At 44.0% G+C, this 144179-nt stretch overlaps 1 protein-coding gene across 4 annotated transcripts; it reads left to right on the top strand.

The window, feature by feature from the left end:
* The first annotated feature begins 25913 nt into the window (after positions 1 to 25913).
* On the top strand, positions 25914 to 128491 carry NCOA5 (nuclear receptor coactivator 5). Of its 4 annotated transcripts, XM_033915114.1 has the most exons (10): positions 25914 to 26162; positions 43720 to 43902; positions 45956 to 46063; positions 48306 to 48372; positions 88329 to 88871; positions 109506 to 109612; positions 109969 to 110095; positions 110260 to 110459; positions 122276 to 122596; positions 126468 to 128491. In XM_033915114.1, exons 2-10 carry the CDS (start codon positions 43743 to 43745, stop codon positions 127142 to 127144), a joined length of 2310 nt encoding a protein of 769 aa, XP_033771005.1. In that variant the 5' UTR covers positions 25914 to 26162; positions 43720 to 43742; the 3' UTR covers positions 127145 to 128491. The 4 variants fall into 4 exon arrangements, with proteins under 4 accessions (XP_033771005.1, XP_033771006.1, XP_033771007.1 ...); XM_033915115.1 differs by lacking the exon at positions 45956 to 46063 and having other exon boundaries at positions 126468 to 127144; XM_033915116.1 differs by lacking the exons at positions 43720 to 43902; positions 45956 to 46063 and having other exon boundaries at positions 25916 to 26162; positions 126468 to 127144.
* Positions 128492 to 144179: the final 15688 nt, after the last annotated feature.

Here is a 144179-nt window from a genome sequence, read left to right as displayed (position 1 = left end):
GTGCAACATGCAGAAAGTGAAAAACTATCAAAGTATCAACTGCAAGAGACAAGATTTTGGACCAACTATTTTGAGGCCCTTGGTACTATAAAGAATGATTCTTTATGGAAAACTTGTGCCTTAAGTGTCCGGCGGTCGCGTCCGCAACCGCCTTCAGCTCTCACCTCCTCCAGCACTGGACACACGCACAAGCTGCACTGCCTCCAAGGGTTACCTTACGTTCTGGAATGTTGCCCGCCTCACTGCTGGAACCTCACGCAAGCGCTTTCCTGCATCTGCACGCAATTGGACTCCACCTCACAATCTCGTACGGACGCAGGCAAGCGCTTGCGTGAGGTTACAGCGACCGCCCGACACTTAGGCACAAATTTTCCATAAAGAATCATTCTTTATAACACCGAGGGCCTCAAAATAGTACCTGGTGGGCTGCGAATTTGAGTCCACTGTGCTAGAGTATGGGAGGAGGAGCAGGGAGTCTATTTTCCGAAAGACAGTGTTTTGTCATTCACATTTTTGCGGTTTGAGAACATTTTCAGGAACCATACTACTGTGAATATTATTATATTTATTAGTTTTTCAAACTTAATTACCAAGCATAACTTGTACAGAAAACAAATATTAGACATATCCATATTCCATATTAAGTAATATTAACAATAAAGAATTATTTTGGGCTAATTATGTTCAAGTCCTCAAATAGGATCCAAGATTAACGTTAAAGTCCAGCGAGAACAAAGGAAATTCACTTAGAGATTAAGCTGCGTTAGTGTTTTTAGCGCACACCGCATTTTAGCACGTTAATCCCGCGCTACGCAGCTAGAACTAACGCCAGCTCAATGCTGGCGTCTAGCACATGCGGCAATTTAGCGCACGCTATTCCGCACGTTAATGCCCTAACGCGGCCTAGTAAAAGGAGCCCTAAGGCTGGCTATAGCGTTGAGTGAAGGTGTATATACTCCATTTAAATGGGGCTCAAGTTTTTTCCTTTTCCAAGCGAGACAGCAACAGAAAGGTTGTCAACTGGCATGGCTCAAAAAAGACATATTTAACAGCACAATAAGAAACAATACATAAGAACATGAGAATTGCCATCTCCGGATCAGACCCTGGGTCCATCAAGTCCGGCGATCCGCACACGCGGAGGCCCCGCCGGGTGTGCCCTGGCCTAGTTTTAGTCCCCATATCACTGTATGCTTCTCAAGGGAGATGTGCATCTAATTTACCCTTACCCGTATCACTCTATGCCACTCTTAAGGAGATGTGCATCTAGTTTACCCTTAAATCCTAGAACGGTGGATTCTGCAATAACCTCCTCTGGGAGAGCATTCCAGGTGTCCACCACTCGCTGCGTGAAACAGAACTTCCTGATATTCGTCCTGGACCTGTCCCCCCTCAGCTTCAGTCTATGTCCTCTTGTCTGTGTCACACCGGACATTGTAAATAACTGCTTTCCCTGCTCCATGTTGTCGAATCCTTTCAGTATTTTGAAAGTCTCGATCAGATCCCCTCGCAGTCTCCTCTTCTCAAGGGAGAACAACCCCAGTCTCCTAAGTCGTTCCTCGTACTCCAGGTTCTCCATACCTTTCACTAGCTTCGTTGCTCGTCTCTGCACCCTCTCTAGCAGTTTTATATCATTCTTTAGGTATGGAGACCAATGCTGGACGCAGTATTCCAGGTGCGGTCTGACCATGGCTCTGTAGAGCGGTATTATAACTTTCTCTGATCTACTCGTAATTCCCTTCTTTATCATGCCTAGCATTCTATTTGCTTTCTTCGCCGCCGCCGCGTAAATAAAGTCATTCATGTACTGCAATTTATTAACTATATCATGCTACCATCTGATGAAAAAGTACTTTAAACACACGTGGGGAATCTCGATTTGCATCGTGTGTTTAAAGTACTTTTTCATCAGAGGTAGCATGATATAGTTAATAAATTACAGTACGTGAATGATTTTTATAAAGCTTTGAGTGCCTTAGTTGGGTAAATAAAAAGTAGCACCCAAAGATGGTTTCATCAGCAAACATTCATGGTGACGCTTCTGCGTTTCTCGTGCTAAATCAGGAAACATTTGTATTTTAACGCCTATAAATTATTTTTGCCTATTTTTGAAGAAAAGTTTTAACAACCGTGTTTTATCAATTGAAAGAGCTACTGATATAATCAAAGTAGATGGCACTGCTGCCTCTTTATCAGATATCTCCAACATTTCAGATACATACTACTGTGAATAATGAGAACGGATTGTATGTTTTTGTACTCCATTTAGAAAAGTGGACTACAGCAGATAAATATTTAAATAAATACAGTGGTACCTCGGTTTACGAGTGTTTTGCAAGACGAGCAAAACACTCAGCAAACTTTTGTCTCGTAAACCGAGCACTGCCCTGATAAACGAGCACTCAGCAATGGTGGCCCAGGGGTGAGTACCTGCCTGCGGGTGCTGCACAGTGATTCGAAAGAGGTGCCTTCCTTGCCTCGGGGTCTCCATGCGGCTGCCCTCCTGCTTCGGCGATGCCTCTGCCGTCCGTCAGCGCTCTCCCGGCTCCCATCTATGGGGAACTTTGCTTTGCAAAACGAGCATTTTGGATTACGAGCATGATCCCGGAACGGATTGTGCTCGTAAACCAAGGTACCACTGTACCTAAATACATGAATAAAATATATATATACTGTACAGGGTGGGCCAAAAGTAGACATACAGCATTTATTCATTATTTCTTTTTATTTTACAGGTATTGAATAGGTATAACACAATAATCAAATAAAAGCAAAACGATGTAACTGATACAAAAATAAACAGGAATAATAGAAAAAGAAATAATGAATAAATACTAAATTCCTACTTTTGGCCCCCCCTGTATATCAGTGGTCTCAAACTCGCGGCCCACCAGGTACTATTTTGAGGCCCTCGGTATGTTTATCATAATCACAAAAGTAAAATAAAATAGTTTCTTGATCATCTGTCTCTTTAGCTATAAATTACAATATTATTATTAAGGCTTAGCTAAAAGGAAAGATTTATAAACTATAAAGAGTTTTACCTCATGCAAAATTGTCATTTCATTAATAAGACATGAACTATTTTTTCTGCAGCCCTCCAAGTACCTACAAATCCAAAATGTGGCCCTGCAAAGGATTTGAGTTTGAGACCACTGCTGTATATGTACTGGTCATCAATTCTTCAGTTTCTAATAGATTAACTTAAAATCACTTTAAGAGCAAAGTACGTAAGTTACATACAAGTCTGAATCTTATCATAGCTGTACCATATCCTGGAGTGTCTCCACCACACTGCTGTCCGTAAAGCAGACCGAGTACGTGCCCAGTATTCTGCTAACAGGAAGCCACATGAAGGGGGATTTCCAGACCCTGTACATAGTGCTATAGCAGGTCTCACTGCCAAGGGCAGTCCGGATAACCGGCATTCCACTATACTTAGTTTTTTCCCCGCAAGTTTTTCTTTTTGGTTAGGTTCATGTACCTTCAGTGTTTATCCCATGCCTTTGTGAATCATGCCATTGTTTTTGTCCCAATTGCCTCCACTGAGAGCGTGTTCAAGCCCCCACCATCCGTTTCTGTGAAAACATATTTAAGCCTACTGAATAAACATACTGTAGAGCTTTTGATGCAGAATCCCTCCATTTTACTTGGATTTCCTATTAAAGCGGAACTGAGCTCTACTGCCGAAAGCAGAAGTGCAACGTTTCAATGTCATACTTGACTCCTTTCTGACATAAAGCTTGTACTAAGAACGTAACATTAGAGAAAAGGAATAGGAGAAGTGATACATGAGTCTGGGAAGCAAGAACAAATGTGGGTGGGAGAGTTTGATGTCAATTCAATCAACCAGTTTCAATAAAATTGGCAGAGCAAAACACTAATGTCTGTTTTGATCCTAGGGCAACCTTGTTTGTAAGGTGTGCTGCCATTTATTAGATCCGAAAGTGAATTATTTTCTGAAACGCTTAGGGCCTGATTCTGTAAATGACGTCTAACTTGGTGCCAAACAAAACGGCATCTACCGCTAGGGTTACCAGATTTTCCGGAACTAAAATCTGGATGCATTTGTTCCATTGAAATGAAAAATGTCAAGAAAAGTATGGAATAACTTGTACGTTTCATGGATCCACATCCTATTTATTTATTTAATTTTCTCTACTATTCTCCGAGGGGAATTCAGGATGGTTTACATGAATTTATTCAGGTACTCAAGCAATTCCCCCTGTCTGTCCCTGCAGGCTCACAATCTACCTAATGTACCTGGGACAATGGAGGGTCACAAGGAGCAATGTGGATTTGAACCCACAACCTCAGGGTGCTGAGGCTGGAGCTTTAACCACTGCACCACTCTAGAAATCAAAATGTAGTAAAAGTGAGCCAAGTATAGGACAGTGAAGCCATTGTGACATCACTGATGAGGTTGGCTCTTAGGCATTGGTGGAAAGAGGCATTATGACATCACAATACCAGCTCTGCTTATCAGAGGCTGAAACTTTTCACACTATTTATTTATTCAGTTTTCTATACCATTCTCTCAGGGGTGCTCAGAATGGTTTTACATGAATTTATTCAGGTACTCAAGCATTTTCCCGTCTGTCCCAGCAGGCTCACAATCTATCTAATGTACCTGGGGCAATGGGGGGATTAGGTGACTTGCCCAATGTCACAAGGAGCAGTGTGGATTTGAACCCACAACCTCAGGGTGCTGAGGCTGCAGCTTTAGTCACTGCACCACACTCTCCCCTTCTTTTACTATCTGACAACATGGCAAGGCAAAATCCTCTTTTATCCATGTGGAGGCAATATTTAGGTTGCTTCCCCTGGGAGACTAAACACTGGGGGTCTTTTTACTAAGGTGCACTAATGGATTTAGCACTCACTAATGAATAATGAGCACTAAATGCCATGCAGCCCATTATATTCCTAAGGCTTCATGGCATTTAGAATTCACTAATTGTAGAAGAGATCAAACTAGCTATATCTCTCGAAGCCCAAACGATGAAGTTACAACTGTCTTATTTTGGCCACACCATCAGAAGAGAGAGATCACTGGAGAAAGACATCATGTTTGGGAAGATCGAAGGAACCAGGCGACCTGCAATCTGAAGGCTGGACACGTTGAAAACAACCATGGGGATGACACTGGAGGACCTTTCTGGACTAGCGGCTAAACCGATTTCTTTTTAGATCCGCAATTCATCAAGTTGACGGCACCTAACAACAACAATCATAGTGCACTTTAGTTAAAGACCCCTAGGAAATTATCCCCCTCCCTTTTAAAAAAACGTAGTATGCTTTTTAGCACCGGCCATGGTGGTAACAGCTCCGACGCTCACAGAATTCCTATGAGCATCGGAGCTGTTACCGCCGTGGCTGGCACTAAAAACCACACTATAGTTTTGTAAAAGGGAGGGGGGGGGTTATATAAAGCCATCTCATAAACTGAGTATTTTGGAAGGCATGATGAGGTTGGGGGGAGGGTACGCATGTATGTTACATGTTCAAATATATACCCATATTTTCTAGTGCTTTAGAACTAATCCCCTCTTTTATGAAGCCATAGAAACATAGAAGATGACGGCAGAAAAGGGCTACAGCCCATCAAGTCTGCCCACTCTGCTTACCCACCCCCTGTCTATGCCCTAATGACCCAATTTCCTTATCTTGACCCTCGTAGGGATCCCACATGGGTATCCCATTTATTCTTAAAGTCTGGCACGCTGTCTGCCTCGATCACCTGCACTGGAAGCTTGTTCCAATGATCAACCACTCTCTCTGTGAAGAAATACTTTCTGGTGTCGCCATGAAATTTTCCGCCCCTGAGTTTGAGCGGGTGCCCTCTTGTGGCCGAGGGTCCCTTGAGAAAGAAAATATCATCTTCCACTTCGACACGTCCCGTGAGGTACTTAAATGTTTTGATCATGTCTCCCCTCTCCCTACGTTCCTCGAGAATTTAGAGCTGCAATTTGTTCAGTCTCTCTTCGTACGAGAGACCCTTGAGCCCCGAGATCATCCTGGTGGCCGTCCGCTGAACCGATTCAATTCTGCGCACATCTTTACTGTAATGTGGCCTCCAGAATTGCACACAGTACTCCAGATGAGGTCTCACCATGGCCCTGTACAACGGCATTATGACTTCAGGCTTTCGGCTGACGAAACTTCTATTGATACAACCCAATATCTGCCTTGCCTTAGATGAAGCCTTCTCCACTTGATTGGCAGTTTTCATGTCTGCACTGATGATTACGCCTAAATCTCGTTCTGCTGAAGTCCTAGTTAAAGTTTCTCCGTTCAAGAAGTACGTCCTGCATGGATTTCCGCTTCCAAGGTGCATGACCTTACATTTCTTAGCATTGAAGCCTAGCTGCCAGGTTGAGGACCAACTTTCCAATGTAAGGGATTTTTTTATCACAAGCCACGGCAGTAAACGCTCCGACACTCATGGGAATTCTATGAGCGTCAGATGTTTACCACCACAGCCAGTGATAAAAGGGGGTGGAGGAGATAAAAGAGGTAAGATATATAGCGCCCTGGCCTGCAAACCGGGCAACAATCACCCCTGCAGGCTCTTGCCTTAAGTATGGTCATCCTAGAGCTACCCGGTCCCATGTTTTGGCCTTGTCCTTTGGTGCGAAAGTTTTGGTCTGCTGTTTTTTCTAGGGTCAGTGGAATGTGGCACAATATATGGCATTGCAATAGTTTTAGCCTGTTTTGCCTCTTTGACCTCCACCATCCTATGCCCCAAGGTCTTAAGGGCTTTCTTAGACGAGTGATTTTGGTAGGTCTGAACATTATCCTTTCCCTTTGGATAGGATCTCTGGGCCCAACCTATGGCCACTGGCACTCGCGTATGTTCTATCTTTTGACTCTGGAGAGTATGTGCTTGTCTAACTGGGACACCAAATGCGGACGAGTGCTGCTTTCTATTTGGCAACCCTTTTTGAACACTTTGTGAGTTCCTGTGGTCTCACGAGACTACAACAGGAACTCCCTATTGTAATCTCGTGAGATCACAGGAACTCACAGCATGGCTCTGCACAGGGCAGTAGTGTAGGAAGCTCTGTGTCACCACTAGACCACCAGGTAAGATCCATGTTCCTGGGGTAGCTGCTCGCCTCCAATCGCCCCCCTCCACCTCCTCCGATCCTCCTCACCCCGATCCAAGTCCCGGGGCCGTTTTTTTTAATGCGGGCTGCCAACGAGCGATTCTCGGGGGTCTGGGGAAACCCCCCGCGAATAATCGAAACCACAAACATTGAAACCGCGAATAGGGAGGGGGAAGTGTACTCTCTTCTGGATTATTTGCAATTGATGTCTAAACTGACAGCATTGAGACATAACATGCTTGATTCTTATTCAAAAATTTGTGAACCCTATGTACAATGGAGACAACACTCTATTTAATCTGGGAGGGGGGTTATGATTTTTGTTCTTCTGGTGGGGGAAGAGTTGGGACTTTTGGCTTTGATGATTTTGTATTTTATTGCTTTTTGGGGGGGTATAGGATGCTGCCTACCTGTTTACTGGCGTGTGTGTTTTCAGCTGTATTTTCATGGGTTCTTTTATTTATGAAAATTTAATAAAGAAAGTTTTTTTTATAAAAAGAAGAAAAACTGGCTCCTGTGTCCACAACCACATACTGGATGTAGCCAAGGACTTTGCACCAATGTGAGCAAGTGAAAATTAGACCCATGCTGCACTCATGTTTGTTAATGTTCCCTTTAATAATTGGGGGGGGGGGGGGGGGGAAATCTGGACAGAAATGTTTACAGTGCTTCTGCAAAACTGCAGCAATGTGTCTGTTGCCTTTTAATGCTTAGAGTCTGATTTACAGAAAATGGAAAGTGAAACGGCAGACTGAAAAATACTCCAGAAATACAGGAGGAAAATCCCTATGGGAAATTTGGGGCTTTCTCTTGTCACCGAGATCATTCAGTTTTGCTTTTAGGACTTCTCTCATCTTCACATGGAAGTTGATGTCTTTTTTTTTTTTCTGTTTCTCATCCTTCTTCCTTTTGTTTCATCACTCCATTTGTATACATCTCCTTACCAGTCCCTTCCATTTGCTCTATTTTCCCCCTTTTCTTTCTCATTCTGTGCTATTTTGTCTTCCTTACTCTCCCTTTTCAGTGTTTCACAATGAGAGCACCTATTGCTGAGGCTCTGTCTGTCTGTCTGTCTCTGTGTTTGTGCATACACAGAAAGAGCAGGAACCTCAGAGGTGATGGGGGGGGCACCAAATTTGGCAACAGCCACTTTGCTGGGTTCAAGCTACATTCTACAATACCTGGATACTTCCTAAGTTTCTAGATGAAGCCTCCCCCATTAATACAGTGGAGTGGATGAGTAGCCTGAGAACCTGGGAACTGGCTTTGATTCCCAATTTCCCACTGCAAATCTTCATGACACTGGACAAGTTACTTACCCCTCCATTGCCCCAGGTAAAAAATAAGTACCTGCATATAATATGTAAACCACAGAAAGGTGGTACAGTGTTCCGCTGTGAATTTGCGGTTTGCAGTTTCAATCATTCGTGGTATTCTCAGACCGCCTCTTCCTGTACTAAAGTCAAGCTATACCAATCAGGAGCTAAATGTCAAAGCTGCATGTCAAAGCAGCTCCTGATTGGTGTAGCCCGACTTTAATACAGGAAGAGGCGGTCGGAGCAAACTGCGAGTGATTTCCTTCACTCGTAGGTGCTTTAGCTGCCCTCTCCTGCCTCCCCAAGCAAAAAACTGTATTCACGGTTTTTCGATATTCGTGGGGGTTCTTGGAACAGAACCCCTGTGAATATCGGGGGAGTACTGTATAGCAAATCCCATCCCCTTTCCTTTACAATTTTTTATTTTTTTTTATTTTATTTATAACATTTTACAATATTACCAAGCATATACATCTTGTACAGAAAAGTGAGATCAAACTACATATTAAACTTAAATTCCAAACATAATATTGCTACAAGGAAATATCAAATTAGCTGTTCTCGCACTAGTCCTCAATATTATTGAATCCATTATTAAGAGCAGAACTTATATACTTCAAATTAATTAAATAAGAAAAATCCTTGTCTAACTGAAGTGCAGGAAACTAATTTCACTTAGGCGTTTATTACGTTGTTATTCGTACAATTTTTATTACCCTACCAAGACTCACTTCACTACAAATCAATTGGCTGGCTTAATCATTAGACAAGACTCCGTGGTTGCCTGGGCAACTGGGCCAACCGGAGAGGCCTAAGGCAACTGGGCCAATTCCGGTTGGCCCAGGCACCTTAGGCCCCGCCTGTGAGTGGGGCCTTAGGCACCTGGCCCAATTAGGCCCCAAGGCCCGCCATTTGGAGGATTGTGGGCCTGCCGGGTGGACGGGAATGGGACTCGTCCACCTGGCCAACCATAAGTGGAGGAGGGTATCAGGGGTGAGAGGGGTGAGAGGGGGGTCATGGGGAGGTGCGATCGGGGTTTGGGGGGCCAATCAGTGGTTTGGGGGGTGTTTGTGGGGGGGGTGCGTCTTGGGCAGGAGGGCCTGGGATCCCTCCTGCCTGTATTTTGGGGGAGTGGGGGGGTCACACCTCAGCAGGAGGGGTTGAACTTCCTCCTGCCGGTATTGGTTCAGGGGTGGGGAGGGGTCAAATCTCAGCAGGAGAGGTTGGGCTCCCTCCTACCGGTATTGGTTCGGGGGTCACGATCGCGGCAGGAGAGATTGGGCATCTCTCCTGCTGCGATTGTGATCAATCCTCCCCCAGAACTGCCACGAACCGCTGCAGGAGAGATTGGGCATCAGTTCTGGGGTAGGAGCGATCACCATTGCGGCAGGGGAGATGATCCATCTCTCCAGCCGCAATTGTTGCGGGGGGGAGGGGGGTGGAATCTATAACCGGTGTTGTTTTTGACAGACGCCGGTTACAGATTCCAGCTTTTAGGCGAAGGACTGTCATTTGAGACTTAGGCTATTTTTGGGTTGATAATGTGTTGTAAGTTTATACATAGTGGTGATCTGGGCATTTAAACTTGGATTTTCAACCCTGACAGAAATTAAATTGTAAAAAAGAGAATGACTATAGATGGTGGATGAAGAAATGCATGTTTGCTTGTTGACTATCAAGCCGTATTTTGAGTTAATTTGCACTCAAAAGCAAGCTCTTTCATCCACTGCTCTTCAACATCTTTATAAATGATCTGGACATTGGTACGACGAGTGAGGTGATTAAATTTGCGGACGATAAAAAGTTATTCAGAGTAGTGAAGACACAGGGGGATTGCGAAGATCTGCAACATGACATAATCAAGCTCGAGAAATGGGCATCGACATGGCAAATGAGGTTCAACGTGGATAAGTGCAAAGTGATGGATGTCGGGAACAAAAATCTCATACACGAATACAGGATGTCCAGGGCGGTACTTGGAGAGACCTCCCAGGAAAGAGACTTGGAAGTTCTGATCGACAAGTCAATGAAGCCGTTCGCGCAATGTACGCCGGCGGCAAAAAGGGCGAACACAATGCTAGGAATGATTAAGAAGGGGATCACGAACAGATCGGAGAAGGTTATCATGCCGCTGTACCGGGCCATGGTGCGCCCTCACCTGGAGTACTGCATCTAGCACTGGTAGCCATACATCCAGGACACGATACTACTTGAAAGGGTCCAGAGAAGAGTGACTAAAATGGTTAAGGGGCTGGAGGAGTTGCCATACCAAGAGATTAGAGAAACTGAGCCTCTTCTCCCTTGAAAAGAGGAGACATGATCGAAACATTCAAGATACTGAAGGGGACAGACTTAGTAGATAAGGACAAGTTCACCCTCTCCAAGGTAGGGAGAACGAGAGGGCACTCTTTAAAGTTGAAAGGGGATAGATTCCGTACAAACGTAAGGAAGTTCTTCTTCACCCAGAGAATGGTGGAAAACTGGAATGCTCTCCCGGAGGCTATCATAGGGGAAAACACCCTCCAGGGATTCAAGACAAAGTTAGACAAGTTCCTACTGAACAAGGACGTACACTGGTAAGGCTAGTCTCAGTTAGGGCACTGGTCTTTAACCAAAAGGGCCGCCACGTGAGCGGATTGCTGGGCGCGATGGACCACTGGTCTGACCCAGCAGTGGCTTCTCTTATGTTATGTTCTTAATGTGCCACAAGAAACAGTGTGCCATAGAGGAGAAGTAAATGCTTATTCACCTTTTGAAAATGCTTAGCATAATGATATGCACTAGACTAGAGCTTGGGAAACATGTGCACCTATGTATCAGAGATCCTATGTGGCACCTGCTAAGTCGATATTTAGAATTTAACTGGCCATGGGTTGCCGCATAAATGTTGCACATTTTTGCACTATATGGTGGGTGTATGAGGAGATTCACATTTCCTGCACAGCTAAGTCCTTGTGAAGTTACCTTGTTCTTTTTGTATTTGACATCTAGCAAGGTCTCTGTTTGGAAGGAAAGAACTAAGCTTAAAAATGAAGTGGCCAGAAGTTATGGTAAAAGCAGATAGCATTGCTGATTTTAAGAAAGGTTTGGACAAATTCCTGGAGGAAAAATCCATAGTCTGTTATTAAGACATGGGGGAAGTGTCTGCTTGCCCTGGATCGGTGGCATGGAATGTTGCTACTCTTTGGGTTTTGACCAGGTACTAATGACCTGGATTGGGTACCATGAGAATGGGCTACTGGGCATGATGGACCATTGGTCTGACCCAGTTAGGTTATTCTTATGTTATGTTCTCATCTGTAGGGGCCTTTGTTTTCACTTCTTATTTTAATGTTTTTTTTTCTGGGAACTTATCAGTGTTTTTTAGAATGGGAACAAAAATGGAAGAGAATTAATGTGTGTGGAATGGGGGGGGGGTTACTAATTTCTTCAGCTAAATAATTAAATCCACTTCAACCAGACAAAAGAGAACTCACGCACCATTCACACACCCTCCAACCAAAATCGTTAAAAGAAAAAAAACTGTTCGACAACCTCCTAACACTCGACCCCCAACTTGACAACCTATTGACCTCGACCACAGACTACAAAACCTTTAAAAAAGAAATAAAAACCCTTCTATTCAAAAACACATAAAACCGAACTAACACAATCAGAACTGTCCCAAGCATCACCTGCAACTACTCCATATGTACTTCTGATGTCATGACAATTCAGACATAATTTATGTTATGTTTGGATTAATGGTTACATATATGAGGTTCAATAAAAGAAAATTTTCAGTGCCTGTTTCTATTATGACCATTTATTTTTCATGGTTATTACAAAAAATATTTTTTTACATGGGGGGGTGTCAAAAAATGAAGGGCCCCGGGTGCCACATACCCTAGGTACGCCACTGACTGGACATTCACCAACTGGTGATGTCATGAAGAAGGGAACAAAGCCAAGCTTTGTGAGTTCATGCTTTTAGGAAACTGGGGACTTCATTCTAATGTTTTTGCAGGAATTGTATGAGCACAGATCATTCCGAAAGGCCTTCTGCTTCTCATATAGTGGGAAATTCACTATTTTTTTGTTGCAGTTTATCGAGCAGTTATTTATTTATTTAACCTTTTTCTGTTTTACATATACGTATTTCCAATTCCATTGTCCTGATTGCTCTGTGGTGGTTAAGGAATAAGTGAGAGCACATTACAGAAATGGATTTTCCCCAGCTTATGTATCAGGATGTTAGGGGCTGAGAACTTTTACAGGGTGTCATGCCAAGATTTTTTTGAATGAGTCCAACTACACCCCATTAAACATTGCTTCAATTTTTAATCTTTTAAACTGGACATTATGAAACTAAATGTTATGCAAAATGTTCTCTCTGATCAACACACCTCGTATTTGTAATGGGAGACTAGGGAGTAAGGTGTTTGATCTACTCTGAAGCGTTACTGTTTAATGTCATCTACAAATTTACCCCCCCCCCTTTACAAAACTGCAAAAGTATTTTTTCAGCACCAGCTGGCACACTGAATACTGTATGCTGCTCTGATACTCCCTGCAACTCTATGAGCTTCAGAGTAGCGCACAGCATTCAGCATACTGTCCGGCGTTAATAAAACGCTTTTGTGATTTTGTAAAAGGTGGGGGGACGGGGGTTAATCATCTTATTCGTCATTCCAGTTTCCAGATCATTTGTAAATAAGTTAAATAGCATCAGTCCCAGTACAGATCCCTGTGGCACTCTACTATTTACCCTCCTCTATTGAGAAAAAAGGACATAAGCACAAAATCAAAGTCACTACTGGTACCACTTGTTCATGAAGAACCTTTAAAAAAGAGATTATCAAAAGGTAGCCTCAGTCTCATTCAAGGCAGGATTAACCAATAGGCCAAGTAGGCACGTGCCTAGGGCCCGAAATGGTCAGGGAGGCCCGATGAAGAAGGGCATCAACATTGTTTTTTCCAAACGGCGACGGGCCCCTCCAGCATCGATCGCCAACGCGGGCCCCCCCTCCACCAATCGACGGAAAGTAAAACAAGCAAGCAAAGTGGGTAAGAAAAGCAATCGGAACTGTAATTGTGCAAGCGGTGCTGCTTGCCCAAAGCTTCCCTCTGACGCAGCTTCTTGTTTCCGCCTGGGCAAATGGTGGGTTGGGGCGGGGCAGGGGGCCCAGTGTACTTGTATACCTAGGGGCCCTCGACGAATTAATCCTGCCCTGGTCTCATTTCCACCCAAACAGAAAAAGAACTATTGAACAATCAAAGCAGCCAACATAAATATTATAAGATAAAAGAAAGTCCACAGGATGATCCAATCATATGGAAGGGTAGCCCTGTAATCAAGTTTCAAGTTTAATAAAATTTTTGATTAATCGCTTAATCATATTTCTAAGCGATGAACATTTTAAAATTACAATATTTGGGGAACAATACAATACTTAGTAATATATTACGTCCAAGCGGACTAATAGACAAACTTAACAAACCATAAACAAAAGGATAAAGGAGAATGAAATACAAAATCATTAAAGGAAAGTAAGACAATCAGGGAAAAAACAAAAGGCAGGGAAAACAAAAAACCTTAATATTGTACAGTGGAATTAAAAATGTAACCAGCGAACTAGTTAGCTAATTATCAAAAGTATCTTTAAAAAGAAAAGTTTTTAAATTATTCTTAAATTTCTCCAGATTGCGCTCTTCCCTTAAATAAATAGGGAGGGAATTCCAAATTTGAGGTGCAGTAACAGAAAAAATAAATTGCCGTCTTGTATTAATAACCCTAAGAGAAGGGATCATCAATAGATTTTGTTCATTGGATCTCAATGGTCTATTTGGAGTATAAGGGATTAATAATTATTACCAAATGTCATTGTAATTCACATTCACAGCTATTTGACATTGATGTTTTGGCACCATCTAGTGCCTGCTACAGGGGGATCTTATAGCTATAAAGCACTATAACATATATTCAAAAACATTCCTTCCCAATAACTGGAGGAATATTCTAACTTTAACTAGACTGCAGTCTCAGTAAATTGAATTGGAATGTCCCATGACATGCCCTTAGTTCATTTCAGGGAGTACTTCTGTGTGTGCCTATAGTGCAAGAGGTTAGATTGGCTTGGGTTTGTGCCAAGACTTTTTCAACTGCAACCCCTATTTTGTGGAACAGCCCTTCTGCTCCTTAGGCTTTTTTATTGCTGGCTGTGGTGGTAAGAGCTACGACGCTCAAAGACTTCCTTGATTGGAGATTAAATGCTTTATAAACAACGGTTAAGAAATAGTATTGTATGTTGTACCCAAAACTTTGTAGGGAAGGAATAGAAAAATATTTATGCAATATATGTTGTTTTGATTTTATATTATGTACGTTTGCTTTGGAAAACACTTAGAATTAAGCAGTATACAAATTTTTTAAATAAAAAAATAAAATAAAAGGGGGCCTTAATGTATTATTGACAGACTTTCAAGAGTTATCCCATCTTCCTCAGGTTAATAAAGAAAAATGCATTCACCCTGGATTTAAATACTGCAAAATGATCTAGACTGCGAAAGGGGGTAAGAGATAGACAGAGGTGATGGGGTGATGTCTCCATTGAATCTTTTTGTGTCAGTTTCAAAGCATGTGATCATTCTAATTTCAAGTACTTTCCATTCCTGTGTGCTCCTAAAATATCCTATAGGCACCTTTATGATAAGGTTGTTACAGGAGTGATCTTCCTTTGAGAAATGTTCATCTATTGAGATAGTAATTAATCGAAAACCCTTATAAATGTAAGAAGGGATCCCAAAACTAAATACAAACTCTTAGAGGGCCTACTTTCAAGTTTTTTAAGGATTTGAACACAACACTTAAAAGTAAATTGTTTTAAATCAATAAATGATTAGTTTCTGGGGAATCACCTGTAAATCAAAGGCTTTCACCTGGGTATATCCCACAGACAACATGCATCACGAAGCGCACTGTGGGTCCTACCCAAAAACATCATTTAAATCACCATAAATTTTAATACCCAAGTGTAGTGTGCAATAAAACTTTCAAAACATTTAATATCAGTGTCACGGTGATTTAAAAAAAAATATAAATCAAAATTGCAACGCCAATCAAAAATGTTGCTTTAACTTATCTTGGAGAAGATAGCAGCCGTTCAGTCCATTTAGGGTGCCTTAGCTAAATGCCCTACAGAGACCCCCTATTTCATGTCCTTCCTCAGGGGCAAGCTCAGAAGTTCAACCCGCTGCCATCAAAGAACCGCTATCTCCAGATTTTTGTATATTTTGTTAACCGTTTCATTGTAAACGGTATAGAAATTTTTAAAATAAATAAATAAAATAATTCTGGTTTTTTTTTTTAATGTTATGTCTCCAAAGATGGGTACCAAGAATGCTGACGCCTTGTCAGAAGGCCATGAGGCTCCAGTGTTGTCAGAACTTGGAGATGCTCTGTGAGGATCAAGTGATTGGAGATGAGACTTGGGTCTATCACCGAGATCTTGAGTCCAAAATAGAGTCAATGCAGTGGAAGCACAAGTCATCCCCCACCCCAAAAAAGTTCAAGACAGAAAAATCTGCAGGCAAGGTCATGGCAACTGTCTTCTGGGATGATGAAGGACTTTTGCTTCTGGAGCTCATGCCACTAGGCTGCTCCTCCACTCTGCTCCTAAACTGGTTGATTATAATTTTATAGGATGTATAAGATTTTATTAGAGACCATTTTAGGTGCTCCTCTTTTGGACCATGAATTGATTTATACATTTTTAATATAAACAAATTAACATTACTGACTTTGCTACACAGTTTCAGTGTACTAGTTCAAGTTTTAAGCTTAATGAAACAAAATCCATCCAAGTGGGGTACAAACATAAAATCAATAGAGCAGACAAGAATGCCATACTGTAAACAAAGAAAATATATTGTTTGCCAAATATGTAGCCCTCCACCTCAGGCTCAAAGGATCACTGACAGATCTGAAAAATCATGCTGATGGGACTGCAACCCCCCAAAAAAAAACAAAAAACAAAAAAGGTGTGTTTTTAGCACCTGTTTAAAAGTGAGTAGAGGATATAGCACGCGGTGCCTCCAGCAACAGATTCCAGAGGTCAAGTAGCATTTTTAGCAATCTACATTCCCTCTGCTCAATCCAACAAGGCTGCCCACCCATTGATTGCCAAGTACCTTGACTAAACAAGCCTGCATGGATTCCCAACCTTTTCCCCCAACAAAATACAAGGCTGCCTATTCCTGCCAAAAGCCTATATAATAATCCCTGACACCCAGATCTTTTTTTCTTGGCGGCACTAACCTCCAAGGTAGACCCTAGTATTCGGTAACTATGATTTGGATTATTTTTCCTAATATGCATCACTTTGCATTTGTCCACATTAAATTTCATCTGTCATTTGGACGCCCAGTATTCTAATTTCCTAAGGTCTTCTTGCAGTCCGCATGCGTTTTAACAACTTTGAACAGTTCAGTGACATCTGCAGATTTAATCACCTCACTCATAGTTCCAATTTCCAGATCATTTATAAATAAGTTAAATAGCACTGGTCCCAGTACAGATCCCTGTGGCGCACCACTATTTACCCTCCTCCATTGAGAAAAATGGCTACTTAACACCACCCTTTGTTTTCTGTCCGATAACCAATTCTTAATCCACAATTGAATTCTGTGTAAAAACATAGTTCCCCTTTTATCAAGCTGCGTTAGGGTTTTTTAAATTAACACCAGCCATAAGTGTCGGAGCTTTTACCGCAGTGACCAGCAATAAAAAACCCTAACGCAGCTTGATAAAAGGGGGCCACAGTTTGTAACAGCCTCCTAAATTCTAAATTCCCATACCCAATTCTTCCTCGCCATGACCCTTCCACCTCGCCCCCTAATTCCAAGGCCCGAAACTAATTATACTTTCCACCTTGAATCTCATGTACTGACATAATGTATCTTTATTATAAACCGCTTCGAACTTCACGGTATAGCAGTATATAAGAAATAAATTATTATTATTATTTATTATTAAATAGCAGAAAGCAAGTAAATTGGCAGCTAATATTAACTGGCTGCCATATCTCTGGCTGAGGGAAATTCCAAGGTAGACATTTATAAGAACAGGATAAACTCATTCTTCTTCCAAGATCAATTAATGTGGCCTCTCCAAAGAATCCAAGAAACCAGACACCACCCTGCCTAACAGATATGAAATGTAATAATGTCTGAAGTTCATAAAACTCCATCATCTGCTTCTAAGAACATAAGAACATAAGAATTGCTGCTGCTGGGTCAGACCAGTGGTCCATCGCGCCCAGCAACTTCAACTTCTTTATAATAATGCTTGGAGTTTTATTTTCCATACAAAATGAGAGAGGCACTTATTTAGCTCCAAATATATAAGAACCTAGAAAGGATGGGGTTTATTTATTTATTTATTTATTATTTATTTTTTTAAATCAAATCTTCCCTACCAGGATAAATACATGAGAGACAATTTTTCAGTTAAGACCTTAACTACGTCTTGGGTGAATTCTCTTTTTAAAGGCAGTTAATAAATCTCAATAAATAAATAAGCAACAATATCAACCTATAAGCCAGCACAAAATCAATTTTAAACAATTACAATTCTCTCAAAACATAAAGGTTTGTAATCCATTTGCAAATCTTAATAAAAATTATCACACACACAAAAAAAGACCAGGCTTTCATTACCTTACAGATTTTGACTGTTGACTATAGGGTTTTAGATACTATAATGACAAAATGAGAAGGTGAAAACATTGGAGGCACTTGTGTATTTGTTAAGCCTCAATAGTGTCATTTTGGAACAATTCATTCAGCAGCCAGAAATAGCAGAAAATTGTTCAATCCTTTGCAACATTTGAGGGGCAGAACTGATTTGGAGAAACATTGCATTATCTACACAGACAGATAGCTTACATTCATGCCCTTATACCCTCTACTAAAATCTGGTATCTGTTTTAGTTGTTAAGAGTGAAAAGCTCTGCCTAATCATGCCTTTCAAAGGGCCAATAAAGGAGAAAACCTATCATTAACCCATTAAGAAATACGCAGTATATAAATTTTTAAATAAATAAATACAGGTCTACTGGCAAACGTAAAGATATTACCCCACCCCAAATCTATAAATGGAGCCTAAAGTTAGGTGTGCAATTTCGCATCCAGTTATAGAATAGAATCAGTTATGAGTATAACTAGTGAATCAATGCTAAATGGGCACAACTGAAGATAAAAATATCAATAATTACAATACAATACCATATTGTTTCATATATGATGCAAATGTCAACTGGGAATCATTGCAGCTTACAAAAGATTAATAAAGTTAGCAACATAGACATCATAAATCATAGCAAGACTATAATGAAATCAGATGCATTTTAGAACCTTCGTAAATTGAAGATAGGAGGAGGTCTGACGTAAGCAGGTCAGGAAGCAGTTCCAAATTCTGGAACCTTGAATTTCGAAGGTGGATTCAAAGAATGATTTATTCCGAACTTGACGTGGAGAGGGAAGAGGTAATTTATAGCATTGAGTCATTCTTTAGTTATAAAAGTAATATGAAATTTGGATGGCTGATGTTAGCATTAACAAGCACTAATTGACACTACTTAGTAGTTGCTTGTGTAACTAATTTATGCACCATTCTGTAAGCTGAGCATCTAACTTCTCTCATGCGCAACTGCAAAGGAGCATTAACATGGGAGGGGAATGCATGTGTCAGGGGTGACCCAACTAATCTTGCATGCACTTTATGGAATAGTTGCATTTATGCACCAACATTTACACCAGCCATAGAAAGTACATAAACAGTGATGTTTTGGACCCAGTTTTTTGGGGGCCTAACTTGTCTATGAATTTACCCTTATAAGTCTACAGGAAGAAAATAAGCAGCAAAATAAACTCAACCTCTATCAGGAATGTTTCAGAGTATATAGCAGAACTTTATCATATTAAAAGTGACAATTTCTTTAGATAGTCGTCCATTGTCTCAGGTACTAACTTAGGGCCTCATTAATGTGCATTAATACAACTTACATGCTTAAAGTCCCATTGCACATAGAATGTATAGATTGGGACATGAGTGACCTAGAGTCAAAGAGAAATACACACATAAAAAATATATTAAGCACTAATAAAGGCTGGACCGATGAAGATTACAAGCAATCGGCTGTTGGTCTGATTGCTTTCTGAAGGTCCATACAAATATCTGTAATGAGAATCTATAATGTATTGAAAGACTGATACCAACAGTGAATATGAGTTAAGTTGGACTTTTAGCCGTGGTTATGATAGTATAATAATGTAGACAACAGATTATATGACTACCTTGGTAAGGACAGATGAGATGAATTGTTCTGTCTCTTGGGTCAATGAGGTTATGGGAATAATAATTGCTATATCATCCGCGTATATGTACAATTTCAGTTTTAAATTGGATAACATATTTCTCAGTGATGCCATATAGATATTTAAAATTGAGGGGGAGAGTGGGGAGTCCTGTGGCACTCCACAGGGATTGGACCAAGCTTGAGAGTAGGTTCGTTCCCTGTAGACCTGGTAAGTATGATTTTTTTAGGAAACCCGTGAACCAATTTAGTACCTGTCCGGAAATGCCAATGGAATCAAGGCACCTAAGTAGGAGGTCATGATCAACAAGGTCGAAGACACTGCTCAAGTTGAACTGCAGTACCAGTGCGTTTTTTCCATGGGAAAACAAATGGGAAAGATGGTCAGTCATAGAGGCCAAAACTGTTTCAGTGTTGTAATTTGTTGAGCCTGCTGGCAGTGACAAATGAGTGGGGTCCATAGAAAAAGCTTTCCAGAGAAACCAAATAAATTCTGGTGAAACATCAAACCCCGCATCCATGGCAGGGAACTGTTGACACACATGGGCTCCACCACATGAGTCCCTAGACTCGGAACGCAGGTGTTTTGCGCCAGAAGCCACTAGAACCACTGGACAATATTGTTTTCCGAAGTCACCTAGAATAAAAATAAGAAATAGAAGCAGAGCTACTGCAAAAGACTTCTGCACGGACTGCTTGCAGTATTGTAACTGGATATTTTACTAACTCTCAGGCTAAGTGGGTGGAGCATGTGCTCAGAAAAGTTATGGATTTCTGCATCTCCCGGACTGAGGGTTCGGATTGAACGTGCCACACACATGGAATCCGGAAGGGAAGTAACAGAATAGGCCTTTTTGGCATCAAGTATGGCTTTTCTCGCATTTAGTTACACATTTTTTCTTAAAAAGATTTTATATATTTTTGTTTTACACTTTTATTATTATCTTTTGTAGATGGTTTTGACCCTGAGGCAGGTGTGATTTCTGCTGAAACACAGTGTCAGGTTGCTCACATGTGTTTCTTGAGATAACTGAATGGATCTCTCATCATTTGAAAACCTGAGTCTTTTACACAAGCTTCTTGAGATAACTGTTTGGACTTCTCATTGGTTTGAAGATTTATGAAATAAACAGTTTTTGGTTACATCCTGAGTCTTCTCTTTTCTTACTGGAAGTCCATTGTTCACCCCTATTTGTTTTTCCTTAGATTTTTGTTGTGGGGTCCCTTTTTGTTTTTCTTTTCAGAAAAGGGAAGTCTTGCCTCCTAATTTGCTTCATTTTTTTGAAGGTGTTAATAAACATGTGGATAAAGATAAGCCAAGAGATGTGTAGTGTATCCAGATTTTCAGAAAGCTATTTGACAAAGTTCCTCATGAGAGACACCTGAGAAAATGAAAATGTCATGGGACAGGAGGCAATATTCAGTTGAGGATTAGGAATTAGTTATCAGACAGAAAACAGAGGGTAGGGTTCAATTTCCAAATTTCTCAGTGGAGGAGGGTGAATAATGGAGTTCCACAGGGATCAGTCTTGGGACTAGTAATATTTAACATATCTATCTGGAAATTGGAATAGTGAGGTGATTAAATATGCAGATGACAAAACTATTCAAAGCTATTAAAACATGTGCGAACTGTGAAAAATTGTAGATCTTAAGAAAACTGGAAGACTGGGCATCCAAATGGCAGATGAAATTTAATGTGGACAAATTCAAAGTGATGTATAGTTACCTTATGCTAGGATCCACCTTAGGAGTCAGCACCCAAGAAGAAGATCTAGGTATTATTGTAGACAGTATGCTGAAACCTTCTGCCCAGTGAGCTGCGGTAGCCAAAAAAGCAAACAGGATGCAAGGAATTATTAGGAAAGGGATGGTAAATAATAATAATAATAATAATTTTATTTTTATATACCGCCAAAGCCATACTAGTTCGAGGCGGTTTACAACAAGAGCTGGACAGTCAGCGAAGGAAAATAACAATGGAGATTTTGGATACAGCGAAGAAGAAAAAATAACAGTGAGGATTTTGGTTACATAAAGTTACAATGTGGGGAAACAAGAAGATGTGAAAAGGAGTGCAGTAGAGGGTTTAAGGGTTCTTGGTTACAAAACGGTTGAACAGGTTTGTTTTAATTAGTTTTCTGAAGTTAAGGTAGGATGAGGAGAGTTTGATGAAGTTGACTAGCCAGTTGTTTTGTTGACTTGCTTGGAAGGCTAGCGTTCTGTTTAGGAATCTTTTGTATTGGCAGGTTTTTATTGAAGGGTGGCTGAACAAACATATTCTACATGTGGGTGTGGTGGAGCAATCGAATTTAAAGTGGGAGACCAGGTATAGCGGGGCCATGCCAAGGTCAGATTTGAAACAAAGGCAGGCAAATTTGAATAGCACTCTTGCTTCTAGTGGTAGCCAGTGGAGTTTTTGGTAGTAGGGGGTTATGTGGTCCCATTTTTTTATACCGAAGATCAGTTGCACTGCAGAATTTTGTATGATTCAGAGTCTATGCAAGGTTTTCTTGAGGGACCCCAGATAGATGATATTACAATAGTCGAGTAGGCTCAAGATGGAGGATTGTACCAGTAGGCGAAAGGATGCTGCATCAAAATACTTTCTGATGGTTCTGAGTTTCCATAGTGTCGAGAATCCTTTTTTGATCAGTGAATCTGTGTGAATATCTAGAGTGAGGTAGCGGTCTAGCGTCACACCCAGGATTTTTATGGAATCGACAATGGGGAAGGTTTGTCCGTTCAGGGAAATTGAAGTGTCTTTAATTTTGTCATTTGGGCTCGCTAGGAAGATTTTGGTTTTTTCAGAGTTGAGTTTCAGTCTGAACACAGTCATCCATGATTCAATATGATCCAATGTTGATGATAGTTGGTTCTTCAATTCTGGAGTCAGGTTTGTTAGAGGATGGATTATGGTGATGTCATCCGCATAGATGTAAAATTTGATATTTAATTTTTGTAGTAGGTCCGCCAATGAGGCAAGGTAAATGTTGAAAAGGGTGGGGGATAGGGGGGGGGGCCCTGAGGGACTCCGCATGGGTTTGCCCAGCAGGGGGATAGATTGTTATCGATATGGACTTGGAAACCTTGGAACCATTTCAGTACATTGCCAGAGAGTCCAATTGATTTTAAGCAGTTAGTTAGGATGGCATGATCGACTAAGTCGAAGGCACTACTCAAGTCTAGCTGAAGGATCAGTGCACTGGAGCCTTGGCTGAATAGGTTCAAGAGGGAGTCCAGCAGTGAAGCAATAACTGTTTCCGTGCTGAACCCGGAACGAAAACCAGATTGGTTGTCATGAAGTATGCTGAATTTATCGAGGTACGATACTAAATCCTGGTTTACCAGGCCTTCCATCAGCTTTACAAAAAGGGGGATGTTAGCAATGGGCCTGTAGTTAGAGGTTGACTTAATGGGTTGCTTGGGATTTTTTATAATCGGTGATTAGTATCTTACCTAACTCCTTGGGGAATGTGCCAGACAGCAGAAGGGAGGAGAGCCAATCGTGTAGTTTGGCTTTGAAGGCGACTGGAGCGGCTTTCATGACGTTAGGTGGGCAGTTGTCTAATCTGCAGTACGAATCGGCATATTTCAAGTAGAGTTTGCAGAATTGGTTCCAGGTGGGGATAGAGAAGTCGCTCCAGATCATGTCTACCCTGGGTTCGTCGGTGTGTTGGGCGACAGGGTAGTTCAAGTGGTTGGTTGAGGAGGTTGGTAGGTTGTTGATTTTGTAGTTGAAGAATTCAGCCAAAGCATTGGCTGAAGGCGGGGAGTCTGTCATGATGCGGGAAAAGGCCTGAATATCATAAAGGTTGTTAACTAGATTAAATAGAGACTTGGTGTTGGTGTTGGGAAAGTTTATTTTTTGTGCGTAAAAATTTGTGCGTTTTGTAGTTATAAGTTTTTTGTATTCTTTTAATTTTAGTCTCCAAATTGTTCTTCTTTTGTTGTCTCCTGACCAAGACCAAGAATATTATAATGTCTCAGTATAGCTCCAGGATGCAACCTCACTTTGAGTACTGTGCTCAGTTCCAGTTGCCATATCTCAAAAAAAGATGTAGCAGAATTAGAAAAGGCTCAAAGAAGAGTGATCAAAATAATAAAGGGGATGGAAGTCCACTCATATGAGGAAAGGTTACCCTTCTGCCTTGCTGCACCGTATGCCTGGAACAACTTGCCTGACTCGGTACAATGGACTCCATCTCAGTCAGTATTCAGGTCCAGGCTGAAGGCTCACTTTTCTGAAAATGCATTTGTTTTAACCCTACCAATTTGTAAAGCACCACATCTGTTTGTCATTCCCTCTATAGCCCCCTACCCTCTGTACCTCTCCTCCATTTGTATTTCCCTACAAAAGAAGCATATATTGATTTGCCATTTTTGTCCAGTATGTCTTTCATTATTAGATTGTAAGCTTTTTTGAGTTTTTTTGGGTTTCTGTCAGGAACTTGTTAATTGGATTAGAAGAAAGATACTGGGCTAGATGGACCATTGGTCTGACTCAGTATGGCTATTCTGAATCGAACTACCTCACGTTCCAAAAGAAACTAAAGACTTATCTCTTCAACACCATACCAACTAGAACCTCCCAACAGTCATCAGATCTGAACCGAACTACTTCATGTTCTGAAAGAAAACAAATATTTCTCTTTGACACCATACCCACCATAGAAAACTAACCGAGCCTACAAAACACCTTACAACCTCTATTACACTATGCATGCACACCGTCATCCACCTGTCTTTGGACTATAAATTATCTCTACCTTCTATGTCATAGAACCACTCCTTAAACACTACTACTTTATCCTTTTTTATTGTACCTTCCCTCAAACCATTTTCATAATGTGTCTCCTGAAGCTGCCTTTGTACCATTCTAAATGGTAACTTAAAATTGTACTGTAAGTCACCTTGAACCTATTTAGGCATAGAGTGACTCATAAATCCCAGATAATATTAGATTATTCTTATAATGGCATGCTTCATCTGTGGCAACACAAGAAAGCAGTACTGGTGCCAATGTCAGTTCTCTGTGTTGCCATGAATGGTGAAAGGAGCACAAGCAGGAGGATACTGTATCTGTGGTGGAAGCTAGAAAGGACCAAGCCTGATCAGACATGGTATCAACAGAACCCAACCCTAACTTCTGATACTGGCAGGCAGCAAGGCCTGGCAGCAGCAAATGCATGGGATCCAATTTAGCTAACAACAGAGCAGGATGGAACACCAAAGTCTGATGGCATGAGAGTACGGGTGCAAGAACATGATTTGCCTCCTCCCATTAAAGCAAAAAAGGAACAGAAGGGCAGGAGAAAGTAGAGAAGTCTAGCATTGGGATGAGCAGCAGGACAACAGCAATGTTGACCACCAAAACATCAAGAAATCGTTGAGGGTAAAGGAACCAAACAGGGGCCATGAGTGAGTATTTGAAATGTGTGAGGGGAGGGGGATTGATTCATCATGGAGCTCCTTTTACAAAGCCGCGGTAGTGGCTTCAGCGCATGTGACTTTTCATCACGTGCTAACCCCAGCGCTAGCCAAAAATCTACCGCCTGCTCAAGAGGAGGCGGTAGCAGCTAGCGTGGCCGGCGGTTTAGCGCACGTTAAACCGCTACCACGCCTTCGTAAAAGGAGCCCATGGTGGAAGCAATCAGTGGATGTGGGAAAGAGTGATGAAATAGGGCAGGATACTTTGGAAATGAAAGATGAGACTGAATGAAAAACTACTGATGGAGCCAAGAATGCCGTGGAGAAAGGGCTTTTGGTTATTATGCCCCCGATATTTTATGGTAACAATATTTAATAATGTACATATTTTGAGAGCATATCACTGTAACTATTAAAAAATAACTATTCCCTTGCAGAAAGATTCTTACTACCCCCATTAAAAATGTAAAAGTTGCTAATAAAATTACAGGCCCTATGAAAAAAAAAACCCCACAATAATATAAAAATGTTACGATACGGATGTGCACGTTCTCAATTGTGAAATCTTAAGCTTTCAAGTTATTTCAGTAGGCACCAGGAAATTACGACCCCCACCATTTTATGTAAGGAAAGAAAATGGCGGCCGACCACGAGGTTCCACGTTTACGACTTTAGAGTAGTACTGTAATTCGATAACGGTTTCATCTCTATGGTTACCGCTATTTCTCGCAGCGCCAACTGCAAAGGAGCAGCCGGAAAGCGAGGACCCAGGCGCGCGCGCGCGTCGTAGTGTCGTGAACGACAAGCCTGGTTGGGCGCCTTTGTCCTCCTCGTTCAGGTGGCGTCTGTCGCTGAAGCGCGTTTGAGCCTGTCAGGAGTCGGTCGAAGGCTTGGAACCGCATCGGGACCGGGTTCCCCAGGGGTTATTTTACCAGAGCTTTGGTTTGTAGCGGGTAAGCAGAACGTCTACAAATGTTTGTTGTCGTCGTATGAGATTTGTTAAATGGTTTTTGGTTGGTTTTTTTTTTTTTTTTTTTCCTCGACGGCCGGCAACGGTGGCCCGGCCTAGCTGCTTCTTGCGTAGTTTCAAGGTAAAAGTAGGTCAGCGGCTCGCGCCTGAGCGAGGCGGCTGCAGTTGAAATCCGGACCCACGGGCGGCTCTGCTCACCCTGGATTTCCTTCTTACGAAAGCTTTGGCCGTGGTAGATTTGTGGCGTTTCCCCAACTTGCCGCCCGCCCTTGCGGCCTAGGTTGGGCGGCCAGAAAGCGCGCGCGCTCCTCGCCCTACTTCAGCGCGGGCTCCGGGGGTGGAGCGCGCTGTTCGCAAAGCTTTGTGTCTGAGCGATCTACCCTTCCTCCCCCACAGCGAGGGGCTTTTCTAGGTAACCACGCACTGTAAAGTAAGTATTATTGAGGGGGGGGGGGGAATGCACGAGAAACTTGTGCAATTATGCCTTTATGAATGTTGTTCGATTCATGGATCCAATTTTAATATTTTCACCGGAAATGTTTGCCCTACTGTTCCGTCTCCTCGTAGGGTAATAGAATAAAGCACTGATCCGAGCTATATAACGCGTGTTTCGGGATGTATCGCTCTTGCCAAGCTTCCGGTTCGCCTGGGGGATCGGGATCAAAATTTTTCGTCTTAAGTGCTGTGGAAAAAAAAAAAAAAACCCTGCTATTGTATGGATCCAGCGCTTGAAGAAAGGCTGCACCCGATGCTTGCATTTTCTAGGTTTATCGGTTCTGTAGATTATAATTCTGTCTTATTTTTCTTCCCCGCCTCCTAACCCCCCCCCCCCAAAAAAAAAAAAAAAAAAAAAAACAACCCCAAAACGCGGCAGAGAATGCCCTTGCTCTGTGCCATGAAATGTCTTGAAAAATGGGACTGGGTATTATTGGCGGTTTGTTTATAGTGCCTGATGTGCTCCACCACCTTCTTCACATCACAGGCACAAAAAAATAGAGGAATCGAGGGTGTCTTATGTTGCACCGCATGGCGCCTATATTCCCGCGGTGGCGGCGGAAGTTTTTCTGCACCAAAAAGACCGTGAAGCGTGTTTGTTCCAGCTCCCACCGTGCCCAAAGCAAGCACAGCTCACCACTTTGCTAGGAGGGTTGAAATAGGGGAGGGGGGAGCACCATTACCACCAAAGGGATCATGGAGTGAGGAGGTAGGAAAGGCCGGTAGAACAAAACGCATTTTTGTACTGTATTGTGGGCTGGTCTGGGAAACCCCATGAGAAGAAACTGGTTGTGATGAAAAGGAGAAACAAAAATCGATTGGGAATTGTATACCACCTTTTTGTGGTTACGCTTTCAGTTTACATATATACATATTATAGAGGAGAGAACTGGATGAGGAAATGAGGCCAATATAGGAATGAGGGAAAGTACCAGGTCCACTACTAATGGATTATACAGTACTGTATTTATGTATTACATTGATTTGTTTAATACATTTTTAGTTGTTTATGAATACCTGAATTTTTGGGGGGGATATTTCAGAATAGTATCTAGTATGTTAATTGGACATATAGCAATACTTAATTTAAATCTTGTAAAAAGCATTTGTTCAATTTTGGTCTTCATATAGATTTTTTTTTTTTTTTTAAACTGACTTTTCATGAGGAGATTTACCCAAAACAGTTTATAATACATTGAATAGTAATCGGCTACTCTTAAGTATTTTCTTTGTCCTGGCAGGTTCGCAATCTTAACTGTGGTAACTGAGGCAATGGAGAATTAAGTGACTTGCCCAGAGTCCAAGGAGCAGGCTGGGATCAGATTCACAACCTCAGGGTACTGAGGCAGCAGCTTTAACCACTAGGCCACATCTCCCTCTTCTTCAGAATAATTTTTCCCCTGTTGCCAGTATTTCTCTCTCTTGATTAAAAGAAGAGTACACTTCTCCCTCCGAATCTGTGGTTTCAGTTTCCACGGATTCGGTTATTCACAATTTTATTTATTTATATTTTTTTTTTTTGGGGGGGGGGGGAAGAAACGCTGCATCCCGGATTTCCCTGGACCTTACCTGGTGGTCTAGCGGGCTTTCGGGGCAGGGGCTATCTTCCTACACTCCTACCCCGTGCAGATCACTCATACAAAATGGCTGCAGGGAGTTCCCATCGTAGCCTCCAGAGACTATAGGAACTCACAGCAGCTATTTTGTATAAATGATCTGCATGGGGCAGGAGCATAGGAAGATCGCTCCTGTCCCGAAAGCCTGCTAGACCACCAGGTAAAGTCCTGGATGCTGGGGGGAAGGCAGGGGTGGGTCAGAGCTGGCCCAAATTTTATTTACGAATTTTCAATATTCACGGGCTGGCTCTGCCCCTAACCCCTGCGAATATTGAGGGAGAAGTGTAGGTGGTAATTTTATTTTTAAAAGTGAAGTACTAAACACGGCAGCATTTTTTTCTGTTAGATTTTTTTTTTTTTAAGTCTCAGGGTCTGAACATACTTGAATCTATCTTGACTTCTTCCCGCTGGTACTTAAATGTATTCCAAGATGCAACTTTCTTTGACATTGTGTTTTCTCTGCAGCATTCATCAGAAACCATTGCCTGTGCTAGCAATTGTGTACAAACGTTTCTGTTTCTGATCTGAGCATTTCACAGTGAGTTTGGTAAAAGTGATCATTCTAATGACACTTTGCTTGTCCTTAGTGATAATTTACATGTCCAAATGTCAGCATCTGTAGACAATACAAGAAACACAGTAGAGATTCATTGCTATTTAAAACTCAGTGAATGGAAACAAAAAAAAAGACAGTTCACAAGGAAAATAATATTAAAAAAAGGAATCCTCCCCCAGTAGCTGCTGCTGTACTACAGATATTAAGAAAGCAGAAATACAAAAATATTGAAGAGCCAATACTGTAACAATTTCAAAAATTATCCTAGGACAAGGAGGCAGCATATTCTCAACATATGGGTGACATCATCCACGGAGCCCCGATGCGGACAGCTTCATAAGCAGACTTGCTTGAAGAACTTTTAGAAAGTTTGCAACTTCCACACCGCGCATGCGAGAGTGCATTCCCGCCCGAAGTAGGGCACGCGTTTCCTCAGTTCTAAGTTTTCCACAGAGCTGAGAAGCTCTTGTTTCAAGGCTCTGCGTGAGAGTTAGTTTCTCTCACTATGTATTTTCTTTTTCTTTACAGGGTCGCTGTGTTACGCGTGTAAAAAAGAAAGTATTTGTTAAATTTTTCAGTCATGCCACGGCAGGGCCTGGTCTACGGCCTCAGCTTGAGGGCTTCGATTTAGCTGCGGCCGTTTCATTCCATATCTCGGCCGGTCACAGGATTTAAGAAGTGTAGCCGGTGTAAACGCGCAATCTCCATCACTGACCCACATAAGTGGTGTGTGCAGTGTTTAGGACCTGATCATTGTCCGGACTCGTGTATTCACTGTGCTACACTTTGAAATCGAGCTCTTAAAAGTCGTCACGTTCAGATTGAAAAAATCTTCAGGGGAATGGATCTTTCTTCAACTAAAGCCTCGACCCTGATTGTGACCTCGACTCCGTTAAAGTCCTGTGACTCCTGAGGGGTTGGCTTGAGTAGCTTGCCTGATGGAGACACTGAGGATAACGGCCCCTCCGGAAAAGATTTAGCTGGCTTCCCCATCGAGGAAGGTTTTAGTGAGGTTGAAGCTTTGGGCCCCACGCCCAAAGCTTCAACCTCACTAAAACCTTCCTCGATGGGGAAGCCAGCTAAATCTTTTCCGGAGGGGCCGTTATCCTCAGTGTCTCCATAAACCAAGCCAACCCCTCAGGAGTCACAGGACATTTCAACAGCGACCTTGGTGGACCCAGTTGCTTCGAGACTTCCCAGGAAACGTGTCTCAAAGTAGAGACAACACTCTTCCTCAAGGTCATCATCGTCTTCGGAGTCCAAAGCCACACCAAATGTACCAGTTCCAGTGGCCTTGGTGCCGGCTTTGCAGAATATGTTGGAAAATATTCTGCATCAGTTGTTTGGTAATATGCTTGCCAAATTGACTCCTGTCTCGATCCTGCTTCCTGCAGTTCAGCCTAAACACGCAGCAGTATTACAAGGAGTCGAGTCCTTGAGAGTGCCTCAAGATAAATCTGTACACTCTGGGCAAGGAGTTGAGTCCTTGAGAGTGCCTCGAGATCAATCTATACAAGGAGCTGAGTCCTTATCAGTGTTTCGACTTTGATGTCCAACACCTAGTCCTACCTCTACACATAAGGCATTGCTTTCTTCGAGGCACAGAGTGAGGACTCATCGACATTCTTCATCGAAGCTGGATTCAACTCGATCATGGGCCTGTGATTTGAGACATAGTTCCTCTTCACATCATTTGTCAATGCATTCTTCGAGGCCCAGGTCGTCTTCTCGTTTTATTGAGACTCTTTGAGACCTCCAACTCCTTTATCCAGGAAACCTATTGTGGAGCCTCAGCATTCTCTCCAGTCGAGTTCTTCTCCTGCGACGTTTCTTCACCAGCTGTGTCTCCTACTTGTTCTGGAAGTGGATTTTCATCTTCATCTCTGCCTAAGGATTCAGATCTGCGGTATCAATACTCCAGAGAGGCTTCACCTTTCTCTGCTGTCAAAGATAACTCGAGATGTTTTCGTTCACCTTCGCCTCAACAAGATCACTCCTCTTCTGATCCAGTGTCCTTTACTAAATTCTTATGTTAAAATGAGTAAAGATCTCCACATTGCTTTGGAGTCTGATTTAAAATACTCCTGAGTATTTAGAAGAGCTGGGTATACCTAATCCTCCTAAGGATTCTCTCAAATTATCCATGAATAGCATTCTTTCTCAAACTTTTAGAAAGAACCAATCCTGCCAAAGTTATGCCACCGTCCCTCCTGGCTAAGAGGGCAGGACCATTGACAAGTTGGGCTGTTGGCTGTTTCAAAATTCCATGATGACAAATAGGATGTAAAGGAAAAATTGTAGTTTAAAATCCCATCTGAAGCATTGAGTCAATGCTATGCCTCCTTTCTTCAAATATCTTTCAGAACATTGCCTACCAGAGTTCCAGCATATGCATTCAACTCTAGCTCAACTTCGTATGCATATGGTTCAGGCTGCATATGATGCTTTTGAGATGTCTTCCAGGGTCACTGCGTTCTCAGTGAAGATGCGCCGTCTAGCTTGGCTCCGCATCGTAGATATGGATCCAAATCTGCAGGATTGACTGGCCAACATTCCATATCAAGGGAATGAGCTGTTTGATGACTTGATTGAGACGGCTACAAAACACTTGTCTGAACATGAGAAATCATTTGCCTCTATAGTTCGGCCAAAGCCGAAACCTTACACTGCTAAGAGTTAAGAACATAAGTTGCCCCCGCTGAGTCAGACCAGAGGTCCATCTTGCTCAGCGGTCCACTCCCGCGGCGGCCCATCAGGCCTAATGCCTGAACAGTGGTCCCTGATTAATTTTGTAACTTACCTCTAATCCCACCCCTATAATCTACCTTTACTCTTATCTGTATCCCTCAATCCCTTTGTCTTCCAAGTACCTATCCAAAGCTTCTTTGAACCCCTGTAGCGTGCTCCTGTTGCAGAATCTTATCAGAGGCGTTATCCTCAGAAGGCAGCACCTTATTCAAGATCACCTCCTAAGAAACAGCAGCAAAAACAAAGGCAGCGTAAGCCTCAGATTCCTGCTGCGCCCAAGTCTACTCGGCCTTTTTGACCATCTAACACAGAGCATACCTTCAATCGTCTTGCTTCTGTCCTCTCTTCCCATAGGAGGTTGTCTCCATCATTTTTATCATCGATGGGAACTAATTACATCCAGCCTCTGGGTCCTCACAATAATCAGGGCTATTCTCTTCACTTCCTTCACTAAGAAGATGGGGGATGTGCAACCTATTTTGGATCTCAAGAGCCCTCAACAAATTTCTTGTCAGAAAAAAATTTTGAATGCTGTGTCTAGCATCCTTGTATCCCCTTCTGGATCACGACGATTGGTTATATTCTCTGGATCTCAAAGGGGCTTCCACTCATATTCCCATTCATCCAGCCTTCCGCAAGTTCCTCAGATTTCGGGTGGGAAATCATTTTCAGTACAGAGTGCTGCCTTTCGGCATGACATCTCCCAGAGTTTTCACCAAGTGCCTAGTAGTGGTGGCGGCAGTTCTGCGCAGCCATGGTCTCCAGGTTTTTCCCATCCTTGGACGACTGGCTCATCAAGTATTCAACATCTCAGGGGGTTATTGTAGTGACCCAATGGACTATTTGGTTCCTCCAACATTTGGGATTCGAAATAAATTTTTCAAAATCCCATCTACAATCCTCTCAAACTCTACAGTTGGAGCTGTACTGGACACGGTGCAACTTAGAGCATTCCTTCCTCAACAGCGTCAGGATACTATCAAGCTTTGTTTCAAGGTGTTGTCCCTCACTTCACTTTCAGCAAGACTCATGATGGATCTTCTAGGTCACATGGCCTCTACAGTTCACGTGACTTCTTTTGCCAGACTTCACCTCAGAATCCCTCAGTGGGCGCAGGCTTTCAGCCCACTCTCAGCACATTACAGTGACTCCTTCGTTGAGATAGTCTCTCGATTGGTGGATGCTCTCTTTCAATCTCTCCAGAGATTTGCTGTTTCAAACGCCCCCCCCCCCCCCTCATCAGAAGGTCCTCACGACGATTGGACGAGTTCCTGAAGGGTAAGGGAATCCAGGGGTACAATTAGAGGGTTACTATACAAGACAAAATGCTCTTGAGTAATAGATCATTACAGGTCATTGACCTGGGGGGCTGCTGCGGGAGCGGACTGCTGGTAATGATGGACCTATGGTCTGACTCGGCAGAGGCAATGCTTATGTGCTTACGACAGCTTCCTTGGGGGGGCTCATCTCAACAGTCTCCGTACTCAAGGACATTGGTCCAGCACAAATCGTTGGTGTCGCATAAATCTGTTGGAACTCAAGAGCGATATTCAATGCTCTCAGCTTTTCAGCATCTTCTTCATGATCAAGTCCTCGTTCGTACAGACAATCAAGTCGCCATGTACTATGTCAAAAAGCAGGGAGGAACAGGATCTCTTCCCCTTTGCCAGGAGGCTCAGAAGGTTTGGAATTGGGCAATTCTTCACGATATCTTTCTGAAAGCCATCTACATTCAAGGAGAGAAAAACTATTTAGCGGACAAATTGAGTCGTCTTATACAGCCTCACGAATGGACACTCAATTTGTCGCCTCTCCATCACATTTTTTCTCAGTGGGGAACTCCTCAAATAGATCTCTTTGCATCTCCCCACAACAAGATGCCTCAGTTTTGCTCCAGGATATATACTCTTCTTATCGCCTTGAGACAGATGCTTTTCTTCTTTAATGGACAAACTAGTTTCTGTATGTATTCCTCCATTTCCTCTCATTCTCAAGACACTCGTCAAAACATGATCATCCCACCATGATTCTCATAGCTCCTCGGTGGCCCAGACAATCTTGGTTCTCCCTTCTGCTTCAATTCAGCACCAGGGAGCCACTACTTATGCCAGTTTTTCCATCTCTGCTTACACAGAGTCAGGGGTCTACTTCATCGCAACCTGCAGTCTCAGCATCTGACAGCTTGGTATCTTTCAATTAACTGCCAATTTCCAGTTCTCTCAATCTGTCAAGGACATTTTAGAGGCTTCCAGGAAGCCTACCACTAGGCAATGTTACAACCAGAAATGGACTAGGTTTTCTGCTTGGTGCACCCTTCATCACAAGGAGCCTAAATCTACCTTCTTGTCTTCAGTTCTGGATTACCTGTTATATTTATCTCAATTAGGTCTCAAATCAACATCCATTAGAGTCCATCTCAGTGCAATTGCTGCTTTCCATCAGCCCTTGGAGGGGAAACCTTTATCTGCTCATTCTATGGTTTCCAGATTTATGAAAGGACTTCTCAGTGTCAAACCATCTCTCAAACCACCTCCCGTGGTTTGGGATCTCAATGTTGTTCTTGTTCAATTGATGAAGCCTCCATTTGAACTTAAGTCTACGGCTCATCTGAAATATCTCACTTGGAAAGTAGTCTTCCATATTGCTCTCATGTCTGCTTGCAGTGAGCTACAAGCTTTAGTGGTGGATCCACTTTTCACAGTATTCCATCACAACAAGGTGGTACTCCGTACTCATCCTAAATTCTTACCAAAAGTAGTTTCAGAATTTCATCTCAATCGACCCCTTGTACTTCCAGTGTTTTTTCCAAAGCCTCATTCCCATCCTGTAGAAACAGCTCTTCATACTCTGGACCGCACGCGTTCTTTGGCCTTTTCTTACAAAGGACTAAGCCTCAAAGATCTTCTCCTCAACTTTTTGACTCCTTTGATCCAAATAAATTGGGACATCCAGTTTCCAAGCGCACCATCTCCAACTGGTTGGCTGCTTGCATCTATTTCTGCTGTGATCCGGCTGGACTGCATCTACAGGGTCAAATCACAGCCCATAATGTTAGAGCCATGGCGGCATCTGTAGTTTTCTGTACATCTACTCCTATTGATGAAATCTGCAAAGCTGCAATTTGGTCCTTGGTTCATACTTTCACCTCTCATTATTGTGTAGATTCTTTTTCTAAACGGGATGGCCACTTTGGCCAGGCAGTATTACAAAATTTATTCTCCTGAATTGCTAACACTCCCACCATCCCATTCTGGTTAACTTGGAGGTCACTCATATGTTGAATATGTGCCTGCTTGTCCTGGGATAAAGCACAGTTATGTACCGTAACAGATGTTATCCAGGGACAGCAGGCAGATATTCTCACAACCCACCCACCTCCCATGGTTGGCTTAGCTAGCTATGTGAACTGAGAAGACGCTAAGGAGATGCGCGCCGTATGTCTGGCGGGAAGGCACTAAAAGTTCTTCAAGCAAGTATGCTTGTGAAGCTGTCTGCATCGTGGCTTTGTGGATGACGTCACCCATATGTTGAGAACATCTGCCTTCTGTCCCTGGATAACATCTGTTACGGTAAGTAACTGTGCTTTATAGTAATCCTCGATGAATCATGTGAAGATGTTTAAAATGGTTATTGCAGGTCTAAATTCTGTGTGCAACGTTCAATATGTTAATAGAAATTAGAAGTTTTATGGCTTCTTGGGTCATTCCATGTCAAGTGGACCAGGAGCCCACGCTCGACCCCCTTGAAATCCAACCAAATTTTACAGGGGTGTTGTCTAGGGTCTCAAATTAAACTGCAAAATTTTGATCAGGAGCTAGGGGTGGTTGAACAAAAGCAATAGATCCATTCCCATGCCTCATGTAACCTAAAACGCCAACTTTGCTTAAGCACTGCAGCAGAAGGAAACTACCTAGGAGTCTGAAATTTTGCAGTTTGGTACAGTACCTTGGGGCAAGCTTCTGTGCCAAGTTTGACAGCTTTTGCAAACGTGCTTCCATTTCTACAGGTCAGCAAAGTAGGCAAAATTCACGAACGAAAATTTTGGGCAAAGTTTGACTCCATACTGCTGCTGGTAGGTAAGTCAGCTGAGGATACAACTTTACCAGCAGACATGTACCATGAGGTACTTCCAAGATTTGCAATATGAGCTTTTACAGTCAAGTGAAGCTGAAGATATGACCATCCCAAAAATATGGCTTTATGCATTTATGCAAATTTTCACTTTTTCTGATTCAAATATCTCTAATGTGTAGTTGTTTGTTTTAAATATCATTTGAAAGAGCATGTTTTTAGCTACAGAAGCTAAGACCAGCACCTTAATTGAGACTAGCCCTACCAGCGCATGTTCTTGTTCAGCAGAAACTTGTCTAACTTTGTCTTGAATCCTTGGAGGGTGTTTTCCCCTATAACAGCCTCTGGAAGAGCGTTCCAGCTTTCTACCACTCTCTGGGTGAAGAAGAACTTCCTTACGTTTGTACGGAATCTACCCCCTTTCAACTTTAGAGAGTGCCCTCTCGTTCTCCCTACCTTGGAGAGGGTGAACAACCTGTCCTTATCTACTAAGTATCACCTTCAGTACCTTGAATGTTTCGATCATGTCCCCTCTCAATCTCCTCTGTTCGAGGGAGAAGAGGCCCAGTTTCTCTAATCTTTCGCAGGTATATCGGTGATAGAAGAAAAAACTCAGGCGGGATTGTACGTCTTAGGAAACCAGACGGAGACTATGTGGAAAAGGATTCGGAAAAAGCCCAACTATTAAATGAATACTTCTGCTCAGTCTTCACCCGAGAAGCGCCAGGGCTCGGCCCTCAGCTACAGACAAGGGTTGGCTCAGTTGACCCGTTTAGTAACTTTGAGTTTACGCCCAGCAGTGTCTACGGTGAGCTGTCAAGGCTCAAGGTTAACAAAGCAATGGGGCCGGACAACTTGCACCCCAGGGTGCTTAGGGAGCTGAGTGATGTCTTGGCGGAGCCACTGTCCGCGCTCTTCAACCTCTCCCTTAGTACAGGCAGCGTCCCGTTGGACTGGAGGACGGCTAACGTCATTCCACTCCACAAGAAAGGCTCCAAGATGGAGACAGCAAACTACAGACCAGTGAGTCTAACATCGATAGTGAGCAAACTAATGGAAACTCTAATCAAACACCAATTAGATAAGATCCTGGATGAGGAGAATCTAAGGGATCCCCGACAACATGGATTTACTAAGGGGAGATCCTGCCAATCCAACCTGATCAGCTTCTTTGACTGGGTGACGGGGAAGCTGGATATTGGGGAGTCCCTGGACATCGTGTACCTGGACTTTAGCAAAGCATTCGATAGCGTACCGCACCGCAGGTTACTGAGCAAGATAAGTTCTATAGGATTAGGTAACACATTGACGAAATGGGTTGGGAGCTGGCTTGGAGGTAGGCTCCAAAGGGTGGTGGTGAATGGCACCCCCTCCGAAATGACGGAGGTGATTAGTGGAGTACCACAGGGCTCAGTCTTGGGCCCAATCCTATTCAACATCTTTATAAGAGACTTGGCAGAAGGGCTACGAGGTAAAATAACATTATTCGCCGATGACGCCAAACTGAGTAATGTAGTGGGCAAATGCACAACAGACGAAGATTCAGTGCCCGACAACATGATGCACGACCTACTCCTACTGGAGCGATGGTCTAGGACATGGCAACTCAACTTCAATGCCAAAAAATGCAAAGTTATGCACCTGGGCAGCCAGAATCCATGCAAGTCTTATACCCTTAATGGCGAGATCCTAGCAAAAACGGTAGCAGAACGAGACTTGGGGGTAATCGTCAGTGAGGACATGAAGTCTGCCAATCAAGTGGAGCAGGCTTCGTCCAAGGCAAGACAAATCATGGGCTGCATACGAAGGGGTTTCGTCAGTCGTAAGGCGGACGTCATTATGCCATTGTATAGATCCATGGTGAGGCCCCACCTGGAATACTGTGTGCAATTCTGGAGGCCGCATTATCGCAAAGATGTGCTGAGACTGGAGTCGGTGCAAAGAATGGCCACCCGGATGGTCTCGGGACTCAAGGATCTACCATACGAAAAACGGCTTGACAAATTACAGCTATACTCGCTCGAGGAGCGCAGAGAGAGGGGGGACATGATCGAGACGTTCAAGTATCTTACGGGCCGCATCGAGGCGGAGGAAGATATCTTCTTTTTCAAGGGTCCCACGACAACAAGAGGGCATCCGTTGAAAATCAGGGGCGGGAAACTACGAGGTGATACCAGGAAATTCTTTTTCACTGAAAGAGTGGTTGATCGCTGGAATAGTCTGCCACTACAGGTGATTGAGGCCAGCAGCGTGCCTGATTTTAAGGCAAAATGGGATCGGCACATGGGATCTATTCACAGGGCAAAGGTAGGGGAGGGACATTAAGGTGGGCAGACTGGATGGGCCGTGGGCCCTTATCTGCCGTCTATTTCTATGTTCTATGTTTCTACTTGGAAATAAAATGGTGGCTGGTCAAATTAGAAATTTTTCCAATTCGGAAGTGAAGTCCTCTATGGATAACTGTCGAGTTTCCAGTGTATCCCGATAAGTATGAATCCACTGCTTAAATTCATTGATATCATCTGGATCATGTTCACCAAAGAACTTAGTAAAATATTCCTCCAGAGGGATCTGCCCAGGATATATTTCACATCGCTGCAACATATCACAGACAAGTTTTATTTATTTTTATTTTTTTATTTTATTTTATTTCTTATATACCAGAAGCACCTTGTAGTCATCTGGAACTGCAATTGCTGAAAGCATGTTTCACATTCTGGTGGATTGTGCAGACAGACTGAATGAGTCTCTAATGAACTGACTGTGACACACCACTTAGGCCGAAGCTCACAGAACCCAATTTCAGGACCAATGCTGACTGCGATAGGTGGTGTACAGTTCCTTCAGACTGCATAACAGCAATCTTTTCTGCTTTTGCACTTTTTTACCACTGATCCGACATAATCTTTTTTTGCCTGGGCATATTCTAGAGATTTCATCATCTTCATAAAAATCCAGAACTTTCTGGGTAATCTGCTGAGCAAGCACTTTTCCTCTCTTTGTTGTTGGAACAGCAAGAATGCCACCCTGCTATTTCAGTCCTGGCGTTTTTAACCATTCTTGTAGAAACCCCAAATTCCAAAGCAGTTTTCTCAATAGTCCAGCTGTGTGGAGCAAGAGTGAGAAATTGTATTTTCTCCCTATTACTAGATAGTTCCAACTTCTGCTTCAGTTCAGTTAATAGAAGGTCATAGTCAGAACACCTTTTACATTGGCCACTTTCTGGTTCTGCTTTGATATCAGCTGTAGTTAAGTCACCAATAACTGCAATTTGGTCTGCAGTTGCATTATGGGCTTCAGAGAGTTTGCGTTTAGCATAACTTAAGGAATTTTGCTTGCTAATCCGTTGAATCTTTGGAGGACAGATTCCTAGTGGTGAAAAGCTGGCACTGTGGTTTTCATATGCATTGGTAGGGTCGTCACTGTCAGAATCAGACTTAGGGCTACTTAGATCTTGCAGTTTGACATGCAAGTCTTGTCTGCGTCTTGGGCAAAAGCTTTTGCCCTGGTTTAAACTTGTGCTTTGTGATAGCTTTTAAATGATTAGTTGCAGCAAGATCAATTGGGTATAGACCTTTGATTTTGCTTTGATTCTGTTTTCTGAATGGATTACAGCAATTTTTCTGTAGAAATTCAAACTTCGTCAGAATCAAGGCTTCATGATGAGTACAGATATTAGATTCCACGGACAAAGTAGAAAGTCCAGAGAGTCTTTTAATTAATTCTTGGTCAGACAAATAGAAATCGGAAATAAGCTTCAAGCAGCTTTCTCCAGAATAGAAGGTAGATGGTTTCTGGCACTCAGAACTATCATAGATTCCAATACTGCAGGGCTTTAGCTTATTATTAGTGTCCATAAGATAAGGCACCTAAAAATACAGAATAAAAGTAAGGTGAAAAATATCAGTGTGAGAACACAATGAAAATAGAGCAAAGCAAGTTGTGCATGTCAGCAAGTGCAGAGTAAGTTTCCAAAATCCACCCAGGCATAGCCTAGTTAACGAAGGAAAGAACCAGATGCTGCACAGAAAGAATAGACAGAAAGCAACACGCCAAAGGCAAGCTTTGTCACATAATGAAGTCATATGGTGGTATAAGGTCATTATGAATCTTAATGCCTGACTTTTTCATACAGCCACTGTGCTGTAATAGTTGTCAAACCATGTTCAGAAAAGCTGCATGTATCAGACATACTACTACAGCTATGCATACATTCTTGTGAATCACATGATTATGCGTTTGGGCTTGCATGCAGTAAGTAGTTTTTGCAAGCCAATGCATGTTTTGACTGTCATCTTGCAAAAGTGCACACTAAGTTTGTCAAGCGCTGAGCATAGTACGAGACAAGTACTTGAGGCTGGCAAAGCTTGGTTATGAGTTTTCAGATCAATATAGTTCCACTGCACATTCACATAACATGTTTACGTAAGCAAGTAATGCTTATCTTTGAAGCTTTAATTCTCACCAAAGAAAGGTCAGGTACAAGATGAAACAGGATAGCTTCTGTAGCAGAAAACATGCTCTTTTAAATGATATAAAAAAAAACTATGCATTAATAATAATAACTTTATTCTTATATCGCCAAAGCTGTAATAGTTCAAGGCGGTTTGCAGTAAGAGTTACTGGACATTCAGTGATATATACAAATCATCAGAAATACATAAAGGCAAATAAGATTAAAACAATAAAACATTAGGTTACAAATCGATCAAACAACTGTGTTTTTACTACTTTTCTAAAAGAATAATAAGATGAAACACACACAATAATATTTCCCAACCAGACATTCATTTTGCCTGAAAAACTGAAAATTTGCATAAATGCATAAAGCCATATTTTGGGGATGGTCATATCCTCAGCTTCACTTGACTGTAAAAGCTCATATTGCAAATCTTGGAAGTACCTCTTGGTACATGTCTGCTGGTGAAGTTGTACCCTCAGCTGACTTACTTACCAGCAGCAGTAGTATGGAGCCAAACTATGCCAAAAATTTTCATTCGTGAATGTTTTTGCCTACTTTGACCTGTAAAAATGGAAGCACGTTCGCAAAAGATCTCAAACTTGGCACAGAAACCTGCCCCAAGGTATTGTACCAAACTGCAAAATTTCAGACTCCTAGGTAGTTTCCTTCTGCCGCAGTGCTTAAGCAAAGTTGGCGTTTTAGGTCACACGAGGCATGGGAGTGGATCATTGCTTTTGTTCAACCACCCCTAGCTCCTGATCAAATTGAGATAGATCCAAAAATTTTTGCTGAGTTTAATTTGAGACCCTAGACAACACCCCTGTAAAATTTGGTTAGATTTCAAGGGGGTCGAGCAATTGCGGTTTTCAATATTGGTCCACTTGACATGGAATGACCCTGTTGGCTGTTGAGCAAAATGCCTTCCTTGGCTGTTGAGTGCATATCCTTGGCACAGTGCCATTCCTAGGGGGTCATAAGTGTTGCACCGATATACATAATAAAGATGGTTAGTGAGACCCACTGGAACAATTCCAAAATAACAAAAAGATCCCACTGTTTAAAAGCATAAGGTGTCCACCTAGGCTTTGAACATTGCTCATTCTTTGCGTCATGGGTGTACTCTCTTGTCTCCTCTGGGTGCTCTGGCAGCTTAGATTCCGTTTGTTTCGCACTGAAATTTGGCAGAGTTGTCCTACCGATTTAGTTCTTTTCATAAAGTAGAACAGGCCTTGCTCTCTGGAGGCCTGGTTCACAGTTTCTGGTCATCCTTCAGTGGGGCAGATAATTCCGTCTGGGTTAGAGTTCCTTTGGATGCACAGTCCTTGTGTTTCTTGGAGATGGCGGTTCTATTTTGGTCCATCCTTCAATTCCTTGGTGGATGGTTGTCTGCTTTGTTTAGTATCTCTTCCCTTGTGTTCTGTTTACCGTCCCACCCTACTGAGGACTACTTTGCTACATTCCACTTGTCTCTGGTTTCATCTGATGCTGATGACAAGAGAAGAAAAATGTCTTTGACATTCATGTTAGTTCTGCTGCTTTGTTAGAAGGAATACTCACTTACTAGGAGGTTTACCATTCCTATATATGACAGAGCTCAGCTTTTGTGTTTTCTATCCGCCTGCTGGTAGATATTTTATTTTTTTTATTTATTTATTTTTTATTTGATTTTTTAGCTTTCCTCCCAAAAGAGCTCAGAACAAGTTACAAATCAAGTACTTGAGCATCTTCCCTATCTATCCTGGTGGGTTCACAGTCTATCTAATGTACCTGGGGCAGTTGAGGATTAAGTGACTTGCCCAGGGCCACAAAGAGCAGCATGCGATTTGAACCCACAACTTCAGTGTGCTGAAGTTGTAGCTCTAAATACTACACCACACTCTCCTCCATAGTCATAACTCGGTCATCACTGGATTCACTGTTGTAACTAAAGGAAAGAAAATTATCAGGTAAGACATTTTTCCATACAAAAAGGCACAACAAAACTTTGTAACAAGTGCAACATTCCTGAACCAGAAAAGCACTGGGGTCATGACTATGGAGAATGAACCAAATGATCACCTGGGTGGACATTTTGATTGATGACGAGCTTGATGCAAGGAAACCAGGCATAATTGTGAAGGAGAAAAACTTCAGAACTTCAAAACTAATAGAGATGTCTATACTGAGCAATTAATGATTCGTGGGGAGAGAGATCAAGTATGAAGAAATGCAATCCGAGACCAAGAAAATGTGACGGGTATAAAAATGTTAAGTTTCTCTATGGGAATGTGTATTCCTATTTATTGAGAATGGTAAAGAATCTAAGGGAAGACAAACTGATTTAGGGGATGGAGGCAGGTCAGGCTTTTACAGCCTGTTACCTAGACATTTAGCAACTCTGAATTTAGGTATTAAGGGATGATATAGTGGTAAACAATTTAAAATGGGATTCTCAGATTTTAGGGAGACTGGTACCTATTTTGTAACTGGGGCAGGGGAGGGTTATGTGCCTTGTCCAGAGTCACAAGGAGCTGCAGTGGGAATAAATAAAATACATTTAATTGAGTGATTAGGATTGAACATTTTAAGAAAAATGCAACCCACTAAAGAATAGTAAGCCCCTATTTCATTGTACCTTGTTGCACAGTATTTGAGCTATACTAAATGGAAGATTACTGCTGACAAGATTTATTAAAGAAAATAAATTTTGGGAGCAAATGCAAAAAAACCCAACAAATTGCTTCATGTATGTTCATTTTTGTTTTGGAGGGAAGGGCATTTTTGCAATCCCCCATCTGTTTGCTCCTACCTTCTCCAGCCTCTTGTGTAAATTGTATTTCATGTGGGATTTTTCCACCACTTAAGTAGCAGTAGTGTTTTCAGCACCACAGTACCATGGCTGCTTTAACTATTCTTTGTATTCAGCTGCACAGATAATGGGCTTATTCTCCTCATTTGAGTACAGCATCGACTTCTCTGGGAAGCATATATTTCAGTTATTTGACTTTTTATTTCTTATATTCTAATGCATATATAGGATTCTTAGTTTTAATTTTTTTAAACATCTTAAAGCATGGTGCTTTTAATACATTACATGTGGGTACAATTCATCCTTGCCCCAAAGAACTTGCTGTCTAAGGCAACTTCTCCAAGTTGCAGTGATGTCTGTAGAAGCAAGATGTGGACCCAGATCTCCTGGTTACTAGTTTCATATTTTAAGCACTGAGCCATCCGTGCTCTTATTTATACAATATATATACATGGTTGTAACTAAAAGTTATTTTATATAGAATGTTTTTGGATGGCCATACCAATGCTTGTGTGGATACAGCAACATTCTAGGACGTTAACGTTTTTGGGTAGAGGGGTAGTGTAGATCTCTGAACATCAAAGTTTAACCAAGTTATTTAAAACAAAAAAACTGATCTCTAATTTCACCTTGGACTCTACATTTAATTTTCTGGATTTTTACTCGGGCATTATGGAGCACACAGTACATCACAATAGTCTTAAGGTGGACTACAAACATTAACTTGTAATTTATTCCAGGTTTTAAAAATAATTTCTTGTGGATGTGAAATGATATGAATGGACATTTTTCTTTTTTGCGAAGTTACATTTGGATCTGAAAACAAAATGACTCGGGGAAGCAAGAACCCTAATCCTTCTCAACGCCGTACAGACAGCACTGACCCAGTGGATTTAAACAGAAGGATTTTTGTCGGCAATTTGCCTACAAACAAAATGACCAACAGAGACATGGAAGAATTATTTTCAAAATACGGCAAAATCAGTGGTTAGTATTTTATTTTATGTCCTTCTTGTGATCGGGAATCTTTATAAGGGAGCAAGAGGTTTTTATAGTTATGAAAATAAAATCTCAAATATCAGCAAGATACTAGACTTTGAATTTTTATTTTAAGGATCTTGGGGGAAAAAACTAGCAAATAATGACTTCTGCACTGGTCCTGGACATTTTTCTAGCTTTTCAAGCTTAGAATAGGATCTCTGACCGCACCCTTTCCAGTACAATTGTATTTTTTTAGAAGCCTTGCTGGTTTAAGAATTTTGAAATTTTTTAAAATAAATATCTACCTTGTGGTTGAGACACTTGAATTTTTTTGAAGTTTTCTACATATTCTCATGTTTTAAATAAATCCAGAACAATGATTATATTGATCATTGCTTAAACCTGTGATACAAAGCCAAATTACAGTGCAAAGGTTGGTGAGCCAGTAGCAATAAACACTGTTTATTCCTGCAACCTTTCTTGAACACCGTATCTTTGAAGTTATAATAAGGCATGTGTTTTCTGCCTAGCAAGTGTATTACATTGACTTGTTACTTTTGTTCTCATTCCTTTTACCTCATTCCTGTTTACAGGACAATAAGGTACTTTAATGCCATTTAAGTTCAGCAAGATATATATTTTTAGATTCATTCATTTATTTATATTGATTAACCGCCTTTTCATGAAGAGATTCACCCAAAACGGTTTGCAAATACATTGAATGGTAATCAGATACTTTTAAGTATTTCCCTATCTGTCCCGGCAGGGTCACAATCTAACTGGTATCTGTGGCAGTGGAGTGTTAAGTGATTTGCCCAGTCTCACAAGGAGCAGGCTGGGATTGAACTCGCAACCTCATTGTGCTGAGACAACAGCTCTAACCTCTAGGCTACCCCTTCATTAATATACTTCCAAGAGCAATACCCAAAGGTGACTGAGTAGGGATGAGACACAGAAGGGGCAAAAAAAAAAAAAATTCCTAATTTCTTTGAACTTTCTCTGTTATCTTATTGACCCACTTGAATAGTGCATAGGATCCCAGCTGGTAGTTAAGATGCATAAATCAAAATTTAGCTGCAATCCTAGTGAAATTGTCACCCAGGTGTCTGCTTCGTGCTTTTGGCACTCTGATACTTGAGGTCAAAGTGTTCAGTGGTAGTTCTTTTTTTTTTTTTTTATGTTCACATTTCTGATAGTTGAAAAGTGGTCTCAGCAAGAGATTTTTAAAATTGATTGTACGCCCTTGTTATTTAGTTGGTGGTGGTGGACTAATCTTAAAAAAACAGCAAATGAATACATTCAAAACATAATTTGATTTAAACAGTGATATAGGTAGTACAGTTGCATTAGAAGACAGCTGAGTTTGGATGCCCAGATGTTAAATCTGTTTAGCCATGCAGGTTATGTTGAATTTATTTTAATGTTTGAGTGAGGTTGTCTGGTAACTTATTGTTCAGTTCTCAGTTATGAACTCTAGCTTTGATTCCCATTTTAAAATGTCCTGCTGCTGAGTTGTAGATGCAGGTCTTAAGGGGATAACAAGCGGCTGCAACTGTTCTTTAATGGCAACCTTTCATTTAAGAGAGCATCAATGGAAATAATTCTGCAGGAACTTCTTTCGGGCTTTCCCAGCAACATGAGTTTACTACAGTATTTGGTATGAAAGAGAGCAGAAAATACTTGAGAGGGTGCGGTACAGTGCAAAGAGGCTATATAGCCAGGGATCTGAATAGTTACAGTGTGATGGAATCCCAGAACACTGGCTTTGGTATTCCGTTCGTAATCCTGTTTCATATATTGATTTGAGCAAAATAGATCTCCAGTGCTGCACTATTCATTTTGGAAAACCAGTGATACAAAACTGGTATTTCATTTTGAATACTGGTAGAGGACAGAGTAATCTTTAATTTGAGCACTGGTTAGAAGTTAATGGATCTAGGTGCATTTTTTTTTCTCAAAATGTACTCAGTTCAATCATTTGAGGGTTAGTGAATCATGTCAGGTGGCCATTGCTATCCTGTAGGTATAACTGCTCTTGCCCTGCTGTTACTTTTTCTAGCCCTCAGCTTGTTCCGTGGCTTTGGGTTCGTGCAGTTTGACAGTGAAGAAGAGGCCCAGGCTGCTGTGGAGGGTGAGACAGGTCGCCTTTATAAAGGTTATAGATTAGGTAAGGCAAAAACTGCTTCATGCTGCTAATACTGCAAACTGAAACTTTTCAAAAACCAGCATGAATATTAGTCAATGAAGGCCTGCCCTTCTACAGCTTTCAGGAAAGATCTATTTTGTGACATTTCCCAGAATAAAATATTCTGTGTACTAGGCAGTGGGGTCTTTATTTGAGTTTGTCCATTTGATGATATTTGTACACAGAACTCTTAATTTCTATTTTTTTGCTTAATTCATTTGGTATGAATCTTGACTGTTTTAATGTTGGCAGCATTTAATGGATGCTTACTGCTACATAAAGATTCAGCTCTTGGAAATATTTTCTGATTTCTTGGGGGGAGAAAATTTTTTTTTTTTTTTCCACTAAATGTATCTATCGGGGGAACAATAATTTTTGAAGAATTATATTGTTCATTTGTCAATACTTTTGATGTATTTGTCTTAAAATAAAAATGTACCAAAAGCCAAGACCAAGTTGAATCACTTCAAAATTTAATACTCTTCTATGTCCCCTCTTTATGTAGACAATTTTACTGAAGATCTCATAGTTAAACATCTACAAAAGGATGCTTTTGGTACAGCAAAAGCAATATAGTGGTTTACTGACTAATTTTAAGTTTAGTGCTGCTTCAGGTTACTAAATGCTTCAAAAACAAAACTCAACCACATACTTACTTTGTATTGAAGAATGACTAACAAGGTCACTAGAAGAATTCAACAATTTTCTTAAATACACATTTAGCTGACTTAAAATAAAAATTGAAATATGTTCTGTTCATCCCTAGCTTTGCTCTATACACTGGTGTAGTTTAATATAATTTTTAATGTATAATTCGGTTTATATATTGTAATGGAATTTATTTAGAGTAATAGGCGATATAATATGTAGTGTATTGAGCAAGCCAATATGGTACTTTTCCTTGTTTCAGTAGCGTTCAGCTCTTCTCTTCCTTCATTTTGATGAAAACTAGTGCTCTGAAATAAGTTAATTTGATATTGATCTCAGCATTTTCTGCTCCATGACCTTTTTTTTATCATCTTACATTCTGCAAGCCAAGCACATTTTTCATCTAAATTGTTGCTGTTAATGATTATTAAGTACCGGTAGTTCTCGGGCCATAAAAAAAATCCACACTTAATTGTCTCGCACATAAAATTACATTTTCCTTTGATTTCTTTGACAACATAGCAAGGTATTTAGGAAAATTTATTTCTCTAAACCTCAAATTTTTTCAACAACTTCAGTGAATTTTCAGCAATTTGGACACGAGACAGCATTGCGATTGTTACTTGTTTTTCACTTATGCCTAAAACGCTTGTTTACAAGGAATTAAATCACATATCTTACTAATAAGGTTTTATATTTTTATTTTATAAGCCAAAATGTAGCCTGTTTTATTTACTACTATGAATTAAGCAACATGCTTTGGTCTTTATAAACTTTTCAGGAGCTATTTGGCAATGCTTTATCAAAAATGGTGCTGTAGTAACCCAGTCAACAAAAATCAAGATTGTTCTGTTGCACTACTGTGAAATATTTTCAGTAAGTTCAGATCTAAAACTGATTCCAGCCTCTTTACCTGGACTTCTGCTCCAGTAATTCAGAATCACAGGATTTACTATAAGTTACTCAGTTATATCTTTAACATTTTTCTCAGCTTTCAGTTGTGACTATTGTAAAATCTATAGCTTCACACATTTCTGGATTACAATTGCAAAGGTGGCAGTAGTTAAGAAATACAGCCAACACACTACTTGCTAACAATCTTGTATGTTCATAATGGGATTTCATCTTGAAATCTACCAACAAGTCTTCTGCAACCCATTTTGGGGGTTCTACTCCACAGTTTGAAAACCAATACATTTTGAAGACCCATGACATGATCCATTGCTTTTCTTAAGCTCTCTTGCAAAGAAGGTGAAGCTTCAAGGCTCCTTACTACTACTGCTCTTCTTGGCAGTCAGTCTATTTTTGCTGGCTGCAGAATTTAGCAGTTGGAAATAAACCTGGTATTTGATTCTTCTTATTTTTTAACTTCTTCTAGATTAAAACAGTATTGTATTAGTTAAATGTTTATAATTGTTAGAATAATAAACATTGCCATAGTACCCAAATCTCTGCTCCATGGCTCTGATTACACTGTTTAGTTGTGTACATTTGTTTTTCCTCCTGTTGTCACTGAAATGTGCTGACAATCTTGTTTTTGTTTCATAGCATTGAACAGATGGGTTGTTCTTTTCAGATATTAATAAGGCAGCGGAGAGAAGAAATATGAATAAAGCTGCAGCCAGACCCAGCCCACCTCGAAGGTAAAGTACCAAAAACGTTGGATCGCGCCGTGAGGGGTAGGGCTTAAGAGAACAAGCCCTCCTCTAATAGCCAAATACAACCCCAAATTCAAGTTTCTAAAAAAGAAAAAGAACCTCCCCCCCAAAAGAAAAATAACAAGACAAAACAATAAACCCAAACAATGATAAAGGAAGTTGTTCAGAATTTAAAAAAAAAAAAAAATCCCTTTGGGTTTATCTGACTTGATAAGCAATGTTACGGACACTACAGCAGAAATCCTGCTGTTTTACATCACGGATGAACGAGGGAAGAATTGCTCCTGAATTCATCACGGTTGCTAGAGTCCCAAGAATGCTGGACTGTGGTTACACCATATGCGTCATCCTTTTGCTTATCCACATTTACTTTGTGGTTCAGTAGAAGTCTGAGGATACTATTTGTATCCTGCTAATGTGGGATGAAACGGGATTGTGGGTGGATGCTATAGATCACTGTCTATGTACAGTTCCACTGTGGAACACGGATGGATACATTGTATGCTTGTGGATCATGGATACAGTCTATCTGCTCTCTTTGGAAGTTATAGAGTGGACAATGGTCATTGCTACTTGTGTGCATTTTCATTTGCAGATCACTGGTGGATATCAAATGCTGTTGCTGGATACAAGGTGTAATGCATTTGTGTGCACTCACACCTAATGTCTATGCATGGCTAGTAGTTTCTCTACTTTTTGTAGTCACATTGCAGATCTTGCATGCATACAAGTTTGAATTGCTGCCTATACGCGGTTATCCTGCTGGGTATGGGTGGCTGTCACCTGTATTTCTACTATGCTCTACTCACACGGACGCATGATTCATCATTGTGGATGCTATGTGTATCCTAACTATATACATCACAATGCAAATAGGATAATGTATAGTCAACCTGGAAATCATAGGTACTGTGCATCAAATGGATACACAGTTACAATGTAGGTCACCTACAGATGCTTTCTCTGCATCTTGCATGTCTACATTGAACTGCAGATCACAGGAATACATTTTCTAGTATTATACCTGTGTGTATTAACAGTTAAAGGGTGGTATTGAATTATATTTCCAGTAATTGAAATATCCTATCAATGTTCAGACTTTCCAAATGTCTCACTTATCTGAATCGCATTCATTACACTACTGATCACTACTAGGTGCTCTGTCTACATCATGATTGTGGTTAAATTGCACATAGATATAGTTGAATGATACCTTTATAAATGCAGTTAGACTGTGCTTCATAGGTGAATATTCTAAATTGTCTGCCCGCATATATATATATATAGTACTTCAGATTATGGAATGATAACTATAGATGTTGCTGCTGCCTCCTTGTGCGGTTATACTGCAGATGGAGGAGTACTATGTTGCCTCTCTGCAGGTTATGGGCAAGAATACCGTGTGCGCTAATTAACATTGTATCTGAGATAATATGATTAAGTGAGAACACTGTATGCAGTTACATTTCACATAAGCGAGTGCTATTTGGCTGTTAATGTAATCACATGAGAGTCTGATGTGTAAAGCACAGAATGGTACATTTTGAATTTTTATTTTCATTTGCTAAAATATTTAGTTCGCTTTATTAAACAACCCCTTTTATATTGATGTTTATAATGTCATTATAATGGTGCTTATGTTAAACAACGTTTTATCTTGGTAGACCTATTCCTACCAGAAGATAGAGGCAGACATTACCTTTTATAAGGCAAGGTGCAGCTTGGAATGTACCAGTGTTTCTCTGCCTCCAGCAGATGGTATAGGTTGGACTGGTACAGCAAGAATGTTCTTTACATGGATCCACTTGCGTCTCTTGGCTGGTGTTTATTCTTGGGGATATCTGTACCTTTCCCAGGTAGAAACCAGAAGTATCAGTTCCTTTGTGGTCTTTTAGTCTTCGTCCACCTCAAGTGAGCAAGCAGAAAGGGCAGCTCTTTCAGGGGGCATGAGGGGGCAGGAACAGCAACTTCTCCTTTTCTGCTGGTAAGGGGCCTCAGTGATGGTCAGGAGGCCTCCTTGGTGGAAGAGTGGGTAAGAGGAAAATTGTACTTGTTCCACCAGAAGTAGGCCCTCATTTCTAACCAAGTGGGTCTTGGAGGTTGTTGACTACAGCTGTGCTTTGGAATAAGTGGAACCCTTTAGATACCTTTTGTAGACTTGACTTTGCACCCACTGATTCAACTGGAATGTTTAGAGCTTGCTATTTCATTTATTTTATAGTTCTCAAGAAAGGGGGCACATTTGTCCAATTCTAGACTCTGCTTCCTTTCAAATTCTGCATTTTGACATGGGGGGGGTTCTTGACCTCACTGATCCTGGCGAAAGCTTGCTTCACTGTTCCAATAAGAGATGGCCACAGTCAGTTCTTGCATTTCTGTATACTGGACAATTAACTTTCTTTTCAGAGATCTGCCCTTTTGGGCTGGCAATGACTCCAGGATATTTTCCAAGATTATAATAGCAACTAGCCATAAATCTCAAAACATATTTAGGATAAATGGCTGATTCTGGCCAAGTTCGTAGGCTGTGACGGCCAGAGTGAGCCAACTATTAGAGCACCTGGATTGGGTGGTGAACTATGCAAAGGCACTCTGTCCCTTTCCAAGAACTGGAATACATTGGGTTGTGCTTTTAATGCTTTGATGTCAGGGGGGGAGCTATTTTTCTTGTCAAGGAAAGGATGAACAAATTCAGAGTTGTGTATTATAGGCTCGAGGGCTTTGGATTAAAACCAGCAATGCTATGAGTGGTTCCACAGGCAAGGGCAGCTCAAATAGATCCTGCTATCATGGTAGTCTCAAACCCTGGAAGTGTGAGGTCCAGATTCTCATTCTCATCTCTCAGAAAGCAGCTGCCTTGGTGGTATGTGTGGTCTGTCCTCTTGGAAGCGTCCCCCTAGATCATCCAGATTTTGTGTGGTGGTAACCATTGATTCAAGCTTTTGGGGAGGGTGAATTCCCAGGTATCGTGCAGGATATCATGGATGACTGGTTGTTTGCAATCTAGTCTTAACCACTAACTATGGCAGTAGTTCTCATTTGGGTGGAAGGAAAAGCAGTTCAGGTGTAGTGACCCTGTGTCGACAAGCAGTGAGGAACCAGGAGTGCCACTGTTGCACAAGAGATCAGCTGGTCCTGTAGCTGGGAAGAGCACAGTCATTTCAGCATTGCACATTGCAGGAGTAGGGAATATTCAAGTGGAATTTCGGGTCAAGAGAATATGTCTGCTGAGAATGTGTGAGCTGAACCACTTCAGCCTTACAACTATCGTTGGAATGATGGGAGGCCTCCTTTGATGGCAGTTAATGTGAAGTACCCCTGTTGTAGAAAGGAAAATAGACTCTATGTGGAGATAGATGTCCTTGTGCAACCCTAGCTTCTTTCTGCTGAGACCTCTGATCAGATGAGTTTTTCAAATGGTGGTGGTTCTTAGAGAATGACATGATGACAGAATTTGTCCCTGTGGATAACTGCAGGAATCCATCCCGTGTCATTCTTTAATGTCTCTCTCAACCTCTGTCCTTCTACACCTTCTTTCTTCAATGCAAGGCTTGAGGGTTAGTGGTCGTTGCCACTCATACTCTGATTCTTTCCTCTATTCTCAAAGAATGACAAAGGGATGGTTTCCTGGGGTTATCTGTGGGGATGGAGACTGTGACAAATTCTGTCACCATGTCATTCTCTCCTGATGGTTCTGGTGTGACCTCGCTGCCCTGGTATGCCAATCCTCATGCTAGAGGTTCAGGGCATTTAGAGACATGAGGCTAGTTAAGCTGGAAGATCAGATCCCTACTGGGTTTTTGGCTTGGCCCTTCAGAGGCAGCATTTGAAGTTCAAGGGTACCTTGCTGACAATCTATGGGAATTCTGCTCCTTTAGTGTATATTAGATTGTAGCAGTATTTTGAGCACTGGTGTTCATAGCACAGCTTGTTTCCCTGGCATGCATAGTTGTCTTCCATTTTGGTGTTCTGCAAGGTGGGTTCAAGGTTTGGGCCTCAGCTCTCTTAAAATTCAAGTGGAGGCCCTTCCATGTTTTGAGATATTGTGGGAGGGGGATCCTTGGCAGCACAGTTGGATGTTAGTGTTTTTTGCGTTTTTTGCAGGGAGTTAAGTCTACTGCTGTGGTCTGTTACCTTAATGAGATGTCAGTTTCTTGCTTAGCAGCTTGATTAAGCCTATCACTTAGCTCTTATAGCAAGGTTTCTTGAACGAGCTCTCCTTAAAAACAGTCTTTCTCATGATTGTCTAGCCAGGCAAGTCTTAGATTTGCAATCCCTCTCTTTAGAGATACCTATTTGTTTGCACCTAACTTGGTTCTGTTTGCAGAATGCCTTGCTCGTCCAAGATTTTCTCTTTCATGTAAATTGGGTAGTTTTTCTTCCCTGTTTTCAGAGTATGCAGTTAGAATCTGCTCAAGCACTCCATCAGCTAATTGTTCAGAGAATGCTTTTCCATTGTCTGGATGTGACACTCCCTTCCAGAGATCTTATCTTTGTTTTGTTTAATACATCATTTAAAGGGAGAAGGCCTCCAAATCATCCCTTGCGCACTAGATTAAAGTAGCAATGGAGGCAACCTATATCCTTAACTGAAAAATTGTACTGGAAGAGTTACGACTCATTTGATAGTCTCGAGCAATTTCTTGGGCAATTTCTTCAGATGTCTTCAGTTTTTCACTGAAGGACCCCCCTTGTGTTGTAGACTCTCTTCTTAGAGGAGGGATCTGGTCAGCATCCTGCTCTTTCCCTATGCATCAGGTTATTCGGGATATATGCACACTCAGTGGAAAGTTCCGGACATTCCTTTTTGTTTTGACGCGATCCATGACCAGGCTCTACCTCATTCCTTTTAAGTCTCCTGTGGTTGATGCGGTGGTCTCGGCTATTGCGTGCAGACATAACCATGCCGGTGGAAGATGGCTTAGCCCTGAGAGACATTCAGGACTGTAAAATGGAGGCTATATTTAAACAGAGGTTTTGATGTGGCTGCCCAGGCCATGATTTATGGCTGTCTGGTATCCCAGACGTTTTCTGGTGGTCTGAGAGAGTTCTTGACCATGAGTCAGCTGACTGGTCCTTAGTGGATCAGGATGTTGCTAAGATTGAGCTAGGAGCTTCTTATCTTTCTGATGCTGTATATGATTTGTTGCATGCCTCGATCTAGTCCATGGCTCTCGGTGTAGTGACCTGCTGTACCCTGTGGCTTGGGGTTAGTCGGCAGATACGGCATCTAAGGCTAAGCCCAGTAAGTTTCCTTTTCAGGGCTCCTTTCTCTTCGGGGAGGAGTTAGATAAGCTGGTTCAGGCCTTGAGTGACTCTAAGATGCCTCAGTTACCGGAGGACCAACCTCACTAGGCTTCACAAGGTGGTTCTGCCTGGGGATTTTTGAGTGACTTTCGTAGGTACTGCCCTGGCTGGGGTGTGACTTCTTTTCCTTCCAGACAACGTTTCTTCCAATGCATGCAGCCCTTTCAGGTGGGGTGGGGGGGGGTGGTAGGGGTCGTGACTCCTCTGGAGGCTCCTCTGCTGCCCGTCTGGCCCAATGACTCGTTGTGGGTCCTTCCCCCGGTTCCATCAGTCTGGTTGTGGGAGTTTTACCAGGGATGGGCCAAGATCATAACGGATTAGTGGGTCCAAGAGGTGATTCGGGACGGTTATGCTCGGGAATTTTCATGACCTTTGCCAGATTGTTTCTTCTCCTTGTCAGGCAACTTGGAAGAGAAGGACTTTTCGGCAGACTGCTCAGGTTGCTGGACCTCAAAGTGGTAGTCCCAGTGTCTGCTCCGGAGATTCGAACCAACAGGTACTCCATTTACTTCATGGTGCCCAAGAAAGAGGTCTTTCCAGCCCATTTTGGGTCTCAAAGGTTTCAAATGGAGCGCTCTGGGTTCTGTCCTTTCGTATGAAAACCCTGAAATCCATAATTCTTGCTGTCCACCCGGGGGAATTTCTGACTGCTTTCCATCTGACGGAGGCATAGCTGCATGTTCCCATTCAGGCCTCCCATCAGTGATTCCTTCGCTTTGCAATTTTGGGAGAGCATTATCAGTTTTGTACACTTCCTTTTGGTCTAGCTATGGCGCCACACACCTTCACTAAGATTGATACTTGTGGCAGTGACCTTGCACAAAGAAGGCATTCTGGTGCACCCCTATGTGAACAATTGATTGATTTGAGGAAAGTCATTCCAGGAGAGTTCCTGGGTTATGGCTCAGGTTGTGGAGTTTCTGCAGTCCCTGGGCTGGGTGGTCAACCTGTCCAAAAGCCAGTTGACTCCGTCTCAGCGCTTGGAATATCTTGACGTTCTTTTCGACACCAGCTTGGGGAGAGATTTCCTTCCAGAGGCCAGGGTGTGCAAATTGTAGGTTTAGGTTTGCTCTCTGATGGGTTGCAGATGTCTGCTGGCGCAGGACTTTATGCAGGTCTTGGGGTCTATGGCAGCCTCCTTAGAAGTGGTCCGGTGAGCTCGAGCTCACATGCATCCACTTCAGTATGTGCTTCTTCAGCGGTGGTCGCCACATATTCATGATCTGGACTCTCTGGTCCTGCTTCGGAGATTAGTTTGTCGCAGCCTACGCTGGTGGCTCCAGTCTTCCAATCTGGTTCAGGGAGTGAGTCTTGATCTGCCCCAGTGGACAGTGTTTCTCACAGACACCAGTCTACTTGATTGGGCATTTCAGTGTCTGTCACTTGGCTCAGAGCTTCTGGTCACCGGTGGAGGCGTCCTGGTCGATCAGTATTCTGAAGACCAAAGCCATTTGGCTAGCATTGGTGGAGTTCCAGTCCTTGCTGGAGGGCAAGTCAGTTCACGTTCTCTCAGACACAGTGCCACAACGGTGGCCTATGTCAGTTGTCAGGGGGGCACCAAGAGTCATCTGGTGGCGCTGGAGACCTTTCTGCTCATGCAATGGGCGGCATCTCATATTCGGGACATCTTGGCTTTCCACAATATCCAGGCAAATTTTCTCAGTTGTCATGTGCTGGATGCCGACGAGTGGAGTGTCAGGCTGGAAGCCTTAAAGTGATTGTTCAGTCCGTCCTGGGGTCAGCCAATCATGGATCTCATGGCCACGCCAAAGTTCTTCAGTCTGGGCAGGGATTGCCAGGCCAAGGGGCTGGATGCTCTGGTGCAGGCTTGGCCGATGGCCTGCTGTATGTCCTTCCTCCGTGGCCTCTGGTCTCTGATTCTCATGGCTCCGGACTGACCCAGGTGCCAATGGTATGCAAATCTGGTTCGTATGCTAGTGGCAGATCCTCTTTTGCTGCCCCCCTCACCCGATCTTCTGATTCAGGGTCCCATTCTAATGTTCCAGTGTTCCACACTTTCCTTGACACTTTTTGTTTCAGTGTTATGAAATTAAAAGTGTGAAATAACTTGTAAGTTTTATGGCTCCACATCATTCTCTTCTTGTTTGGGTTGAGAACTTTTCAGTGGCCCCTTATATAAAATTGCATAGCCACACTTTCTACAACAGTGTTCATCTTAATGGGAGGCAGTCTTAAATTCCTCAGAAAGTTCTGGAGCACAATATTATGGAACATATGTCTATTGTAAAACTGTTAAGTTAGAGCAATCAAATCATCCCCTTAGTATTTCTAAACTGAATGACTCCTAGCTAAGTCAACTTCAGAAGAAGTTGGTATAACCTACTTATGAGGAAACAGTGGGGTAGATCTAAAATCCAGAAATCGCCATTTCTAGTGCAAAGAGTACAGTAGGCTTGACAAGTGGGTTTCTTTCCTTCACCTGTGAGGTTTGCAGAAGGCATCATCTACATTTTTCAACTTGTTTTCTTATATCATTGGACTGTGTCTCAGTTTTTCCTTTGCAAGCGAGAAGAGAAGGTGTCTTTTCATTTTTGGATATTTTTTCCAACTTTTGAGGCTTCCAGGTGCTACAGTGGATTCCTAGTACGGCTCTGCCTTGAAGAAGATACAGTTTCTGGATCAGAAGGCTCTATCTGGGGAGAGGGTGCTTTAACAACCCTTTTACAGGCCACTTACCTAGCCAGCCTGCACTAATTCTTAGATCAGGGCAAGTTCTCCTGGGAGCTTGGCTTTCTCCTGATTTTTCAGGCACTTGAGTGCAGGCTGAATGGTCCTGTGTTGGTTCCACAGGACTGTAGTGGGTACCGGCTGCGTCCCCACTCCTCAGACACATGAGAAGCTAGTGGGAATGACAGGCTTTCATAACCTGTCTAAAGGCAGCCCAAAGAGACAACAGGCTGAAGAATCTTAGAGGCTTGTCCAAGGCAGAGATCTTCTCCATTGTCCAGCTGCAGTGTAAGCTGATGCAGGCGGAGCACCAAGCAGCTCTATGGTACTTAGTCTTATTGTCTATGGGAGATTTCGGGTTGGTTCAAGAACTTGGACTTAGGGTGTCTGGGGCTTCCTCTAGGGTCACCCTCCACCAAAAATCCCATTTCTTAATTTTTGGAAGTTTTATATAGCTTTCCCGGGCTGTTTTCTTGTGCCAAAATGCTGCTGCGGCAGCCATCTTGGTTTTTCCAATTTTATTTTAAAAGTCTCAAAACACCTTGGGTTTTTTTTTATGTTAAACAATTTTTATAGGCTCCTCAGGCCTTTCTACCCCTATAACATGCCAGTTTGAGGCTGGATGACTGGCTGAGGAGTGTCCATGTGCCACATGCTGCAGGGCATATGAGGGGGGTGAGAGTACTGGGCCTAGCCTCCTCTAGTCCTTAGAGTCACAGGAAGCTTGCTTGTTGGGGAATAAATCTCCCCTAGAACACCCAAATGGCGATTTGGTTTGTAAAGCGCAAATGCGGCGATGCTTCTGAACCTATGAGGGCACAAGAAGTTCCCCTGTAGATATCCAGGTCAGGGATTTGACTGATTTTGTAAGCTTGATGTTTGAAGCTTATGTGAAGCATCTGCAGAGTATAGGAAGTTCCCAGGTTAAGAACAGGCTCCCTTTTTAAAAAACCGTACTTAAGTTGAATTTGTATGTAACTCGGATTCTAGTATTCTTCCCACCTTCTCCACTTCCTTGAGGCCCCTCTTGCATCCCTATCCACCACCACATCCAACATTACTCTCTCATCTCTCTTCTCCATGCATCTCTACCTCACTCCTCTCCCTCCCTATGCTCGATAATTCTCCTCTTTCTTCATCTCCCCATATGAACCATCTCTTTCCCTCTCACAACATGCAATTCTCCCTTTCTATTTCCTCCCCCACCTCAGCATCTCTTTCCCTCCCTCCATTCTTCTATCCTATGGCTCATGTTCCCCTCCCTTCATTCTGTGTCCCAAGTTCATGCCCCCTTCCTTCCATCCTTTGTCCAAAGTTTGTGCTTCCTCCCGAGTCCCAACCAACGCTCCTCCCTCCATTCTGTGCCCCCAAGGATGTGCCTCCCTCCCACTGGTGTTTACCACCTTCTAGCTGGCTCCTTCCTCTTTCCAATCACAGTCATTTTGCTGCACAAAGCTGCGGGAAGGAGGCATGTACTTGGGGCACAGAATGAAGGGAGGGAGATGGGGAGCGCGTTGGGACACAGGAGAGAGAACAAGGACCCCTGTTCGTAAGTATGAGTCCAGTGTAAGTTGGATGTTCGTAAAACAGGGACTGCCTGTACGGAGTATCGCCAGTGGTAGTGCAGTGGGGTTTACCTTCACAGAACAGTTCCCCAGCACCAGGAGTGCTCAGTATCTACAAATCCAAAATACGGCCCTGCAAAGGGTTTGAGTTTGAGACCACTTCTCTAAGTCTAACAAATACCAACTGAGTCTCCCTGCCCAAGCTCCACCACTGACCCCCACCCCCATAATAATAGTACTAATTGTAACACAATGTCTTCCATCCATTTTTCATATACACACAATATAATCTTCTTAATACATAATGGTAATCACAAAATTAAAAAAATACCACAAAGCACACTGTACACAGAGAAAATGTTAATTATCGTTTATATTCGGGGAGGGGGGTTCAGAGGTCAAGTCAGATGACTTTAAAATATGCAATCAGTAACAACTATAAACACAGATATAGAGCAAAATATAGATAACAGATATAAATTCACAAAACTGACACATTTTGATCACTAAATTGAAAATAAAATTATTTTTTTCTACTTTTGTTGTCTGATGATTTCATGAATCTCTGGTTGCATTTTCTTCTGACTGCATCCAATATTTCTTTCTTGCTCCTGTACGCTTCCTCTCTGAACTCCATTACCTTCCCCAACCAACATCTCTCCCTCCATGAGTCCAACTTTTCTTCCTCTCTCCTCCACCCCTATTGGCAATATGTCTCCCTCTCTCTCTTAACTGTCCATTTGTCTTGAGAGAGCCATTTTTTTTATCCACTGTCCACTAGCCCCCATGCCTATTTCTCCTATCGCCCCTCCAGCACAGTGCCACATTTCTCCCTCCACTATGTCCAACATTGCATCTCCTTCAATCTGCCCTCTCCACCACCATATCCAACATTTCTCCCTCTCATCCTTTTATTCCCCATGTATCTCTACCTCACTCTTCTATGCCCAATTTTCCTTCCTTTCCCCATGTGCACCATCTCTCACTCACACACACGCCCATCAATTCTCCCTTTCTATTCCCTCCCTTCTGTGACCAGTGTTCATGCCTCTTCCATTCCTTCTGTGTCAAGTTTGTGCTCCCTCCCCCACCTTGCCCTCTTGCTTTGTCCCAAAATTAAGTTGCATGCCTGGGATCCCTGCCTGCCCCACCCGCACTCCTTCCTCCCCCAAAGCTGACCTGTCCACAGAAGCCGCCGGGGATCCCTCCGTACCCCAACCCCTACTGAAACCGCTGCCTGGGATCCCTCCCTCTTTGCCTGTCTGCCACCCCTGAAGCCAACCCTCTTACTTCATTGGAGCCAGATTCATTCCATCCTCCCTCAGTTGCAACTCCGAACAGGGACGGCGCATGTAGCAATTCACACGCTGCACGTGACTGGCCTACAAGCCTTCCCTCTGATATCAATTCAGATATCGGAGAGAAGGTTCTGGGTCAACTACGCAGCATGTGAATCGCGGCTTGCATCCCTGCATGGAGTCCTGCTGGGGGGAGGATATCTTGTTTCATGAGTTAATCAAAGAAAACTTTTGTTGTTTACCTGCAATGACATCACTTCCTTTTCCAGAGATAAATTAAAAAAAAAAAAAGATTTGATATTGATATGTGAACATTTCTTAAGGACTGAATATTTCATGGGGTGTCCTAATTTTTTCACATGACTGTATCCATTGGTTTAATTGTTCTGGATGCAAAGCAGAATAGAACTGTTGGGAGTCCCTGCACCCTCTTTGTTCTTTCTCCTTCTGAGGGGGATATCCATTGCTTTGGCATGAACTGAAGAACTGCCCTGTGACACAAGGAGGTAGATTTGAAAAATGTAGATGATGCTGTCTGCAAACTTCATGGGTGAAGGGACAAAACCTACTTGCCAAGCCTACTGTACTCTTCTACTAGAAAGAAGATTATAATCTTTAAGTGCCTAATCTTCCCCTAATTCTGGAGAAATAGGGAGGTTTGACACAGGTGTTAGATCTGAATGGTGTGTGCTCCAAGAGAAGTTCAAAGTAAGTAACTTAGACCATTCTCCCCTTCCTTGGGTGTAATCCAGTCTATGCAGTATAGATCATCTGCACAAAATATTTCCATTTCGTAATAAATATCCACTGTCAAAGCCAAGTACTTTGCTTTGTACTCCACAGTTCTGAGATTTTTCGAAAATATGTAGCAGGAAGTAGTTGCCTACCTTGAGAGGATGGGAGTTTGTGGTTTCTTTATCTAGGTGCTGCTTTTGATGAGGTTCTTCTCCAGAAGAGGACAGTTGCTCTGAATAATAGTTCAGCTGCTGGTTTCACAATAATCCAAATTCAGCCTTACTACTCAGTAAGTTTAAATAGTTCTAGATCTATAAAATCCAGTTTCTTCTGATTTATTTACAAAATTTATATTCCATTTGATCCAAGTATCATCGTCCGATATATGTTTATGTAACAAAGACCCACGTGCTTTTAAATAAGATTTTTTTTTCCAGACAATATGCTAGCAAAAGCTCCAAGAACATTAAAGTTCACTCTTAGTTCTTAAATCTGATTTTTCCCAATACATCCAAGTTCCTTGGGTGCTAAGCGATAGATACACCAAATATATGGCTGCCATGATGAACAACACTATAAGGAAGCACATTAAGAAGATGTTGCGTTTGTGACTTCTGGAAATTCCCAGATCTCTGATCTAGGGATAAGTTGTTTTTCTACTTTGGTGTACTAAGGCAATGATGCTCCTTACAGACACATCTTACTTGTACATTTTTTTCACATTCCTGTCTAAAGATAAAATTGAGAATTGTATTAGCATAAGGGGTACACCTTCAATGTGAAGGAAGGATTTTTAAAATTTTCTGACAGTTAGTATAAAATCTAGGCTGTTTCTTATTCTTAAGTCTTTACACACTGTCATAACAAATCCAAATTGTCTCAGTTTTCAGAGTTTGCCTTATGGCCTATAAATTAGTTTACTCGTGTCCAAACCCACTAAGTTGATACAGTTCAAATGCTCATCCCACTGTGCGGTTTGGCAGACACTTTTCCTAAATGATTCATGACTTATTGCTGCAAAAGGAGCATCCACCAAGTGTTGAATCAAGGAATCAAGACTGTTGGTTTCTTACTACTTTGTAAATATTTCTACAGTTGTTCTTTTTAGATCAGTAAGCTCCTACTTGAATACATTTTGAAGTGTTTTATACAGCAGAATGTGAAACATGTACAAGGGACTGCATTGCCTAGAAACTCTTAATGTTTTTTTGAGTAGAAAACAAGATAAATTCCAACAATAGATACCTTTGTTTGGGAAGGCAACATCCTTTCAACTGATGTACATGCTTTCATTGTACTTGTTCTTTTTAGATCAGTAAGCTCCTACTTGAATACATTTTGAAGTGTTTTATACAGCAGAATGTGAAACATGTACAAGGGACTGCATTGCCTAGAAACTCTTAATGTTTTTTTGAGTAGAAAACAAGATAAATTCCAACAATAGATACCTTTGTTTGGGAAGGCAACATCCTTTCAACTGATGTACATGCTTTCATTGTACGCTTTAAGGCAGAGCTGCTTTGTTGATTTTCCACTATTCAACGAATATCCAATGGTTTTAATTTTGATCGAGACAGCTGTTGGTTAGAGCCTTGTTATTCCCACCCAATTCTTGAGAACTGCCAGTGGGCCAAGTTTCAGGACATCCATAAAGAATATACATGGAGAAGATTTGCATATTTACTAGGGTGTGTCAGTTTTGGAAATGGTCATAATTTAAAAAAAAACACTAGTAAAAAATGGTACAATTTCATATGGAAAATCAACAACTAGCTTTAAATTTTGTGTAATATGGACAAGCAGGCAGCATATTCTCACAGTGGGTGACGTCATCCAAGGAGCCCCGCTATGGACAGTGAAAAGTATAGTATCGCTTTAAGCTTTTACAAGCTTTAAGACTGCCCGCACCATGCATGCACGAGTGCCTTCCCGCCCACACCAGCTCGTGAGATCAGTTTTTTGTCTTCCACAGAGTGATCTCTTGTTTCTCCATCAAGTTGCCTTTTAAGTATTTCAACTTTCTTCTTGTTGTTCTTTTCCTTTCTACTTTTCTTTACTTCCTATTGTGATCTTTGTTGAATTTTCGGCCTTGTTTCTACTCTACCCCGGCTCGCCCTCTCTGACTGTATCTGATACCGGGACTATAGATTAAAAGAAGATAAACACGATTGATTGTCAAAGTTTTTCCTTTCTTTCTTTTCCTTTATTTCAACATATAGATCCTGGAGTCAGACTTCCAGCGATCGGGACTTGCCAGTACCAGTAGACATTGATATCTCCATCTATTTGCATTGTGACATATTAGCATCGGGTCTATTTGATGCTTATTTTTCTGTAACTTATATTTCAACCACATCGACGCAGATGCATTGCAGTGGATAGTGCGCTGCCCATTAAGCATTGAGTCTATTTGATGCATGGTTTTCTGGGCAGTATAGGTTGTCGTTTTCTGAAGTGCATTGCTTTTTTTGGCACTCACACTTCAACGCCTGTGGCACCTTCACTACCTCTTTGTTATATGGTCTTAGTCTCTTCATTGATGAACAGTCGGTATGGATTGTTTTGAAGTGCATCGCCTTATCAGGCTTTCATTTTCAATGCCTATGACACCTTTGATACCATTTGATGTAATATGGTATTGGTGCCTCTTCTGCATGCATTGTTCTGCATTGGTACTGATCCATGCTAAGTGTAGCACATCCAACAATGATACCTTCTCCAGGTTCTTCTTGCATCATAACATCGATGAACATTGAGCCTTATTGCAGTAAGTCTTTTCTTCTATACTGTGATGTATACACCAATGGTACTGATCCTAGATCCAGTGGTATGGATGTACATCATTGAGGAATACCTCCACATTGACACCGGTGTTCTCCTGTACAGGTTGTGTCTCCTGGGTGTGCATTTTCTTTGAGGTCTTCCACCCCTCAATGCCCTACTGCACCATGGTTACCCACTCAGTCTCAGGTATTGGTATAGAATATTCCTTCTGTGATTGATGAATTTCTGTGCACGACCTCGGTACCAGCCCAGCTTCGGCATAGCGCTTAGAGGTTGTAAGGTACCATCTGAGAATCTGCTTCACAGTGCTACATTGATTTGGGTTACCGCAGTTTGGAATACTATGTCTTTTTCATCAAAGCGATACCTAAGACATTGGGGAGTATCATAATTCTCCCCTCTTATGTTCATTGATTTTCTGTCCTTTCTATATTTTTTCTTCAGTGTATCGACTACTTTGGACAGGAGGGATCACAGATCATGATTACTGGATACACTTCCCATCTAGATATGCAGCTTAAAATTTGAAATAGCTCTTAGTCATGCACAACATTCTAGATCTAGTTTCGTAATTTCCGACAGACTCTGAACTTTATTTTATATGGAACTCTGCTGCACAGACTTACTTAAGAAGGGAATTCGATGTTATGGCACATGATATCGATGCTTACCTGGGCAGCATCAATCTGGGTCCTAAAGACATCGACGTTCTTGTTCCCAACTTCGGTGATCTTCCTCCTTGTATTATTATTGTTCATCATCAAGATGCTGCATCGACATCAATGTTTTTTCGGGATACTGAGGTTTTATTCATGTCTCAGAAACCAGCTCTGTCTTCTTGACCTATTTCCAGAGATCATTTTAATTGGTACCAGGCCTACCTAAGCATAGCATTTTTAGGCTATAAGGTACTGAATTCAGTTTTCTATTGAGGCATCGATCCATACTGCTTCAGGAATCCACCATAGGTATTATAATTCTAGACCTATTCCTGCTCTGCATTCTACACAGGTCACATTCCTGTCTCTAGGCAGAGAAAAAGGATATGCTTGGGCCGTACCTGGTCACAGATGCAGTATGCTGGGATCTCTTTAACATGGTTTCCATGTTGTGACCTCTAGTCTACTCCTAGGTCCCCTTCTTTTTCCTCTCAACGATAGTATATTTGTTCCTGCTAACGTTGTACAGTCATGTCTTTGTAAGACTCATTCCTGTTTTTTAATTTTCTTTATTCCTCATGAGAAGACTCAGAACCCCTTCATGGTGGCACCGAAAGCCTGTAATTTTGATCCACCATTTGAATCATTTTAAGTGACCTAGAAGTCATTATTAAAAAAATAAATTTCACACACAAGACAACATTCTTAGTCTACATTGGTTTCTTGCTGGACCTTTGATATTACGCTTCTGATCGAGCAATTCTAGTTTTCCTCATTTTGATTTTCTCCATTGAAGTTTTCTCCTGGTTGCCATTTCCTCTCATGTTTTCTGCTGTTGGTGAGTATTTTTCTTGAAGTACCTCTATTGCTTCCTAAGAAGATTCTATTCAGTACCTTAATTCTGCAGGCACATTGCTTTTGTTTGTTTAGGTCATTCTCACCTCTATGGTATCGCCTTACCTTGTGATGATGCCACAGCCTTAGGAGTAATTTCTTTCTTTTTTTTTTTTTTTTTTGGGGGGGGGGGGGGATAACAAAGCTAAACTCGGGTTACCCATGTTCTCTCTTTTATATTAAAGTAAGAGGGTACAGGAGTTCAATGACACAAGTTTACTTGTTTTTCCTGTTCACCTTTTTAGGTACTTGTGTTTCATGTGGCACTTATATTAAGGATAAAACAATACAAACTTCAAATGGTATTGTATTCATAAAATATACAAATATTAAAGACCATTTGCAAAAAATCAAAAATGGACCCTTCTTCTAAATTCCAACTTTCATTAAGTTTACTACAGACTATTAAGTTTATTAATTGGGACTATTAGCTTTTAATCAAATTAAGCTAATTAGATTCTAATGGGGACAAGCCTCAGACTTAGGAGTGTGTGTTTCCCCAAAATGGAAAAGAGAGAAATACATTACTCTCTTGCTTCCTTATAACATCACTGGCTATTACCCCACCTCCCTACCAATAGATTAATTTAGCTTTTTAAAGATAATCTATGGAATAGGAGTTACTCTATTCATTTTTCCCATTAGGCTCCTTCCCTTACCTCTGTGTGCTCATATTGGACATTAGGTCTAGGTTTTTGCGAGGCAACTCAAATTTTTCTGAGTTTCTTGGAACCCAACTCTCCATCCCTTTTATTGAAGATAGGGAGTTCTACATGTGAGAATATGCTGCCTGCTTGTCCTAGGATAAAGCACACTTATTGTAACAGGTGTTATCCGGAGACAGCAGGCAGATAATCTCACATCCCACCCACCTCCCCTAGTTGGCTTATTCGCTAGGACATAGAACTGATGACTTTGCAGCTGGTGTTGGGCGGGAAGGCACTCACAAATGTGTGGTGCGGGCAGTCTTAAAGCTTGCAAAACTTAGTGATACTGTACTGGGGCTCTGGATGACGTCACCCACATGTGAGAATATCTGCTTGCTGTCTCCGGATAACACCCGTTAACAATAAGTAGCTATGCTTTATATACCTACCTGGAATTTCTAGGAAATTATGCAAAAATGCACAAACTACTGAAATGTTTGTGCTCTGAAGATAACTTATCATACTGACACTAATACATTTGTTTCATTTTCTTATTCACAACTTCTCAACATGCATTGTCATAGTGATAATCTAATATTGAAAATGTCCGAAGGAAAAACAAGACTGCAAGTTTGGACTCATTTACATCATTTGGTGGGATCTGACAGAGAACTACCTGTAACTGAGCTACCAAATGTTAGAGTTCTATTTGTGAGACATCCATGATCAAGACAGACAAAATTATAGCACTGATGAACTGGTCACTGACCTAACCACTGGATTACTTTTCTCAGTGGTACTAAGCAAATCCAAAATTTAGTATTCCTGTTATAAACAACCATGTTAGCATTAAAGCAAATTTGTGGGGGAACAACTCAGCAAAGTTTCTGTGGGCAGAGCAAAACTGGAGGACAGATTTATAGAGAAGCTTGACACACCAATGGGCATACTTAACCTGCAAGTGTGAAATGATGTAGGGTGCAATTCTGCCTGTCTGTGGAATACACATATTTTGTGACTGCAGCAGTGAGAAGAAGATTCCAGTGATTTGAGTTGATCTTTATAAAATGTCAGAAGAGTTGGGAATGTTGAACCTAATCAGAATGGACCAGTCGACCTCCTTGAGACCAGAAAAAAACTACAAGAGGAAAGGCAGGCAAAAAGGAAGGAGAATGAAGAGTGAAAAAGAAAAGCAAAAGAGCAAGAGATAATGGCGAGATCTGTGCTTGAAGTGGAAAAGGGAGATTTGGATGGCGTGGCAGAAGAACAATTGGCAAAGCTCCTGTTGCTCTAGTCTAGTGAAAGCTATGAAAAGGCCAAAATATAATACTTATAACCAACATAGCTCTAGACTATACTAGACTGAAAAAGAGACAGCAGAGCTTGCTACTGTCTGGATTGATGCAGGTCTCGTCACTCATTTGGACCCTGCTTTGGTGATCACAACAAGGTGAAGAGGTTTCAGGCATGAATCATAAAAGAATTAGAAGTACAGTTTGAGGAGGAAATGCAGAAGTATGGCATTGGTTGCATTTTCTTTGGTCGTTGTGGTGTCCCAGGGTCATGTTTAAAGGCAGAAAAGAAAGGCACACAGTTTGTATGGAACCAGAAGGCATTTTCTTCCTGCAAAAGCAACCAAAGATAATTGTGCAGAAATAATTGCTGATAATTTGGTTGCATGGCTGAGAAAGAAGACAGGCAATTCTTCAAGCTATTAGATGTGATTCCTGTAATGTAAACACTAGGGAGGGAGGAGTAATGCATTAGTTTGAGGAGAAGCTACAAAGGAAATTGATGTGGATTGTCTATATGAGAGGGTGCTGAAAAGTTCAGTCCAACCAACTTATTAAATTCGGAGGAAAAGTGTTTTTTGTAAAGTTCCTATTCCTCTAGAATAAAAATTCAAAGGAAATATATGAATGTATGATGTGAACATTGAGTGATAAATTCCCATGATACTCCACAGTGAAGAAGTGGTGTGCAGAGAAGGATGCAGCAAGGACTCTGAGGCCTCAAACGGTGTCACTCCTGAAATTGTTGATCATGTTCATGACCTGATTTTAGCAGATCGGTGAATATCAGCTAAAACAATTGCTGAGACACTACAGATATCCAGGGAATTTGTTGGGTATATAATCCATGAGCAGCTGTGTATGCAGAAGCTGTCAGCCAAGTGGGTGCCCAAATGTTTGAATGCTGATGAGAAACGAAGTCTAGACTTCATGAGAATATGGATTTCCAGGCATAATCTAAAAGGAAAGAATCTGAAAATCTTAATGGTTGTAGAGTTCTGTGCTGGGGTTTACATGTTAAACTGGTTCAATATAGAAATAAATAGCAATTGGATACAAGGTCCCAGACATCTCTTCATCTTCCAGCTGCAACTGTTGAAAGAACAGTGTGAAGAGGTAAGGAAGATAGTCATGCCTTCAGTGAGAAGGTCAGCTTGGTATGGTTACAGCGAGTCTGTTCTGTAAGCTATGTTGTGCAGAGGAACAGGAGAGAAGAAATGTGAAGAAGATGATACTGAAGATCAGAGGTAAAGGAAATGAGAAGACACAGCTTGGAAGCAGCATCTATCAATACAGAGGCAACCACACTCGCACAATTACTTGACTGGAGCTCTGGAGTCTGAACTGCCTCTTACCTGTACCATGACAGTAACAGATATCAAGGCATTTCTGAGCAAGTCTGTGGTGGTTCGAGACTGGCCATCACACACCATGAACTGAAACAGAAGAAAACAAAATATGGCCTCTTTGGTGGATTTTGTTAAATAACATTAAATATGTTTTGGGAAGTATAAGCTCCACTAAAATCAGAGGTCAGAAATCTCTGGATACTGCTAGACTCATCACTCACTCTGATCCCACAAATTCAAACAATTTTTTAAATTCTCTATTTGCGGCAGCTGCAAAATCTCTCTTCATATATTGCAAGACAAGTTTGACCACAGTGGGTCATGCCACAGTAACATCATGACTAGACTACTGTATTGCCCTGTACGCTGGTCTAACAAAAAATAGTTTTCATCAGCCTTACTAATTCAGAATATGCATCACAAGACTATTGTGTGGCTGCAGATGTAGTTCAGACTATTTGTATGTTCAAATAAATATTACTTAATGTCTACATATTTCAACTGTGATTTGATGTAGGTAAAAAAAACTAAGCAGTTTCTGAAGATAGATTTAGATTCAGCATGCAACGCTGTATAATTTGGTCACTAGTGGTTTGTAAAATTTGAAATAAATAAATTTACCCCTAAAATTGACATACCCTAATATCTGCTATCCCCATTGCATAATCTCATGCATATTCATTAAGGATACTCTGAAATCCTGGCCCATTGGCAGAGTGAATACTATCAGGCTAGTGGAATATCCTGATATTCCAATATCGAGAAACAATGCTTCCAACTGATCATCCTCTTCTAGCACTAACAGCAGGTATGTGTTGTGGTCAAGGAAACAACTGCCCTTTAATCTCTGGAACCTGGTCCTTTATTCATCGGGTCAGATCATGATAGCAAATGTATAACTTAGCAGAATAAGTGTTCCATAGGCACCACTAAACACCTGTACCTTGGGACCTCAACTTATTTTATTTTTTCCAGTGCAGTAGGGATGGTATGTTGAAACAGGGTTATCCATGTGTGCTCGTGAGCAACATAGGTTATCCATGCATGTGCATGAGTACTGTGCAGAAGATGTCAATCACAGCTTTTCACTACTCTTCCTTTTCCTTGGGCTGTGCTGCCCCATCAGTTCTACCTCCTGCAAGCGAGCATGAAGCTATCTTTCTGATCTGTTCAGTTTACTTCATTTTATCTTTTCTGTGTTTTCAAGGTTTTTGCGGTGCTACAGTTCCCTCTGAGAAGGATTTTCTCTGCCTGCTTGGAGAGGAGTAGACTTTTCTATCTGCAGCTGACAGGTGTATCCCTCGTGGACCTGTTCAGCTGGCCTGCTGAAGATCTGTGGAGTTGGGTTTCGTGCCTTTTGGCGCTTGCTCACATCCTTGACTTTGAAGCTTGAGCACAGACTGTCAGGCATCAATAATATTACTTTGGGGCGCTCAGAGTGCTGGTTGTGGTTTGTTTTTGTTTTGCCTCGCTTCTCTTTTGTCCAGTGTGGTCGAATGGGGGTTGAGGAGCGGTCTGACTGAGATCCGACTGGCAAGCTGACTATTTCGGCACAGGAGCTGACCAGTAAGTTGAGGCAGTGATCCTTTCCAAGGACCCCATGAATGCCTACTTCGGAAACTGAAGAACAGTGGGATGGAAAGTGACGTACACAGATGGTTCAGAAATTGATTGGCAGGGAGAAAGCAGAGGGTAGGAGTAAAAGGTCACTACTCGAACTGGAGAAGTCACAAGTGGTGTTCCACAGGGGTTGGTGCTCGGATCGCTGCTATTCAATTCAATATATTTATAAATGATATAGAAACAGGGATGAAGTGCGAAATAATAAAATTTGCAGACGATACCAAACTATTTAGTGCTGCTCGGACTAAAGAGGACTGCGAGGAATTACAAAGGGACCTGAATAAGCTAGGGGAGTGGGCGATGAGATGGCAGATGAAGTTCAATGTAGAGAAATGTAAAGTTTTGCATGTTTGAAGCAGAATCCCGAAGTACAGCTATACGATTGGAGGGATGTTATTAACAAAGTACCCAAGAAAGGGACTTGGGGATAATAGTGGACAAGACAATGAAGCCGTCGGCACAGTGCGCAGCGGCCGCTAAGAGAGCGAATAGAATGCTAGGTATAATCAAGAAGGATATTACAACCAGAACGAAAGAAGTTATCCTGCCGTTGTACCGGGCGATGGTGCGCCCGCATCTGGAGTACTGCGTTCAATATTGGTCGCCATACCTTAAGAAGGATATGGCGATACTCGAGAGGGTTCAGAGGAGAGCGAAGTGTTTGATAAAAGGTATGGAAAATCTTCCATACACGGAGAGACTGGAGAAATTGGGGCTCTTTTCCCTGGAGAAGAGGAGGATTAGAAGGGATATGATAGAGACTTACAAGATCATGAAAGGCATAGAGAAAGTGGAGAGGGACAGATTCTTCAAACTTTCGAAAACTACAAGAATGAGAGAGCATTCGGAAAATCCGAAAGGGGACAGATTCAAAACAAATTCTAGGAAGTTTTTCTTCACCCAGCGGGTGATGGACACCTGGAATGAGCTTCCAGAGGGCGTGATAGGACAGAGTATGGTAATAGGGTTCAAGAAGGGATTGGACAATTTTCTGAAGGAAAAAGGGATAGATATAGATAGAGGACTACTACACAGGTTCTGGACCTGTTGGGCCACCGCACGAGCGGACTGCTGAGCATGATGGACCTCTGGTCTTACCCAGCATAGGCACTTCTTATGTTCTTATATTTTCAGTCCCAGCTACACCTTAAAGGAGCTGAAACAGGCCATAGCACCTTTATTGAGTACAGGCTGTCACAGCTTATGGGGAAATCAGACCGGGGGTGGTTGTCTGAAATATCTGGTTTTAGTGGTTTTCTTTGTTAGAGTCCTCCACCCCTAAAATCCTAAATTCTCCTTTTTCAAGTGTCCCTGAAACATTTAGAGAGGGGGGGATTCTTTTGGTGCCAAAACATTCCTGCGGTGGCCATCTTGGATGTCTCCATATTTTTTTTCTAAGTGCTCTTACTTCACAACAACCTTCGTTTTGCCTCAAAAGTGACAGGGATAGAGTCTTTAGAACCTAAAACCCTTTATACCTTATAAGGACTGGATAAGAAATGGGTGGGTGGTGGAGGAGTGCCCTTCTGTTGCATGCCATGTGGGATGCAATGGAGGGACAGGAACTTTGGACTTAGCCCCTCAACAGTCATATAGAGCTGGGGACAAGACAGGAATCCTGTTTGGGGAGAAAATATTCCCTCCAGATACCCAGGACAACACTTCTGCGCCCTGTAAGAGCGCAAAAGTTCTGCAACCCAAGAAAAGGCGGCTTAAACACTTCCCAAGGGGGAAGAAGAATTGGCTTCTCAGGCTTTTACTCTGTAATTTGTTAATCTCCTGCATTAGGCTTACACATAAGGTAGAACTCCACCTGCGAGGGCCACTACAGTATGGTACATAGTCAAAAGCGCGCGCCGAGACAACTGAGCGCAAGGCGGAAGCCCATGCCAAAGAAAAAGTGTTTTAAGCGGCTCCGACGGGGGGTGTTGGTGGGGAACCTCCCTCCCACACACACTTTATTGTGCGGCGTTGTGGGGGTTTGGGGGTTGTAACCCCCCTCATTATACTGGAAACTTAACTTTTTCCCTGTTTTTTAGGGGGAATATGAAGTTTTCAGTATAATGTGGGGGGTTACAACCCCCAAACCCCCCACTACGCCGGTGCGATCTGTATTCAGTAAAGTGGGGGGGTTCCCCCCCACACACACACACCCCTCGTCGGAGCCCCTTAAAACACTGTTTTTCTTCGGCGCGGGCTTCCACCTTGCGCTCAGTTGTCTTGGCGCGCCTTTGTCGGCGCGTGCTTTTAACTTGTCACTCTACAGTATGAACCAATGCGCAGGCAGGTTTTGATGCTCAAAGCACTTCTGTCCTGAAAGCAGAGGCCTTTTAGGAGTCCAATGCTCCATCAGACAGTCTTGGAGGACAAGGGATCAGAATTAATGCCCCTAATGCCCCAAAGTGAGACTTCCCTGAAGGGAGGGGGGGGATACCGAGACTCAGTTGGAGGGCCAGGAAACAGGGTTGGCCCTGGACCAGGGAGAGAATTCCTCAGTGTGCTGATTGTTAAGTACTTGGCTTTAGTGGAAATCATTACTTAGATCCTTTGAGAGCTAAATCTAAGTAATCTTGACCCCACCATTTCAATGTTCTCTTCTGACTGGAGTGCGGGCTCAGCCCATGTCTTTTCCATGGTTCCTGGACATGAAGATCCTGGTTACAGAACCCTGGGAGACCCCTGAAGGCTCCCTAAAAGGGGCCAAGATTATGACTAAGTTGTTTCCTATGGATCAAGAGTTTCAGCAAATATTTCCACTGCCCAAAGTGAATTCCCTGTTGGCACAGGTGACGAAGCATACTTCTCTGCCAAGTGAGGAAGGCCTAGTTTTAAAGTGTCCACTGGACCGCAGAGTGGTTATGGTCCTCAGAAGGCATTTTGTGGCTCTAGCCTTAGGGATTAAGGCAACAGCTGTAGCCTCCTTTGTGGTGTGTGCATATCATTCCAGGCTGCAGAGTCAGAGGTTGGAGAAGGAAGATCCAACTTTTTCGTAGCTGGAATTAACTATATAGCAGATGCACTCTATGATGTAATCAGAGTCATGGGTGCAGTCTCTGCTTATTCTATTTCTGCCTGTCAAATGCTCTGGATTAGGCAATGGGTAGGTGATTCAACCTCCAAGGCCACTCTTGAGCAGATGCCACTTCAGTGGACAGATGCTATTTTTGGAAGGGCTTAGATCTTATGTTGTGTGCAAGATTGACACCTGAAATCTCTTCCAGACACCAGACCATGGGTAGCCAGAGGACCTGGCTAGAGCTCCTTTCATGGATCGCAGCAGTATTCAGCAAGGGCCTTCCTTTAAGCAGAGATGATTTCAAGGGTCCAGACAGAGATTCTCCGGGAATCGAAGGAACCAAGGTTCAGGCTCCTTCTCTGCAGTATCTGCCAAAAAGCCACAATGACACTAGGCCCGATACCACTTCTCTCAAGATTGGAGGTCAGCTATCAGAGTTTGCAGAGGCCTGGGAGCAGATGAGAGGCCACTGGGTCCTGGAAATTATCAGAGAGTGGTACAAACTAGAATTTGCCCATTCTCTTTCCAATTGGTTTGTGGATTTGCCAGTGTGCTGGCCGGAAAAGGTTAGTGGTGCAAAGGTTGCTGGATATTCAAGCCATAGAGCCAGTGTCACTAGAACAGAGGTATCAAAGTCGATCCTCAAGGGCCACAATCCAGTCGGGTTTTCAGAATTTCCATAATGAATATGCATGAGATCTATTTGCATGCACTGCTTTCATTGTATGCTAATAGATATCATGCATATTCATTGGGGAAATCCTGAAAACCTGGCTGGATTGCAGCCCTCGAGGACCGACTTTAACACCTGTGCACTATAAAATTCGAGCTCAGGCAGATATGCCATATACTTTGTCATGACTAAGAAAGTCTCAGAAAACTGGAGACCCATTCTGGATCTCAAATATGTCAATGCAGCTCAGAGTTCCTTGATTCCACACAGATTTTTCTGTCTATAATTGCTGCAGTGGAACCAGGAGCGTTCTTCGCATCCCTGAACACAGAAAAGTTTGAGATTCCATGTTTTGGAAAACCATTACAAATTCTCAGTGCTTCCCTTTGGGCTAGCGATGGCTCCCTGAACCTTCACTAGAGTTATGGTGGTAGTTGTGGCTCACTTCCACAGAGCAGGCTGACAAGTGCACCCCTATTTGGATGATTGGCTAATCAGAGCACCATCCATGGCAGAAGGGGAGAGAGCAGTAGCGTCAGTGGTTCAAGTGTTGCAGATGCTGGAATGGATTATAAATTTCTGAAAGAGCCACCTGGCCCTGTCCCAGTCTCTGGAATATCTAGGGATCTTATTCAACACAGCGGAAGGCCTTATCTTCCAGCAGCACACAAACAGAAACTTCGCAGACAAATTGTAGATTTGTTGTCTGAGTCTGCACCCACAGCATGACATTATCTGCAAGTTGGGTCGATGGCTGCCTCAATAAAGGTGGTGCCCTGAATGAGAGTACATGTTCCACTTCAGGATGTGGTGGTTTCCCCAGAGGGGACCTTCTAAACTATGCTTCTTTGAACGGCAGCAACCAGGAGCAGCATGAAATAGTGGCTCCACCCGCAGTCTCTGGCAAATTGAATTCCCATCCAGATTGATTCCTGGATCACTATGCCAACTTGTTCAGCTGGGGGACTCATTGCAGCAGTCACTCAGTCCAAGAACAGTGGACTACCATCTTGGTGGATATGGTTTATCATCAGGCCGCAGCTCCGAGCCATTTGTCTGGTACTGCACAGACTGGAGGCCTTATTAGAGGGCAAAGCAGTGAGTCTTCTCGGACAGTGCCACTGCAGTGGCCTATGTCAATTGTCAGGGAGGCACTAGGAGTGCATCATTCCATCAGGAGATGAAAGTATTATTCTGTTGGACAGAGATTAATCTGCAAGCCATCTAGGCAGTGCACTTGGCTATTCAGGTGAATTGCCTCAGCAGACTGACTTTAGATCTGGGAGAATGGATGCTCTCCCCCAACGCATTCCAGGTCAAAATAAGGAAATGAGGTCAGCCCACTTTCAACTTTATTGTTTCAGCAAAGAATAAAAAGGTGATTCAAGTTTTTCAACTGCAGAAACGAACCCAGAATTTCTGAGCTAGACACCCTAGTTCAAACCCTGGCTGGAGACCAAGCTGCTTTGTGTTCGTGCCAAGGCCAGTGATCTGAAGGGTGATTTGCAGGATTGCAAACCATCCAGGAGGAGTGATTCTAGTGGTGCCAAATTGGCTAAGTTGCCCTTCTTTGTAGATCTAGCCTGTCTTAAGAAGAAGTGGCCTCTCAGACTTGCTCTCCCAGGGGGTGATTGCCTTAGAAGATCCGAGTCCCTTTGGCTCTTGAGAGCACTGCGCTAGGCCAAAAAGGATATTCGGAGGTGGTCATTGCTACCCTCCTTAGAGCTAAAAGGCAAGCAACAATTTCAGTGTATGCCAAGGCGTGGGAGACGTTTCAGCGCTGGTGCAATAGAGAAATGTTGGAGCAAGGTGCCAATATTGGCGTTCCTACAGAAAGGCCTTGACAAGAGCCTGGTAGTGCCATCTCTTAAAGTCCTGCATAGAACCGTCCTCAAGCTCATGGGAATAATGTTAACGTACAGTTCCCCCCTCCTTGCCGAAGGTCCTATCAGCATTTCATACCAGAGGGTCTAAGAAGGCCTTGGACATCAACTACTACTACTACTACTACTACTATTAATTATTTCTAAAGAGTGTTCTTGCATGTCTGGCGTTCATTGACAAGTTTTGCCTCTCGGATCATCTTTTTGTCCTGACAAATCAGGCGAAAAAAGTCAGACCCATTTCTGAGGCTCCCATTTCTAGATTGATACGAAGAGCGATATCCTCTCCATATATCAGTTGCAGAAAACAATCGCCCATGTTGTTGAAGGTGATTTGACAAGGAACGTAGCCTCGTAGGCAAAATCTTAAGCAACCCCACCCAAGGAGTTTTAGATTAGTGACATGGGCCATTCTGCATGCTTTCACCAAATTCTACGGCGTGGACGTAGCATCAACGGAGGATGTGTCTTCTGGCTCATCAAACCTGCCCTACGTCCTCATGGTTCAGTATACTATCCCTGCTGCACTGGAAAAAGAGATTAGGTTCTTACCATCCCTGTATACTGGAAAAGATATTATAAAAGTTATGCTGAATATGCAAACTCCCCCCCCCTCCCCCCTTCCCAGGTCAGTTTTTGATGTGCCTGCTTCCTGTTTCAGTACTTCCAACTCAAGTCATCTCCCTAGCTGAGTTTTTCTGTCAGTCAGACTTGGTCTGGGACTAGTCTGTACGTATAGTTTTGAGGGGAAATGTTTGAGTGCCATAAATGCTCAGGAGGATGATTCTTTATTGAAATCTATTTATCTTTCTTGAAAAGTTGTACTTGTTCCTCTCTAAACATTGTTGTTTAACTGTGTATGAGTAGATCGGAAACATGTTTGGGGAGTTTCTCCATGTACCACCTATCTTTTTTTCCTTTAGGGCTCTGGCCAGCTTTGGTACAAACTGATGGGGGTAGCACAGCCCAGGGAGAATAACAAGGACTGAAAAGCTGTAATTGACATCTGCACAGTGCTCATGAGCACGCATGGATAACCCTACAGTTCAGCATATCATCCTCATCTACTGGAAAAGATGATATCAAGGCGAGAACCTAATCTCTTTACCCTATGTAGTAATAGCTGTCATGTTGATCATTCATATGGGTGGTGGTTCTTTCTGAAACACCGCCTTCTTTCAAAAGTAAATGGGTCCCGAACATTATGGATTGTGTAAGAATGCTAACTTAGTATACAGCCACTTCACAAGGCTGCCTGCTTCCATAAGAACATAAGAAGCGCCATCTCCGGATCAGACCTTCGGTCCATCAAGTCCGGCGATCCGCACACGCGGAGGCCCTGCTAGGTATACACCTGGCTTATTTTATAGCCAACCATATCTTTATATGCCTCTCTCAAGGAGATATGCATCTAGTTTGCTTTTGAAGCCTAGGACTGTCGATTCCGCAATAATCTCCCCTGGGAGAGTATTCCAGATGTCAACCACTCTCTGTGTGAAGCAGAACTTCCTGATATTAGTCCTGAACTTGCCCCCCCTTAGCTTCATTTCATGTCCTCTTGTCCGTGTCAAATTGGACAATGTAAATAGTTTTTTCTGCTCTAATTTGTCGATTCCTTTCAGTATTTTGAAGGTTTCGATCATATCCCCACGCAGTCTCCTTTTCTCAAGGGAGAACAATCCCAGTGTTTTAAGTCGATCCTCATATTCCAGTTTCTCCATACCCTTCACTAGTTTAGTTGCTCGTCTCTGCACCCTCTCCAGCAGTTTTATATCCTTCTTTAAGTAGGGAGACCAATGTTGGACGCAGTATTCCAAGTGGGGTCTGACCATTGCCCTATAAAGCGGCATTATAACTTTCTCCGATCTACTCGAGATTCCTTTCTTTATCATGCCCAACATTCTATTTGCCTTATTTGCCGCTGCCGCGCATTGTGCCGACGGCTTCAGGGTCCTATCTATCAGTACACCCAGATCCCTTTCTTGTTCACTTTTTCCCAGAGTTGCACCTGACATTCTGTACTCGTATTCCTTATTTTTACTGCCTAAATGCATTACCTTGCATTTCTCCACGTTGAACTTCATCTGCCATTTCTCCGCCCATTTTTCTAACCGACACAAGTCGCTCTGGAGTTCCTCACTGTCCTCCTGCGATCTGATTGCCCGGCAGAGTTTTGTGTCGTCTGCAAACTTGATGATCTCACTGGATGTTCCGTTTTCCAGGTCATTGATATAAATATTAAAAAGGATCGGCCCAAGTACCGAGCCTTGGGGTACACCACTAGTCACTTTCTCCCAGTCGGAGAACTTCCCATTTATGCCCACTCTCTGCTTCCTGTTTTCCAGCCATTTGCCTATCCATCTTTGTATATCTCCCTCTATGCCATGGCTTTGTAGTTTCCTAAGAAGTCTTTTGTGTGGAACTTTGTCAAATGCTTTCTGGAAGTCCAAGTATATTATGTCCACCGGCTTTCCACTATCAATTTGCTCGTTCACGGTCTCAAAGAATTGGAGTAAATTCGTCAAACACGATTTCCCTTTCCTGAATCCATGTTGACTGGGTTTCATCAAGTCATGTGTGTCCAAGTGCTGAACTATGCTATCCTTGATCAGTGATTCAATCATCTTGCCGGGGACAGATGTAAGACTCACAGGTCTATAGTTGCCCGGTTCTCCTCTCGATCCTTTTTTGAAAATTGGCGTGACGTTCGCTTTCCTCCAGTCGTCCTATGACCATTACAAATTAGGATCTGCAGTAGCTCAAAATAATTTTATCAAACTGATTAGTAGTCAGTATCCCATGGCTCTAGCTCAGCAGGATTGCATTTAAGAGTGAAAATACATCGGGTGAGAGCCACAATATTAGTAGATCACCTCTGTTCAGTGTTTGATGATGAAATATTTAGAATTGCTCATAGTCTTCTGTTCAGTCTTTCCATTCTGCTGTCTAAATCAGTGGTTTTCAACCCTGTCCTGGGGGACACCCATCCAGGGAATTTTCAGGATATTGCTAATGAATATGCATAACAGATATTTGCATATAATGGAGGAGACAGGCATGCATATTTATTATGGATATCTTGAAAACCTGACTGGCTGGGGGTCCCCCAGGACAGGGTTTAGAACCACTGGTTAGTGTGACTGATTCATCCTGCTTGTTGATAGAGAAGTAAATTGCTTACCTGTAACAAGAGTTCTCCATAGACTGCAGGAAAAATCACACACATATACCTGCTTATTTTCTTGAACTCTGTACTGTACTTAGATTTAGGGGAGTCATGAGGGTAGTCAAATCCAATCTTTAGTTTTATATACCAGTTCATCATGAGTGAACTTCTGTGCATGTTAAGCTACATTTTTAAAGTATGACGACTGCCATAGCCTGTCATCACTTGTCTGATTTATCCTGCTGTCTACAGAGAACCATTATTACAGGTAAGCAACATTATTTTCTGATGTATTTGTTTCTAAATGGGAAGGAAAAACAAAGAACTTGTGGAGAACTGTTGTCCAAATTGACAGCTTTATTAGAACAAATGAATCATCCACATAAATACATCTAAGGCTGGAATCTCTAGAAACATTTGGACCCTACACAGTCCGTGTTTTGACACAATTGTCTTCTTCAGGGGTCCCTACTGGTCCTAAAAATGAGCTTGTGGATTAAAACAAAAGCCTCTACGCAGAACCGACGCGCTCAAAACAACATAGAATTGTGCTCCAAGCTCATAGGCTGTGTGTGGCTTTTTTTGTGGAGTGAATAGGGTCAATTCCTTTTGCTATCTAAATGGGAAGGAACATGCTTATTTTGTTTCTTCATGAAAGCAAATGGAGTAAATTTTCGCATATCTTAAGGATGCTCTTAAATTATGGTAATAGCCCAGTGTAGGACCTAACGTCTGAAAAATCGTAATTTGTCTTTGGTCTACATTCCCAGTCCTCAAGGACAGTCAATAGATCAGGTATTCAGGATATCCCTAATGAATATGTATGAGAAAGATTTGCATACAGTGAAGGCAGTAGGCATTCAAATCTTATGCATATTCATTAGAAGTATCGTGAACACTTGATATGTTGTAGCCCTCTAGGACTGGGAGTGAAGGATTTAAGTAAGTCCCTAACTGTTTGCCTCTATTTTTATCTCATGACTGCTGATTGGCAACAGCTATTTGAAATGCATGTGGGGTGAGGATCTGATATTTATATTGGTTGCATTTTTAAAAATATTTGTTTGAAAACATTTGTTCTAGTGCAATAGGTGAGACATTCTAGACAAGTGGGTTATCTCCCAAAGGTCACGTGCCATATGCAGAAGGAATCTACTCTAGATTTTTTTCTGTGACTCTCCTCTACTTCACTGTGAGCTCTAGCACTACCTGTACTTTTTTCCCCTTCTGCATGTGTGCCTGAAAGAGTATTTCCGTTCTGTGTTTTCTTATTTTATTTGGTGTTTGTTCCTTTTTCAGGATTTCTTTGTGCTCGGAGCTATTCTTAAGCTCTGCCTGCTGGTTGAGGATACACAGACCGGTCTGCAGCTAAGAGTCCAATCCCAGTGGGTACTTGTTAGCCAATCTGCACTGGTTTCTTAGGAGCTCAGGACCATCCCCATGTTTTTTTTCCTACTGCTGAACAGAGGTTTGAATGCAGGCTGTTAGTTTACCTAGAAGACTCAGCGGTGTCTTGCAGGGTGTCCGCTGCATTTTTCACCTCTGCCCTTTTCTGAGCATGTCCGTCAGTCCATGAGGGTGGAAGTACGGTCAGGCACCATGTCTGACTGGCAGCCCAGCCTTTCGACGCTTCCTTCGCTTTCGGGTGGGGGACCTTCATCTGCAATCTCGGGTCCTCCTGTTCGGGCTCGCTTCGTCCCCACGGGTCTTCACGAAATACCTCGTGATGGTGGCGGCAGCCCTACGGTCTCGAGGTCTTCAGGTGTTCCCGTACCTCGACAACTGGCTAATCCAGGCATCGTCGAGGGAGAGGGTTATTTCAGCGACCCATCAGACTATTATCTTCCTTCAGCGTCTGGGGTTCGAGGTCAATTTCCCAAAATCCCAGTTGTACCCCTCTCAGTCCCTGCAGTTTATTGGAGCCGTGCTGGACACGGTTCGCCTCCGGTCGTTTCTGCCTCAGTCTCGGCAAGCTGCCCTCGTTCAGCTCAGTCAACAGGTCTCCCTGAGGGCTTCGGTCTCGGCCAGGCAGATGATGATCCTCATGGAGCACATGGCCTCCATCGTTCATGTGATGCCTTTTGCCAGATTGCACCTACGGGTTCCTCAGTGGACTCTGGCGTCCTAGTGGAGGCAGGATCGGGATCCCGTATCTCAGCCTGTTGCGGTGACTCCCTCCTTGAGACGCTCGCTCCGTTGGTGGACCAGCTCTTCCAATCTTTCCAGAGGTTTGCTCTTTCTCGTGCCCCCGCCTCAAAAGGTTCTGACGACGGACTCCTCAGGGTATGCCTGAGGGGCTCATCTCGACGGCCTTCGGACTCAGGGTCCTTGGTCGGATACGGACCGTCCCTGCCAAATCAACCTGCTGGAGCTCCGGGCCATTTACAGGGCGATGGTAGCTTTTCGTCACTTGCTGCAGGATCAAATGGTCCTGGTGCGTACGGACAACCAGGTGGTGATGTATTATGTGAACAAGCAAGGGGGTATGGGTTCCCTGTCACTTTGCAAGGAAGCTCTTTGGCTTTGGGAGTAGGCGATACGCCACAACATCTTCCTTCGCGCGGTCTACATCCAGGTCGAGCAAAACTGTCTGGCAGACAGGTTAAGTCGCCTCCTTCAGCCGCACGAGTGGTCGCTCCATTCCTCGACTCTGCGTCAGGTGTTTGCTCGATGGGGGACTCCGCAGGTAGACCTTTTCGCTTCGCCCCTCAATCACAAGTTGCCTCGTTTTTGTTCGAGGATCTACTCCCCGTATCGTCTCGAGGCAGATGCTTTCCTTCTGGATTGGACGGGCAGGTACTCTATGCATTCCCTCCCTTTCCTCTGATTCTGAGAACTCTCGTGCACCTCTGATCGACGCACGCTGCTATGATTTTAATAGCACCTCAGTGGCCCAGGCAGCCATGGTTCTCCCTTCTTCTCCAACTCAGTGTCCGGGAACCTCTTCTGCTGCCTGTATTTCCGTCTCTGCTGCACCCCTCTCTGCACTTGACGGCTTGGTTCCTTTCCACCTGACTTCCTCCCTGGGATTTTCTCAGTCTGTGTGTGATGTTCTAGAAGCTTCTAGGAAAGCTTCCACTAGGCAGTGTTATTCTCAGAAGTGGTCTAGATTTGCCACGTGGTGTTTCCCAACGCGTTGAGCCTTTGTCTGCCTCCTTGTCCTCGGTGATGGAGTACTTGCTTTATTTGTCTCGATCTGGGCTTAAAACGACTTCTATTAGAGTTCATCTCAGTGCGATTGCTGCCTTTCATCGGCTACTCAATGGGAAATCGCTCTCGGTCCATCCGCTGATTTCTCGCTTCATGAGGGGCCTCTTGAATGTCCATCCTCCTCAAGTCTCCCCTGGTGGTTTGGGATCTTAATGTGGTTCTCGCTCAATTGATGAAACCTCCATTTGAACCCCTGGATAGGGCCCATCTGAAGTTTCTTACTTGGAAGGTGATGTTCCTGATTGCTCTCACGTCTGCTCGCAGGGTCAGTGAGCTGCAGGCTCTGGTTGCGGACCCGCCTTTTACTGTCTTTCATCATGACAAGGTGGTCCTGCGTAATCATCCTAAGTTCTTGCCTAAGGTGGTTTTGGATTTCTACCTTAATCAGTCTATTGTCCTTCCGGTGTTTTTTCCTAAGCCCCATTCTCACCCTGGGGAAGTGGCGCTTCACACTCTTGACTAAGCGGGCGTTGTCTTTCTACCTTCATTGCACCCAGTCTCATCGGAGGGATCCTCACCTTTTCTTGTCCTTTGATCCTAATCGGTTGGGGCATCCTGTTTCCAAGTGCACCTTATCTAACTGGTTAGCTGCTTGTATTTCCTTCTGCTATGCTCAGACTGGTCTCTCGCTGCACGGTCGGGTCACGGGGCATAAAGTCCGAGCGATGGCGGCGTCTGTTGCTTTCCTCAGTTCCACGCCTATTGAGGAGATCTGCAAGGCCGCCACTTGGTCTTCAGTTCATACCTTCACCTCTCGCTATTGTCTGGATGCTTTTTTCAGACGTGACGGCCAATTTGATCAGTCGGTTTTGCGTAATCTGTTTTCATAAATTGCCAACTTTCCCTCCATCCCTTTTTGGTTAGCTTGGAGGACACCCACATGTAGAGAATATGCTGCCTGCTTGCCCTGGGATAAAGCACAGTTACTTACCGTAACAGGTGTTATCCAGGGACAGCAGGCAGATATTCTCGCAACCCTCCCACCTCCCCGGATTGGCTTCTTTGCTAGCTATCTGAACTGAAGACCACGAGGAGGGGCACGCGCCCTCTAGTGGAGCGGGAAGGCACACGCATGCATGGAACAGCACTAGCAAACTTTGAGATCTTCAATCAAGTTTGCTTGAAAAGCTGTCCGCGACAGGGCTCCATGGATGACGTCACCCACATGTAGAGAATATCTGCCTGCTGTCCCTGGATAACACCTGTTACAGTAAGTAACTGTGCTTATTGGAGTATCTTCTACATTTATCCAATTCAGATCTCAAAACCACTTCAATTAGAGTTCATCTCGGTGCTATCATTGCTTTTCACAGACCAGATTTATGAAAGGACTTTTCAATGTCAAACCTTCTCCAATGTTTTGGGATCTTAATGTGGTTCTTGCTGCACTGACGAAGCCTCCTTTTGAACAAATATCTATTTGAACAAATATCTATTTGAACAAATATCATCTCAAGTACCTTACTTGGAAAGTGGTCTTTCTTATTTCCCTTCAGCTCGACGAGTCAGCTTCAAGCACTGGTGGTGGATCCCCCTTTTACAGTATTCCACCCATCCCAAGCTTCTTCCAAAAGTCGTCACAGAATTCTACCTTAATCTATTGTATTTCCAGTATTCTTTCCTAAGCCTCATTCTCACCCTGGGGAAACGGCTCTTCACACTTTGGGACTGCAAATGAGCATTGGTTTACTATTTGCAGAAAACTCAACCGCATAGAACAAACATCTCCTCAACTTTTTGTCTCCTTTGATCCTAATAAGTTAGGATGTCCAGTATCCAAGAGAACTATTTCCACATGGTTGATCTCTTGTATCTCCTTCTGTTATGCTCAGGCTAGGCTACAACTGGAAGTCGTGTCACTGCCCACAAAGCCTGAGCTATGGCAGCTTTAGTTGCTTTTCTTCGCTCAACTTCTATTGATGAAATCTGTAAAGCTGCTACTTGGTCCTCAGTTCATACATTTTTATCACATTACTGTCTAGAATCCTGTTCCAGACAGGATGGTCACTTCGGCCAAGCAGTATTGCAAAATTTATTTTCCTAATGGCCAACTCACCCTCCATCCCATTCTAGTAAGCTAGGGAGTTCCACATGTGAGAAAATGCTGCCTGCTTGTCCTGGGATAAAGCACAGTTACCATAACAGGTGTTATCCAGGGACAGCAGGTAGATATTTCTATAACCCACTCACCTCCCCTGGTTGGCTTTTTAGCTTGCTTACCAAGCGGCGTCAGGTGGGAAGGCACATATGCATGCACGATGTGGTGCAGGCAGTTTGCAAACTTTCTCAAGTTCTTGAAGTGGCGATGCACTTTTGAAGCTGTTCGTACCTGGGCTCTGTGGATGATATCACCCACATGTGAGAATATCTGCCTGCTGTCCCTGAATAACACCTGTTACAGTAAGTAACTGCTTATTGGACCTCCTATAAAGCCACCGTTCCCTTCTTGGAACCTGAACTTGGTTCTCTCTGGCCTTACCAAGGCTCCTTTTGAGCCTGTGAGAGACACTTCCCTGTTTGACTTGACACTCAAGACTGTTTGTTTTTCTGGTCACTGTTAATTCTGTGAGACGTGTGTCAGAACTCCAGGCTCGCTCTTGTTGAGAGTTCTTCCTGCGGATCTCAGATTCCGGAGTTTCCTTGTGCATGGACCCCCTCCTTTCTGCTGAAGGTAGTTTCAGCTTTCCATGTTAATCAGGAGGTGCATTTGCCTGTTTTTCAGCCTTCTGGCTCAAAGTTGTAGGATTGCATCTTTTGAACATTGAATGTATACAGGGTGGTTCTACACTATCTGGGAGTTACTAATGAACTTTGTGTCTTTGATCTGTTTGTGTTGACCCAGTCTTCCAAGTGGGGTTCTCTCGCATCCAAGGCCACTCTTTTTCCAGATGGATCCGAAAGACCATTTCATCAGCCTACATACTTTTTGGGAAACAGTCTCCCATCTCTGTAAAGGTACATTCTACCAGAATTGTGGCTTCTTCATTGGCTGAAGCTAGAGTGGGAGGAGATTTGCAGGACAGCAACTTTACACGTGTTCTCTAAATTATAACAAGTAGATGTGGAGGCAAGACAGGACTCTCTGCCTTCAGGTCCTTGGTCTTGAGGGCTAGTGCATTCAGTCCACCCTTGCTCTTTAGGACTGCTTTTGTATGTCCCACTTGTCTAGAATGTCTCACCTATATCACTGGAAAAAAAGATTGTTCTTGCCTCGATAATATCTTTTCCAGTAGATAGGTGAGATATTCTAGACTCCTACCCTGTCCTTCCTACACCTGCCTACTGTCTCATTCTGTCTATGCTTCTCCAATTGTTCTTGTATGGCAGTAAGCCCTTTGGGGTTTTGAAGAATTCTGTATATATGTTTATGTGCATGCAGGGATCTTTCCTAAGCTCCTTTGATGCATTTGTTACCTGTTTTATCATTGATGTTCTCATGTTCCAACAGTTGATTTTTGGGAATGTTCCCATTGGGGGTCCCTTCACATACTTTACTTGAGGCTCTTTGTGCTTGGGTACTAACCACAGGTGGTGCTAGAACTACCAGTGAAGTAGAGGAGTTACAGAAAAAAAATCCAGAATGGGTTCCTTCTGCATATGGCACACAGCCATTGGGAGATAACCCACATTTCTAGAATGTTTCACCTATCTACTGGAAGATATTATCAAGGTAAGAACATTAATCTCTTTTTAAAAGCAGTATCTTTTTTTAGTTTATTGTATTCTTTTCACAAATGTTTAGCTGTAATATCTATAATTCCAGTAAATTATAAGTTTTATTTGTTTTAATTAAATTTTGTATTATGTATATTTATGTATACTGCCTTGGTATGAGGCGGTTTATAAATTTGTATTGAAAAATTAAATGAAGGTAAATTGTGATTAAGTGGGGTAGAAACATTACAAACTGTAGATCACACTAAATAGGCTCTCACAACCTCATTCAGAATTATAGTAAGTTCCAGATAAGGAAGTGAAAATTTCTTCAGTGAGTTTGTTAAAGCAGGCAATAAAGCTTGCACCAAATTAAGACACAGTAATTACAGTGAAACCTTAGGTATTAAAAACCAAAACATGGTAGAAAATATCTATTCAAAGGATTTGTACTTGTGCCTTTTGAATGCCTGAGATTGAAAACGAAGAGAGCTTGTTCCTTCTAGTTCATATGTTCATCATATATTGAATGACCTTCTCAGAGCTTGGATGTGTTGTGAGCAAGTGGCCTGTTCGATTTTCATTGTTCCAACTTTGTATTGCCTAGCTTTGGGAGCCCAAGTTGGCATTTTGATTCTTGCACCTCTGATAGGATGACAGATGAAGTATTTACTGTTGATGGGTTGAGAGAGTGGAGCATCTTGAAATATTTCTACCCTATTCATAATTTTTCTTCCTTGTATTTTGTATCACTCGAGTACAATAGTGGGGGTGGGATGGGGTGGTGACGTTGTTATGCATGTAGTTAAGTGTTTTCTAGCTGAGTTGCCTTCAAACCTGATCAGGTATACTACAGCAGTGTTCTTCAACTGCCGGTCCACAGAAATTTCCTGCTGGTCCACAGGGCCGGCACGTGCATTGGGCCTGAGACAATGTTATCTTCGGCCCGGCTCCTTCTTCTTCACTGCTACAGTGCACAAATCTGTGGGCAGCAGCTCCTATGGGTGTCCTGCGCCTGAACTAGAAGCCTTCTCTGATGTCGCAATGTCAGAGGGAGGGCTTCCAGATGAGGTGCGGGACGCGCGAGGAGCCACTACCCGCGGCTTTGTGCACTGCAGCAGTGAAGAAGAGGGAGCCGGCCCGAAGATAACACCGGGGGCGGCATAAAATGGCCAGGCGGGAGCAGGCCAGAAACTAAGTCACAGCATGGAGAGAGGGAGACAACAAATTTCCCTAGCATACACATGCATAAAGTAGGTGCTTATACAAGGCTGTGCCTATTTCGTTGTAATACAGTGGTACCTTGGTTTACGAGCATAATTGGTTCCAGAAGCATGCTCTTAAACCAAAACACTCGTATATCAAAGCAACTTTTCCCATAAGAGTTAGTGTAAACTTGAACAATTCGTTCCACATCCCCAAAAACTTAATTACCATTAGGCATGCCTCCACCGCTGCCTCTGCCACTGACCCATCTACGCGGCTCCTCCAATTCTCCTCCTCTGCTGCTGTTCGCTGCCTCTCACTGTGGGTGGTGCTGGCTAAGCAAATGCCGCTGCCGCCACAGAGCCTGACTGGACACTGTTGGCTCTGCCGCTCCCAGATGCTGCCCCTCCCTTCCTCCCGGATGCCACTACCCCCCTCTGCTGGGACTCTCAGGTGCTGGCTCACTCCTGCCGGACGCACCCCGACTCCCATGCTACACCCGAGGCCACTGATGCTGCTATCACCTCTTTCCCCCCTCCCCGACTGGCCCTGTCCTTACCCCTGCACAGTCAGTGATAGAAAGTGCCTGCCGCCGGTCTGCTGCTGAGCCTTTAGCATCTGCGCATGCTCAGACCTTTGGATCTCACCCTCTCCGAGATTCTCATGAGATCTCGAGTCTCATGAGAATCTCGGTGAGGATGAGATCCAGAAGGCCCTTTCTAACTCTGGTGGCACACGGGTAAGGACAGGGCCAGTCGGTAGATGGGGAGGAGACGATCGTGAAGGGAGGGAGCAGCGCTGGTGGCCTCGGGGGGGGGGGGGGGGTAGCAATACTGTTGTTTCCCGCGGTCAGGTTGGGTGGGGACTCGCAAATCGAGTCAGTGCTCGGTTTACGAGTCAAAAGTTTGCTGAGTGTTTTGCTCGTCTTGCAAAACACTCGCAAACCGGGTTACTCATAAACCGAGGTTTGACTGTACTTGTATATAACACAGAGAGGCATATTCTAAGGTGACCTCCTATTTAGAAGCTTAAAAGTTATCCTTATAAACTGAGACCTGACATCCAATTGCCTAGATCTATGAATTTAGTGTTTGAATTGTGTCAATTTTGAGAATTTACATTTGCTGTCTGTATTTTGCACTGTTCAGGAAGAAATGCATTTGTTTCTATTTCTCTGGGGTTGTACTGCATGTAGAGTCTTGCATCTTAGGGTTTGTATACTTTTAGTTTTTAGTCCCGTATTTGCGTAGGGGTTATCTGTATTCTGGTAGGAATGAATGTTGAGAAGCATACAGTGTGCTTTGTGTAGTTTAATTTTGTGGTTAGCCATTATTTGTTGTTGTTAAGATTATATTGTGTGTGTATATATGAAATTGAATAGAAAAAAGTGTTAGAATTAGTACTATTATGGGGGCGGAGTCTGGGGGCAGAGATGGATGGGTCTGGCCCACAACTTAGCCCAGTGTTCTTTAGTCGTCGGTCCGCAGACTAGTGCCGGTCCACAAAATAATTATTTTATTTCCACCGGTCCATAGGTGTAAAAAGGTTGAACACTGTACTATAAGATAAGATCATTGCTGCCTGATGATCCAGACCAGAACATGCTCTCAGCACCTCACAAGAAAGACAGAGCTCTTAATTGTGTGAGAGCTCTTAATTGTGTGAGAGCTCATTTTTGAGCATGCACACCTTTTTCCTTCTAATATACTTTGAGCCCTGAAAGTGTATAAATGAATAAGCAGCATGGAGGATATAGCTAGCTGAGACCCAGCCTTATGCACATAGCATTGTTACCCCACCCCCAAATCACCATCTCCTGAGCTGCCTTTATTGAGCATTTATCCGGTGGAACTTCAGTGCTTCTAGTTTCTTTGGTCCATATACATTCTCTCCTGTCCATTTCTGATGGTTCATTGTGCCACACAGATTGAAAATGTAAGCATGCCTTATGTTTGAAAAGGTTGGAAAGCTGACAGTTTTATTAGAAAAGTGGCACACTTACCCACATGATTTAACTTCTGTTTTAAAATGGGATGGGTTGCATTAACATTGTCTTCTTTAAATATGTTTGTGTGTATGTATGTGTATATATAGATACATATATGTATATAATATAAAATCTTGTGTTTTGCCTTTTATGAGTAGTTAGCATGTATTCTGGATTCTTCTGGTAAGAGAGTTAAGGAATTATGGATTTGGATCTGGCTGGATACTGAAAACAAGGTTGAGCATGAGACAGGATTTGTCCTTGAATGATTGTAGCTAACAGAATTATTCTTGGTGCTCCCCCAGAGACTCGTATGCATATGGAGATGGCAGAGATGTGAAGCGTGATCGCTCCCCGATTCGAGGTAGCCCCAAGCGAGATGCCAGAGATTCCCGTGATGGAAGAGATTCTCGTGCTGTTCGGGATGCCAGAGATGTGCATGATCCCAGAGATGTCAAAGACCCTCGAGATGTACGGGACCCTAGAGATGTACGGGATACCCGAGATGTGCGGGACCTCAGAGATCCCAGAGATGTGCGGGACCCCCGAGACCTCAGAGATCCCAGAGATGTGCGGGACTCCCGAGACATCAGAGATCCCAGAGATGTGCGGGACATCAGAGATCCCAGAGATGTGCGTGACCCCCGGGAAGTGCGGGATCCTCGAGAAGTGCGGGATTCCTGGGACCTCAGAGATCCCCGAGAGCTGAGAGACCCCAGAGATACCCGGGACCCCAGAGATACTCGAGAGTTGAGAGATCCCAGAGAAGCTAGAGAGATACGGGACCCTAGAGATCCTCTATACGACAGATACCGAGATGCAAGAGACTCCCGAGATCCCCTTTACAGGTATTTTAATATTGACAGGTTTGAATCTGTAACTGCTAGAGCTGGATAATGCTTTTGAAAGTCAGATCTGCTTTTATCTGTTATGATTCCATGATGCCTATACAGTCAAACTTCGGTTTGCGAGTAACCCTGTTTGCGAGTGTTTTGCAAGACGAGCAAAACATTCTTGCAAAACTTGTCTCGCAAACCGAGTTGCGAGCACCCACCCCAAGAACCGGCATCGCTGCCCCCCCCCCCCCCCCCCCCGCTCGAATTGCCACCTTCCTGCGAGAACAGGCACCCCCCTGCCCGACCAACTTTTACTCAAAGCTGGCAGAGGCAGGAAGAAGATCTTCAAGCGGCACTGGCACGTCCTGTGGGCTGCGTGCCGGTGCCAGACCGGGGGGGGGGCCTTTGGGAGCAATGCCGATTCTCGTGCCAGTGCCAGACAGGAGGTGAGTTAAAGTTGGTCGGGCGGGGGGGGGGGGTACCGGTTCACACTGGAGGGGGGGGGGCTTTGTCAGCGGGGGGGAGGGGGGGAGCAGCGCCGCTGGCCTGGGGGGGGGGAACGTATCAAAGCGAGTTTCCATTATTTCCTATGGGGAAACTCGCTTTGATATATGAGTATTTTGGTTTACGAGCATGCTTCTGGAACGAATTATGCTCGTAAACCAAGGTTCCACTGTATTCTGTCCCAACTACAGAATAGAGCTGCAACAGTACACATGACATTGCTGGTGGTGCAGCAATCCTTTTATCCTTGTGCTTGCTTCTTCAGTCACTTGATTTAAACTTTAAAGTGAAAGTACAGGGCTGAAGAGGAGCAAACATGGGGACCAGAAAGAATGCTCAGGACCACCCCATGACATTTACTGCTGCTGCTGGAGTAGTATGTTTGTGTGGGAGAATAAGGGTGATAGAGAAAGGGAGACAGAGTTGCTAGAGAAAATTGAATAATAATAATCAGTTTATATATCGCAAGGCTGTAAAGTTCTATGCGGTTTACAGTAGTTAAAAAAGAACAAACCAATAAAAGTTGAATAGAACTAAGAAAGTTAAAAGCCAATAATTAGAAACACTAAAATGATCAAAATAGTGCATAATAAAATTTTTACGAATTAGCTGCCTAAATACTTCGAAAACAGATGATTTTAGATGTCTCCTAAGTTCCCCATAAGTGTCAGTAAGCAAAAGCAATTGTTCTAAATCCTTACCCCATAACGCTGCTTGATATGAAAAAAGATTTTGATGATGTTTAAGTTTACATCCTCCAAAAGGCAGAAAAACAAAATTCAGATGCGAGTTTCTCTTATGTCTGTTGGTTGCAAAAGAGAAAAGCTCAATTATATATTTGGGAGCTAAACCAAACAAAGCCTTAAAACAGAAGCAACCAAACTTAAACTTCACCTGCACCTCCATTGGCAGCCAATGCAGTACTCGATAGGAGAGTGTTATGTGATCATATTTCTTCAACCTAAAAATCAGCCTGACTGCTGCATTTTGTTCTATTCGCAATCGTTGCATATTCTTCTGGGAAGTTGCCAAATAGGCAATATTGCAGTAATCAAGCTGGCTTAGTATAAGAGACTGTACCAAAACTCTAAATGATGAAACATCAAAATACGCCCTAATGGACCGAAGCTTCCAAAGAGTAAAGAAACCCTCTCTGACCTGAGAGTCCACCTGGTTCTTAATAGTCAAGCCCTAGTCCAGTATTATTCCCAAAACCTTAATGGTAGATTGATTAGGATAGTTGAATTTATTTATATGCAATGATGTTTTAGTATCAAACGGGTGCAGTGAAGCTACAAAAAACTGTTACGGTACTAGGGAAAAAGTAAAATAAAACATTTGAATGGGGAAAAGAAACCAAATAGAATTGACACATAAAAAGGAGTAAATGAGGATAAAGCAAGTTAAACACTGTGAAGCTTTTAAATTGTGTTTGTGTAGGGCGGGAGTAGATAATTCCAGTCCTCGAGAGCCAGGTCAGGTTTTCTGGATATCCACAATAAATATGCATGAGATAGATTTGCATCTCAAGGAGGCAGTGCATGCAAATCCATCTCATACAAATTCATTGTGGATATCCTGAAAACCTGACCTGGCTCCAGCTCTCGAGGACTGGAATTGCTTACCCCTAGTGTAGGGCAACCATTCCCAACCCAGTCCTCAGGGCACACCTAGTTCCATCATGTTTTCAGGATGTCCACAATGAGTGTACACCAAAGAAATTTGCATGCACTGCCTCAGTTGAATACAAATCAAACTTAAGAATATTCATTGTGGATATCCTGAAAACCTGATGGGTCTAGGTATTTCTGAGGACTGGGTTGGGAATGGCTTGTGTAGGATAAGTCTGAACAGAAAAACACAACAGTCATGAAAAATTATTGTATTCTGATTTGTGGAAATCAACCCTTGAGTTTTATAATGCCAGCTTTTCTTTTTCTTTTTATTTTATATTTATGTCTAATATATTTGACATTCATAGAAAAGTGTTTCCCATAGGCATTTATTAAATGCATTCATGAATTGAATCAAAAAGGAAAATGAATCTTCAAATGGGATAGCCAAAACACAGATTAGCACAAGGCTGTGCTTCCCTACATAATTTTCATTTACACACACTCTTCCTATGTGATCCTGTGAACAAAAGGAAGTCTCATTCAATATAAATCGAGTTTTCACTGTGTGGCTCTTTGCATACTTTTGGGAATAATAGTATTCTTATAAGTAAGTATATTTCCTTAGTGTCGAGCTACACTGTTCCTCACAAGTGAACGCTATTCCTTCCACCAGCAGCTGGGCATAAAGAAAAAAGCTGAGCATTACCAGTGACCTCACCGGGTACTGATGGTGTCCCTTGGAAAGATCCAGTATGTTCTCTACCTCAGCAGATGGTAGTTTTCTGCTGTCTGGTGCTCTGGTCCCTGGCCTAGCTACCTTCCCAGCTTGATTGAGCCTAAAGGCTGCACCTAGTTGAGTGCAGAGCTTGGCTCTCCTGCCATCAGTTGTGCTTTAAAGCCCACTGGGCAATGAGGCTTGTGGCTCAGTCCTACAGAATTCTGCCCAAGAAATGGGGGTTCCCCTAGACCCACTCACTTTGGGTGTAATCTTCCCAGACTCCTTTACAGCTTCTAGATATAGTGTTTAAAAAAAATCTTATTCTTTAGCACTCTCCACACTGGTATAGGAAATCTTACAAGCAAAAAATCTTATTCTTTAGCACTCTCCAGACTGGTATAGGAAATCTTACAAGCGGGTATATATCTTATGATTAGAAGGTGGAGACTGAAAACAAAACTGTGGAACAGTAAATAAAAGGTATCTTCCCCTATTTCTATCAGTCTTCTTTCAGTCTCAGCAGGTGTAAGGAGCTGTACCCATCTCTCTTGGTAGGGCCGGAATGAGCTTGGGTGGGCCCTGTTTGAGGGGTCCGTCCGACCTCGGGAGTGTCAAACCCAGCGGGTCTCATGCTGGGTCCCTCTATCTCCCCAACATTTTTTTAGAGGTGCCTCAGCAGTAAGCCTTGCCTCCTAAGTCAAGCAAGGCATGCTGCTTTGAGAGCCAGTGGAGTCTGTTCTGGGAAAAAAAAAATCCTAAGGTAGTGCTGGTCTGAAAGGTTGCTTTCCATTTAAATAACCTGTAAATTACTGTATTTTTTGACTAACCGGCACTTTTCTTCAGCTAGGTTGCGTATTGACCAATCGAGCACTTCTTAGGGGAAGTGGTGCACAATTTGGTCCAGACGTGAGGCACTTGCGGCCGGCTGCAAACAGCTGTTCGGGGCGGTGCAGTCGTGGAGCCCCGTTGGCAGCGGCTGCAAGGGTCCAGGGTTCCCCGGCCCTAGTGCCTCATGAGTCGGCATAGAGCAGTGGGGAAGCCCAGTCTTCCCACACTGCCCCCGGAGGGAATCCCTCTCAGCTGATTTTTGTTAACAGCTGATGCTGGCTTGCCTGCTTAGCGGCTGGGACAGTTCAGGCTTCCCAGCTGCTACACTCCCCAGAGGGGTTATTTTTGGCAGGAACTTCACCTTTTTCACAGACAGGCACCTCCATTTTGTCTGCAACCTCAGGTGACCGTCCCCCTGTATTAGAAAAACGGACATGTTTCAGCTGGGTCCCCTGCTGTGGCAGGGAGAGTCCCATGGGACCCCTGGGGGGTTTTCCCCTGTTAATTTTTGCTTTGTGCAGAGCCTTTTTTCAGAGCGGCTGGGGGTCCCTCCACATCCCCTGTAGCTTTGCCTCCTCCTTTGGCGTCCCCTCTTCCTCCTCCCTCGTCCAAGCGCCTGCGGGTGGCTTGGGTTGCGGATTGGTAGTCAGGAGCATTTTGGCCTGGATGAGGACCTAGACCCCTTTGAGGAATTCCAGGATCCTCTCGAGGGGACAGCTGCTGGCTGCAGGGCATCGGGTTTCCCACCTTCTGGCGATGAGGCGTCAGTGGTGCGCCTTTTTCAAAGGGATGAGCTACCAGACCTGATTCAGCAGTTCTCGTCGGTGCTGCGTTTAGAAGAAGCGCCACCGGAAACCCTGCTTGTGGAGGACCCTCTTAGGGGGATCCGCGCTGTATCCCGCTCTTTCCTATACATCAGGATATTCAGGATCTCGTACTGGCGCATTGGAATACGCTGGAGGCGCCATTTCAGTTGGCGCATGCTATGGCTTGTTTGTATCCCATCCCGGGAGGAGATAGGGCTACTTTGAAGTCACCAGTGGTAGACGCGGTGGTCTCAACGATTGCTAAGTGGCATACCGTGCCTTTGAGGGCAGTTCTGCCTTACGTGGCCCTGAGGAGTGTAAGTTGGGAGACCATTCTTAAACAGAATTTTGATGTCTCTGCCTTGGGGGTCCAGGCGGCTATTTGTGGGGGGCCGGTGGCTCGTGCCATGTTTCGGTGGGCCGAGCGTATCCTGGATCGTGAGTGTTGACTGGTCCGTGGTGGATCCAGAGGTGGCAAAGTTGAGATGGCTGCCTCGTAACTCTCAGATGCTCTCTCTGACTTGATGCGGACGTCTGCCAAGTCTATGAGTGGCCGTGCGACATACTTTGTGGTTTCGCACTTGGTCGGAGGTTGCCGCGTCCCAAACTAAGCTTACTAAATTTCTCTTTCGAGGATCTTTTTTATTTGGAGAGTATTTAGATAAGTTGGTTCAGACTCTGACGGACTCTAAATTGTCCCACCTGCCTGAGGATAGTGCCTGCCCGGTGTCTCAGGTTGGCACTGCCTGCAGGCATCAGCAGGTGTTCTACAAATATCGCCCTGCTACATTTCAGGCTTCGGGGTTGTTCCAGGGTTGTTTATCAGCATATGCAGTACTTTCAGGGGGCCCGTCGGGGGCTGGAATCCCTCCGCTGGTTCCCCTGCTGCCCATCCTGCCCAATGACTCTTTGCCGGCGCCCCCTTTGGTTCCTGTGGGTGCCCGGCTACATGAGATTTTGTTCCCAAGAGGGCTGAGCTCACGTCAGATCAGTGGGTCCTGGAAGTGGTGCGGGACGGTTATGCTCTAGAGCAGTGGTTCCCAAACCTGTCCTGGGGTCCCCCAGCCAGTCGGGTTTTCAAGATATCCCTAATGAATATGCATGAGAGAGATTTGCATATAATGGAAGTGACAGGTATGCAAATCTCTTTCATGCATATTCATTAGGGATATCTTAAAAACCTGACTGGCTGGGGGTCCCCCAGGACAGGTTTGGGAACCACTGCTCTAGAGTTTGCCCGCTCTCTGCCAGATCATTTTCTAGCCTCTCTGTGTCAGACAGCATGGAAGATGCAGGCTTTTAGCCAGACCCTTCAACGCTTGCTCAATATTCAAGCAGTTGTTCCTGTACCCTCAGGAGTGCGGCACCGATAGGTACTCAATTTACTTTGTGGTGCCCAAGAAGGAGGGGACCTTTCGACCCATCTTAGATTTAATAGGGTTCAACAGGGCTCTCAATATTCCCTCTTTTTGCATGGAAACACTGCTTTCTGTCATTCTGGTCTTTCAGTCGGGAGAGTTCCTGACTTCTCTCGATCTGACGGAGGCCTACTTGCATGTTCCAATTCGGGCCTCCCATCAGCACTTCCTTCACTTTGCGATCTTGGGTCAGTGCTATCAGTTCTGTGCGCTTCATTTTGGCCTGGCCACAGCTCCCCGGACATTCACCAAGGGGTATGGTGATCGTCACGGCAGCAGCCTTGAGGACAGAGGCATTCTGGTGCATCCCTACATAGACAAAGTCATTTCAGGAGAGCACCCAGGTTACGGCTGGGGTGGTGAAGTTTCTGCAGTTGCTGGGATGGGTGGTCAACCTTTCCAAGAGTTGGTTGGTTCCATCTCAGAATCTGGAGTACCTTGAGGTTCTGTTCATCACCTTCTTGGGGAAGGTCTTCTTTCCAGAAGCCCGGGTAAGCAAATTGCAATCTCAGATTCACCTGTTTATGGCGTCCCGGTGTCCTTGGATGCAGGTTTTCCTCCAAGTCTTGTGGTCGATGGCTTCACTAGATGTAGTAAGGTGGGTGCAGGCCCACATGCGTCCTCTTCAGCATGCTCTTCTTTGGAGGTGGTCACCCTAGAGCAGGGGTGTCCAATGTCGGTCCTCGAGGGCCGCAGTCCAGTCGGGTTTTCAGGATTTCCCCAATGAATATGCATTGAAAGCAGTGCATACAAAGAGATCTCATGCATATTCATTGGGGAAATCCTGAAAACACGACTGGACTGCGGCCCTCGAGGACTGACATTGGACACCCCTGCCCTAGAGGCACAGTTTGGATCTCCTTGTTCCTCTGAGAGGCTTGGCGCGCTGCGGTCTTCATTAGTGGCTCCATATCTCTCATCTTGTTCAAGGAAGATTAAGGAAGAAATAGAGTATTGATGACAGGATGTTGAATATTCATGATGGAGTCATGTGGTGTCCTAAGTCTTAAATATTAGTAAATGAATGAACTGAGGATTAAGATGTCCCGTAACAGCATCTAACTAAAGAAGCTGTTGCCTGGCCCACAGGAGTCCTCTTAGTCTGTAGTTAATTCCACTGCTGTGACTGAGGCCAAGTCTTGGCCCGTGAGAGCCTTCTATGTCTGTGCTTAGGACTTCACAGGAGGTCGGAGATGAAGTGAAAGTCCTGTATTGTAGCTGATGATCCGTTATTCTCCTCAGATGAGTCTGTGTCAGCGAGGGTGATTCACCTCCTCCAGCAGGCCAAACCAGGACCTTAGGAGGAAGGCGTAAGAGGAGCAGAAAACTTATTCACTGTTTTGTGTCCCACTGCGCCGGTTGCTTTTTATGATGGATTGCCATCTTTAGAGTTTTTCCCCTTTTCCATCTATGTCAGGGATTATATGTTTCCCGCCCCTAGCAGTGATGAAACATGGCACTGGGTTGAAAGAGCGAGTGGCACAGTCTGTGGTCTTGGTGACGCCAGGTTACCATTGGCACGAAAAGAGCCACTGAGAGAGAGTTGCTGTCCATCACGTCGGGCTCTGGGATAGTATTGAGAGGAGCCCTTGCGGTCCTAAAGGTAGTTGGGTTCACCAGCAAAATGTCTACTGGAGGCAAACGCGAAAACTCAGCCCAAGATGCCGCTGGACCCCCGAGTGGAAAGAGCCTTGAGAAATTCTGGAAATGTCTAGTTCAGAAGAAGAAAAGCGGATGCAATAGTCTCTTTGAACCAACGCGCAATGATAGCCCTAGAAGCACCATTCCCTGACAAGGACCCACAAGAAGGGATGATCTGATCTCCCAAACTCCTGTCTCCTCTGCACAGAAGAGTGAAGAAACCGACAGATATCTAACTTGTGCAACTGCTTCTGCTCAGAAGATCCCTCCCAACTACCCAACATCGGGAGGACCACTGCCTGATTGACATGAAAAGGAGAAACTACCTTTGGCAGAAAAGCAGGAACAGGTCCCAACACTACCTGCTCCCTAGAAAACTCCAAGAAGGGAGACCTATAAGAGAGAGCCTGCAGCTCTGAAACACAACTAGCAGAAGTAATAGCCACCAAGACCGCCAAAAGAGTAAGGTCCCTCAACGAGCAGGCACACAAAGACTCAAAAGAGGGGGTGCACCAGCCCGGACCAGACTCAAATCCCCAGAGGGAACAGACAGCTACACAGGAGGTTTGGGCAATTTGGCCACTTGCAAGAAGCGAAAGACCTCAGAAATAGCAGACAACTGCTGACCCTGTAACAACCCCCAAAAGGCCGACAGCGGAACCAGGAGAGAAGACCAAGCCAGGCCCCTATCCACGCCATCCTGCAAAAGCTCCAAGATGTTAGGCAGAGAAGTACAAAAAGAGACCACTCCACACCAGTCCTCAAAGATATGCCACATCCGCACATAAACCCAAGATGTAGAAAGTCTCCGAGACCCCAAGAGGGTGGAGATCATTTCATCTGAATACCCCTTCTTACCTAGGCATTCCCCATCAAGAGCCAAGTCGTAAGACAAAAAAAAGACCGGGATCGAACATGGGCAAGGGTCCTGAGTCAGCAGATGAAGAAGCGGGGTGTTTTGGCATTGATCCTCGTGGCCATCAGGTCCATGAGGGGCTGACCGCAAGACTGCACTATTAACTGCAAGGCCACGTGGCTTAGACACCACTCTCTGGGATCTAGCAAGGGACTGAGGAGGTCTGCCTGAACATGCTCCACTCCGTCTATATGAGAGGCCAAGATGTCCTGAAGGTGGGACTCTGAGCTCTTGGTGCCCCCCCTGACGATTGACATAGGCCACCGCCGTGGCATTGTCTGACAGAATTCTGACTGACTTGCCCGACAAGAAGGAGCGGAAGGCCAGACAGACGGCTCGGGTCTCCATAGGAACATATATGAATTGCCGTTGCTGGGTCAGACCAGTGGTCCATTATGCCCAGCAGCCCGCTCATGCGGCGGCCCTTAGGCCAAATACCAGTGCCCTAACTGAGTCTAGCCTTACCTGCGTACGTTTTGGTTCAGCAGGAACTTGTCTAACTTTGTCGAGGGCTCGAGATCTTCAGGCGGGTTTGCTTTCGGGGCTCCGTTGGTGACGTCACCCATTAGTGGGAATATCTGCCTGCTGTCCCTGGATAACAACCGTTACGGTAAGTAACTGTGCTTTCTGTGCGCAAAATTAGGAAATTTTGCAAGTTTATTTGTCAAAATTTAAACAGTATTTTTGCTAATTATCCATATTCTATTTAAACAGTTAATATAAAATGTTTTTCTTCTACCTTTGTTGTCTGGATGTTTTATTTTTCCATCATGTTGGTTCCAGTTTTCGTTTTTCTGCTTTCCTGTCATCTGCTAAGTCTCCTTTCAAGTGGCTGCTATCCATTTGTCTTTTCTACTCTGTCTTGTCTATTCCCTCACTACATCTGCCTCAGATATATGTTGACTTTCTACTGTTGTTTTGTTTGGAGTGTATGTTTGTAATATACAAAATTTTTTCAATAAAAATATATATATATAAAAAAGGAGGCACCTATGAAGCTAGGCGCTGGATTCAAATCTAAGCATGGCACCTAACAATGCCTCAGTTTAAAGTAGGTATGGTTAGGGGAAGAGAGATCTTAGGCACCGTTAGCCACAATTCTCCGTCAAATTTAGGCACCAGAGAAAGGAAAATGGTAAAACCAGAGGACATCATTTGAGGCTGAGGGGTTGGAGACTCAAGAGCAATGTAAGGAAATTCTTCTTTATGGAATGCGTCCCGAGAAAGGTGGTGAAGAGGAAAATGGTGACGGAGTTCAAAAAAGCGTGGGATGAACACAGAGGATCTAGAATCAGAAAATAATAGCAAATATTGAAGAACTAAGGGCAGCACTGGGCAGACTTGCACGGTCTGTCTGTATATGGCCATTTGGGGGAGGATGGGCTGGAGACTTCAGCAGTTGGAACCTAAGAACAGTATCGAGCAGAGCTTTGGTTTCTTGCCCAGAAATAGCTAAGAAGAAAAGAATTTTAAAAATTTAAATTGAATCAGGTTGGGCAGACTGGATGGACCATTCAGGTCTTTATCTACCATTATCTACCATCATTCCTTTATATGAGTAGCTCTTTTCTGCCTCTTTCTTGCCCTTCTCCTCTTTGCACTTTTCAGCTACCTGTCAAATTTTCATCTTCTCTACCATTCCCTATCTCATTCCTTCCTCAGCCCTCCATTCCATTGGATAGGGACAGATTCTTCAGACTGAAGGGGACAACAAGTACGAGGGGGCATTCGGAGAAACTGAAGGGAGATAGGTTCAAAACAAATGCAAGGAAGTTTTTTTTCACCCAAAGGGTCGTGGACACTTGGAATGCGCTACCGGAGGAAGTGATCAGGCAGAGTACGGTACAGGGATTCAAACAGGGATTGGACGGATTCCTGAGGGATAAAGGGATCATGGGATACTGAGGGAGGTGCTGGGATGTAACACAAGTATAGAAAGCTAACCAGGTAATAAGTATAGAAACCCAACCAGGTCGTGCATGTGCAAGACCGGAGGGTTAGGACTTCGATGGGAAGATAGGACTTAAATGAGAAACCCAAGGTGGCAAGGGAGCCCCTTCTGGAGTTTTGGGCCGCCGCGGGAGCGGACTGCTGGGCAGGATGGACCTATGGTCTGACCCGGCGGAGGCACTACTTATGTTCTTATGTCTTGAATCCCTGGAGGGTGTTTTCCTCTATAACAGCCTCTGGAAGACCATTCCAGTTTTCTGCCACTCTCTGGATGAAAAAGAACTTCCTTACGTTTGTATAGAATCTATCCCCTTTTAACTTTAGAGAGTGCCCTCTTGTTCTCCCTACCTTGGAGAGGGTGAACAACCTGTCTTTATCTACTAAATCTATTCCCTTCATTATCTTGAATGTTCGATCATATCCCCTCTCAGTCTTCTCTTTTCAAGGGAGAAGAGGCCCAGTTTCTCTAATCTCTCACTGTATGGCAACTCCTCCAGCCCCTTAACCATTTTAGTCGCTCTTCACTGGACTCTTTCGAGTAGTACTGTGTCCTTCTTCATATACGGCGATCGGTGCTGGACGCAGTATTCCAGGTGAGGGTGTACCATGGTCCGGTACAGTGGCATGATAACTTTCTTAATCATTCCTAGCATTCTGTTCGCCCTTTTCGCCGCTGCCGCCACACATTGCACGGACGATTTCATTGACTTGTTGACCAGTACTCCCAAGTCTCTTTCCTGGAGGGTCTCTCCAAGCACTGCACCGGACATCCTGTATTTGTGTATAAGATTTTTGTTACCGACCTTACACTTATCCATGTTAAACCTCATTTGCCATGTCGCAGCCCATTTCTCGAGCGTGTTGCTGGTCTTCACAATCCTCCTGCGTCTTCACTACTCTGAATAACTTGGTATCGTCTGCAAATTTAATCACCTCACTCGTCGTACCAATTTCCAGGTTGTTTATAAATATGTTGAAGAGCACGGGTCCAAGTACCGAACCCTGCGACACTCCACTCATGACGCTATTCCAGTCCAAGTATTGTTCTTTTACCCCCACTCTCTGTTTCCTATCCGCCAGCCAGTTTTTAATCCACATGAGTATTTCATCCTCGATTCCATGGCTTGCAATTTTTCGAAGTAGTCGTTCATGCGGAACCTTGTTGAACGCCTTCTGAAGATCCAGATATAGAATGTCGACTGGATCACCCTTGTCTATCTGCCTGTTTACTCCCTTGAAGAAGTGCAGCAAGTTCGTCAAGCAAGATCTTCCTTTGCTGAAGCCGTGTTGGCTGGTTCTCATCAGATTGTGTCTGTCAAGATGATCAATGATGCGGTCCTTTATCAGCGCCTCTACCATCTTTCCTGCTACCAAGGTCAGGCTCACCGGTCTGTAGTTTCCCGGATCTCCCCTCAAACCTTTCTTGAAGACTGGCATAACATTCGTCACTTTCCAGTCTTCCAGAATCCTTCTTGATTTGATCGACAAATTGGCTATTAGTTGAAGCAGTTCAGCTATAGCCCCTTTTAGTTCCTTGATTACCCTTGGATGGATGCCAGCCGGTCCCGGGGATTTATCATTTTTAAGCCTATCAATCTGCCTGCATAGCTCTTCTAGACCCACTGTCAACCCTGTCAATTTCCCATCTTCGTTTCCTGTGTATAGCCTGTCGGCTTCCGGTATGTTGTGTATACAGTGGTGCCTCGCATAACGAACGCCTCGCACAACGAACGCTGCACACAACGAACTTCATGTCTTGATTCACACAATGAACTTCGTTTCACACAACAAACTTCACACAACGAACTTCGTTTCACACAACGAAGTCGCCCGAGCTGCCGATGTATTGCATCCTTCCGCGCAGGCACTGCAGGCAGTCGTTAGTCACTGCGCTTAACTGCCCTCTCTCACTGTATACAGTCGTCCTTTTAAGATAAACTCAATATTTTTTATATATCATGGCTTCTAAAAAAAGCAGGAAGGTGATTTCTGTTGAAATGAAACGGGAAATAATTAGAAGGAGTGAATGTGGGGTAAAACAGTGTGACCTCGTCAAAGAGTTTGGCCTCAGCAAGACCACCATTTTCACCATTTTGACAAATTTATCTTTTTTTATGTCATCTTAGCATATTTTATGCTGCAGAACGAATTATTTTTTTTAACATGTATTGTTATGGGAAAACGCGTTTCACATAATGAACTTTTCGCATAACAAACTTGCTCCTGGAACGAATTAAGTTCGTTGTGTGAGGCACCACTGTATTCTCTTTGGTAAATACAGACGCAAAAAATGGTTCAATTTGTCAGCGATGGCTTTGTTTTCTTTTAGCACTCCATTTATTCCATGGTCATCCAATGGCCCACTGCTTCCTTTGCGGGTCGTTTCCCCTTAATATATAGCCTTCTTAGCTATTTTTTCTCGTAGTCTCTTTTGGCCCCTCTTACCGCCTTATGGCACCTGCTTTGATGTTTGTGCTTTTTCCAGTTTTTGACCTTTTCCATTCCTTAAATGAAAGTCTTCTTGTCTCTGATCTCTTCCTTCACCACTAGTGAGCCACACCGGTTCCTTGTTCTTTTTCCTCTTGGATCCCTTGTTGATATGTGGTATATATAGATTTTGCATCTCGGTGACTGTGTCCTTAAAAAGGGACCGTGCTTGCTCTAGCATTTTTACAGTGCTTATCCTCTTCTTAATCTTCTTCCCCACCATGAGTCTCATCCTTTTATAATTCCCTTTTCGGAAGTTCAGTGCTGTGGCTGTCGTTCTGGATCGATGTTTTACCCCTGTGTCCAGGTTGAAGCAGACCATATTGTGATCACTGCTTCCCAGCGCCCCTTCTACACCTTGCGCCGGTCCTCGTAGTCCATTTAGAATTAAGACCAGAATTGCATTTCCTCTCGTATTTTCCTTGACAAGTTGTTCCAGGAAGCAATCGCCTACAGCATCCAGGAACTTGGTCTCCCTACCGCAGCCGGAGGTGCCTAGATTCCAGTCTATCCACGGATAATTGAATTCACCCATGATAACTGCGTTGCCTTCCTTGCGCTTAATCTTGTCTGTTGTTTCTCCATCAATTTCTTCGGACTGCCCTGGGGGGTCGGCAGTAGATGACGATCTTCGTTTCCGATCCATTTGTTCCCTGAATTTTGACCCATAGAGACTAACTTATTTTTCATTTCCAGCGCTTTCTCTCCGGCAATACCTCCACCTTTTTGACCCACTCTTGTCTCTGCAGTATAGCTTGTAGCACAGTAGCACAGTGTCCCAGACGTTTTCCTCATTCCACTATGTTTCTGTGATGCCGATGATGCCTCCTCTGTGGACCAGGTGCCCTGAGCTGAGTGACTCAGACACTGAGCTCCTCAACCGAGGAGACTGGCATCCGTGAGAAGCACCATCCACTGAGGGTGACATTACCCTTTTTTTGTTAGATAGCTAAGGCCCTGCTTGTTTCCAGGGAAAGTAATAGGGATTCTCCTTAGACAGCAAGGGAATGCAATCATACTTACATTACATTACACTAGTGACTTATATTCCGCCTTTACCTTGCAGTTCTAAGCGGATTACAGTATAAGACAGCTGGACATTTCCAGGAAGTTACAATTTAGGGGATGCTTAGGATATAGTATAAGATAGGTGGGATTTTCTAGGAAGTTACAATTGGGGGATACTTACATAATAGATGCAAGGAATTACAATTTAGGGGACGTTTACATAGTAGATGCAGGGGGATTACTGTATAGGGAAGGTTTAATAGAGGAGGCAGAGGGGAGAAATTGGGGAAGGGAGGAGAATTGAGGAATACTAGTAGGGAAGAAGAGTTTAGGGTTGGTTACTTGTTAGGGTCGGTTGGGAGGTTGTATAGTTTTTTTGAATAGTAGGGTTTTGATATCTTTTTGGAATGATTTAAAGTCACTTGTAGTTGATAACAAGTTGGAGATAAAGGGGTCCAGTTTCACTGCCTGCGTCGCTAGGAGACCGTCGCACATCTTCTTTCGCTGAGTTCCCTTGAGCGGAGGATAGGCGAATAGGTTCTGGGTTCTTCTTATTCTGGATGTGCAGTTGAAATTTAGACGGTTGTTGAGGTAGGTGGGTGCAGATCCGTTTATTGCTTTGTATAGTAGACAATAGAATTGGATTCGAGCACAAAACCATGGTCGCGATACTGCCATGGTAAATGTGCAGTTGAAATTTAGAAGGTTGTTGAGGTAGGTGGGTGCAGATCCGTTTATTGCTTTGTATGGTAGACAATAAAATTTGAAATGGATTTGAGCACCCTTCCACCTTTCCCGCTATTTTTATATTTTTTTCCACAGCTAGAATGTCAAGGGAAGAAGCCATGGATGATGGGAGTTCCTGCACATGCTCAGTAAGCCAAAAGGCTTACTATAGCTAGGGGAGAGCACTGACACACAGGCTGTCAGAGGACTTGAACAAGTGTGACTGCATTCCCCTGCTGTCTACTGAGTATCCCCGTTACAAGTAATCAACTTCATTTTCCCCGTACCCAGTAGATCTATTTTGGTACACTCCACTTGTAAAGAACATTGTAGCTAGACACCAAGAGAGGAGAAATTCTTACCTGATAATTTTCTTTCCTTTAGTCAGCTACACTGTTCTGCAACCTGTCCTCGAAAGACTTGTGCTTAGGACTCTGGTTATGTTCTGCATGTTCCTTTCAATATGTGTTTGTGGGTGGGTTGGGTTGTTGTTTTTTTTTTGTTTGGGTTGTTTTTTTTAAGAGAGAAGTTAAATCACACATTCATAATTTACATTAGTTCTGGTTCCTGTGAGATTGTTGTATCATGGAGAGTACAGGATAATGAGTGTCACTCTATAGTGGTATGCTCGCTTGATTAATATTGCAGCTGCAGTGGTTGATGGGGCATAGGTATGTTACAAAAAGGGACCTTCTGCTACTTTGGCAGAAGCATCTTTCCAGGGAACACCATCTGCTAATATTGGTAATCACTGGTAAATAGCTTTTTTTTCTCTGCCTTTGTCGGCTGGTAGTAGAGAACACCCACTTGTGCAGAACAATGTAGCTAACTTAGAGCCCCTATACAAAGCCGTGTTTGCTGGTTCGGTAAATGCACCGAAGCCCATTTACCATGACAGTATCGCGACCATGGTTTTGTAAAAGAGGCGCTTATGCAGACTTTTACAAAGGTGTGCAGCTTGGCACCACACCTTTATAAAAGGACTTGTTAATGTAGAAATTACATCGTATCCAATTTTCTTATGTATAAACGTGGGTCTAATTGAACAGCTTTTACAAAGTACAGTCAAACCTCGGTTTGTGAGTGTTTTGCAAGATGAGCAAAACACTCGTGCAGAACCTTAACTCGGAAACCGAGCGTTGTCTCGCTACACGAGCACGAATGGACGCACGCAAGTCAATGAGCACAATCCTGGCCAGATTCCCTCCCCCCAAAAAAAAAAAACCGAGTGAGTAGTGGTGCTCACATGCCTGACTGCACTGGGACTTTTTTGTTTGTAACATGGCAGAAATCTGCATGCTTTTTGAGTACTGCATACTACGGTCAGTATTTTGTGGAAAGCTCACCTTGTGATTAGTGGCTCTACCGTACAGCTTTCTGCAAGGGCCTTTCCGCCGCTGAGGCATGAGGACGTTCAAGGCAGCGATGGGACATGCCTCAGTGCCTCTGACTTGTGCTCCGGTGGCAGCAGACGCCGCTGTTTCCTCCTCTTTCCGAGGCTCCCCGAAATTCCACCAAGGCGCCGCGTGCCATCGACAAGAGTCTAGGAGCACCCCCGGTGGCCTTTTCATGGAGCGGTCCCAGAGCCAGATCTGCCTCTCGGCGTCCTTCCCCCTGCATGAACTCTTTCAAAGAGGATGACGGGGGTGAGTGATAGGACCGGGTATGGTGCTTGTACCTTGAATCTCTCCTTTCTCAGTTGCACTACCAGTTTTGGGGATGTGGAACAAATCATCCGAGTTTCCATTACTTGCTATGGGGAAAGTTGCTTTGATATATGAGCGTGTTGGATTACGAGCATGCTTGTGGAGCGAATTATGCTCGCAAACCAAGGTACCACTGTATTTAACTTCTCATCTGGCAGTTAAACCTTGGATGTTTTCTGCAAGTCTATTTTTTTTTTTGGGGTGGGGGGGTTCCTGAATGGATTTGTTTATAAATATGAAAATATTTTGAGGCTTTAATTCAGAATGAGTGAAATGTGGTTCCCTCAAGTTAAAAACACTGGAGTTACAATAATGTTCTAAATCAAACAAACTTAACATTTTGAAACTTAAAGAGAAGCTTTGAAATACCCGATTTGGAATTTTGATTTGATTTAGTTGTAAGATAAATTATGGAAGCTTTCATCTTTCCTAATTAAAACAATAGAAAAATGAAAACAAATAACTCTTTAACATCAAGTATGACAGACTCAAATATTACAAGGCACTCGCAGCCACAACTTTAACTAAGTTACTGTGGAACTGAGTAGCTGTTTTAAGTATAGAATTTTTTTTCCTTCTCCGAACTAAAAAAAAATCTAGTAAAGTAGCATATCTGAAGTTAGCCTGATAGTTTTGAATTGTCAGGGGGTTTTTTTTGTTTGTTTTTTGCTAACTTATCTATGCTTCTCTTTGGTTTCCTCTTGAGTACTCCTAGGAAGGTGAAAAGTTTAGAGACTTTAATTATTTCAGGTCTTTTTTTTTTTTTTTTTTTTTAATTAAGCACTTCCTTTTAATTTAAGTAGGTCCTAAGAAGTTTCCAAGTTTATTCAAATTTTGATATACCGTTCCACTACTCAAAACCTATTTTCTGTCCCCTCTATTCGTGAACTATTTCTCGATTCTACCCGCAAAACCATTTTCTCAGTCACTGCCCCCATGTTATGGAACACCCTTCTGACAGATCTTAGACAAGAAACATCTCTTGAAAAATTCAAATGTAAACTAAAAACATTCCATTTAAAGATGCCTTCTCAGTTTGATTCCATTTACTTAGTTCCCTAACAGCTTCTATGCAGTCAGCAGTACCGAACTGAAACGCTTCTTTTGAAGCGAACCCTATCCTTGTGTGCTAAAAAAGCTCCTTTTGAGATTTTATTTTTTCATTGTATTTAAGCTCTTACCATTTCCCATTTTTATTCCAGTGTCTGTTTTGTCGTCCCCTCCACTTTTTACTTTTAAGATTGTTTTATCTTAACAATATTCTGATAATTGCTAACCGTTTAGATATGTTTTTGATAAACGGTGTATCAAAGATTAAATAAACTTGGAAACTTGGTTTACAATTCTAAAATAATATAAAACATAAAATTAAAAAGGGGTGGAGGGAACAAGCTTAAGAAGCTTCTATAGAGAGAGAAGATAAGATATTGGGAGTTCAAAAATCTTAAAATTCTTGGTCATAATTAAGTTCTCCATAGACTATTTTACTACATACCAGCAGACTCTCTTTTTGAGTATTTGTAGTTCCAAATGCTTATAGCAAAATCAGATACTCATTGACCTCAAGCAAATGAGCTGTTAGGTCCAAGAGAAAAACTAAGGGGGGCTTCACTAAAGTCAGCTATCATCACTAAACCTGTTTTTATAGGTTTAGCAACGATCGCTGCTAACCAACCCAAATCATTAAACAGCCCACTGTGTGTTTTTCCCCTCGATCGCCCATTTTTCGATCTGATCCAACACATGCAAATTAGCCAAGCGATTGATTCACTTATATCGCTTGGCTATTAGCATCGCATTTTACCGATCCTAAAACCCAATTGCTGTAGACCTATCAGTAACTGTGTTACCAACAGGTCTGCCTAGCTTTTTTTTCAATAGCATTTTGTATGTATTACACACAAAATATCTGTCCCAATGAAAAAAGAATCTGCCGCCGCCACAGGCCCTCCTCCAACAAACGTGGTGACCCACCTGAACCTAAAAAAATGGCTGGAGGGATGCCTACTCCCTCCTGCCACCGGAGGCCCCCTCCAAGCTCTCATGCCACATACCTTTAAGTTGGGAGCAGGAGATACTGAAAACACCTCCTGCTCCTCTCTCGCTGACGACACTGGGCCGGTGCATCATATGATTGGAGGGGGCCTAAGCCCAGTGTCGGCAAGAGAGGAGGAGCAGGAGTTGTTTTCAGTGTCTCCTGCCGTTTTGCCGCTGGGCAGAGTGGGGAGTCGGGATGGCAGGATGGAGTAGGCATCCCTCCTGCCATCTTTTTGGGGTTCAGAGGGGGGTAGCTCGGGGGTACTAGTGCCGGGGGGGGGGATCTTTATTTTTTTATGGGAGAGATGGTGCGTGTTTAACACACACACAATATCTGTGCCATTAAATAAACAAAAAAAAAAAAAAACCAAGCCCTAACAGCAGTGACAGGAGGCTGCTTTCCCTGTCATTGCTGTTAGTGCTCCACCTATGTGTCAGTCGCTCACTTAGCTATTTAATCTGTTACATTTTCATGCAAACTTGATAGTGAATCAATCGCTGTTGGAGAATCGGCCAGCAGCGTTTGAGTCGCTATCTTTAGTGAATCTAGCTCCAAGACTGAAATTTATCAACAGTTAGAAAATTTGCAAGATCCATCTATGGTGCCAATACATTCATTTGCAAAACCATCGTCCAAGGTGTCTTTGAGAGATGTTCTGAATAGGTAGAACAACAGTAGGAGCCTCCTGAAGGATATTCTCCCCCCCCCCCCACCTGTCCCAAATGATGTGGAAGGAATACTCGTAGTCCTTCGATTAAAGTCTCTCTGAGAAGCATCTCGGGTATACTCATCAAAACACTACTACAGGGAACAGGCTAGGAGAGATGGGTTTTATGTCCCAGTAGGAAGAGGTTAGGAAGTCCTAATGCTAGGACTTATTGAATGTTTCTTCAGAAGTCATTTCTGGCAGTAGAGGTGCTGGTATCTCTTGAAGAAACTACCTGTATGTGTTGGTTCAGCAAGCCCTGCACACTCAAGGATCCTTGTACCACAGGATTCTTCATCTTGGCTTTCAAATTAATCATACCAAATAGCCCAAGCTCATGTGTGCCAGCAGGGAATTTCTCTTTGGAAATGTCCTGCAAAGCCATCTCTTTGTTTAAATAGCCCTATAATGAGTAGATGTTGCTTAAGAACTGCCTACAGAATATGCTATCACTGCTCTCGTGGGTCTCCCTAAAATGTTTTGAGATAATCTGGTGGCTAGCATTTGTTCCCCAGTTAATGGCAGATATTTAATTTAATTTAATTCTTATATACCGCTAATAACCGTGAGGTTTCTAAGCGGTTTACAAAAATGAATGCATTAAAAGATACAATAAATAAAAATAAATAAGATAGGTTCTTGGAAATTCCCTAACTGTCCCAAAGGCTCACAATCTAACTAAAGTACCTGAAGAGACAATTTATGAAAAATAAAGATAAAATATAAAGACAGAGATAGAGATAGAAATGAATATTCCACCAAGTAATGAATAAATAAATTTAAAGATAGAATTAAAAATAAATAAGTAAAATAAATAAAAAATAGAGATAAAAAATAAGTATCAACAGAAAAATAAAAAAATATATATTTAAAGTGTTCTCTCCTGCTGGATCGGGGGAGGGAGATATGGTGTCCGTCCATACACTATGGATATCTTCTAGAGTGTAATTTAAAATCAAGATTAAAAAGTCATCTCCCCAAGTATCAAAATACTTCAATCTGTTGAAGGTTCTTTTTTCCAATTCTTTATTCATTTTTCCATCTTCCGTCAAGTATACAATATTACATAAATTGAATCATACACATCACTTGAAATTATTTATAATATCTAAATACATAAATTTACCCTCTCCCCCACCCTCCCTTTTCACAGATATTACAATCTAAATTCAATATACATGTGTTATATTCACAAATATTGATTAAACCTATATTATAACTATATACCCCCCTTCCATAATTATATTTCTAATGAACAAAGCTCTTACTTGCAATGACCTAATGTCTTATGGATAGGACTTTCCCTTTTGAAAATTGGTGCAGACACTATGGGTAAAGACCCATGAACTCTGCATCTCTGTGGGGATAATGAAAATGTCTTATGCATCGTGCAGCATGTTATTGAAGCTACTACTGGATCGGTAGCATGGAATATTGCTACTCCTTGGGTTTTGGCCAGGTACTAGGAACCTGGACTGGCCACCATGAGAACAGACTACTGAGCATGATGGACCTTTGGTTTGAACCAGTAAGGCTATTCTTATGTTTTTACTCAGCTTGATTGTAATTACTTTTCAGGCGAGATGAGCTCTATGACAGATATTATCGTTATGATGATTATCGCAAGAAGGATGAGCTGTTTGTAGACCGTTACCGAGATGAGAGAAACCCCAGAGATGCTGAAGGTTTGTACCTATTCCAATAGTAAAATAACTGCAGTAGCATTTTCATTAGGAATTGTACACCACTGTTGTTCCCTGTAAAACAAGATCATGGAATGAAATATTGCATTCCTGAATTAGTGAAATAGTAGGAAATAAAATCTTTTTACTAATTTTAGTAATGTATGTAAATTTGTTAATGATAATTTTAAACAATATTAAGCTTTGGATATCTTAAAGCCATGCTCCACTGATATGATAGCCTTCTTTTCCTTTGTTGAATGATAGTTTGAGAGTTTGGGTGGGATCACTGTTTTTTATTTTGAATATGTTCCTTAAGCACCATTTATTTTATTTTTTTAATTTCTTGCTTTATTCAGAACGTTTGAAACGTGAGGAACGACGCCGAGAGGAACTCTATCGTCAGTTCTTTGAAGAAATCCAGAGGCGTTTTGATAGCGAGAGACCTGTAGACTGCTCTGTTATTGTTGTTACCAAGCAAGCCAAGTAAGAATGCTAAAAAAAATATCCTTATTTATCACAAGCTTCAAGGAAATCTCTCCAATTATAGTACTGTGGAAGATGGCAAAGAGTTGTGGTTGCCTGTTTATCCTTAAATGTGATGTAGTGTGATAACATTATCTCAACTTTATAACATTTGGTTTACTCAGGGAATATGCTGAATCTGTGGGTCGTAAGGTTCGTGATATAGGGATGATGGTAGACCTGATATTCCTTAATTCGGAGGTGTCCCTGAATCAAGCCCTGGAAGATGTTGGCAGAGGAGGATCACCATTTGCTATTGTTGTAACACAGCAACACCAGGTCCATCACTCCTGCACTGTTAACATTATGTTTGGTACTCCACAAGGTAAGATCATAAAACTTATTATACAAGTTTATATTGCAGAGACTTTGGAGTGGTGGTGTTGAACATGAGCACTTCAAATACAACAATGTTGCTCTATGTTAGTTACTCCTATTTGGAGTGTTACTGTTCTAATTAGCACTTCTTAGTTCTGCTTGGCTATTTGGCAGACTGGTTATATTAGGGGGAAGCACAGCTACTTGTATTGCAGCCAAAAGGTTTTGTCATCTCCACCTGCTGGTCATTACCCATCAGTGAACTGTACCGGTCTGGAGAGTCTAAAAGAGAGAAAATTAGCCGGTAAGAACCTAATTTCTCCTCATTACTAACCAGCACCTTTTTCTATAGCTTACTCGCATATTGTGCAATGAGCAGTTTTGAAGGTACAATGTGCTCATTGTGTTCTAGACGCGCGGTCAATGTGGCCTGCCTGTGCTTGTGGTGTGCCAGCCACCGCGAAGGGGAATCCTCGTCTGTTTCAGGTGCTGACGTCCAGGGATCCCCTTCATGAGTGCCTCGTGCGTCGGAAGCAGGCAGTGGGGAAGACCAAGCTTCCCTCACTGCCCACACAGGGATTTCCCAAGCTGCTGACGGTCAGGGAAATAAGGTTTCTTTTTCCGCTGATGCTGCTGGGGACTCCCTTACAGCTACTTCTGGCTTGCCTGCTTTAGTGGCTGGGACAGTTCAGGCTTCTTTGCCGCTGCAGGCCTCGGGGGAGTTTTTCTGCAGATTTTATGCTAATTTTGGCAGGAAGCTCCTCCATTTTGTCTGCAGTTTCAGGTGACCTTTCCCCAGTTTTGGAGAGAGGGGGCAGTTTTTTCTGGGTTTCCTGCTTTGGCAATGAGTCCTACTGGGTTTGCAGGGGGTTTTTTTCCCCTGATTTTGTTTTAGCCTTGTGCAAGGCTCATCTTCAGACCCTAGGGATCTTGGGTTGTTCGGGGGAGGGGTTCACCCTCCGCACCAGTTTTGACCCCGTCCCCTCCGTTTCGTCCAAGCAGCAGAGGGTCTCTTGGAACGATGATTTTTTGTTTGGGAAGACTTTTCCCTTGAGGAGGACTTGGACCCCGTGGTGGATCTCCAGGATTCTCTTGAGGAGATGGATGCCGCTGGTGGAAGTTTTTCAGAACCACCAGCTGGCGAGGATGCGTCTATTATGCATTTTTTTTTTTGGTGGAAAGAGCGTTAGGAGCTTATTCTTCAGGTTTCCTCTGTTTCGCATTTTGAGGAGGATGCAAAGGAGCCCCCCGCATGTTGTGGACCCCCTGCTTCGAGAGATCTGCTTGGCCTCCCGCTCTTCTCCTATGCATCAGGATATTGTGTTTGCGCAATGGAAGGCGCTGGAAATGCCTTTTCGTTTTGCGCAACCTATGGACCCACCTGTATCCTATCCCGGAGGGGAATAGGGATACCTTGAAGTCGCCGGTGGTGGATGCAGTGGTTTCGGCCATCACACAATGGCATATGGTGCCAGTGGGAGGATGGCTCGGTTTTGCGGGATTCTGAGGAGCATAGGTTACATTCTCTTCTTAAGCAGAGTTTTGATGTGGCTGCCCTGGCAGTCCAGGCGGTGATATGTGGCAGTTCGGTGGCTCGGGCTTGTTTTCGGTGGTCCGAGCGTATATTGGACTGGGAGTCTGATGACTGGTCCTTGGTGGATCAGTAGGTGGCTAAGATTGAGATGAGGGCTTCTTATCTCTTGGATGCCATGCATGTTCCATGGCTCTCAGGGTGATCTCTCGTCGTACCCTGTGGCTCCCGGGCTTGGTAAGCGGATATGGCATCTAAGGCTAAGCTTGCAAAATTTCCATGTAGGGAGTCTTTCTTGTTTGGTTCAGACCTTGACTGATTTTAAGGTGCCCCATCTTCCGGAAGACTGTGCAGGGGGAGTGTTGCTCTGGGGCGTTTGTGTGATTTTTGCTATTATCGCCCTGGTGAAGGGGGCGGCTTCCTTTCCTTCCACCGGGTCTCCCTGGGGCCATTTCTTTCAGCGCATGCAGTCCATTCAGGGGAGGGCATGATCCTTCTGTCGGCTACCCCGTCCAATAACTCATTGCAGGCTCTTCCCCTGGTGCAGGTAGACACTAGACTGCAGGTGTTTTACCAGGGGTGGGCCAAGATCACGACGGATCAGTGGGTCCTGGAGGTGATTCGGGATAGATATGCTCTGGAGTTTTCTCGGCCCTTGCCAGATGCTTCTTATCTTCTCCTTGTTAGACAGCATAGAAGAAGTGGGCTTTTCGTCAGGTGCTACAAAGGTTGCTAGACCTCAAAGCAGTAATTCCAGTACTTCCTCAGGAGTTTTGCACCGGCAAGTATTCCATTTACTTTGTTGTGCCCAAGAAAGAGGGGTCTTTTCGGACCATGTTGGATCTGAAAGAAGTCAACTGGGTGGGGGGGGGCAGAAATAGAGGGAGGGAGCGAGAGCATGCACGTGTTGCAACAAAGAGGAAGTGCATTGGGACATGGGAGGGGTCAAATGCGGGACACAGAAGAGGGGGAGGGAATGCGTTTTTGAACACAGAAGACATGAACTTGGGAGAGAGGATGGAGAAAGGGAGAGAAAGAGATGCTGAGGTGGGGGAGGGAAGGGAATAGAAAGGGAGAATTGGGCATGGGTGTGTTAGTGAGAGGGAAAGAGAGATGGTGTACACGGGGAATGGAAGAAAGGAGAATTTTTGGTCATAGGGAGGGAGTGAGGTACAGATGATAGGGAAGAGAAAGATGAGAGGGCGAAATGTTGTGTTGGAAAGGGAACAGTGGGACAAATTGAAAGGGAAATGAGGAAGAAATGTTGGACATAATGGTGAAGGGAATGGAGGGAGAGATGTGGCAAGGTGCTGGAGAGGGGTGATAGAAGGAGAAATGTTTGGCATGGGGCTGGTGGGCAGGGGCGAAAGATGCTGCACATGGTCCAGGGGATGAGAGAGGGATAAATGCTGGACTATGGTAAAAGGAACCAATGGTTAGCAACAGAAGAATTTGCAGAAGACAGAAAAGCGGGAAAAAAAAAACAGGACCAACTTGATGGAAAAATAAGTATCCAGACAACAAAGGTAAAAAACGGAATTTGTTGACTAAAATATGTTAGCTTTGAGAAATGTATATAGCAGATGTCTTTGTATTGTGTTCAAAAAAAGAAAAGCATTTCTGGTTTTCTACAGTGTTGAAGTACTTGGTGACTCTTGCTTTGGCTGGTGGGGATCCCCAAGCACCACCAGCAGAGGACCTTCTCTAGAGACGGCCAGAACTCCCCTCCACCAAGTGCAGCAGTCGCTGGCAGCATCCATGAGCCACTGAGGTGCAAGTATCTGTGACTCGGATGCTACTGCTTGGCAAAAAGGACCCCTGGCCAACTGCAGAGGAAGTCCTCAGTTGAAAGCTTGAGGGTCCTCATCAGCTGAGTATTTATATTTTATATTTACATTAGAGGCTGTGGTAGAAACCCATTTACTAAGTATGTATTCTTCTCAATATTTCCAAATTAATTAGTGTCTGCTTATTTGTAAATGGGCCTCTACCAGAGCCTTTAATTCAGTAGCATAATTAAATGAAATAACTACTTCTGAAGTTTATAGGGATGGGGGGGGGGGGGGGCGGTGGATTTGATTCCAGCGAGGACAGGCGAGAACGAGTTTGACTCCTAGCGGGGATGGACGGGGACGGGTTTGATTTCTGTCCCTGCACAACTTTGTCCCACCCTGAATTTGAGGGACCGCTCTGTTATGTCCCACTTGTCATAGGAGGAGTGTGTGGTGCGGTGGTTGAAGCTACAGCCTCAGCACCCTGGGGTTGTGGGTTCAAATCCTACGCTGCTCCTTGTGACCCTGGGCAAATCACTTAATCCTCCGTACCCCCAGGTACATTAGATAGATTGTGAGCCCACTGGGACAGACAGAGAAAATGCTTGAGTACTTGATTGTAAAACCGCTTAGATAACCTTAATAGGCGGTATATAAAATCCTAATAAACTTGTTCAAATTTGTCCAGGATTAGAGTGGGATTGTACAAGAACAGAAGATTAGGTTCTAACCTTCGCTAATCTTTTTTCTTGTAAATCCACACACTATCCTAGGAATTGCTGATTTGCCAATTGTCAATAAGTTACTGATAATATGAACTTCTGTTTCTTTGACCAGCCTGTCTAAGATTATCATCCGATCGTATTGTGCACTTTGCCATGGGAGTTTGTGACTACTGTATCCCACCCTACTAGTGCAGGCTGTCTCTCCTTATTGTTCTCCTGTTTTAGTTTATATGAATTTTAAGATGTTTACACTCTGTTATGATCATTCATAATTGTTATGAGCATATTAGACTTGTTTCTCGGGGAGTATCTCCGTACCTCTTCCTCTTATGTGTTCCGTATAGGTATGAATGTTTGCTTTTATACCAACTAGAAGTCAGAGGACAGTCCTGAGGTAAGAGGGGAGGTTCAAAAATATGTAAATGAAGCTTCCTGCAAAAGATCTCATGCGATGGGATACATAACCCACTTGTCCAGGAATACAGTGTGGATTTACATGAAAGATTAGTGAAGGTAAGAACTAGAGAGTTGCGCGGGGACTGAAACCCCACCCGTCCCCGCCAAAGTCCCACCCGTCCCCGTGAGGAATCCCTCCGTCCCCGCGAGGAATCCTCTCCGTCCCCGCCCGTCCCTATAAACTTCAGAAATAGTTATTTCATTTAATTATGCTACTGAATTAAAGGCTCTGGTAGAAACCCATTTACAAATAAGCAAAAAGACTTTATTAATTTGGAAATATTAATTGGGAAGAATACATACTTTGTAAACAGGTTTCTACCAGAGCCTCTTTTGTTTATAAATTTTTATCAACACAACTAATATACTACTTTATCCCAGGACAAGCAGGCAGGTATTCTCACTAGTGGGCGATGTCATCCGACAGAGCCCCGATACGGACGTCTCACAAGCATGTCTTGCTTGAAGAAACTTAGAAGTTTTGAGATGCCCGAACCGCGCATGCGCCAGTGCCTTCCCGCCCGATGGTCCGGGCGTGTCTCCTCAGTTCTTTTCTTTCCGCGGAGCTGAGAAGTTTTACTTCAATTCTGCGCTGACTGAATTCCCGTTTTTTGCCTTCTAATTTCCGCGATTTTGGGTTTCTTTTACTCCTTATCGTGTATTTTCTTTCTTTATTCTTTAAAAAAAAAAAAAAAATTTTCTTCTGGCAAGTCGGCCGGGTCGGCCACGTGGCTCAGGCCCAGCTCCTTCGATCTTGCGGCGGAGCTTTTTCGGCCTATGTCCTGGCCAATCACCGGTTTTAAAAAGTGTAGCAAGTGCCAGCGCGCGATTTCGTTGACGGACCTGCTTCGACGCTGCCTGCAGTGTCTAGGTCCAGAACATTTCCCAAAATCGTGCCGGCCTTGTTCCACTCTTACAGCGCGGGCGTTTAAGCGGCGCTGTCTGTTGTGGGAGTCGATGTTTAAATGGAAGCTGCTAAAGAACCTTCGGCTTTGACGTCATCGGCCGCTTCGCCTGTCCATGCGAAGCCAGCTGCTACTCCCGCTACTCCAGGCCTTCTGAAGCCGGCTTCGTTTACTCCGGTTTCGGCCCCGAGTTCGGCGCCGGTGCCTGTCCCCGTCTCCTCGACTCAGGTACTGCCCTCCACTATTCCACCTGTGGTCATTAAGGTGCCGAAAGCTTCCAAGCAGAAGCACTCGACCACGAAGGAGCGCGAAGACCATGCTGGGGGACCCCCTTTCGGTGCGGAACCCCCCATATCGGCTTCGCTTCGGTCCCTGCTTGAAGCTCAGTATGTCGAGCTCATGCAAACTATGGGACCCAGGTTAATCGCCTCCATCCAGGGTGACCTCCCGGTCCCAGGGGGCGGACCGCCCCCCTCCTCCTCCTCCTCGTCGATTGATCTCGTTGCTTGACGAGGAGGAGCGGCGAAGGGCGGCCGGTCCCTTGAGGCGGGTTTCCATTAGCGACATGCCTCCTTTAGAGCCCATTACGCCTCCGCGCCAACAAAGCGCTGTTCCCCCGATTGGTAATCGAAGTCCTGGGCATAGTAAATCTCAGGAAGAGTTCTTCCGCACTCCATACCAGGCCTGGGCTGCATCACGTGAGGCGGCCTCCATCCCGCCCCTTTGCTCTACTGCTTCCAGTCCTATTCATTCACTGGAAGCTTCAGGGGACCATGCGAAGTATCGCCATTCTCGCTCTCCCTCCAGGCACTGGGAGGGGCATCGATCCAGGCACTCATCTCGGCACTCCTCGCGCCATTCTGAGGTTTCGCCACAGAAGAAGCTGCCATGTCTGGGGTACTCTTCCTCTGATTTGTTGCCCCCGGAGGGGCCGGAGTACGAGGAACCATCTACCTCTTATTCTCCTTGTCACTCTCAAGTCTCTATGGATCCTGAGGCTTCCACTTCATCCAGTCCGTCTCGGAGGCCGGTACTGGCAGACCAGTTGTCTTTTTCTTCCTTTCTCCATCAAATGGCAGATGACTTGGATGTTACTTTGGACACTGGGTCTCAGTATTCGAAGGAGTATCTCGACACCATGCACTTGCCTCATCCTCCTGCTGAGTCTCTTCGGCTTCCTCTTCATAAATTGCTGGATCAGACATTTATGAGATGTTTTGAGACGCCGTACTCAATTCCTGCGGTCCCGAGCAAATTGGATGCAAGATATCGCATTGTCCATCACAAGGGGTTTGAGGGGACTCAACTCTCCCATCAATCCCTGCTGGTCGAATCCTCCCTGAAGCGTTCTCATCCCTCCCAAGTCTATGCCTCTGTGCCACCGGGACGAGAGGGCAGAACAATGGATAAGTTCGGTAGAAGAATATACCAGAACTCGATGATGGCTTTGGGAGTTCTCAATTATAATTTATTCTTTTCTTCATATTTGGAGTTCTTCTTGCCGGTGCTGCGAAAGTTTACTCCCTTCATCGATTCTCAGGCTCGATTCGAGTTCGAGGAGGTGGTAGCCTCACTCTCCCAGCTGCGTCTTCAACTGATGCAATCCTCGTACGATGCCTTTGAACTCTCGGCATGTGCTGCCGCCTGCTCCGTGGCCATGCGTCGTTTGGCATGGCTTCGAACGATTGACATGGATCCGAACCTCCAGGACAGGCTTGCCAATGTGCCTTGTGCGGGTGCGGATCTATTCGACGAGTCAATCGAGACTGTTACCAAAAAACTTTCAGACCATGAGAAATCTTTCCAATCTATCCTTCGGCCTAAGCCGAAGCCTCAACAGTCTCGACCTTCTAGACCGCCCTTGATCTATCAGCGGCGCTACACTCCACGGCAGACTCCTGCTGCGAGGCAACCGGCGAAGAGACAGCCTCCCCAAAAGGCTCAGCAGAAATCCCAGACGCCGGCTGCACCGAAGGCTACTCAGCCGTTTTGACTCTATTCCAGGGAGCATAACCGACCTCGTTCTGCATCCTCCTGTTTTTCCCATCGGGGATCGCCTCCACCATTTTTATCATCGATGGGAGGCTATTACCACCGACCTCTGGGTCCTTTCCATCATAAGAGAAGGATACTCTCTTCAATTCCATCGGGTCCCTCCGGACCACCCTCCAAGAGAGTATCCTTCCAACTTGACGCAGACCGCCCTTCTTCTTCAGGAAGCTCAGGCTTTGCTCCGGCTTCGGGCCGTCGAGCCAGTCCCGGTGGACCAGCACAACCGGGGTTTCTACTCCCGGTATTTTCTTGTCTCGAAGACGGGCGACCTCCGTCCCATTCTAGACCTTCGGGTCCTCAACAAGTTCTTGGTCAAGGAGCGGTTTCGCATGCTGACCCTTGCTTCTCTATACCCCCTCCTCGAGCAGAACGACTGGTTATGTTCTCTGGATCTCAAGGAGGCCTACACGCACATTCCCATTCATCCGGCCTCCCGCAAGTTCCTCAGATTTCGGGTGGGACATCTACATCTGCAGTATCGAGTGCTTCCATTCGGCCTGTCCTCGTCTCCCAGAGTCTTCACGAAGTGTCTGGTGGTGGTGGCCGCTGCACTTCGGAACAGGGGTCTTCAGGTGTTTCCCTACCTCGACGACTGGCTCATCAAGGCCCCGTCTGCCCCAGAGGTCATTTCGGCGACCTCGGCCACAATTTGCTTCCTGCAGAATTTGGGCTTCGAGATCAACTTCCCCAAATCTCATCTACAGCCTTCCCAGTCTCTCCCCTTCATCGGGGCGGTCCTGGACACCATTCAGCTTTGAGCATTCCTTCCGCCTCAGCGCCTGGATGCTCTTCTTCATCTCTGCCAGTCTGTGTCTTCTCGCCAGACCATCTCAGCGAGATACATGATGGTCCTCCTGGGCCACATGGTCTCTACAGTTCATGTGACGCCCTTTGCCAGACTCCATCTCAGGATTCCTCAGTGGACCCTGGCTTCTCAATGGATTCCAACCCCCTTCATCAGATCTTTGCACAATGGGGGACGCCTCAGATAGACCTCTTTGCGGCCCCCCACAACTTCAAACTGCCTCAGTTTTGCTCCAGGATCTACACCCCTCATCGCCTCGAGGCAGATGCCTTTCTACTGGATTGGGGGAATCGCTTTCTGTATGCGTTTCCTCCATTTCCTCTCATTCAAAAGACTCTGGTCAAGTTGAGATCCGACAAGGCCACCATGATTCTGATAGCTCCTCGGTGGCCCAGGCAACCTTGGTTCTCCCTTCTGCTTCAACTCAGCAGCAGGGAGCTGGTCCTTCTTCCAGTGTTTCCTTCACTACTTACTCAACATCAAGGATCTCTACTTCATCCCAACCTGCAGTCTCTTCACCTGACAGCTTGGTTCCTCTCAACGTAACTCCTCACCAGTTTTCCCAGGCGGTGAGGGATGTCTTGGAGGCTTCCAGGAAGCCTGCTACTCATCAATGCTACTCCCAGAAATGGACTAGATTTTCTTCCTGGTGTGTTTCCAATTCCAAGGAGCCTCAGCGAGCCTCCCTATCCTCTGTATTGGACTATCTTCTACACTTGTCTCAGTCTGGTCTCAAGTCTACATCTATACGAGTCCACCTGAGTGCTATTGCGGCTTTCCATCAGCCTCTACAAGGGAAACCTCTCTCTGCTCATCCTGTGGTTTCCAGATTTATGAAAGGACTTTTTCATGTCAACCCTCCTCTCAAACCTCCTCCAGTGGTTTGGGATCTCAATGTTGTCCTTTCTCTGCTTATGAAACCTCCTTTTGAACCTCTCAACAAGGCTCCTCTTAAGTTTCTCACCTGGAAAGTGTTTTTTCTGGTGGCCCTCACATCTGCTCGCAGGGTCAGTGAGCTTCAGGCCTTAGTGGCGGATCCACCTTTCACAGTGTTCCATTATGACAAAGTGGTCCTTCGCACTCATCCGAAATTCCTGTCTAAGGTGGTCTCTGAATTTCATCTCAACCAATCTATTGTACTTCCAGTGTTTTTTCCAAAGCCTCATTCTCATTCTGGAGAATCAGCTCTTCATACTCTGGACTGTAAACGTGCTTTGGCTTTCTACCTGGATCGCACCAAACCACACAGAACTGCTCCTCAACTTTTCGTCTCCTTTGATCCAAACAAGTTGGGACGACCTGTATCAAAGCGCACCATCTCCAACTGGATGGCGGCTTGTATCTCTTTCTGCTATGCCCAGGCTGGATTATCCCTTCCCTGTAAGGTCACAGCCCATAAGGTCAGAGCAATGGCAACCTCTGTAGCCTTCCTCAGATCGACACCGATTGAGGAGATTTGTAAGGCTGCCACTTGGTCCTCGGTTCATACATTCACCTCTCATTATTGTCTGGATACTTTCTCCAGACAGGATGGACAGTTTGGCCAAACAGTGTTACAAAATTTATTCTCCTAAGTTGCCAACTCTCCCACCATCCCATTGAGGTTAGCTTGGAGGTCACCCACTAGTGAGAATACCTGCCTGCTTGTCCTGGGATAAAGCAATGTTACTTACCGTAACAGTTGTTATCCAGGGACAGCAGGCAGCTATTCTCACGTCCCACCCTCCTCCCCTGGGTTGGCTTCTCGGCTAGCTACCTGAACTGAGGAGACACGCCCGGACCATCGGGCGGGAAGGCACTGGTGCATGCGCGGTGCGGGCATCTCGAAACTTCTAAGTTTCTTCAAGCAAGACATGCTTGTGAGACGTTCGTATCGGGGCTCTGTCGGATGACATCACCCACTAGTGAGAATAGCTGCCTGCTGTCCCTGGATAACAACTGTTACGGTAAGTAACATTGCTTTATCCTGAAGCAAAAAAAGAAATAGAATTTTTTTCCTACCTTTGTTGCCTAGTTTCTGCTTTCCTCATGTTCTCATTCAGTTCCTTCCATCCACTGTCTCTCTTCCTTCTGCGTCTTCCATTTGCTCTGTTACTGTGCCTCTCCCTTTCTCCCCCCTTCCAAATTGGTCTGGCACCCATCTTCTTCCCTCCACTCTCCCCATAGACTGGCATCTGTCTTCTTCCCTGCCAGCGTCTTCTCCCCACTCTCTCTTCCCCATTTCCTTTCAGCATCCTTCTCCCCCCTCTGTCTTCCACATGTGCTTTCAGTGTCCTTGTCCCCCCTCTGTCTTCCACATGTCCTTTCAGTGTCCTTCTTCCCCATGGCCTTTCAGCGTCCTCCACCCACCCACCCCCCGTCTTCCCCATGTGCTTTCAGCGTCCTTCTCCCCCCCCCCCATCTTCCCCATGCCCTGTCAGCATCCTTCTCCCCCTTCTGTCTTCCACAAGTGCTTTCAGTGTCCTCCCCCCCCCCCCCCCCCGTCTTCCCCATGGCCTTTCAGCGTCCTTCTCCACCCCTTTGTCTTCCCCAGTGCTTTCAGCGTCCTTCTCCCCCCCGCCCCGGGTGCAGCACAGCCGGCCAGGTCCCCTTACTTTTGTGGCGCTTCCCCGACCGACCGACAACAGCCCCGGTCCGACAAACCTCCCTGCCCTTAACCGCGAATCTAAATTTCCTTCTTACAGCTGCTGTAAGAAGGTAATTTAGATTCGCGGTTAAGGGCAGGGAGGTTTGTTGGACCGGGGCTGTTGGTCGGTCAGGGAAGCGCCACAAAAGTAAGGGGACCTGGCCGGCTGTGCTACACCAGGGCGGACCGCCCCCCTCCCTTGGTAGCCACTCGAGCCGCGCGACTTAGTACATCCAGCCCCGCAGGAACCCCGTGACCCTAGGGGGCGTCCCCACGGGATCCACACAACCCTAGGGGGCATCCCCACGGGATTCCCGCGACCCTAGGGGGCGTCCCCACGGGATCCCCGTGACCCGAAGGGGGAACCCGCAGGATGCCCGCGGGATTCCCGTCGTCCCCATTCCCGTGCAGCTCTCTAGTAAGAACTTCATCTTTTGCTAGTCGTGTGCTCCCCCCCCCCCCCATTTGCCACTGGAGTTAAATTCTGTACAATAGAAATTAGACTAGGTCCTGCACAGAGGTGGTGGGTGGGAAGGTTTACACCTGGGGTACAGCACTCTAAAATTTTGAGGTATACAGTATGGTGAGTGTTCTCACATGGGCTCCATCAGATGACTTCATCCAGATGTAAAGATATTTTAACCTGCTGTCCTTGCTACATGAAAGTAACTTTTTCTTATTTGTTGCACAGCATGATTTAACAGTGATCAGCAGGCTGTCTGTGGTTTATTCAAGTTTTTTTAAAATGTTAACCATTAAATACATAATTTGTGTGGCATTACTTCAAACACTAGATTTGTTACTTTTTTGGAGAACTGGTGTTTCACTTGATGGTTACATGGCTTCTGGATTTTTGGGAGGCCTTAGAAGTGGTATAATAAGATACAGTAGATTGGCTAATGTGAGCATTCCTCTTACAGAACTTGGCTAATGTAGACATTCCTCTTACAGAACATCGCAACATGCCACTGGCCGATGCAGTGTTGCTAGTGGCAAGGAATTATGAGCGGTATAAGACTGAAGTACGGGATAAGGATCGTGAAGCAATTGCTAGAAAAGCCGCCAAAATGGCTGATGATACCATCTTACAAGAGCGTGAACGTGCTACTTTGGAAGAAGCAGGCAGAGCTGGTCATCCTCAAGGAATACAGACCCTCCTGAATCTGTTAGCAGATAATAGGTACTTGACTGCAGAAGAGACAGACAAAATCATCAATTATCTGCGAGAGAAAAAAGAGAGGCAGTTGAGAGGCATCTCTGATCCCATGCAAGGTAAATTCCCAGATGTTTAATGTAGTTTGAGTACTGGTGGAGGAGGTTGAATATGTTCTGGATGAATTAAATTAGGCTGATGTGATATTTTACTACATGTGAGTACAAGGTTTGCAAGGACAAGTCTGTTTTCAGTGGATTTGTAAGCATATTATGTGTGGGTGTATTCTCTGCTGTCTATAGTGTGGCCCTATTACAGGTAAGCAACTTTGCTGTCACATTACAGTAAGCATTTAAAGGGATGACTATATTGATCCTTGTCCAGATTGATGAACTGAACTAATCTTCTTTTAAAAAATTTGACTCGCGCCATTACTAGCGTACTCTGTAAAGTGCAGAATGGTATAATGATTTAATCCATCCATTGCATGTGGTGAGATAATGGGGTATTTTTTCATATAAGAATTTACCAGTGAAAAACAAGTGAAGAAGTATACAAAAGAAAATGTGAGAGAAAATGTAGGTGAAAATAAAACAAAAATACTACACATTTCTCTTTAAGCCCCCAATGATTGTAATCAAAGAAAAAACATGAAAAGTATTCAAACAAGAAAAAATAGCAGTGGTTTCCAAAATTGTGGCCAAAAGAAGCTAAACTGAAATTAGACATACCCTTATACTGTATATATGAGAGATCTAGGACAACTTCCACTGAAAACAGAAGTATTTAGACCAGAAAATGTTGTCTGCATCAGCAAGCTTAGAATCAAGAAAGCATGAGATGTTTGTTCCTGTACCAGCAGATGGAGACAGAGTAACAGATTTGTTGACATCACTTTAGATGGAGTCCCAGGCAGACTCCATTTTTCAAGGATTTTGACTTAGTAGGTAATCAATCCCTGCGCAGAAGAGATGAGCTCTCTTAAGACCTTTTCATGGTAAATTCAGCAGAATGATCCCTGAAGCTGATGCATTTGGGTCACTGATCCTTGAATTAAACAAGATTGAGCTTGAAGCTGCTGGACCAGTTGAATCTCAGATCCTTTGAACCTATGGATGCTGAATCCAACTGGCTTGATCTCTTCTGCTCCTACTTTATTCTTTCTTAAATTCTGATGTTTATTTACTCGCTCATTCTTCGAGCTGGGGCTAAAGGTAAGCAGGGGCTATATTTTGGTTAGTTAAGGATATAAAATATGTGCTGGAGTTAGGGAATTGGTATCCTACAGTTGTGAGAAGCTCTGGGCCAGAAAGTCAGGGAGGGTTCTTAAGGTAGGGTCTTTGACGATAAAGGAAATGACAGTGCAGTCTGGGGTCAGCCCCTGATGGACCTGATGGCCACAAGTGTCTTCGCCAAAATGCCCTGTTTCTTCAGTCTTCGCAGAGACTGGGCGAGGGCCTGGATGCTCTTTTTCAACCATGGCCAACTGAGGGGCTGTTGTATGTGTTCCATCCGTGGCCATTAGTAGGCAGAGTTCTTCTCCGCATCATTCGCCATCTGGGTCTCATGGTTCTGGATTGGCCTCGGCATCCGTGGTATGCAGATCTAGTGGCGGATCCTGTTCCTCTGCCTCTCTTGGATGACCTTCTGATGCAGGGTCCCATTCCATTGTTCGTGCCGGGTCCTTTCTGTCTTATGGCTTGGCTCTTGAGCGGGGTCACCTAGGTAAGAAGGCGTGATCTCGACTCTCTTGGGGTCCCGGAGGCTTTCCACCTCTCGGGCTTCTGTGAGGGTTTGGCGTTTTTGAGGAGTGGTGTGCTGTGCGTGGAGTGGTCTCTTTTCGCGCTTCCCTGCATAACATCTTAGAGTTTTTGCAGGCTGGCCTGGATAGGGGACTGGCTTGGACTTCTCTCCGGGTTCAGCTTGCGGCCTTGTCAGCCTTTCATGGGTTCTTGAAAGGTCAGCGTTTGACTGCCATTCCTGATGTTTCGCTTCTTGCGGACGGCTAAATTACTCAAGCCGTACGACCCTCTGTGCCATCTTGGGATCTGAATCTGGTTCTGTCTGTGCTAGTGTGCCCTCCTTTTGAACCGTTGGCCGACAGCCCTTTGAAGGACCTTACTCTTAAAGCAGTCTTCTTGGTGGCCATTTTACTTCAGCTATATGTGTTTCTGAGCTGCATGCTTTCTCTTGTAGGTCTCGCTTCTTGGAATTTTCTAGGGAGCTTGTTGTCTTGAGGCATGTTCCTTCTTTTCTGCCTAAGATAGTTTCTCCTTTTCATGTCAATCAGGCGGTGGTCCTCCCGGTGTTGGGTAGCCGGGAAGATTCTTCCAAGCAGAGACAGTTGCACAAGTTGGATGTTAGTCGGGTCCTTCACTCTTATGTGCAGAGGACCCAGGAAATCAGATCATCTCTTTGTCCTTCTTGCGGGTCCTCTTAAGGGGGATGGCGCTTCTAAGGCTACTATTGTGCGCTGTATTAAGGATACTATTGCTGCCGCTTATCTTCTGAAGAAAAAGTCCCAGAGTTTCTCAAGGCTCATTCCACTCGGGGTAAGGCAGCTTCTTGGGCTGAGTCTTCTCTTGTGCTTCCAGTGGATATTTGCAAGGTTGCAGTTTGGTCTTCTCTGCATTCCTTTGTCAGACACTACCATGTGAATGTTCAAGTGCATTGGGACACGGTATTTGGTGAACGTGTTCGGCCCTTCGGGGGTCCCACCCTTAATGGGAACTGCTTTGGTACGTCCTGTTCGTAAGAACTATACCAGTCTACTGGCTAACAGAAAGAAAATTAGCAGGTAACCTAATTTCTCCTTTTTTTAAAAAAATAGAAAATGTATACATATGTAAATTCTTTTGCTTGCTAGTCAGAAGTGACTGCAGGCTTTATATTAATACTGACAGTTTGAAAATTGTTTTCTGGAAAGTTTGATGGAAATTACAAATGAGTGCTAGCTAAGTCAGTATAAATTTAGAGTAGGGTAGATACTGAATGAAGATGGTTCTGTTTGTACAGTGGATGAGAACAAGTTGTGCAATAGAAGGGAATAGTAGAAAGTATTTTCTGCTTAGGTAAATTAACGCCAGTGCATTTTTGGAATGGTAAAAACTTTCCTCTTGCCACTTCCATTACATTTTTAGGTGTAACATTAGACCGACATCTAACTTTAGAAGACCATACTGATTTATTGATTAAAAAATGCTTCGCAATCCTTTAGAAACTCCAAACAATCAAAAAATACTTTGATTTAACATTTAGATTATTAGTTCAGGCTTCCATTCTATCGATTCTTGATTACTGCAGTGTAATATATTTAGGGTTTCAAAAAAAGATTTGCTATAGATTGCGCTTAATACAAAATACTGCGGTCCATTTGATTTGTGGGCTGAAAAAGTGTGACCATGTAAGTCCCTTTTATCAACGGCTGCACTAGTTGCCTTTTGAGGCAAGAATCTTGTTTAAATTCGGTTGTATTTGTTTTAAGGCATTGTTTGGCTTAGCCCTGGAATATCTTTCTTCCCAGTTTAAACTATATAATTCCACTAGGAACACTCGAAACATTTTTCATGTACCCATCTGTAAAATTCATTCGATACAAGAAATTTCTCGAAAGGACGTTTGCTTTCCAGGCAGGGAAGATGAATTCTTGGTTGAGTTCCCTTATTCCCCAAGCTGAATCTTACTATGCTTTTAGAAAGGTGTTAGACTAAATTATTTGAAAACTATGAAATCCCATGTATTTTTATTTTTATTGATTATATACTTCACTGAATGTATAGTTTTCTTTATGGAAACTGCTCAGAACTTATGGCAGGGCGGTATATAAGAATAAAGTTTATTATTATTAAATAATTGTATATTCACCATTCTTAGAGCAATTCCTTCAAACCATAATTCGGGTTAACATAAAAAAAAATACATCTAACTTTTGGTCTGACTTATACAACTGTCTATTCAGATTACAAACTAAAAATAACTTTTATTTTTCAGCTCCACTCTCAAGACAGCCCATTGGTGCCTCTTCAGTCACTACTCTCGACAGCCAATCAAGTCTTCAAAGCAACCAACCACTGCAAAATACTCAGCCTTTGAGTTCTGCCTCCACAGTTTCACAGGCATCTAACAATCCTCAGCAAGAGCTACAAGCAAAAATACTTAGCCTTTTTAACAGTGGTGCCGGAGCTGTTGCAGCTGCTGCTGCAGCTAACAGCGGTTCTGGTGTTCCTACAGTTGCTTCTGTTAATGCTCCAAACCAAAGTTATGGAGCTGCTGTTAGCAGCCAGGTACGAGGTGTACCAATGAATGTTTCAGGGCTTAACCAGTCTCAGCAAAGATCACAAGTTCCTGGTAACCAGCATTCTAATCTAATGGGTTCAGGAGCTTCTATCAGATCCACAGGGCCAAGACCTGGAGTTCCTTCTCAGTCCCAAGTCCTTTTTGGACAGCACCAAAATCGCATGCCTACCCCTAATAATGTGTCCATGCCCCGGCCTGCAGGTTCTGGAGGAATCAACTTTGACAACCCAAGTGTGCAGAAAGCTCTGGACACTCTTATTCAGAGTGGACCTGCGCTTTCTCATCTTGTAAATCAGACAACTACACAGTCTGGGCGTGTAGGACCTCCAGGGCCTCAGGCCTCCATGGGTTCTTACCAGCGACATTTTTAATACCTATCTTGAAGCTGCTTCCTTCACTCTTCCCCCAAATCCTATGTTGTTAGATGATAGTGCAGTTGTTGAAAAGATAGTCCATGCTTTCTGCCACAAATGCATATACATTTTTCCTGTATGCTTGTGAAAAAGCATGCCCTCTGCTGGTCTCTGTTGCCATGCCTTTCTCGTGTTGTGATCGGTTTCCCTATATAAAAAGAGAGAAGAAAAATTGAACCTTAAGCTGATTTTCCTTTTAAATGTTTCCCTTCTTGAATTTGCTTTGGTTTGGGGGATAGAGGGAAAAGAGTAAAATGGGCCCATGCATTATTCATGTTGGCCTTCAACAGTCATTTTTCATGGGGGGGGAGGGAGGGGGGAGGGATACAATATATCATCTACTTCTGTACATGATGACTTTGTAAGTTGAGAGATTTTGAATTTGGATGATTAACTGCTTCTTTGCTGTTACTGGTTTTTCCATGACACATGAGAAATACCCAACAGATGTTTTACCTAGTATATAGAGGTATCCATTTCACCATTTGCAGGAAGAGTACCCAGCCACTGCAGTTTTATTGACCAATCTACTAAACACATTCCTCTTTCCAGATAATTGGTTACAAAATTGTTGGGAACCATAATAGTTGAATGCTGCTATATGGATTCTCTAAAATAACCATTTCTCTGTATTGGAGCAAGAATGAATGATTAAATGTTAGTTTTCTTTGTACACCATCTGCGTTAGCTTTGTAAAATGCTTATTGTTTTAATTGCAAAAATTGGAATATTTTTCAGGACTATACTGTTAAACTTGCTCTAAACTATAAATGGGATGGGGACAGGTGGAATTAGCATTGAAATCAGACACATTTTTGTTAATTTGTTTTGAAGGTGAAAGGAAAGGAGTGTCGAATGATTTTAAAATATTGGTCCTGTTAGCAGGGGCAACTGATGGTGTGTTGTTTTTTTTGGGGGGGTGTAAAGTGAAGTGATCTAATGGGGTACTTGAGAGCAAAATGTTGCCATTCTCACCATGAAACATTTTGTCCAGGTTATGTTAGTATACACTGAAGCAGCTTAATGATTCCATTCTGCCAAACTCCTATTTGGCATCCCCTAGAATCTTAAGTAGATGAGAAAGCATTTCACTGTTACTGTCTGGAGAAAAACTAAGGAGATTGTGTTTTGAAAAGGATGGTTTGCTGCAGTGGATTGGTTGTGGGTGTTTTTTTAAAAATTTTTTTTAAGGTTCTAACATTTTCTGTGTTGCGTAGTGTTTTTCATTTTTGAATTCTTTGTATTCTGAAAATACTGTTAACAGTATGGGGCAACCATTTTTAATTAAAAATAACAAAATAAAGAGCTGCCTTGTTTTTATTGAAGCACTTTGTGAATGTGTGCGAATGAAAATAAGTCATACCTTCTGTTAGGAAGTGAATTATTGAACTGAAGAATCTACATTTCCATAAAAGTAGGAAAGATCTGTTCTTAAAGTTAGACCTCTGCTAGAAGTGTTTGTAGTATACACTTCAAACAGTTACACAATCACTCAAGTTTTAACTACTACTTTTACCTGTCATTTTGAACAACCTTTTGAGAGAGTGCCCTATGGGGATGTAAACCTAAAATTGTTTGAAGATGGGTATTCTGCTTTGATTTATTTCGAGCAAAATGGGGGGAAAAGGCAAAACAATGTGGAGGTGGGGATCTCTTCTCAGTAATCCATCTATGGTATTCATAAGTCCAAATAAGGCAGAGGTGATAGATACCCAGTTGCTCCTAACTCACCAATCACTATTTGAAAATTGCAGTGATAGAATCAAAAGTGCATACCATTTTATTGTTTCTGTTTTTAAATTTTGGAATGCCCGCATTAGGATTAATTTCCTGTTTTAGTTAGTTCCTACTATTTTATGAAAAGGCTATCATTTCACTGTATAGGCTCCTAGGTCAGCACTGAATCGGTTAGAAACACGTTATTTAACATTAGATTAAAGCAAAAAATATGTGTTTTTTTAACCCATGGTTTCTTGACTGTTTCTGAAAAAGTTACAATTTTAAAAATAAAAAGGATTATCCCAGGACAAGCAGGCATGATATTCTCACATGTGGGTGACGTCATCTACGGAGCCCCGATGCGGAAGCATTTTCAAGCAAACTTGATTGAAGATTTAAGTTTGCTCTGCTGCTCCACGCATGCGTGCCTTCCTGCTCCACTAGGGGGTGCATCCCCTCGTGGTCTCCAGTTCAAAATTTTCCGCGAGCCTAGAAGCCGTGTTTTTCAGGCTCTGCCCCAACTGCCTTCTAGCACCGCGATTTTTTCTTGTTTTTTTCACGATTAAGTTGCTGTGCGCGAATTCTTTACCTTTTTATTTGATTCCTGCTTCGTTTTCGACGACCCGGAGGCTTCCGTGGCCGCGTGGCTAATCGAGCCGCAGCTACTTTAGATTTAATGTCCCGGCCTTTGACCGGCTTTAAAAAGTGCACCCGGTGCGAGCGGCTTCTTTCTCTCACAGATCCGCATCGCCGGTGCATCCTCTGTCTTGGGGCGGCTCATCCAACCGACTCCTGCCCCCAGTGTGCTAATTTCCAAAACCGGGCCCTCCGCCGAAGAAAAGCCCGCATGGCGGACCTCTTCACCCTGGACCAACCCCCCACCTCGGCCTCGAGGTCGGCCCCGGCCTCGGCCCCGGATACCTCGGCATCGCCTCGAGACTCGACCCCGAAGTCCTCATGCCTTCGATGCTGTCCGTGCCCGTCTTCCAGGACCTACTCCGAGCGATGATCACGTCGGAGCTGTCCGCTGCAATGGCCCAGTTTCAATCGGCCTCGACCTCGAATGTGCCAGACCAGCCTGAGCCTCGCACCGAACAACCTCGAGGAAAGGTGCGCAATCCTCGCCGCATCCCATACTCCTCGCCGAGGCGCCCGAGACGTTCCCCCTCCACAGACCGCCGAGGGGCAAAACGTCGGGCTAAAACGACAGAAACCTCGAACCGCCGTGCCTCCAAGAAGGCCCGAGGTTCACCAACTCTACGAGGCCGTTCTCCCACACCTCGTACGGGACCACTAAGGGTGGCAGAGTTATCACTCTCCAACCCGCGCATCCTCCGAACTCCCCCTCGGACTCCGAGGGAGTCCGGATCAAGGTCACCAATCCGACATCGATCGGTACCCCTAACCCCGGCATCGTCTCCGAGGGGCTCCTCGAGACGCCGAAGATCGACAACCCCGGAACACTCTCACAGTGCTTCCCCAGCCTCGAGCATGGATCAGAGCATGAACCTCGATACTCGAGGGAAGCCTCCCCATCCTTCTCCACCCGACGAAGGTCTCGTTCTCCGACCCCGCACGGGGCCCTGGGGACATCTAGCCCATCCTTCACTCGCTTCATCCAAGACATGGGCCACGCATTGGACTTAGACCTCCAGTCCGACTCCAGATACTCTAAGGAGTACCTGGCGGAGCTGGATATGCCATCAATGCCCAGAGAGTCCCTTCGCTTACCACCTAACCCGGTACTCCAACAGGCCTTCTTCAGGAACCTGGAGACCCCCTATATGGTCACGGCCGTACCCTCCAAAATGGAGGCCAAGTACCGCACAGTACCTTACCCGGGATTCGAGCAACCACAGCTCTCCCACCAATCGCTGCTAGTAGAATCCTCCTTGAAAAAGGCTCACCCGTCCCGGGTCTCAGCAGCGGTCCCCCCAGGCCGAGAAGGCCGAACCCTGGACAAGTTCGGCAGGAGACTATACCAAAACGCAATGATGGCCTCTAGGGTGCAAAACTACACTTTCACCTTCACATCCTACCTCAAACACCTCATTGGACTATTGAGAGCCTTTGAGACTGACCTACCGGCCTCCCGGCAAGGAACGTTCGGCCTGCTTTTAGAGTCCCTCTCCAACCTGCGCCTTCATCTATTCCACGCGGCCTACGATGGCTTCGAACTCTCCTCCAGAGAAGCAGCCTTCGCTATCGCCATGCGCCGACTAGCTTGGCTGCGCCTGGTCGACATGGACCCCAACTTACAGGACCGTTTGGCTAAGCTCCCCTGCGTGGGAAAGGAATTGTTCGATGACACTATCGAGGCGGCTACAAAACGCCTCTCCGAACATGAACGCTCGTTTGCCTCCCTTGTCCGGCAAAAGCCCAAACCGCCAGCGTCCAGGCCGTATAGGGCCCCTCCGCGTCGCTACCCACAAAAGTCCACCCCTGCCTTCTCGCGGCCCCCACCCAGGCGTCCGCAAGCCCACCACAGGGCCATGCCCAAGTCCCAACCGCCTGCGACCACCAAACCATCCCCGTCTTTTTGATGGGACACGCGGAAGGGGGCGGGCCCCCTCCGCCATAGTCCCAGGCCCCCTTCCCATCGGGGGTCGACTCAAAGCCTTTTACCCTCGCTGGGAACAAATCACGTCGGACGCATGGGTCCTTGGCGTGATCTCATCAGGGTACTCTCCCAACTTTCGGGCCATTCCCCCGGACAACCCCCCAAGGAATTGCCCTCCCAACCGGACTCAGCTATCCCTACTCCTCTCCGAAGCTCGAGACCTGCTTCGCCTGAGAGCAGTGGAGAAGGTTCCCCCCGACCAACAGGGGAAGGGCTTCTACTCCCGTTACTTCCTGGTACCGAAAAAAACGGGAGACCTACGCCCAATACTAGACTTGAGACACCTCAACAAATTCCTGGTACGGGAAAAATTTCGGATGCTCTCACTACTGACACTTTACCCCCTGATCGACGAGGGCGACTGGCTCTGCTCCCTCGATCTCAAGGAGGCGTACACACATGTCCCAGTGCACCCCGCTCACCGCAAGTTCTTGCATTTCCAGGTAGGGGACTGGCACCTACAATACCGAGTCCTCCCCTTCGGACTAGCATCATCACCTCGGGTCTTCACCAAGTGCCTCGTGGTGGTAGCAGCAACCTTACGTTCCCAGGGCCTCCAGGTATTCCCCTACCTGGACGACTGGCTAATCAAAGCCCCGTCCAGGGAAGGGGTTATCTCAGCGACCCAACAGACTATTACCTACCTACAAAGTCTGGGGTTCGAAATAAACTTCCCAAAATCTCAACTACGCCCCTCGCAGTCTTTGCAGTTCATCGGGGCCACGCTGGACACGGTTCGCCTCCGTTCCTTCCTCCCCCCTCCGCGCCTGGAGGTGTTAGTAAGTCTGAGCCGAAGGATCTCCCTGCTGACCTCGGTACCAGCTCGACAGATGATGACCCTCCTGGGCCACATGGCCTCCACCATCCATGTCACACCCTTCGCCCGCCTCAATCTGAGAATCCCTCAGTGGACCCTGGCGTCTCAATGGTGTCAAGACCAGGACCCGATCGACCGCCCCGTGACAGTGACTCCTTCATTGCAACGATCGCTCCGCTGGTGGGCCGACTCTTCAAATCTTTCCAAAGGTTTGCTCTTCCTCACCCCACCCCACAGCAAGGTACTCACCACGGACTCGTCGGAGTACGCTTGGGGAGCCCATCTGGACGGCCTACGCACCCAAGGAATGTGGTCAACACAAGACCGTCGCTGCCACATCAACGTGCTAGAACTTCGGGCCATCTATCTCGCAGCTGTAGCCTTCCAACATCTGCTCCACGACCGAGTGGTTCTCATCCGAACCGACAACCAGGTAGCGATGTACTACGTAAACAAACAAGGGGGGACAGGGTCTTGGTCCCTTTGTCGGGAAGCCCTGCGCCTCTGGAAATGGGCAATCTCCAACAACACCTTCCTTCGAGCAGTGTACATACAAGGAGAACAAAACTGCCTGGCGGACAGACTCAGCCGCCTCCTCCAGCCACACGAGTGGTCACTTCACTCTCAGACCCTACGAGGGGTGTTCGAACAGTGGGGGACACCTCAAATAGACCTGTTCACGTCCCCTCACAACCACAAGCTGCCTCTCTTCTGCTCCCGGATATACTCCCCGGACAGGCTCGAGGCCGACGCCTTCCTCCTCGACTGGGAGGGAAGGTTCCTGTACGCGTTCCCGCCGTTTCCTCTGATACTGCGGACGCTTGTCCACCTGAAAACAGTACAAGCCACCCTGATCCTGATTGCCCCTCGCTGGCCACGCCAGCCGTGGTTTTCCCTTCTACTTCAACTCAGTGTCAGAGATCCACTGCCTCTGCCTCTGTTTCCCTCTCTACTGTCACAGGGTCAGGGTTCACTGTTACATCCCAATCTTCAATCTCTTCATCTGAATGCTTGGTTTCTCTCCCCCTGACTGCTCTCCCCGTGTCTCAATCAGTCAAGGAGATACTGGAGGCCTCTAGAAAAACCTCGACGAGAACCTGCTACTCCCAAAAGTGGACCAGATTCTCAACCTGGTGCTCCTCCCACAGCCAGGACCCGGTGTCGGTCCCCGTCCCCCTGGTCCTTGACTATCTACTCCAACTATCTCATTCCGGCCTAAAGACCAACTCCATTCGAGTACACCTCAGTGCAATTGCGGCCTTTCATTAGCCCCTGGAAGGGAAAGCCCTCTCGCTCCATCCCTTAGTCACTCGCTTCATGAAGGGTCTGCTGAACGTCCACCCCCCTCTCAAACCTCCCCCGGTGGTTTGGGACCTTAACGTGGTTCTGGCTCAACTGATGAAACCTCCATTTGAGCCACTAGACAAATGCCATCCAAAATTCTTCACTTGGAAGGTAATTTTCCTACTCGCGCTCACGTCCGCACGGCGGGTTAGTGAGCTACAAGCTCTGGTAGCGGACCCACCCTTCACGGTATTCCATCACGACAAGGTGGTACTCCGCACCCATCCAAAGTTCCTACCTAAAGTAGTGTCTGATTTCCATCTCAATCAGTCCATCGTCTTACCCGTGTTTTTTCCAAAGCCCCACTCTCACCCCGGAGAAGTGGCGCTCCACACTCTTGACTGCAAAAGAGCGTTGGCCTTCTACCTCCAACGCACTCAGCCACACCGGAAAGTCCCACAACTGTTTCTGTCTTTCAACCCAAACCGGTTAGGCCACCCAGTTTCCAAACGCACCTTGTCCAACTGGTTGGCCGATTGCATCTCCTTTTGCTACGCTCAGGCTGGTCTCGCGCTGCATGGTCGAGTAACGGGACACAAAGTCCGAGCGATGGCAGCCTCCGTAGCGTTCCTCAGGTCCACACCTATTGAGGAAATCTGCAAGGCTGCCACGTGGTCTTCGGTTCATACCTTCACCTCCCACTACTGTCTGGACTCCCTGTCCAGAAGCGATGGCCGGTTCGGCCAATCGGTATTGCGAAATCTATTTGCTTAAATTGCCAACTTCCCTCCATCCCTCTTCAGTAAGCTTGGAGGTCACCCACATGTGAGAATATCATGCCTGCTTGTCCTGGGATAAAGCACATTTACTTACCGTAACAGGTGTTATCCAGGGACAGCAGGCATATATTCTCACAACCCGCCCACCTCCCCGAGGTTGGCTTCTTGGCTAGTTAAGTGAACTGGAGACCACGAGGGGATGCACCCCCTAGTGGAGCAGGAAGGCACGCATGCGTGGAGCAGCAGAGCAAACTTAAATCTTCAATCAAGTTTGCTTGAAAATGCTTCCGCATCGGGGCTCCGTAGATGACGTCACCCACATGTGAGAATATATGCCTGCTGTCCCTGGATAACACCTGTTACGGTAAGTAACTGTGCTATTTGTCAGTGGTAGTGGTGCTCATTTTCACAAATCCAAAATGTAGCACAGAAGGGTGTTTTTCTTGCCAGACCCTTCCAATTCGCCATTTTCTAAACCCATGTTCTAGACCAGTGTTTCTCAACTTCAAGACAAATCTAACAAATATCAGCCAAGTACCCCCCGGCCAAGCTCTACCCCTGACCCCACCCCCATAATAGTACTAATTGTAATGCAATTTCTTTCATCCATTTTTCATATACACATAATATCTTAATACATAATGGTAAACACAAATTTTTTTAAAAAAACACCTATGCAGAGAAAATGTTAATTATCGTATATTTGAGGGAGTTTTCAAAGAAGACCAGGCAGATGACTTTAAAATATTCAATGTCATCTCAGTAACAACTATAAAAAACCAAAAATATAGACAATCAGGGACTTCTTAGGCTCCTACCTAAGGAAATCACTGATTGGCTCAGGTGCTCAAGGTGCCTGAGCCAATTAGGACCTTAGGCCCCTCCCTGTGCATCACATGATGCACCGGGGCAGGGCCTAAGGCCTGCAGTGCGCTGAAGGAGGCACTCCTCAACGGAAAGGTAGGGGAGGCTGGCAGGAGGGAGTGGGCATCTCCTACATTTTTGGGGAGAGGGGGATGCTGCTATGTTTTTTTGGGGGGCGCGTTTGTCGAGGGGCTGTCAGTAGCAGTAGGGGGGGAGGGTTCATTTTTTTTAATAGGCAGCAAAATATCTGTGCCATGAAAAAAAAGCCCTAACAGGTGTGACAGGAGGCTGCTTATCCTGTCACTACTGTCAAGGCTCTGCTCCGGCTCAATCACTCACTGAGCGATTGAGTCGGAGTTTGCATGCGCATGATTTGCACCTCTGTGCAAATCATTTGCATGTAAACTTAATAGTGAATCAATCGCTGTTGGAAAATCAGCTAGAGAATCGGCCAACAGCGATTGATTCTAAGCCAAAGTCCATGATTTGCAAGCCCTCATGATGGAGGTAGATTTAGAAAGATGTTGCTATCACAGAGTCTTGGTTCAGTGATTCCCATGGATGAGACAAAAACATACTGGGCAGCTCCACTGCTATCGGGAGCTGCCCCTACCAAGACCCAGCGTCCCGCGGCAGGGGAGAGAGATTGGGTCGGCGTGGGAGTCCAGCTCCGCCTCCCGACGCCTCCCTCCCCCCTCCCCCCCCCCCCCCCCCGGAATCTCTATACCAAACTTACTACTGAAACGACGGGAAACCAACATAACAATTTCCACAGGAAAGAATCATAACAATTGGTAAACATGAATCTCCTATGGATCCTATTGATCTATCTAATAAGCAATAACATTAAGGATGTTATCTCACTCCATCCAAAACTTCACTCTGTCCTTTACCCTGACACACCCATTAGGCTTCTAATCAACCAACAGGAAGAAAGAGTAAATCATATTAAAGTAATCACAAGCAACAGCAGACAACATCGTACCCTCAAAAAGAGGACAAGGGAAGTAAAACCTAACAAAATCACCACACTCACCAGACCCATCACAAACACTTCTGTTCCCTTCGCTTACCTCAACACTAGATCGGTAAGGAATAAAGCTTTCTTAATCAAAGATTGGATCATCAACAAGCAATTAGCTTGCCTCTTTCTAACGGAAACTTGGCTACTGTCTGAAGAGGATCCAATATTAAATGACCTTATACCAGATAACTATAAAATTCACATGCTAAATCGCGAAGACAGGAGAGGGGGAGGATTGGCAGTCATCCTTAAAGAAGAACTGAACTTAGTAGATTCCAAGATAACCAACCAGTTAGAAATACTAGCCTGCAAAATTAGTATCAAGGATCTAGAAGAATCCCTCTCCTGCATTCTATTTTATGTCCCGCCAAAAAGTTGGTCAAAAGCCAGAGAGGACTAATACGAATTCATTCTACATAATTTAATTACTCCATCTTACAATATTATAGCAGGAGACGTAAACCTACATTTAGAGAACGAGGACAATCCAGATGCAAAAGATTTTAAAAACTTTCTATCCTCACTCGATTACAATCTCCCTTTACCCACACAAACACACGAAAAAGGCCATCAATTAGATTTGGTAGCTATGTCGACAAAGGAGATCCTAGATCCTTTTTTTTAAATTATGTTTATTGAGAAGTCAACAAGAGAAACCAAGAATATACAAAAAGAGAATAAAACAATGGTCAGCAAGGATACAGTGAACTCAATCATAAGCGCAAAACACAACCAGGGAGACCTCCACATAGATCCAAAAGCATTTCTTTATCTGACTGTATTTGGTGCCACGATATCTGGTCCAACCATTTCACCTACTACTTTAACTTAATCTGGAATCACCCAAAAGCAAAAACTCACCCAAAGATAAAAAAAGATCATCTCACAAGGGGCCGTATCAATCCAGAGGAATACTGGGCACATTATGAATTACGTGAGGAAATAGAAGAAGGGGATGATTTTTGGGAATATTGGACGAAAACAAGCACATCCATTTAGATAAAATTGCCCCTAAACGAAATAGTAAAAACTGCTCAAATAAATATAATAAATGGTTCGACTCTGAACTATTAAAAATGAAACAATTAGTAAGACGACTAGAAAGGATCTGGAATAAAACGAGAGAAATATCAGACCAGAACAATTGGAGATCCAACATAAAGGACTACAAACAATTGATAAAAGAAAAACGAAAAGCATTCTACTCATCCAAAATTAATACATCCAATATGAGTTCGAAAGGAATCAACACTAAAGAACTATTCAACTTGGTTACAAATTTATTTGACACTACATGTCACAATCAATTCATCCACGATACGACACTACCGTCAGCAAACGATCTAGCACAGCATTTTGATTCAAAAATTATAAACCTAAGGAACAACTGTCCGACAAACAACATACATGCACATCAAATAGCCAGCATACACGGAAATGAAATGCCAGTGGATATGATTTGGAACTCCTTTCAGGATCTAAAATGGAATAATTTCATCAAACTCTATAACAAGTATTCAAAATCACACTGCATTCTAGATCCCTGTCCCCCTGGCATTATGAAAGCAGCCCCATTAGACTTTAACCTAACAGTGTAGAGCTATCTGACCAACAATTTCAAAAAAGGAAAATTCCTAACTAATAACGGTCACATAATCACCCCAATTCCAAAAAATCGTAAACAATCCTTAACATCAGTAACCAACTATAGACCAGTAGCATCCATTCCATTCTTCATAAAAATAATGGAAGGTCTAGTACATACCCAGTTGATGGACTACCTCGACCATTTCTCTCTACTACATGAAACCCAATCTGGCTTCAGACCTCTGTTTAGCACCGAGACAGTAATCGCGGCGACCCTGGATTACCTACGCTCCTTATTCAGCAAGGGCCATAATGCCCTAATCATGCAATTTGACATGAGCTCGGCCTTTGATCTGGTGGATCATGAGAAATTGCTTCAATGCTTAGACGCAATCGGCATCGGAGGAGAGGTATTTGACTGGTTCCGAAGATTCCTTTTGTCCCGCACCGATCAAGTACGTTTTAATCACAACTTCTCTAAAACCTGGAGAAACCCATTTGGCGTTCCACAGGGGTCTCCATTATCTCCTCTGCTCTTCAACGTCTACATGTCATCATTAGGCGTGCAGCTGGCCCAGCGGGGTATAAAATTATTCAGTTACGCAGATGACTTCACAATCATTATCCCATTCACTACTTCTCCCTTTGAAACTACCCCCATGGCAACAGAAGCACTAAACCTGATGGAACAATGGACCACAGAATTCAGACTGAAGCTTAACTCAGAAAAAACTAAATTCTTCATAGCCTCGTCACACCCACCCACTATGCATCAACAATCTCAGCTACCCTATTCAACCTACTATGAAGGTTCTGGGGGTAATTCTGGACCAAGGCCTAACCATGAAAGACCAAGTGGACTCCCTAGTCAGAAAGGGTTTTTTTACTCTCTGGAAACTTAGGTCGATAAAGCATACTTCGACGCTACATCATTCAGAATTCTGGTACAAGCCCTAATACTAAGCCATCTCAATTATTGTAACATTGCCCATCTGGCAGTCTCCCAGAAGAACATGCAGAGACTACAACTGGTACAAAATGCGGCAGTCAGGTTGATCTTTGGGTTGAAGAAGTCCGATAACATTACCCCTGCCTACCAACTCCTACACTGGCTGCCAATGGAGGCACGTGTGAAGTTCAAGCTGGGATGTCTCTGCTTCAAGGTACTATCCGGTCTAGCCCCTAAATATATAACCGACCTCTTTTCCTTCTCAACCAACAGACATAAGAGGAGTACACACCTGCAGTTTGTCTCCCCATCGGTTAGAGGATGTAAATTTAAGAAACACCATAAACATCTTCTATCGTATCAAGCAGCCTTATGGGGCAAAGACCTGGAAAAACTAATTATACACGCGAATAACTATGGCAAATTTAGGAAACATCTAAAAACATACCTGTTCTTGAAGTACCTAGGTAACGAATCTGGAGAATCGCTCCCATCACAATCTCTCCCTTAAATATGATCCCTAAACTGTTAGCCACTAATCTCTAACTATGTATGTTCCACTCAATTTGTAGCATCTTTTTAATCATTGTAAACCGCATAGAACTTCACGGTCCTGCGGTATATAAACTGTTATTATTGTTATCTTTTTAGGAAGCATAGAGATGTTTGAAAAGGTGAGGGAGTAGCTCTGAAACAATATACAAGCGACCCAAATGCAAGATCCTGGGGAAAAGAAGAAGCAATATTGAATGCTTTGAAAAGAGATGATGGAACCTTTATGTGGCTGTAGGCTATAGACCTGACACAACCAGAGCAAATTGATAAAGATCTGGTTGCAGAAATCCAAAAGTGGGAAAGAAAGGGAGGTGCTTTTGCTGGAAGATTTAAACCTGCTGGATGCAGATTGGAAAGTTCCATCTGCAGAATCAGAAAAGTAGACTGGATCCCTTTCAAGGAGCTCTGCTCAGACAAATGAGCCAGAGAGGATCGAATAGAGAAGGCGAACGACTGCCTGGGGGAATGGTGTAAGGAGATGAACTTCGGATGCACCATGGAGAAGCTTTGCAAGGACTACAGGGACACGACGGGCTACACCTGACCAGAAGAGGAAAGAATGTCCTTGGACACCGTCTAGCCCGCCTTCTTCACAGGGCTTTAAACTAGGTAAGTCGGGGGAGGGTACAGGCACATACAACATACCTGGTGAACTAAACTGCCAATACTTTGGCAGGAAAGTAGTCACTGTAATTCTGGGTCAGGGGCGAGTACGAAAACTTTCGAATCGGGGGTATGTTCATATGACAATTATGGGTCACATTGTAATTTTGAGTCTAGAGGGAGCACACATTGTAATTCTGGGTCCAAGGGGAGTACACATTGTAGTTATGAATCTAGGGAGAATACAAGTACACATTGTAGTTATGAGTCTAGGGAGAATACAAACAATGCTAAAGATGTTCAAGTAGCTCAAGCAGGAACATCCCCACTGAGACGTAACAAAAATACAACATGGAGGGCTATGTACGTCAACGCTCACAGTTTGGGAAACAAGATCCTGGAATTAGAAACGGAAATAAGGAATGCCGACCTGGATGTGGTGGCAATATCTGAGACCTGGCTCACAGACTCCCACGGGTGGGACATGGTCTTACCGGGTTACAACTTGCTTCGCCGAGACAGGGAGGGCAGAATAGGGGGAGGTGTAGCATTATATACTAAAGATGACATTATGGTCACAAGAATCTCAGATGTCTAGTACACTGGGGAATCCCTTTGGGTTAATTTGGCCAGAGGGAAGGACAAATGCTTGTATCTTGGCGTAATTTACAGACCCCCAAGACAACATGATGACCTGGATATGGAAATAATTAGTGATATAGAAAATATCACCTTGCGTGGGGACACAGTAGTGTTAGGTGACTTCAACATGCCTGATGTGGATTGGGATACACTTACCTCTGCTTCCGGCAGCAGCAGGAGGCTATTAAACTCTATGAAAGGAGCTGGTCTCAAGCAACTGGTGTTGGACCCAACAAGGGATCAGGCAATACTGGACCTACTACTTACCAATGGAGAAAGTGTCACAGAGGTCTCGGTGGACGACACATTGGCCTCCAGTGACCACAACATGGTATGGTTCAATCTTAGGAAAGGTTTCACTAAATCTACCACACTGACCAAGGTCCTCCAATTCAAGGATACAAACTTCAAAGAAATGGGAGACTTTGTTCACCAGGCGCTACAAGGACAAGCAGAAACCGATAGTGTGGAAGAAATGTGGTCGACTTTGAAAACCACCATACAGGAAGCGGCAAACCGCTATGTTAAATTAGTAAGTAAACGGCGAAGGAACAATAAGCCGAAGTGGTTCACTGCAGAGATCTCAGCCCTTATCAAGAAGAAAAAAGCATTCATCTCTTACAAACAATCAGGGAAACAGGTCTCTAGAGCAGACTACTTGACCAAATCAAAAGCCGTCAAAACGGCTCCCAAATAACCTGCAATTTTTTTAAATTTCCCTGCTGTATGGCAATTATCCTTTCTATTTTCAATATTTGACACGAAGAGTTCCACCAAAAGCTATAATTCAGTCTCTCCCAATTTTTCCAGTTATTCATAATCTGCTGTATGGCAACCCCTGTCATAATAAGTAGAAGCTTATTGTTATTAGAGGATATTTGATTCAAGACAAAGTTAGACAACCGGAACGTACGCAGGTAAGGCTAGACTCAGGGCACTGGTCTTTGACCTAAGGGCCGCCGCGTGAGCGGACTGCTGGACATGATGGACCATTGGTCTGACCCAGCAGTGGCAGTTCTTATGGCAAGACTGGGCGGGCTGGAGTTAGCTTTGATAGTGACTCCACCACTAGGGCAATGTGACCGATGCCAGACAGACTTCTACAGTTTGTGTCATAAGAACATAAGAATTGCCGCTGCTGGGTCAGACCAGTGGTCCATCCTGCCCAGCAGTCTGCTCATGTGGCGGCCCTAAAGTCAAAGACCAGTGCTCTAAATGAGTCCAGCCTCACCTGCGTACGTTCCAGTTTAGCAGAAACCTGTCCAACTTTGTCTTGAATCCCTGGAGGGTGTTTTCCCCTATAACAGACTCCGGAAGAGTGTACCAGTTGTTTACCACTCTCTGGGTGAAGAAGAACTTCCTTACGTTTGTACGGAATCTATCCCATTTCAGTTTTAGAGAGTGCCCTCTTGTTCTCTCTACCTTGGAGAGGGTGAACAATCTGTCTTTATCTACTAAGTCTATTCCCTTCAGTATCTTGAATGTTCTTCAGTATCATGTCCCCTCTCGGTCTCCTCTTTTCAAGGGAGAAGAGGCCCAGTTTCTCCATTCTTTCACCGTATGGCAACTCTTCCAGCTCCTTAACCATTTTAGTCGCTCTTTTCTGGACCCTTTCGAGAAGTACCGTGTCCTTCATGTACGGTGACCAGTGCTGGACACAGTACTCCAGGTGAGGGCGCACCATGGCCTAGTACAGCGGCATGATAATCTTTTCAGATCTGTTCGTGATCCCCTTCTTAATCATTCCTAGCATTTTGTTTGCCCTTTTCGCCACCACAGCACATTGCGTGGTCGGCTTCATCGACTTGTCGATCAGAACTCCCAAGTCTCTTTCCTGGGAGGTCTCTCCTAGTACCGCCCTGGACATCCTGTATTCGTGCATGAGATTTTTATTACCAACATGCATCACTTTACACTTATCCACATGTCTAGGGTACTCTAATGTAAAATTGCTGATCTGCTGTTGGTGATCTGCAAGCAGTTGCTGAAATCATCTGTAGTACCTACGAGGGTCAAGATAAGGAAATTGGGTCATTAGGGCATAGACAGGGGGTGGGTAAGCAGAGTGGGCAGACTTGATGGGCTGTAGCCCTTTTCTGCCGTCATCTTCTATGTTTCTATGTTACCTGTAGATTGGAGGGTGGCCAGTGTTATCCCGATTATAAAAAGGGTTCCAGTGGAGATCAGGAAATTACAGACCTCTAAGCCTGACTTCATTGCTAGGCAAACTAGTGGAAACAATTACTGTATTAAAAAAATAATTGTGGAATATGTAGGCAAATGTGATTTAATGGGACAGAGTCAGCATGAGTTCAGCCAAGGTAGGTCTAGCCTCACAAATGTGCTTGACTTCGTTGAAGGTTTGAATAAACATGTGGATAAAGGTGAGCTGGGTGATGACAAAATTCCTCATGAGAGGCTCCAGAGAAAATTAGAGAGTAATGGGATAGGAGGCAATGTTTCAGAGCTTAACTATTCTCTGAGTGGAAAAAAATTTCCTCCTATTGGTTTTAAAAGTATTTTCCTGTAACTTCATCGAGTGTCCCCTAGTCTTTGTCATTTTTGACAAAGTGAAAAATTGATCCACTTGTACCCGTTCTACTCCACTCAGGATTTTGTAGACTTCAATCATATCTCTCCTCAGCCATCTCTTTTCCAAGCTGAAGAGCCCCAACCTTTTTAGTCTTTCCTCGTACGAGATAAGTTCCATCCCTTTTATCATCTTTGTTGCTCTTCTTTGAACCTTTTCTAGCACCACTATAGCTTTCTTGAGTCCAGAACTGAACGCAATATTCAAGATTCAGAATGACAGTGTTAGGGCTTTTTGTATTGTTGATTTCACAGGTCCTGTGCTCATTTTTCCAGTAGCCTGAGTGACTTGCAAAAAAAAAATTAACACATGAGCATTTCCTGCCACCTAGTTAGGGGGAGCCAAGTGCTCCCATATTAACTTAGTTTAGTTAACCCACATTAACACATGCCAACGCTTCCACACCCATTCGTCATTCATGACATTCCCCTTTAAAAAAATAAAAAGTTAATGTGTGCTAACATAAAATACCACAAAATATTGCTTTTGATGGTCTAAGCTTGCCTTGGGGCTTAATACTCTCTTTGTAAAAGGGGCCCTTTGTTAAGAAAACAAATATAGAGTTTAGGATTAGGATACAGAGCTACTCAATCTGAATGAAGTGCTTGTAGGACAACTATGCTTACTATAGTACCTCTCCCATCTCTCTTTGTTTCTTTTTTTAGCTTCTGTTGGTGACTTTTTATGGTCTGGAAAATACATCTAGTGCTTCATGCAGAACTCTTAAGAAACAGTAAATGGTGAAAAAGACAAGGGTTGAAGGGTGTAATAAAATCATTTATTGCGTTTTGTGCAGACAAGAGTCTAAAAAATGAACACCATAAAAGCTATTTAGCATGAAAGCATTCAACCACAAAGAAGGAAAATTCCACATTAAATATCAACACCAAAATCACAAAGAATACAGACTAAAATTCTAATATTTAAGAAATGAACACTTACATCAAAAGGAAATGAGCC

Source organism: Geotrypetes seraphini, chromosome 11, assembly GCF_902459505.1.
Source record: "Geotrypetes seraphini chromosome 11, aGeoSer1.1, whole genome shotgun sequence".
Lineage (NCBI taxonomy): Eukaryota > Metazoa > Chordata > Amphibia > Gymnophiona > Dermophiidae > Geotrypetes > Geotrypetes seraphini.
This window is presented reverse-complemented; position numbering and strand designations above follow the sequence as displayed.

Bases quoted from the DNA above. Each gene is read 5' to 3' on its own strand.
- NCOA5 (XM_033915114.1), top strand. From the start codon at position 43,743: ATGACTCGGGGAAGCAAGAACCCTAATCCTTCTCAACGCCGTACAGAC. The intron at 46,064-48,305 runs GTAAGGCAAAAA...TGTTCTTTTCAG, and splicing joins TTATAAAGGTTATAGATTAG to ATATTAATAAGGCAGCGGAG. The intron at 88,872-109,505 runs GTATTTTAATAT...ATTACTTTTCAG, and splicing joins TCCCGAGATCCCCTTTACAG to GCGAGATGAGCTCTATGACA.